Consider the following 144,179-nt stretch of genomic DNA (forward strand, 5'->3'; position numbering starts at 1 on the left):
AACATTATATTCAAACATTTGGTAATCAGGACACTGGAAAGAAGGAACATTATACCCAAACCACATCCAGCAGTAGCAGCGTGCTGACGGCCAGGGTGCAGTTAACCCCCCATCATGTACAAACCTCCCTGAAGAGTGAAGCAACTCGGCTCCACCTCCACACCACACACAGAGTACAGTACCAACAGTATCCTTTTTTCCCCACCCCAGATCTTTTCCCAAAATGGAGATACACTGACACGCACACACCAGAGGGCTCACCAAAGAGGCAGTTGGAAGGAGTCTGCTATCCATCCTCTGCTGAACGCCTCCTTCTGGTTGCGTGTGAACGTAGCCCGCAGGAGGGGGTTCAGTGTTGGTGGATGAGCTCAGGCAACAGATATCACCATCCTAACACCCTTGGAGGTTGCTGGATCAGGTAGGACGTTACAATAATTCGATTCTAGCACTGTGATAGGTGAGGAGGACACTCTGAGTTCTCCTGAGCACCCCCATGGTAGGAACAAAGAGGGGGATGCTGACCTTCTTTGGGTTCTTGCTTTCTGCATGCTGAAGTCATAAACCCTGTTCTTACAGTAGTGTAATGTGACATGTTTACAACATTGGGACATGGATGAGAATGATATCTCTTTTAAAGTCTCCCTGCACTATAATGTTTATTGTGTGGATGAGTGCAATCTCATAAGGGGCACTCTGGATGGTTGTGTCCAGCACTGTTAAGGTGGTTTTGGTGTGATTTTTCTCTGAATTACCCTATATCCTCCTTTGCCGCCCACTACAGATCTGTGGCAGCAAGCAGGATCACCTTTGGCGGCAGGGTTTTGCACGTGGAGGGGGGTCTGAATCTTTTCACTCCTAGTGCCTGGCTCTTCCCGCTATTAGTGTCTGCTGCTTCAACCCAATGAATATGCAGCTCTACGGGCTACAGGACGGGGACAGGAGGACTTGTTGATTGGTTCTGAGGCACCTGCCTCTGGGTCAGAGGTCATTGACATGGCCCCTCCTCATTCAGAGAGTGTTTCTGACTGCTATAACCATCCTTCCCTTGGTAGGATCAGGGTTATAGGAGCTTGCAGCCTAATTTTCCTTCTTTTTCGAGGAGTGCCTGTGAGCACAAGTTGGCACCTATAGACTTTTTTGCAGTCTTTTCAAGCCTGTTTTGGTTCCCATTTTTCAGGGGTTGGGTAGTCACGCATTTAGTCTACTGAAGGAAAGTGGTCATTGGTTAATCCTGAGTAGGGGTGTATGGAAAGCTATTCTATGTCAAGACAGGAGGCGAGCATTATGCTTCAACTTCATTAATACCACTCTTCAGCAGTTACAGCAAAATAAAAGAAACAAACACTGAAAAGGCTTTAAACTACTCATTTTCTTTGTTCTTTCTTTTTAAACTACATTTCCCTCTGTCATTGTACCTTGACAGTGCCCGCCCAGTCCATATGTCACTTCCTGCCTTCTAACTCCTCCCTTCTTGTCCTACTCTTCAGCAAGATAAGTACACTTTTCTTTACCTCAGAACAATTGAAGTATACAAGAGATTTAAACTAGTAGTTTTCATCACACAAATGGAGATTCCGTTCAAAGAATACTAGTATCACGTTTATGTATGTTAAACATAAATGAGAGAACACTTGTTTCCTCAAAATAGCTCTTTTGCAAAGGTAACTCACATTGCATTGAAAATTATTGTACGGTTTGGGAAGTGCACATAACGAGCAGCGCGCAGGATTATCACTCAGTTTAGGAACGCAGGAAAGGAACAACGAGCAACGAAGGAAGGGAGATGGGACCCGTGTCACACTTCGGACACAGCCAGGGCCCCCTCCCTCATGGAGATGGAGCCGGACCAATGAAGGACAGAGAGCGAGCAGGCCCCCACCCTCGTAGGGGCGGGGCTTAAGCAACGTGCGTCATGGGAGTGACAAAGCTCCAAGGATAACATGGAAAGGGCCGCTGCGGTGAATAGATAACATTAAAAGTTACACAATACGCTAATGGATCCGGCCGCTGCAGTGATCAGCTGAAATTGAGCCGCAACACACCAGCGATAAGCTTGCTCAGTGTGAACATTGCTAAAAGAGCATAGAGACGAGCACTGACAGCCTCAGAAATTCTTTGCCAAATCACAGCTCACAGAGGCAAAGACAGCAAAAAGGGCAGACCAACACTTAAAGCCTCCATAAAAACAGGAAAAGAAAGGTGCCAGCCACAAAAAAGAAAAAAAGAAGAGTCAATATCATAAAAATAAAATAGTGGCATCCAACACAACACAGAAGTGAGCGTGCCACTCAACCTGCAAGTCCAGGTACCGGCACTAAGCACCCAGACAACATGTCAGAATACGAATGGAGCGAGGAGGAGCAGGCACAAGACCAAGCTGCACGCTTTAAAGAGGTGCTAGGGAGCTTGTTGGTGGATGCAGTGGCGCAAGGGGTGGAACCCCCACAAGATAGTCTGGCTACACTGGAATTAATGCTAAGCCAGCCCTGTAAGAGCACAGAAGGAGCACAAAGCACGCCCACTAAGACCTTGGATAGAGACAATAAGGGGTGTACAGAGACCCGTAAGAGGAAATCCTCTACTGACCGCCCAGGTCGTATTCAAGGGGCAAACAGAGAATCCCCAGAGGCTGCTGACACCTTCTGAAAGCTAAGAGACACTTTCTTTAGGAAGCCAGCAGTGCCAAGCCTCATGACCCCCTGCCCAGGGAAAGACAATATGGGAATAGCAGTAGAAGACTCAAAAGAAGAGTCACCAGAGACCGCCCTATCCTTGCAACAGGAAGACGAGAAGCCAGAACAAGATTGGCTGAAGCCGGCCGGGGGCAAGAGATCCCAGAAAGAAAAGTAGAAGGCGAGGTAGAAGAAATAGCATACATGTTTGAGCCTGAGAACATCAGAAACCCCAGGTCGACAGACTGGCAACCAGCTCCCAGGGTATCGAAATACATGTCCCGTAGGCTCAGGAAGACCCTCGACAAGGACGCAAGGCAGCGCATTAGAGCAGATTGCCTCTGCCCAGACCTACTGGCAAAGTAGCAGAAGCACCAGAGCTAGACCCAAAGATGCTGGCCTTTGTCACCAAGACGAATTAGGACCCATGCAAAGAAATAGACAAGTCCTGGAAGAGCTGCCAGGAACAAGTGCTGGATCTTGCAGGCCCTTCAGAGAAAATAATGGATTTAGCAGAACACGAAAGAGACACTGAGGAAGAGATGGACCCGGACGCACTAGCAAACTGGGTCCAGAGAGCAGTGTGCCTGCCAGGGAATGCGAACTGCACAATATCCTCAGAAAGGAGAAGAGGCCTCCTGCTGAAGATAGACGCAAAACTAGGAAACCTAGCCACTTATGAAGCGGGAGAAACGGCGCAAGGGCTCCTATTCGGAGAAACCTTCGGAAAATAAATGGGGAGGTTCGTAGGAACCAACACCAAGCCAGAAAAGGCCTTGTTAAGAAAAATATTCCCGGGTAGAGATTTTGCCGGTACTGGCCGCTATAGAGGTTGTGCAGCTGGTCGATTCCAAGGTGCGAGGAGACCTCAAAACAACAGAGCACAGTACTGGGAAAACAGACAAAGACTCATTCTTTCCCATGAGAGGATGCTTCCCCAGAAGTCACAGAAGTAGAGGAACAGCAAGATGTCACGGCTCTGCCACAGGTGTGAGCCCACACATACCCACCTGTAGAGGGAGGACACAGGAATTTTGGCAGAGTTGGCGCGCACTTTCCAGCGATGTATGGGTTATGTAAACAGTCAGAGGTTTACACCTAGAATTTGTTCAAAAACCAATACAAATCGAGCACCCTGAAAGCAGTTAAAATGCGCAGACATAAAAGGAAAGCCTACACAACAAGCTGAAATAGCTTGAGCAGAATAGAGCCATCAAATAATTCTCTGCAACACTGTGATTTATAAGCAACATGTTCCTGGTTCTGGTCCACAGGAAAGACAAAGTGAGACCAGTCATAAACTAGAAAGACTTGAACAGCTGCACACTGTACCAACATTTAAGATGGAAGGCATACACCAGCTGCGAGACACGTTTAGGGAAGGAGACTGGTTAACCAGGATAGACTTGAAGAATGCCTACCTCACTGTACCGGTCCAAGAGGAATTCTGACAATTTCTAGCATTTCTAGCATTCATCTGGGACGGTCTAACAATTCGGCCTACTATCATCACCATAGGCTTCAACCAAGCTCATGAAACCAGTAGCAGCAGCAATCAGGGAGAAGGGTATCCATTTGATCATCTACCTAGATGACATACTGCTACTAGCGGACAATAGAGAGACCCTGATGTACCAGACAACATGGGTAACAGAGCTTCTCGCCTCACTGGGAATCAAGAGGAATCGGATATGATTGGACTTCTTAGGTTTTGTGCTAGAGACCAGGCTAGCGACACTAGAGCTACAAGCCAGAAAGATTTGCAACATCAAGAAGGACATCAAATTATTCCTAACCAAGCAAGTAGTATCCCTGAAAGGAAAGTCCTAGCGAGGATAGTAGAACTACTAGCATCATCTATTCAAGCCATTTATCCATTTATTTTTCTGGGCCCCCTACATTATCAAGCTCTACAGAGACTGAAGATAAGACACCTCCGACAGGGGCTGAGATATCATCAAACAGTACCGGTATATCACGAGTCCATCACAGAACTGGAATGGTGGTTGAAAAACATGGATGCCTGGAATGGGCGGGCCATCTTCAGGGACCGACCAGATCTAGATTTAGAGTCAGGCGGCAGTAGAATAGGATGGGGACCATGTTGCGGCTCGCTAAACACAGAAGGAAAATGGAGCGCAGAGGAAGTGCAGCTTCACATAAACCGATTGGAACTGCTAGCAGGATGCTCCGCGATCAAGGCATTTACGAAAGGGAAAGTGAACTTGTGCATTCTGCTGAAGATGGACAACATCTCAGCTGTGAAATACATCAATCATCTAGGAGGAACCAGATCCAGACTTCTAGCAGAACTGGCAAGGACTTTTGGCATTTTTGTCTCCAGTCCGGGACGTCAGTCACAACAGAATACATGCCAGGCGCCATCAACGTAGTAGCAGACTGGAACTCCCGATACCTGACTGAGTCCAGCGCCTGGAAGCTGGATTCCGAGAAATTCCAGCAACTGGACCAGTTGTGGGGGCCAGTACACACAGACCTATTTGCGTCACGGCTGAGCACACAGAAAGAAAGCTACTACACCTGGAGGTTAGATCCATCGGCCCTAGGAGCCGATGCTTTTCTGCAAGATTGGAGAGGGAAACTACACTATGCATCTCTCCCCTTTGTGATGATGAGCAGGGTCCTAGCAAAAATGCAACGAGAAAGAGTGGAGCTTGTGCTCATAGCTCCGATGTGGAAGTCCCAAGTGTGGTTTCCCACCCTGATGGAACTGCCCGCAGACTTCCCACGGATTCTGCCAGACGGAGAATGCCTACTCAACCCAGCTGGGTTGTGCTATCCTCTGAGGGTGAAGGAGACTCTCCCATTGATACTGTGCAGGATATCAGGAGACGTTGGGCACTGGCATGCATTTCGAAATAGGCAGCGAAGCTCACCGCAGAGTCATGGGCTCCATCCACACAGAGAAGCTGCGATGCGGCTTGGACTAAATGGTTGGCCTGGTGCAGAGGGAGACATTTTATCCCATTTCTGCCCCTATAGAAGCTGTCTTAAATTTCCTAGCATCCCTGCAACAAGATGGTAAGGCCTTCAGGACTATTGGAGTTTATAGGTCAGCGATATCAGCAGGCCACCTACCCATAGAAAGAATTCTGATAGGAGAAAATCAGGCAGTATTGAGGCTCATAAAAGAGGCCCGCTTCAAGGCCGCCCCAGAAACAAAATACCTACAGCTATGGGACATAATTGTAGTATTGCCTGTCTTAGCGAGTTGGCCAGCAAACAAGTACCTATCCGTGAAACAACTATCAGGCAATCTAGCCATGCTATTTTGCCTAGTATCATGCAGGAAAGTAGCAGATGTCAGAGGACTAGAAGTGCACAGGAAAACCTTCGGACCAGAAGGAGTGACGTTTTACTCTAGGTAAGAAAATGAAGATGAACTCCACGTCTATTTCGTATCCCGACTTACCAGGACGCCCAAAATGGTGCTTAGCAGCATGCACTAAGGAGCATGAGAGAGAGTAGGACAGAGGAGATTAGACCATCAGGTGTTACTCAGCTGTTAATAGCACATAGTAAACCTGAGTGCCTAGGATGAAGAAGCGTCACGAGGCAGAGCGAGCAATAAGGCACAGCAGATATGCAGCAGAGCTAAGGCAGTTCAAAGACAGAAGTTTGTTGGGACTTTCGTTCAGTTAAAGTTACAGCGATGGATCAGTTTAGAACATCCAAAGAAGAGTAGGAATTAAAAGGCAGGAAGTGACATTGAACTGGGCAGGCACTGCCAAGGACTACAATGACAGAGGGTAATGTAGTTTATAAAGAAATAAAAAAGAAAATGAGTAGTTGAAGAAAGCATTTTCTGTGGTTTTACTCTTGTTTTGTTGGAACAGCTGAAGAGTGGTATTAAAGAAGCTGAAGCATAATGCTTTCCTCCTTTCCTTTAATAGAATCAATATTTCCTGCACAGTATCCAGGTGTAATCTTCATTCCTCATCATCTGACTCTGGGAATGTGGTGTAAGGTTGTGGCCCTTAATCTGCTGTAGGGTGGGCTGGGCCTCCATCTTGATCAGTTTGTTCTTTGGGGCTCCATGATTTGGAAGTTTGCCTAGTGTTGCCTTATTCCCCGGTGTTTTGCCTGTGACTTTTTTGATACTCTGGCAGTCCCTAGGTCTGATTCTTATAGGACAAGAGTTCTTGTCTTCCTTTACATGGTCCTAATGATTTTTGCCCCTCCCAGGTTGGTTTGGTTAGGGATGTCCTCCTCACTCCCTATTCTCTGGTAAAAGTGGTGTGCAGGGAGGTAGTCTTCCTTTTTAGTCCTACTATGTGCCGTTCACGTTCTTAAATCTTTTGAATTAGGGTATTTATTGAGCTTTGGGAAGAAATGGAGCGCTTTACAGTCCGAGGGGGGAGAATAAGGGCAGGGGCGCAGAGAAACAAGGGAGTGGGAGCTACCAATAAGGGAAGGTGGGCAATTTGTCAGTAAGGGATCTACAAGAAACCAAGGGAGGAAACAGTGGAGATTGAATCACCAAGTCTCAGGCAGGGGGTGTAAAGGCATTTGTGTGGACCTAGGCATTAGGGAGGAGCCATTCCATGAAGAGTAAGGTCCTGACTCCTTCCTGAACTGTAGAAGCGAGGGCACATGCCTGATGTTGACAGGGAGGAGGCTTCAGAGTTTTGGGGCATAGACAGAGTAAGTACTATTATGAGGAAGAGCAAGACTACAAGTAATTAAAAATACTGGTAAGTAATCCGAGCATACCACGTGCCTACCAAGGATGCCATAACTTTTATTATGAGCATTAACTTGACAGTCTACATGTCCTTGATGTCCTATCGTGCTATTCAGTGGTTATTGATTATGGGTCACGAGTTTATCTATGTTGTACGGTAAGTAAGGGAGAATGCACGTTAGGTGGCCAGTTAACAGTATTCATTGTACGGGTTCAATGATTATATCTGGTGAAAAATGAAAATAAATATCAAAGTGCAAAGACAAGCTTCTGCAGGGTAACGTCTGCACTCGGTATCTCCTTTAAAAAGAACATAGTCCCAAACATTTTTTTTAGGAGTGAAATGTGAACTTGCACGTGCTGATTGACATACACATGCTCACAGTGTTATCTTTGTCATCTTAATTCGTTCCCCAATGTCATTAATGAGCTTCCTGGATATAATATCCTTGTTTTAAGTGATTTTACAAGTGAAAGTTTAGGGCCCGTATTTATTTTAATCAGATTCAGTCTGCAGCATTGAAACCAAATTGCGAAAACATGTTTGAAAGTGCAGCATCTTGATTAAATTAGCTGATGTATTGATTGTGGATTCTTGGCTCAGGCAAAACCAAGGACTGAATGAACTCTATGTTCACTTGTGGATGAAAACGGGACAGCACAATAACAGCAGTGGGCAACCTTAGGCTAACATGCTCACTACAAACTAAGACTACATTTCACAGAACGCACCACATAGTCTAGCATGTGCACGCCCACGGCCCTTTGCATGGAATTTCGATGTTTTTGTGGGGATGTGGAAAAGGCATCTTTTCCACATCCTGTTTAGTACCTGTTTAGAGCCCTATTGCAAACTAAGCAGTATTGTGAACTTCCACGTGTGTACATGCATGGTGGGCGGCCTTACAATCGATCCTTATGGATTCCACTTACGGCCTCTCCATCACCATCATTATTAATTGGAAGCAGCCAGAGACATTGGACGGCTTTCCTGCTCGTCTCCGGTCATGGGTAATACGTGGAGTGGATGTTGTACTCAGCCTCAGTTCTTGGAAAATACATCGGAATGACACAGCGGGGGAAATTAAGTGGCAGGGGGCATGTATCCCCCTGATTTTAAGCTGTGACATTTAGCTCCTCAATACAAAATGAGGACCTAAATAGAATGGTAGGCATCTTAAAACCTAAATAATATTTACTTGCATCCATATAGATCACATGCTGCCGTGGCCAATCCCCTGCCTCTATCAATTTAGGCTCCTTAAAGAAATCCTGTAATTCTCTCTCCAATCAGCAGCCGATGGCGGTGACCACCTCAAAAGTTCTCACCTCGACTAAGCTGTGCGAGCTGACTTTGCATGGCGAATGCACACATGGACAGGCTGACAAAGGTGCAGAAGGACAGCAGGGCGACTGGTCACTTTTCAGACCTGCCTTTTCCCACCTGGAGATCATTTAGCACTCCTAGTTGAAGCAGTAATTCAATTCAAAGAAATGTGCACCTATATACCTTCAGAAGAGCATAACGCAATCACATGCACGCTCGGCTCAGGCCAAATTCCTGGCTACCAAAACCACAAGGAGCAAAGGACAGTGGAGCAGACAGTTTTAAGCCAATGCCTCCGCCTGCATATCGCGTAGACCGGGGTGGGCTGGGAACCAAAGCAGGCCCTAGAAATAATTTTGAAAGTGACCCCTTCTTACACATTTTCAGCAAGCCCAACCCTTTCCTATGAGGAAATGTGGAAATAAAATAGTTTACCAAACAATCGAGTCCTGGTGTGCAGACGTCTACCAGGAAATCGCCAGCCTTCTCTTTAGGCCAGTCCACCCCTGCAAGCAGACTCCATGTACATATTGGTGACACCCTCTACACTGACGCATTTCAGGGCTCCACTTACCCTCGGCTTTCAACCCCTTTCCACCATCTCCACGTAAACACCCAATGGACCTCAATTTGAAACTTTATCGTCGACTTTTGCCTGCTTGCTGTCCACCACATTCTGCGAAGTGACCCTGTTCTTGGTAACCAGATTATTCGACTCTCAAACAATGTTTTCACAATCACCTTCTGTAACCAGGCCACAAGTCGATATCTTTTACGTCACCACCAAGAGAAAATGAGGTTTGCATAACAGAGCGCTTTACAGAGGTATACAACATTTCAGAAGCATAACGTAGCGCTTTTCAGAGGTCACAGCTGAACAGATATACTGTGGGGGGTTACAGAGGGGAAAAGAGGAGGGGTTCAGCTGTACCGGGTAGGGGGGAAGAGGTGCGGGCTGTGTCTAGCTAGTCAGGTGTTGCGAGGGGCAACAGGATAGCCTAGTTGTTGAGGAGGGGAGACTCCTTGCAGAGGTGGACCTTGAGATATTTTCAGAATTGTAGAAGCGTGGCAGCAAGTCTGATGCTGACGGGGAGGAGGTTCCATAGTTTTGGGGTGGATGCAGAGAAAGCTTGTTTTCTGGTCCTTTCCTTTTTGCAGCAGGGGATTTCAAGTCTGCACATGTCCTTCTTTCTAGTGATGTGCTTTCCACCAGAGATGGTCAGTTTCTCTGAAAGGTCGCTGGGTGATTTGAGGGTGACAGCCTTATAAATAATCCAGCAAGGCTAGAAGGTGAGTCGTACGTGCAGTGGGAGCCAGTGAAGGTCGTTGAGGGATGGGGTGATGTGGTCATATCTGCATAGACCCTTGATGAGGGGTGCAGCCGAGTGTAGGACACTTTTCAGGAGCACATGAAAGGATGACGGGAGGCCTTCGAGGAGTGCATTGCCCCATCTAGGTGGGAAAGGACCAGTGCTTGAACGGTGCATCTAAAGCTATATGGAGGGAGAGCTTGACTTTCAGCAGGAGGGAGAGCTGATACCAAGCTGTCTGAGTTTTCTTAGCTATAGAGAGGTGATTGTTGATGTGGATCCCGATAGACCGCGGGAGGTGAACTTGGGTGTGAAGCCCTCAGGGTTCATGGTTGATAGGAAGGTCTATATGTCAGGGTGTTTGGTGTTGTTGGTGAGGAATAGGAATTCGGTCTTGGAGGGGTTGAGCTCAAGTGTGCAATGCTCAGCCACAACTGGATATGCGAGAGGCATATGGAAGTCCTTGATGGAGTCAATCTTGAGGTATAGCTGTGTGTCATTGTCATATTGGTGGATGTTGTTGGTGGCTAGGAGGGATCCCAGTGGCTCCATGTATAGATTCAAAATCACTGGGGAGAGCATGGAACCCTGTGGGACTCCACAAGTGACAGGTAGCATTGGCAGTTTAGAGGAGCACATCTGAACAAACTGCTATTGGTTAGCAAGGTAGGACTTGAAACAGCATAGGACAAGGTTTTTGATCCACATGCACCGATGTACTGTACCCATAAGCACCTGGTGGTCGACTGTCTCGAAAGCAGCTAAGAGGCTGAGTAGAACCAGGAGGCAGGGATGACTATCGTCAAGGATGTTTGAGGGCATCGTCGACCACCTGTATGGTTGCTGTCTCTGTGCTGCATCTGGGTCTGAACACTGATTGGTAGATTTGGAGGATACTGTTGGTGTTGATGTGTTGCTGCAGTTGTGCAGCTACCGCTTGCTCGATGATCTTGCCTACGAAGGGAAGATGGGTGATGGGGAATAGTTACCCAGGTTGTCGGGATCCAGAGTGAGTTTCTTTAATCAATGTGATTCTTAGATGTGCCATCCCATTTATTAACGTTTACATGCTTTACAGGCATAAGCATTGAGGCATTCAAACACTAGGCACAATACACAAAAAGCTGCAAGTTTCTCCAGCTGGACGATGTTACACGTGCTCACCTCAGGGTATAGACATTGCCATGGATCCTCAGTCTTGCTGATTTGGACTTTGCTAGCTACAGCAGCACTCTAAAAGGTGCACTGTGCATTATCCTGCATCCAACCCATTCTCTAGGAATTTCTGAACTGTAATTTCAATCCATACAGGAAATCTTCAAGGCTTTCTGTGGGATCAGTATTCTGATTCCCCTCGGAGAGGCTTGGCCCCTTTGACTGCTCAAAAGCCGGTGCAGCCTGTTTGGGATCCAGGGTAATAATGCTTTTCAAGACAGGAGCCACTAGTCATTGCCGCTATGTGTCCATGGCTACATAGTGGAGATCCATAAAGATTCACCACACAAGTTGTCCCATGTGCAGGAAGTCATGATTCACCTGGATTCCGGTGCCTGACAGTACACCATGCAGTGAATCTGGAGAATCCACTTGGTTATAACCTGGCTGCAAAGACAGTTGTGGTCAGGCATTTCCTGCCAGATTCTCTGGCCTCATTAGAATTCAGGCTCTATTGGTTACAGCCGCTGCCTGGCACTCTTGCCTGCATGTAGGTTAGAATTATCTTTATTTAATACCATCACAATATTTTCCAAGTGAATGAAAGGCACGTACACATTACTTTTCAATGTCATCTTATTGGTCTTTGTGATATAAAGGACCTTTAAAACATTTTTATGTATTTATTGTTTGCTTGTTAGGCGCGTATACAGTAAGTAAGATACTGTTTCAATTGCCCACAGGTGAAGGGAAGGGAACAAGGGAATGAAATACATTACAATCACAACATCTAATAAGAATGGAGGAGAGGAAGGAGGCAAGGACTAACCTACTATGCCTTGTGAGTATTCAGAGCATGCAAGTGCAGCAAGGAAGAGCGCAGAAGGTGTAAGTGCTGAGGAGTCCAGGCTCATGGTTGGGCCACAGATGAAGTGCTTGGGTTCTTTACAATATCGATTTTTTTATGCTGATGCACACATTATTTAGAGATGTGCAAAGCAACTTAGTTTTCTTCCTATCTCTTCTCTAAAATATTGGAAAAAATGTAGAAATGTTCGATAACAGCAAAACAAAAGAGGTGATGGCTAAAAGGTTTAGAATTAATCTTAACCTCTGGCATTGCTCTGATCAACCCTCCAGACCATTGTTCTTCACCTGCCAAGCCATTACAAAAGGGCAAAGACCACATGCAAATCAGGCTTGGTCCCTCCCCAAATAGGGCAGTCTGGCCGGAACTGCCTGGTCACATCCCTGGGGTTGCAACGTCCCACCGAGCATGACCAATTAGGAAAGAGAGAGACAAACCCCAAGAATGAAACTTACTGCACCCCGTCATGATACCCGCCTCCTCCATTCATTCTTTGTTCCCACCAGTTGCCTTTCACACTATGTTGCTCCTCAGCCTGACACGTTACCATTTCTGGTACATCCTGTTCTGACAACCTCCCTGGGACCCAATGCCCTCCAAAATAAACTGTGGGAGGTCCACCGTTGTGCTCTGCTGCTGGACAATAATTTGTACTCATTATTGTATTCTTTTCAGCCAATTTCCCCTGGTGGCTGTCTGGGAACTGATCCCACCCCTCACTGTGGAGCTTCATAAACTGATGTGTGTGTTCCCTTCCCAGTGCACCAGCATCTGTGACTGGGCCTTCATTCCTGCAAAATTAAGCCAGAAACATCTCATCTTCTTCCTTGCACATTTCTGAGTGCTCGGCCTGAAAATGACGGGACAAAATCCCAATCAAATTATCTCTGCTAACCCTCATAATAGCTCCATATTTAAGGCTTAAATCTACTAAAAGGGGCAAAGCTCTTATCCATAATAACTGATATCTCGGCAGTCATATTGCTTAATATTGCATTGCCACGTGTACTCACTATGCTAGTTACATACATATCAACATCAAACAAATGCTGCTATGTTTTGCCCTGTGCCACCTCTCAGCTCTCAATCTGAAGCTCCCTAACATATGGTCGAAGCCTCTAACATATGACCACACTATTTCTGCTGAAACCAACCTTGGCATTAGCTCTGCCACTCCTGCCATGACACCTAACCATTGGTTCATGACTTGGGGCTGATGTCCTGCTAAGGGGCTTTTCTCAGATGTTACCTGTGCTCTCGTTTTGGGTGATGCAGCTGAACCTGGACGCTCCCCCTTTTGATACTTCAGTAACAAATAACTCCTCCCCTTTTCCCCCTTCTTCACCCATACCTGCTAAACTCCCTTCAAGCTGTTGCCCTCTTCTTCATACTCCTCTGGTGTGTAGTCGATGAAAAGACAATTTACCCCAACACAATACACCCACTGTATTTCTTAATTATCGGGATCTGCCGGGTCCGAGAATTACATCTCTGGAAGGTCATTTATCCTTGCAACCCCTGTTATTATCCTTTTATTCCGACCCTCCTGACACCTTCCTTAACCACCCTATTTCCCAGATCCTTCACTTCCAGCAAATACATTCATCCACCCTCTCTGCTGAAACCCCTCCTCACTATATTCCCCCATTTCCCCTTTCTCCATGCACAACAACCCAATGCTGCTCGGGTATAACCATGAGTGATGACCACCCCTATGAGGACCAGGACCAACATCTCCAGGATCTGAGCAAACCACATGGGTAGCCATGAAAAAATTGTGTCATACCAGTCTTCTTTGATGACCCTGCTAGTTTTTTTTTTCACCAGCGTATGTAGCTTGTGCAGAGCATTTATAGCGGTTGTTAAACAACCATTCTGTCACCATTATTGGGGATTATGGTACAACACCTTGCGCATACTTTGTGCAAGCCCCTCCTTCCATGGCAGTTAACAGGTCCAGGACATGCCTGTTCGGCAGGGCCATGAACCCTTTCTGTTGCATTAGTGAACTGCAGTAGCTCCCACTGGGTTTTTTGGAGCCATTTTGCATTTACAGCAGCCTGAACACCTGGTGCTAAAATGTAGGCAAAGAAGGTAGCAGTGCAAGAAAATAAGTGGAATTCCCTCTGTATTTCCTTCAACAGATCTGGTGATGCCTGAGAGATGTAATTACTCCCCATGCGCCTCCTTTTTTAGCCCATATTGCTGGCCCCCTTCTTCTGTCCACCATGGTAGCATCAGTGGTATTAGAATGCAAAGTGTAGTTGACAAAATCCTTAGAATGAGAGATTTTGTTCTTAAACCTTGAAGCAGTGGTATTAAAAAGTAAAGTGTCATCAACATGATGCCTAGAATGCGAGAGTTCATTCTTAAACCTCAATACATTATTCCTGGTGTTCGAAAGTTCATCTGCAACCCTTTTGGGCCGCAAGTGTTCGGTACCCGACAGCTCGGCAAAAGAATGTTCATTAAGTGACACTCTGGCAACATAGTTGACATGAAAGGGGGCAATGGACCTCATTATGAGGGCCCCAGTCTGGTTAAAATGCATGAAAAATTGCCAGTTATACCGGCAGGGGCATTTTCTCCAGACTGGGGAAACCAGAGTTTGCCGGTGGGGGCTCTGATCTACCGGCAGGCCGGACCTGCCGGTAGATCAGGCCCCTAGCAGCAAAGAAATGCCAGAATCACCTGCACCAGTACCTCCGGTAATTCTGCATTCCCATCCCATGGAGTCCTATTGGACTCCATGGAATGGGAACTTACTGACATCTCCACTGCCCGTAACATCCTGGTAATAACTTGATATGAGGCAGTCGAGACGGTAGGGGCAGTTTCCTGGTATCCAGCTGGAATTACCATTATGAGCCCCAATGTCTGAATGGGGCACTACGAGTGCTGGGGTATGCAATGAATGAGGAAACACGAGCCAGCCCAACATGGTGGCACCTGTAAATAGGCGCTGGGGCCATAGGTCCAGTTGATGTCAATGATTGTGGAGGTCCTGCTCTGATGTTCTGGCGCAATCTGCATTATTCCCCACTGGAACCATGCCCTGTGATCTGAAACATAAAGACGGTCATGTGAGTTTTTCTATTGATACTGGTGTTTTGTTGTCAATGATCCAAGTAAGGACATGTGCATTTCCCTCCCATTTCTTCAAACAAGATATGTTAATGGTGACTGCCACTTCATGTCCAAAACACCGCCAAACCCTGTGCCCTGCAACTCATATAGCCCTCCTCCCACTTATCTCTGTAGACAACCGCCACCTCCCCATGCATTTGTGGCCTTATCCTACACCAGGGTATCGTGCGTCCTTCCCTGCGCAGACACATCCGCGTGTTGTGCCTCATAAATGTGAAACCCCTTCTCTCAAACCCTCCTTATTATAATTCAGCACTATGTAACTAATGTCAGGACTCTCTGCCATTTCTTCTATCTTTATGTAGTTGTCATCATACACTACCTTCCTCTTTTCCACCACGGTACAGTTATTGTTCGTCCCTGGAAAATACCTGTAACCTCACACAAGGCCATGTGGACTAGGCATTGTGCCTTGTGTGATTGCACTGTTCTTGGAAAAAATATTCTGGGTGTTCACGTCACATGAGGAATAAGGGAGCACACATACCATGTTCCATTTACTATCTCTCTTTCCAATGCAGTCAGGTGATTGTACCCCGTATTAGCATACGTGAGGGGAGACTGCGCCCCCCATCCAGAAACAATGCAGAAGGTGAAATCTCTCTCTTTGCCATTGTGACATGAAGAATAGTGGCTGATGGTCCATCTGATTCCTCCCCCTACTATACACAAACTCCCCATGCCCAATAAGGAAAAGGAAAAGAAGCAAAGGAAAAGTGAGAAGAACAAAATAACATAGTTCATAGGTCAACACTTTCCACCCCCGTGATGCTGCACAATGAGGAACAAAATTAAAAACTCAAACAACAGGCACTCCCCTTTTGTCGATCCCACATCTTCTGCCGCAGGAGGGGTTCTACTTTTGTAGTTGCACACATTTGTTAGATGGACCCGTTGATGGCATCCGTCAACCTTCACGGCCATCGGGGTGCAATAGGTGATGACGTGGTGCTCCACTAACCAGGGCACACTCCACCTCTTACTAGTACAGTTCTGGATAAGGATTCTTTCCCTCGGGAGCAGTTGCAGCTGTGTCGGAAAGTCTTTTCCTTCTTGCTCTGATGATTCCCCTAAGAATGTCAGTACTGGCAGGTGTCGTCGAGGCCCAATCTGCAATGAGATACATCTGAGAGATCTTGTAAGCTCTCTATGGTAACCCCGAAATTCCTCCCCCGGGGTATCCACTGTGCAATGAGCATCAGAAGCAGTGGCATGCAGTGTTAGCATCTGCCTGCCGGTCACAATCTCATGAGGTGTGAGATGTTGGTCGGACCCAGGCTGATTGCGCAATGTGTAAAGTTCAGGAGGCAGGCAGTAGAGCCAGCTCTTGCAAAGTTTATCACATAACTTTGCAAAACACTCCTTAAGCAGGCTGTTGAGATGTTACACAAAGCTGTTAGCTTGGGGTTGTAAATGGAGCAAAGCATGTCCTTAATGCCCAACAGTAATATTAGTTCCTTAAACAATTCATTCAAGCAGTGCGGACCATTGTCGGATCATAGGACCTCACACACTCCCCATCGTGCACACAACAAAGTTAGCAGCCGATTTGGCATCCGGGTGGACACATGAACCTTCAACAAGCCAACGCAAGAATGGTTACACCAAACCTTTTACATAGTGATAGATTGTGCATTGATATGCAAGTGGCGGAAGGGCCCCAAGGGGAGGGCCAAGGCAACTTTGATTGTCTCTAGGGTGTGTCCCGCTGTAAACCTTTGACATGTCATACAATTTGTCACAAATTTAGCCACATACTTATGCAGATTGGGGCCGCACCACTCGGCCTGCAGGTCTGAGGCAATGTTTTCCTTGATGTGTGCACTGGATGGTGCAACTATTCCAGTGCTACTCAAACCAATTACAATGGCATCGTAGCTGTTATATTCTGATGCCATACCACATAAGAAGGTGACAATGTGCACCCCCCTTTTCCCACAAATCGTGCTCCTCCTGGGGAGCACCAGCCTGTAGCTCAATTATCAGTGCTACTGACAAGGCATTATAATGGTCAGGCAGCTGCACCTGCTGTTGGGACACATTTGAAAATTTGGGATATGCCGCCTGTTTGGCTGCGGTGTCTGTGGCATCATTACTATGAGTCTTGATAACAGGTGGGTGTGTTGCACCGGAAAGCCATCACTCTTCCTGAAGCCCCTCCTCTTCCACCTTGACCAACCCAAGCGCACAGTGGATGTTACTTATGCCGAATCTGAGTAGGCAGTGCCACAATATCCCTGGACCATTTCTACAGCTAATATCAAATCGATTAAATCTGCTGCCTGAGCTGAATAATGTTCACACAGTCTTACTTGCCAGATCACTTCAAAGTACTCTCCCTCCAGGTGGACCACTGATGCCCCTGTGCCTACATCCTGAATTCTGATCAATTGTAGAGGACCCATCAATGAAATACATTTCTCTCTCCTTTAGTGCATCCTCTTTCACTTTGAATAAGTCCTCCAACCCTTCCTAGTAAATTGCCAATCATGGACATCATCCCCGTCCTGCACTGGCTGAGCAATGAATCTAGCTGAAATTAATAACCAGACAGAGCACAATCTTGATTACTGAATTGAACAGTACAACCTCTTACTCAGACACATATTGGGTGGTAAGGGTACTGTTTGACCTTTCTTAAATAGCAAACACTGCGTGTTCCACATAGAGCATTACTGAGCAGCCCATCATAATGGTGTAACATTTCTGAATTGCGAAGGATGTTGCTATGAGAGTTTGCTCGCATGGGAAGTGGCCCCACATCACTGTGTCTAAAATGCCACTGTAATAAGCCACAGGCTTATGTCCTTGTGACATTGTCTGCATGAGGACAGCTGTCACCACCTCCCCATTGCAATGGGAGAAGAGAAAAAATGGTTTGTTATAATCTGGAGTTGCCAGCAGTGGTGCTTTAGTAAGTGCATCTTTCAATTCTGTGAAGCACTCTAACATGCCAGCTGTCCAAATAATGGGGCCCTGTGTCTTCTGCGCTGCCTTCAGTGCCTGTAGAGGTTGCTTAGTATAACTACAGATGTCAAAGATCCATGCTCAGCAATAATTGCACAATCCCAAAAACTGTTGCATCTCCTTTACTGTGTTCGGCTGCGGTGCAGTCTTCAATGCTGTGATCCTTTCAGGTGTTAATCTCCTCCCTTGTGAGGATATCATCTGCCCCAAATACACAACCTGTGTCTGACAATAGTGTAACTTCTCTCTGTCCACCTTGTACCTCTTGTGTGCTAATAACGCCAAGAGCATCATTGAGTCCTCCCTGCACTGTTCTTCCCTGCTGCTGCACACTAAGAGATCATCCACGTATTGTATCACCATGCTCTCTGTCTGTAGGATACCCAAGTCTGCCTGAAATACCCTATTAAATATGCTCAGGGACTCGCAATATCCCTGTGGAAGTCGTGTGTGCTGGAATCGATGACCGCAGTAAGTGAACACAATGAGATACGGGATTATGGGTGTAATAGATTCAAAAAGAATGCATTCTTAAGGTTAATCACTGTTATGTATGTTGCCACCAAGGGAATGTTACACAAAATGGTGTCCGGGTTGGGGACTACTGGAAACTATGCATCTATGATATTATTTAGTAGGCAGAGATCCTGTACCACCCTCTAAGACACCCTCTTTGCCTTTTTCACTTGGTACACAGTCGTGCTGCACAGGAAGTCTGAGCGCTGTATTATGCCCTGCTGACATAAAGCTACAATGGTGTCATATAGCCCGCCATCCGCCTCACTGGACAGGGGTTACTTTTTTACCTGTGGAAGTACTGTTCCTTGTTTCAATTTTATCTGTGCTGCCCCTATTCCTTTAAGTGACCTACATCGTGTGTCCCACTAGTCCAAATTTCCACTGGGAACTTCTGTATGTTCTCCTGCAAGTAAGACAGCATTTCCTTTGTCAGTAGTACAATCTGGGGGAACCACCCTATGCTGTACAAGCAAGCGACATGTAAGGCTTATCTGAAACACAATTTACCCTATCTCCTCTTCATCATCAATAAGTTGCTCATCCATCAGATCAGTCAAACGTTGGGTGGAGTTAATGCACATGACAGTGCACCATTTAACACCCCCTGCATGATCACTGTGTCCCTTTGTGTTATCACCACATCTAGCTATATCGTGATGACAGTGCCGGGTGCCACTTCCTTGTGTGCAACTGGTCTAAACATAAATTCAGTGGGTAATCAATATGTCTTTTGTTTGATCCTGGACGCCCATCCTAACAACAACTACACCCCAGAGGGGAATAGCTATGGGTATATTGGCACCCCTCTCAGAGCACTGTTAGCACAGAGTACCTGAAGCACTGCACATGATCGAGCTTGGTACACCACAGGAGTGGTCACACAATGCCTTTGATGTGAAGGAGATGGTCATGTTCAATTTGCATAGTATGTCCCTCCCCAATATGTTAATGGATGTATCTGTGGAGTACAGTAGGTGCCAAACTACTTCTTGCTGCCAATCATAGACGGCAAGTGTTCAGTGAAAGGAACCATTACCATGGCCCCAGAAAACACTTTTGGGTCCATTATTTTGCCCAACAAAGAGAATCTTCCCTCTATAATGCAAGATTTGGTAGCCCCTGTGTTCACCAAAAATGAGAATGTCTTGCCATCTATGCTCACTGTCACCTGTGATCCTCTTCACGCCTGCAGTTACTGATAGGACTGGGCACGCCAGAGCCCTCTTTGGGCTGTCCATTTGGGTATTAATATCTGTACTCAGTGGCAGGAAAGGGTTGCCCCCAACACTGCTGCTCCCATGTAGTGTGGTACCATGCCCTGAGGTAACAAGTTTCTGGCCAATGGTTGGTTGGCGGTGTGTGCCTGTGTCTAAACTTGTATTTGTGCTTGTGCCTTAAGAGAATGGTATTGTTGCAGTGTACAGCTGAGTGGGGAGTTGGCTTCTGGCTGTGTGACTGCCTGTGCTGCTGGAACTGGCTGGGGCTGTGGTGTGGGCATCATGTGAGTGGTCTGGACACTCAGGATAAACAGGGGCTGCTGTGGCACATTCAGAATGTTGTGAGGAAACATGTACTGCAGGTGCGGTGCTTGCTGCTGGTTCTGTGGTTAATAAGGCATGGTGTGGTATTTCAGTGTGCCATCTGGGCTGTACTGCACCTGGTTCCAACTCCTACATTCCCTTGCAAAGTGACCTGCTCGCCCGTATCCGACATTATCCGCCATATTGTGCTCCATAACCAAACTCTGCCCCACTCCCTCTTTAAAATCCCCCTTGTGGTCTGGTGAATTACCCCCTTGTGGCACAAAACCTTGAGGTGGAAATACTTGTGGGGTGAAAGCTTCTTGTAGGACAAACACTCCCTGTGATGCAAATCCTCCTTGTGGTGCAAACCCCCCTTGCTGAATGATGCCCCCCTGTGGTGTCATAACCCTGTGGGAAACCTTGAGGTACAAACCCTCCATGCAGGACAGCAATTATTTCTGCCCCCTCTAAACTAATTTTAGAAACATTCTTTTGCAGCAATTTTTCTTCTACCTTATGGCTGTCCTGAACCTTTCTCCTCTACTTATCTTGTTTTGCCTTGCAACGATGTACTACGTTTGCCTGTATCTCAGACCACCCCTAATTCTCTATCCCCACCACTTTCCCTAATTCTGCCTGCACCTCTGCTCGGAGACCTCTCACTAAAATGTGGTATGATAAAGATATGTTAGCATACCATGGCTGGCACATCTCTAAGCGCCACTTCTCCTTCATCTGCTGAATGTAGTGTATAAACTGCATTTTAGTTGCATAAGGACATAATTCTCACAGTGCCTTCCACACATTCGTCCTGCAGTTATTGAAGGGCGTGCCATTGTGAGCATCTGCTTTCTGTATCACACCCTCATACCCTGCCTTCCTCAATATGTCATCTGTCTGTTCCGCTAGTAGGGTGGCAAACTAACTCTTCATGTCACCCACAGCTAAAGCCAACCCTGCCGTCTTCTTTTCTAGAGCACACTTCCACTTCCCCTGCGATAAGGGATGGCAAGCTATTCATTACATTCTTCGTGTCCATGTTCGGCCAAGGCACGTACTGAGGACTGGCTGACCTTTCTGTAACAAGGGAAGTTGTGTCCCTCTTGTTTTGCTCTCCCCTTTGCCCCCGTCCTCTGTACCTGTCACTACAGCTATGCGGGTGGGCCTACTCCTGAGTCTCTCTGTCTACGGTCTGTCTGCGCATGGCAACCTGTTCCTCTCCTCCCCCTCGTCCTGGTACCACAAGACCCCATTTCTTTCTCCTCCCTGGCCCCACAAACTAAATCTATATCACATGGACTGCGTGATAGGACATTCTTATCGGCAGCTGGTTCGCTATCTAGATTGAACATTGTTTGCCCTGATCTCTACTGTTCAGGGGACGTGGACCCACTGCACCTTCTCCTCTGCTTCCTTCAGCACCTCCTCTATCTGCCTCTGTGCTCTCTTCCCTATCTCTGCAAAGTACCACTCGCAGTATCTTTTGATGTACTTCTGCTGAAGGTAGTGGACCCTCTTACTGCTTCCCTTTCCTTATCTGGGACATATCAGGGATTGGTGTAACCTGCTGTGGACTTTAGAGGAAAGTACCCATCCAGGGGCAGTGTCAAAGCTACTACTGTATCCGCTGCTCGTTTTGTGGGGGTGCATCGCTGACATTCCCCCTTTTCTTCCCTCCTTCATCCTCGGGGACCCATTCCTCCTCTTTAGATGCCTTCCACAGCTCCAATATACCTTGTCTGTTCTTCAATGTCTGCCCCTTATATTTCGATATGACACATTTTCTTTTGTTACTTCAATTTGTACAATACAAGTTGCCAACTAGTTTTACTCTGCTGTTTGTCCCCCTTCCCCATACTCCTTCAACACAAACCACACCTATCACTCCACACCCATATAATTTCCACACCTCACCAATCACAAGCCTTTCCAACTCATACCACATACTCACCTGACGAAAACAAATACCTCATTCAATATTCTTTACAACACACCAAAAATAAACACCCTACAATGCACCGCATTTTCACTATGCCCCAAATACACAATATACCTTTAAACACTGCTCCAACAACCTATATTACTGCTGTCCTTCTGCCAATTAAAAGAAAACCCAAAGGTACCTGTCCTGCGCAGCATGGTAACTTTTTTATCACACCACACAATACTTCATCTCAGTATGTCACTGCTAAACTACATATGACCTCATCCTTCCTCCCACCGAGATCCCCTTCAATAATCTGCATGCACTAACACACCATGCATGAAGTCATCTTTTCTCCCTACGGAGAAGATCCCTTCACCAAATACTTATCCATTTCTGTGCCGTGTCATCTTTCTCACCTATTAGGGAGATCCCCTTTCCCAATTCTGCATGCACTACTTACTACATGATGCAGCCTTTCCCCTTCTAACAGGGAGGTCCCTGGACTAATTGCATTACTCAATAATAAGAAAACAATCCAAAGAAAAATCAAACACCACACTAAGCTTTGCACTTTTATGCAAGAGTCCACTCATGTTATTGTTGGTCCTCCAACTCCCATGACACTGGATCTCTCCCAACTGCCTGCACAACCTGGGGCAGGTGGCAATGCCTAAGGGATAATCAGAACTTTGGGAACTCAGTGTCTGCTAGACGTCCTCATTTGTGTGCACTGATACTGATCTCTATAGGTTGCTCCTCTTCCCTCCATCATGCAGCAGAGTGCCCACAGCCGCATTGGCTTTGGGATCTCGCAGGGGTCTCCAAATGTACAGGTGTGGACACTCTCAAAGTAAGCAGAAAAGAAATGGAAAAAGTAATCCACAGAACTCAAGAAAAAGGAGTGCACCACTTGCATAAAAAAGAACAATTTATTTGAAACATCACATCCGGGAGAATGAACTGAACAAAGCCATCTCAAATCCACCCTCAGCAAGCTGAAGAGTGCATACCAACACATTACATGTAACAAAAATGATTCTCCTAACGGTGTGATTGGCTAACATCTAAACCATCCTATTCATTGGTCAAACTTAGTTGGCAGTCACATTTTCATCACAAAATAAAACACCACCCATTCAACATTATCTCAACCCCTTGGTCAGCACAACAAAAATAAAAACACCAATCCCATAACAAGAACATCATTTCATAGAGGGTGTAATTCTGATTGGGCCATGATTACTTGGGCAACTAGGATTGCAACATTCCCCCCGAGCCTGACCAATTAGGAGAGAGAGACAAATCCCAAGATTGAAACTTAGTGCACCCCGTCATGATACCCACCTCCTACACTCATTCCTTGTTACCACTGGTTCCCCAGCTCACTATGTTGCTCCTCAGCTCAACACGTGTTACCATTTCTAATACATGTTCTTCTGTCAACCTCCCTGGGACCGAGGGCCCTTTAGAAAACACTGTGACAGGTTCACCATTGTGCTCTGCTTCTGGACGATAAATTCTGCTAATTTCTGTATTTTACCCAGATATTTTCCCTTGGTGGCTGCATGGGTACTGATGCCACCCCTTACTGTGGCCTTCACAACATGATGTATTTGTTCCCAATCTAGTGCACCACCATCTCATCTCCTTCCTTGCACATTTCTGGGTGCTCGGCCTGCAAAAGGGGGAGAACAAAATCCCCATCCAATTCCCTCTGCTAACACAAATAACCGCTCTACATTTAAGACTAAAATCTACTAAAAGGGGCAGAACTCTTATCCGTAATAACTAATATCTAGGAAGTCATAGTGCATATCATTGCATGGCTATGTGCTAAAAGAAAAGGGGAAACCCCAAAAACAAAGGTTCCAGCACATATCATGAGAAACAATATATCACGATGGACTGCGGGTGGGATTTCCCAGACACATATATCCATAAATCTGTCGTGCAGTGTGCTGCATATGTATGTGTGTGTCCTGCGAGACAGAAAATGGGATGTGCAATGTCCTTTCTGAGAGGTGTGATGCATGCAAAGAAAATGAAATGCTATGCACTGCTGTAACAAAACACACTATGCTAGTAATAAAAAAATAAAGAAAACACTATGCTAGTTACATATATAACAAAACCAACCAAATACTGCTATGTTTTGCCCTTTGCCACCTCTCAGCTATTAATCCTATGCTCTCTAATATATGGTTCAAGTCTCTAACATATGCATATCACCACACTATTTCTGCTGAAACAAACCTTGCCATTAGCTCTGCGACTGCCACCATGACACGTTACAATTGCATCACAACCTGGGGTCTGATGCCCTGCTAAGGGGTTTTTCTCTGACGGTACATGCACTCTTATTTTGGGTGATGCACCTGCATCTGAACACTGTGATGCACTGGTGGCACACTGCATAGTGCCCTCAGCATTGCCTTCAAAGATGTCAAATATGGTGCTGAACAGAGTGTCCTGCTTCCCATCTTGCATCAAGCACCAGACACCTATGAACACTTCATTGACCAGACAGAGGCAATAGAAATCAGAGGCCTGGGAAGATTTTCATCATGGTCTTTTATTGCTGGAATAACAGGACACACTCACAGACATTTTTCCCTAACCTGCGGAATAGTCTTTTAAGATTATGCAAAACTTGTATGCAAAGGACCATCTTGTACAGGGTGTGCTTTTGATAGGTCACTTTAGTCAGAGAAAAACACATTCCTTCAGTATCATTGGATAGCTTATCTTATGTGTACAACAAGATCACATTAGCATAGCTGCCATCCAAAATGTTCTCTAATGCACAAAACTGATAAGCTTATTCTAGACTTGGCTGACTACATGTATGACAGTGCTCAATTCCTGCCAAGAACTTCTTCCATGCATCAATGTCTAATCCTTATCTGATTGCTGAGGTCCAGCCAAGTCAGTTATGTGTTTAATTCCCTTATAGCAGATATATGCTCTATCTTATGGCTGCCAAAATAACACAGATGGTCTCTCAGAATGATTTGCATACCACATGTTGTGCCCTTTTCCATAAGAACATAGAAACATTTATCTAAACTTCCATTACTTGCCTGGCCTTATCACAATCTTGCCTACCATTTCTGTCCATTTCCATTTTTAACCTAACAAACCTAATTAGTTCACTGTGAGATGCTGCCAAAGACTGTCTCAAAATGCATCAGCCTCTGTTGCTTGTTTGAAATCTCTTGCTATGGTTCATAGTCCTCCACACCTGGCTTAGTACTGTAAACCATTTTGCACTTGAGTATCCATTTTGAAATGTGTTTTTGTCTGACACTGTATTTTTCTTATGGGAGCTATTCTTTATTGAATTAAGTATCTCTCACTTTGTATCCTTTATTCATAATATATGCTTATACACTTATGGTATGTGTGTGATACTTTAAAGCACCCTTCATTTCCGGGGCCATCCCAACCCAAATATGTGCAGTGCCATGAGCTGCCTATCATGTTATCTATATTCAGTTTAGGGGAGAGGGGTTGGCACACCCTATACAATTGCATTAGTTATGCTATTTCTGATGGCATTTGTGTTGCCATATGTCAGAGAAGTCATAGTGTAATCAGTAACTTATCTGAAGGGAATAAAGATAGGTCAGCATTATTGGTCATCTTTTCAAATGTGTGTGAATTTATTTTTGATCTTTTTTAATTTAAGTACTTTTTTCTCAAAAGGTCGTATTTCCTTAAAACTTGTTTGCCAGGGCTGATTTGCCAACTTTGTATTTTAGTGTGCACATATGCTTTTTTTCTTGAAAAGTGTCCACCCTTTCCAGGTGTTGAATCTTCACTATAGAGGAAGTGTGGTCAAAGGTAGGGTCAGCTACAAGAAGAGCAAAAGTTGATAGATGGGCATGTTTGAGCCAGTGCTATTTTTCCATTGCCTATTCCTCTCAGTAGTATTCCATGCCATCATTTTGTAGCTTGCCTCACAAAAGGGGAGGACCATTTTGAACATCACCTTGACTTGGACCCAAAGAAAGCATACCATTCTGAACTCCTGCCCACAGCCCAACAAGCGAACCCAAACATGGCTTAACTTTTTTTACTCTCATCAACGGTGACATGTGACTTTATTCTCTTTTTTTACAGCAAGCAAGGGTGCCATGTCTGGGTGTAATCGTCCCATGTGTGGTCACTCACTATGAAAAGCGGTAGATAGACATGCCTTTGCAAACTCTTCCTAACCACTGGCATCATGTGCAGGGCTAAGGGTGGTAAAAGGGATTTGACCTAATATTTAACACAGGGCTGTACGTTGTAGGTGGTACCAAGACTGATTTGTGTGTTTGTTTTTTCTTCAGCTGTTTAGGCAATGACATACTAAAAAAAATGATGCTATGATGAACAGTTCAGTGAAATCCACAGTGTTTATGCTTGAGTCATTACTTTCTGTTAATCTCTTTTTGGTTGTTCCAGCTGAAAATGTATCTGTTGTATGAAAGAAGATCCCATAATTAATCATACTAGAATGTTTCCCCTGCCAAGAGAGTATAATCCGATAATTTCCTCCCAATGGAAGTTTGCTATTATTATTATTATAATTGTTGTTTTATGTTGCATTTAATTCTGATGAGGTTTCTAAGAGTGGAGCAAGGATTCAAACTTGTATTTGCTCTGCGTACTCTTGCTTCCAAGACGAGCGTGTGGCCACTGACCTATACTACCCGTGCTATATTTCCTTTCATTGTATCAAAAGCTTTCTTGTAAGAGCCCAGCACATCATTATCTTTTAAAGGAATTCAGGTTATGTTGATATACCTTTGATGAGAAGTTCCCTTTTGCTCCTGCCCCTATTATTACTCATTCTTTACTTATTTATTTAGGTGTATAGATTTCCTTCACAGTAACACACGACACTAAGGCCCTTATTCATAGAGCGTTTTCCAATGGGGTTTTGCCATTATGAAACGCTTCTGTGAATTACGCCCTAAGAGGCTGCAAGCTCATAAATGCACCTTATTGCAATGATTATTTGAATACGTCATCATTGACTGATATGCCATATCTGCGAGCAGTTTGGAAATTCCTAACAAAGGCAATTCATACCCCTCGACCTCCTCCATAGGAGAGTAGACAATAAAAATTGAGAGTTCCCTGTGAAAAACATTGGTACAAATTCGCTAAAAATCCATATCTATCAAACATATATGAGCTATTGCATAAGCTCAATACATCACCTTAAGTTTTATGTGATGCCAGCTCAAAACATTAAATGCAGTAAGAATGCTATCTATGTATTTATATATCACTATTTCAAACGAGTGATTTAACAACTTGAGGTGATATAAACACAACAAATAAACACTTTAAAAGTTGCTGCGATTGTTTCGAAGGGCAGCCTTTTGGTTGTGTTCTGTTACTGAGTGGCAGGTACGGCTGGACAGTGTACACTCCGATGGAGTGGCATGTACACCTTGCCAGTTGAGTGTCAGGTGCACTTCGATGTAAACCATGATGTTTCTGAGATACTGGCACGCATACAGTGCTTGTCATCGACATTTGTAATATCTGCTAACCCACGGTGCGCCCTTTTCCCCTGATACTCACTCTTTGACTTGTTGAGTGGCAGCTGTTTGATTTATTCACTTTTTCCCGTTGCCATAGGTCTAAAGAGCAACTACGGAAACTCTCCATCCTTTCTAAAGTGTGGCGCTATATGGAGACAGCACCGATCATACTCAAGATTTTTTCCAAGCCGACCGCAAGGTGATATATGATCCTTTTTTAAAGCTCATTTTTCTTGTTTATTGTGACAGCGTTGGTAGCATATGGTAGTGAAGTGATTCGAACGTTTACATTATTTTTGTTTCCAGTTTTTCTTTATAAATGGATCAAAACATACATAATGTTGTGTATGATTTGACACAAATCTGCGGGTGCCCGCGGCTGGTTGCCAATGGCATGCTGTACTCTTGAGATCTACTACACTTATTTCGCTCTTCACAAACAGTGAACTTCTTTTTTAATTGCTACAGAATAAAAATACAATGCTGCTTTATATTTTAATTTTACTGTTTTAGGCTGCCTGTAGCCTACTTGCCAGAAACATCAACCTAATATGTGCAATGATTCTCCACAAGTTACCCAAGTCATGCTGGTGTTTCAGAGGCTCATCTGGCATGTGACTGGCTCTTCCTCACTACATTACACTTAAGGCTTGGTATTTAAATTTGACCGAAGGTGGGACAATCCAGGACCATCAACAGTATACAGTAGCTTCAGTCTGAGTTTCAGTTGGGTTGCTTTAGGGTTCCAGCAACTCTCTTACACATTTCTAAATACATTAAAATGATATTGGCTCACTTTGCAAGGCAAGACTCGTTTGTGTGAACAGTTTTGCCTGTTCTCTTCATTTGAGTTGTGGATGGGTTGGATTGTTGTGGGTTTAGGGTGATCAACTGATATCCAGATGTTAACCTTCAACAAGGCTACACAAGACTGGCACTGGCCTCTTACAAGGTGTCCACACCTGTTCACATAGGTTAGTTCTGTATATCCTGAACGCAAGATGCCAATAGTCCTTGTTTGATATGATATGATATGATATGATAGTTTATTTATATAGTGCCTATACACGATGTGTTTCAAAGCATGTCATGGCAAGGGAGGGAACAAGGGAAAACAAAATGACCTTCTTAGAGGACATGAACAACAGGAATGTTAAATTTACTATCGTACCTGGCCTGGCGACATTTCAGATAGTGCAAGAGCTAAAACACAGATAGGAAGGAAACGGGAAACAGACAGGAGACTACCATACTAGGCCTGATGACATTTCTGGCATGACATTTCTGGTAGAGCCGGAGATTAACAAAAGGTGAGGGAGGGGGGAGGAGGAAGGAGGGAAAGGAACAAAACAAGCGACTATCTTACTAGGCCTGACAACATTTGAGATCAATGACATTTGTGATGTCATCTATGATGTCCTGGGTGTTAGTCTTAGCAGTGTACGGTGGTGGCGCGAGTTATGGCTGCTTAGCTTCCCATAACTGGCGAAGTTCAGGGGTTTTTCGGTTTTACTTGGAACCATAACGTCCGTTTAACAAAGTGTTTTCTTTGAATTTCATAGGTTTTTATTAGTCCAACTTAACCATAAGTTTGTTCAGTATATATATATATCTATATATATAGATATATATATATTATATATATTACATGGCCACGGTATAGTTATGGTTAAGTTGGTGTTTCCATAGGAAGAGCACTTTTTGGGTGGCTTATAACTTCGCTCCCCCTGCCGAATCCTCACCAAACTTTGCAAAAAAAGTATATGGCCCACTCTGAATTTTTTTGCAAAGTTTGGTGAGGATTCGTCCAGGGGGGGGGCAAAGTTACAGGGGGGGTCCCAAAACTTTTTTTTTTCCCATAAACTGAATGGGAACAAATTTTTGCTCGCGCCTAGAGCCCAAACTGCTGGATGGATTTTCACCAAGTTTGGACCAGGAGCAGCGGCTTGGTCCCGAAAGCGTGCTTTTGCAAATTTGGTGAAAATCCGTCCAGTAGTTTTTTTTAAATTACCAAAAAGTAGGTAAAAAAAATTAGTGATATCTGTGTTTGGTCCGCGGACACACTTCCCTGTTTGCTCCACATATGGCGTGTTCGCTGATTGGACAGTATTAAGCATGAAGCGCGTCAGATTTTCGGTAGCCACCATCTTGGATTCGTGGACGTCCGCGGACAGAGCAGTGAAAGCTTGTTAGAAATCTGTATTTAGTAGAGTGTGTTGTTGTTTGGGAGTGTTTGGGGGGGATGGGAGGGTTAGAGATAGGTTAAATGTTGTGCTTTTTTATGTGGTGGATGTTCTTTTTGTGTTCGATTTGTCTTCGGACATCGCAGGTGTTCTGAAATGTTCTAAATAAACTGAATGGGTGGTGTTCTGAGGACTCAAAATGTGTCCGTTTTGTTCACAAGTAAGCTGAAACTGGGGGTGTTCTGAGGACACTGTCCGTATTGTTCGTTGTCACGTTGAAAGTGTTCTAAGAACTCTCGCGGTGTCCTGAAATTTTCATAGGGGGGTGTCCTGAAGACGCTGTCCGTATTGTTCTCTGGCAAGTTGAAAGTGTTCTAAGAACTCTCGCGATGTCCTGAAATGTTCGGAAATAAACAAAATGGGAGTGTTCTGAGGACGCTGTCCGTATTGTTCGTTGTCAAGTTGAAAGTGTTCTAAGAACTCTCGCGGTGTCCTGAAATGTTCGTAGGGGGTGTCCTGAAGACGCTGTCCGCATTGTTCTCTGGCAAGTTGAAAGTGTTCTAAGAACTCTCGCGTTGTCCTGGAATGTTCACAAATAAACAAATTGGGGGTGTGTTCTAAGAACTCTCGTGGTGTCCTAAAATGTTCGCAAATAAACAAAATGGGGGTGTTCTGAGGACGCTGACGGTATTGTTCGTTGTAAAGTTGAAAGTGTTCTAAGAACTCTCGCTGTGTCCTGAAATGTTCGTAGGGGGTGTCCTGAAGACGCTGTCCATATCGTTCTGTGGCAAGCTGAATGTGTTCTAAGAACTCTCGCGGTGTCCTGAAATGTTTGCAGATAAACAAAATGGGGGTATGTTCTAAGAACTCACGCGGTGTCCTCAAATGTTCGTAGGGGGTGTCCTGAAGACGCTGTCCGTATTGTTCTGTGGCAAGCTGGATGTTTTCTAAGAACTCTCGCGGTGTCCTGAAATGTTTGCAGATAAACAAAATGGGGGTATGTTCTAAGAACTCACGCGGTGTCCTCAAATGTTCGTAGGGGGTGTCCTGAAGACGCTGTCCGTATTGTTCTGTGGCAAGCTGGATGTTTTCTAAGAACTCACGGGGTGTCCTGAAATGTTCATAGGGGGTGTCCTGAAGACGCTGTACGAAAAGTTCTGTGGCAAGCTGAATGTGTTCTAAGAACTCTCGTGGTGTCCTGAAATGTTCGCAAAATATACAAAATGGGGGTGTTCTGAGGACGCTGTCCATATTGTTCGTTGTCAAGTTGAAAGTGTTCTAAGAACTCTGGCGGTGTCCTGAAATGTTCGTAGGGGGTGTCCTGAAGACAATGTCCGTATTGTTCTCTGGCAAGTTGAAAGTGTTCTAAGAACTCTTGCGGTGTCCTGAAATGTTTGCAAATAAACAAAATGGGGGTGTTCTGAGGACGCTGTCGGTATTGTTCATTGTCAAGTTGAAAGTGTTCTAAGAACTCTTGCGGTGTCCTGAAATGTTCGTAGGGGGTGTCCCGAAGACGCTGTCCGTATTGTTCTGTGCAAGCTGAATGTGTTCTAAGATCTCTCGCGGTGTCCTGAAATGTTCGCAAATGAACAAAATGGGGGTGTGTTCTAAGAACTCACGTGGGGTCATCAAATGTTCATAGGGGGTGTCCTGAATACGCTGTCCGTATTGTTCTGTGGCAAGCTGAATGTGTTCTAAGCACTCTCGCGGTGTCCTGAAATGTTCGCAAATGAAGAAAATGTGGGTGTGTTCTAAGAACTCTCGTGATGTCCTGAAATATTCGCAAATAAACAAAATGGGGGTGTTCTGAGGACGTTGTCTGTATTGTTCGTTGTCAAGTTGAAAGTGTTCTAAGAACTCTTGCAGTGTCCTGAAATGTTTGTAGGGGGTGTCCTATAGACGCTGTCCATATTGTTCTGTGGCAAGCTGAATGTCTTGTAAGAACTCTCGCGGTGTCCTGAAATGTTCGCAAACGAAGAAAATGGGGGTGTGTTCTAAGAACGCTCGTGGTGTCCTGAAATGTTTGCAAATAAACAAAATGGGGGTGTTCTGAAGGCGCTGTCCGTATCGTTGTCAAGTTGAAAGTGTTCTAAGAACTCTCATGGTGTCCTGAAATGTTCGTAGGGGGTTTTCTGAAGATGCTGTCCGTATTGTTCTGTGGCAAGCTGAATATGTTCTAAGAACTCTTGCAGTGTCCTGAAATGTTCGCAGATAAACAAAATGGGGGTGTGTTCTAAGAACTCAAGCGGTATCCTCAAATGTTCGTAGGGGGTGTCCTGAAGACGCTGTCCGTATTGTTCTGTGGCAAGCTGAATGTGTTCTAAGAACTCTCCCGGTGTCCTGAAATGTTCGCAAATAAACAAAATGGGGGTGTTCTGAGGACGCTGTCCGTATTGTTCGTTGTCAAGTTGAAAGTGTTCTAAGAACTCTCGTGGTGTCCTGAAATGTTCGTAGGGGGTGTCCTGAAGACGCTGTCCGTATTGTTCTGTGGCAAGCTGAATGTGTTCTAAGAACTCTCGCGGTGTCCTGAAATGTTTGCAGGTAAACACAATGGGAGTGTGTTCTAAGAACTCAAGCAGTGTCCTCAAATGTTCGTAGGGGGTGTCCTGAAGACGCTGTCTGTATTGTTCTGTGGCAAGCTGAATGTTTTCTAAGAACTCTCACGGTGTCCTGAAATGTTCGCAAATAAACAAAATGAGGGTGTTCTTAGGACGCTGTCCGTATTGTTCGATGTCAAGTTGAAATTGTTCTAAGAACTCTCGCGGTGTCGTGAAATGTTCGTAGGGGGTGTCCTGAAGATGCTGTCCATATTGTTCTGTGGCAAGCTGAATGTGTTCTAAGAACTCTCGCGGTGTCCTCAAATGTTCGTAGGGGTGTCCTGAAGAAGCTGTCCGTATTGTTCTGTAGCAAGCTGAATGTATTCTAAGAACTCTCGCGGTGTCCTGAAATGTTCGCAAATAAACAAAATGGGGGTGGTCTGAGGACGCTGTCCGTATTGTTCGTTGTCAAGTTGAAAGTGTTCTAAGAACTCTCGCGGTGTCCTGAAATGTTCGTAGGGGGTGTCCTGAAGACGCTGTCCATATCGTTCTGTGGCAAACTGAATGTGTACTAAGAACTCTTGCGGTGTCATGAAATGTTCGCAGATAAACAAAATGGGGGTATGTTCTGAGAACTCACGCGGTGTCCTCAAATGTTCGTAGGTGGTGTCCTGAAGACGCTGTCTGTATTGTTCTGTGGCAAGCTGGATGTTTTCTAAGAACTCTCGCGGTGTCCTGAAATGTTTGCAAATGAACAAAATGGGGGTGTGTTCTCAGAACTCACACGGTGTCCTGAAATGTTTGTAGTGGGTGTCCTGAAGATGCTGTCCGAATTGTTCTGTGGCAAGCTGAATGTGTTCTAAGAACTCTCGCGGTGTCTTGAAATGTTCGCAAAATAAACAAAATGGGGTGTTCTGAGGACGCTGTCCGTATTGTTAGTTGTCAAGTTGAAAGTGTTCTAAGAGCTCTCTCGGTGTCCTGAAATGTTCGTAGGGGGTGTCCTGAAGACGCTGTCCGTATTGTTCTCTGGCAAGTTGAAAGTGTTCTAAGAACTCTTGCGGTGTCCTGAAATGTACCCAAATAAACAAAATGGGGGTGTTCTGATGACGCTGTCCGTATTGTTCGTTGTCAAGTTGAAAGTGTTCTAAGAACTCTCGCGGTGTCCTGAAATGTTCGTAGGGGGTGTCCCGAAGATGCTTTCCGTTTTGTTCTGTGCAAGCTGAATGTGTTCTAAGAACTCTCGCGGTGTCCTGAAATGTTCGCAAATGAACAAAATGGGGGTGTGTTCTAAGAACTCACGCAGTGTCCTCAAATGTTCGTAGGGGGTGTCCTGAAGACGCTGTGCGTATTGTTCTGTGGCAAGCTGAATGTGTCTAAGCACTCTTGCAGTGTCCTGAAATGTTCGCAAATGAAGAAAATGGGGGTGTGTTCTAAGAACTCTCGCGGTGTCCTGAAATGTTCGCAAATAAACAAAGTGGGGGTTTATTGAGGACATTGTCCGTATTGTTCGTTGTCAAGTTGAAAGTGTTCTAAGAACTCTTGCAGTGTCCTGAAATGTTCGTAGGGGGTGTCCTGAAGACGCTGTCCATATTGTTCTGTGGCAAGCTGAATGTGTTCTAAGAACTCTTGCGGTGTCCTGAAATGTTCACAAATTAACAAAATGGGGGTGTGTTCTAAGAACTCACGCGGTGTCCTCAAATGTTTGTAGGGGGTGTCCTGAAGACGCTGGCCATATTGATCTGTGGCAAGCTGAATGCGTTCTAAGAACTCTCGCGGTGTCCTGAAATGTTCGCAAATGAAGAAAATGGGGGTGTGTTCTAAGAACTCTCGCGGTGTCCTGAAATGTTTGCAAATAAACAAAATGGGAGTGTTCTGAGGACACTGTCCGTATTGTTCGTTGTCAAGTTGAAAGTGTTCTAAGAACTCTTGCGGTGTCCTGAAATGTTCGTAGGGGGTGTCCTGAAGACGCTGTCCATATTGTTCTCTGGCAAGCTGAATGTGTTTTACGAACTCTTGCCGTGTCCTGAAATGTTCACAAATTAACAAAATGGGGGTGTGTTCTTAGAACTCACGAGGTGTCCTCAAATGTTTGTAGGGGGTGTCCTGAAGACGCTGGCCGTATTGTTCTGTGGCAAGCTGAATGCGTTCTAAGAACTCTCGCGGTGTCCTGAAATGTTCGCAAATGAAGAAAATGGGGGTGTGTTCTAAGAACTCTCGCGGTGTCCTGAAATGTTTGCAAATAAACAAAATGGGGGTGTTCTGAGGACACTGTCCGTATTGTTCGATGTCAAGTTGAAAGTGTTCTAAGAACTCTCGTGGTGTCCTGAAATGTTCGTAGGGGGTGTCCTCAAGACGCTGTCCATATTGTTCTGTGGCAAGCTGAATGTGTTCTAAGAACTCTTGCGGTGTCCTGAAATGTTCGCAAATAAACAAAATGGGGGTGTTCTGAGGACGCTGTCCGTATTGTTCGTTGTCAAGTTGAAAGTGTTCTAAGAACTCTCGCGCTGTCCTGAAATGTTCGTAGGGGGTGTCCTGAAGACGCTGTCCATATCGTTCTGTGGCAAACTGAATGTGTGCTAAGAACTCTTGCGGTGTCATGAAATGTTCGCAGATAAACAAAATGGGGGTGTGTTCTTAGAACTCACGAGGTGTCCTCAAATGTTTGTAGGGGGTGTCCTGAAGACGCTGGCCGTATTGTTCTGTGGCAAGCTGAATGCGTTCTAAGAACTCTCGCGGTGTCCTGAAATGTTCGCAAATGAAGAAAATGGGGGTGTGTTCTAAGAACTCTCGCGGTGTCCTGAAATGTTTGCAAATAAACAAAATGGGGGTGTTCTGAGGACACTGTCCGTATTGTTCGTTGTCAAGTTGAAAGTGTTCTAAGAACTCTCGCGGTGTCCTCAAATGTTCGTAGGGGTGTCCTGAAGAAGCTGTCCGTATTGTTCTGTAGCAAGCTGAATGTATTCTAAGAACTCTCGCGGTGTCCTGAAATGTTCGTAAATAAACAAAATGGGGGTGGTCTGAGGACGCTGTCCGTATTGTTCGTTGTCAAGTTGAAAGTGTTCTAAGAACTCTTGCGGTGTCCTGAAATGTTCGTAGGGGGTGTCCTGAAGACGCTGTCCATATCGTTCTGTGGCAAACTGAATGTGTACTAAGAACTCTTGCGGTGTCATGAAATGTTCGCAGATAAACAAAATGGGGGTATGTTCTGAGAACTCACGCGGTGTCCTCAAATGTTCGTAGGTGGTGTCCTGAAGACGCTGTCTGTATTGTTCTGTGGCAAGCTGGATGTTTTCTAAGAACTCTCGCGGTGTCCTGAAATGTTTGCAAATGAACAAAATGGGGGTGTGTTCTCAGAACTCACACGGTGTCCTGAAATGTTTGTAGTGGGTGTCCTGAAGATGCTGCCGAATTGTTCTGTGGCAAGCTGAATGTGTTCTAAGAACTCTCGCGGTGTCTTGAAATGTTCGCAACATAAACAAAATGGGGTGTTCTGAGGACGCTGTCCGTATTGTTAGTTGTCAAGTTGAAAGTGTTCTAAGAGCTCTCGGGGTGTCCTGAAATGTTCGTAGGGGGTGTCCTGAAGACGCTGTCCGTATTGTTCTCTGGCAAGTTGAAAGTGTTCTAAGAACTCTTGCGGTGTCCTGAAATGTACCCAAATAAACAAAATGGGGGTGTTCTGAGGACGCTGTACGTATTGTTCGTTGTCAAGTTGAAAGTGTTCTAAGAACTCTCGCGGTGTCCTGAAATGTTCGTAGGGGGTGTCCCGAAGATGCTTTCCGTATTGTTCTGTGCAAGCTGAATGTGTTCTAAGAACTCTCGCGGTGTCCTGAAATGTTCGCAAATGAACAAAATGGGGGTGTGTTCTAAGAACTCACGCAGTGTCCTCAAATGTTCATAGGGGGTGTCCTGAAGACGCTGTTCGTATTGTTCTGTGGCAAGCTGAATGTGTTCTAAGCACTCTTGCAGTGTCCTGAAATGTTCGCAAATGAAGAAAATGGGGGTGTGTTCTAAGAACTCTCGCGGTGTCCTGAAATGTTCGCAAATAAACAAAGTGGGGGTTTATTGAGGACATTGTCCGTATTGTTCGTTGTCAAGTTGAAAGTGTTCTAAGAACTCTTGCTGTGTCCTGAAATGTTCGTAGGGGGTGTCCTGAAGACGCTGTCCATATTGTTCTGTGGCAAGCTGAATGTGTTCTAAGAACTCTTGCGGTGTCCTGAAATGTTCACAAATTAACAAAATGGGGGTGTGTTCTAAGAACTCACGCGGTGTCCTCAAATGTTTGTAGGGGGTGTCCTGAAGACGCTGGCCATATTGATCTGTGGCAAGCTGAATGCGTTCTAAGAACTCTCGCGGTGTCCTGAAATGTTCGCAAATGAAGAAAATGGGGGTGTGTTCTAAGAACTCTCGCAGTGTCCTGAAATGTTTGCAAATAAACAAAATGGGGGTGTTCTGAGGACACTGTCCGTATTGTTCGTTGTCAAGTTGAAAGTGTTCTAAGAACTCTTGCGGTGTCCTGAAATTTTCGTAGGGGGTGTCCTGAAGACGCTGTCCATATTGTTCTCTGGCAAGCTGAATGTGTTTTACGAACTCTTGCAGTGTCCTGAAATGTTCACAAATTAACAAAATGGGGGTGTGTTCTTAGAACTCACGAGGTGTCCTCAAATGTTTGTAGGGGGTGTCCTGAAGACGCTGGCCGTATTGTTCTGTGGCAAGCTGAATGCGTTCTAAGAACTCTCGCGGTGTCCTGAAATGTTCGCAAATGAAGAAAATGGGGGTGTGTTCTAAGAACTCTCGCGGTGTCCTGAAATGTTTGCAAATAAACAAAATGGGGGTGTTCTGAGGACACTCTCTGTATTGTTCGATGTCAAGTTGAAAGTGTTCTAAGAACTCTCGTGGTGTCCTGAAATGTTCGTATGGGGTGTCCTCAAGACGCTGTCCATATTGTTCTGTGGCAAGCTGAATGTGTTCTAAGAACTCTTGCGGTGTCCTGAAATGTTCGCAAATAAACAAAATGGGGGTGTTCTGAGGACGCTGTCCGTATTGTTCGTTGTCAAGTTGAAAGTGTTCTAAGAACTCTCGCGGTGTCCTGAAATGTTCGTAGGGGGTGTCCTGAAGACGCTGTCCATATCGTTCTGTGGCAAACTGAATGTGTACTAAGAACTCTTGCGGTGTCATGAAATGTTCGCAGATAAACAAAATGGGGGTGTGTTCTTAGAACTCACGAGGTGTCCTCAAATGTTTGTAGGGGGTGTCCTGAAGACGCTGGCCGTATTGTTCTATGGCAAGCTGAATGCGTTCTAAGAACTCTCGCGGTGTCCTGAAATGTTCGCAAATGAAGAAAATGGGGGTGTGTTCTAAGAACTCTCGCGGTGTCATGAAATGTTTGCAAATAAACAAAATGGGGGTGTTCTGAGGACACTGTCCGTATTGTTCGTTGTCAAGTTGAAAGTGTTCTAAGAACTCTCGCGGTGTCCTCAAATGTTCGTAGGGGTGTCCTGAAGAAGCTATCCGTATTGTTCTGTAGCAAGCTGAATGTATTCTAAGAACTCTCGCGGTGTCCTGAAATGTTCGCAAATAAACAAAATGGGGGTGGTCTGAGGATGCTGTCCGTATTGTTCGTTGTCAAGTTGAAAGTGTTCTAAGAACTCTCGCGGTGTCCTGAAATGTTCGTAGGGGGTGTCCTGAAGACGCTGTCCATATCGTTCTGTGGCAAACTGAATGTGTACTAAGAACTCTTGCGGTGTCATGAAATGTTCGCAGATAAACAAAATGGGGGTATGTTCTGAGAACTCACGCGGTGTCCTCAAATGTTCGTAGGTGGTGTCCTGAAGACGCTGTCTGTATTGTTCTTTGGCAAGCTGGATGTTTTCTAAGAACTCTCGCGGTGTCCTGAAATGTTTGAAATGAACAAAATGGGGGTGTGTTCTCAGAACTCACACGGTGTCCTGAAATGTTTGTAGTGGGTGTCCTGAAGATGCTGCCGAATTGTTCTGTGGCAAGCTGAATGTGTTCTAAGAACTCTCGCGGTGTCTTGAAATGTACCCAAATAAACAAAATGGGGTGTTCTGAGGACGCTGTCCGTATTGTTCGTTGTCAAGTTGAAAGTGTTCTAAGAACTCTCGCGGTGTCCTGAAATGTTCGTAGGGGGTGTCCCGAAGATGCTTTCCGTATTGTTCTGTGCAAGCTGAATGTGTTCTAAGAACTCTCGCGGTGTCCTGAAATGTTCGCAAATGAACAAAATGGGGGTGTGTTCTAAGAACTCACGCAGTGTCCTCAAATGTTCGTAGGGGGTGTCCTGAAGACGCTGTCCGTATTGTTCTGTGGCAAGCTGAATGTGTTCTAAGCACCCTTGCAGTGTCCTGAAATGTTCGCAAATGAGGAAAATGGGGGTGTGTTCTAAGAACTCTCGCGATGTCCTGAAATGTTTGCAAATAAACAAAGTGGGGGTTTATTGAGGACATTGTCCGTATTGTTCGTTGTCAAGTTGAAAGTGTTCTAAGAACTCTTGCTGTGTCCTGAAATGTTCGTAGGGGGTGTCCTGAAGACGCTGTCCATATTGTTCTGTGGCAAGCTGAATGTGTTCTAAGAACTCTTGCGGTGTCCTGAAATGTTCACAAATTAACAAAATGGGGGTGTGTTCTAAGAACTCACGCGGTGTCCTCAAATATTTGTAGGTGGTGTCCTGAAGACGCTGGCCATATTGATCTGTGGCAAGCTGAATGCGTTCTAAGAACTCTCGCGGTGTCCTGAAATGTTCGCAAATGAAGAAAATGGGGGTGTGTTCTAAGAACTCTCGTGGTGTCCTGAAATGTTTGCAAATAAACAAAATGGGGGTGTTCTGGGGACACTGTCCGTATTGTTCGTTGTCAAGTTCAAAGTGTTCTAAGAACTCTCGTGGTGTCCTGAAATGTTCGTATGGGGTGTCCTCAAGACGCTGTCCATATTGTTCTGTGGCAAGCTGAATGTGTTCTAAGAACTCTTGCGGTGTCCTGAAATGTTCGCAAATAAACAAAATGGGGGTGTTCTGAGGACGCTGTGCGTATTGTTCATTGTCAAGTTGAAATTGTTCTAAGAACTCTTGCGGTGTCCTCAAATGTTCGCAGGGGGTGTCCTGAAGGTGCTGTCCGTATTGTTCTCTGGAAAGTTGAAAGTGTTCTAAGAACTCTCGCGGTGTCCTGAAATATTCTCAAATAAACAAAATGGGGTGTTCTGAGGACGCTGTCCGTATTGTTCGTTGTCAAGTTGAAAGTGTTCTAAGAACTCTTGCGGTGTCCTGAAATGTTCGTAGGGGGTGTCCTGAAGACGCTGTCCGTATTGTTCTGTGGCAAGCTGAATGTGTTTTAAGAACTCTCGCAGTGTCCTGAAATGTTTGCAGATAAACAAAATGGGGGTGTGTTCTAAGAACTCACGCAGTGTCCTCAAATGTTAGTAGGGGGTGTCGTGAAGACGCTGTCCGTATTGTTCTGTGGCAAGCTGAATGTGTTCTAAGAACTCTCACGGTGTCCTGAAATGTTCGCAAATGAAGAAAATGGGGGTGTGTTCTAAGAACTCACGCGGTATCCTGAAATGTTCGCAAATAAACAAAATGGGGGTGTTCTGAGGTCGCTGTCCGTATTGTTCGTTGTCAAGTTGAAAGTATTCTAAGAACTTTTGCGGTGTCCTGAAATGTTCGTAGGGGGTGTCCTGAAGACTCTGTCCGTATTGTTCTGTGGCAAGCTGAATGTGTTCTAAGAACTCTTGCGGTGTCCTGAAATGTTTGCAAATGAACAAAATGGGGGTGTGTTCTAAGAACTCACGCGGTGTCCTGAAATGTTCATAGGGGTTGTCCTGAAGATGCTGTCTGTATTGTTCTGTGGCAAGCTGAATGTGTTCTAAGAACTCTCGGGGTGTCCTGAAATGTTTGCAAATAAACAAAATGGGGGTGTTCTGAGGACACTGTCCGTATTGTTCGTTGTCAAGTTGAAAGTGTTCTAAGAACCCTTGCGGTGTCCTGAAATGTTCGTAGGGGGTGTCCTGAAGACGCTGTCCATATTGTTCTCTGGCACGCTGAATGTGTTTTACGAACTCTTGCAGTGTCCTGAAATGTTCACAAATTAACAAAATGGGGGTGTGTTCTTAGAACTCACGAGGTGTCCTCAAATGTTTGTAGGGGGTGTCCTGAAGACGCTGGCCGTATTGTTCTGTGGCAATCTGAATGCGTTCTAAGAACTCTCGCGGTGTCCTGAAATGTTCGCAAATGAAGAAAATGGGGGTGTGTTCTAAGAACTCTCGCGGTGTCCTGAAATGTTTGCAAATAAACAAAATGGGGGTGTTCTGAGGACACTGTCCGTATTGTTCGTTGTCAAGTTGAAATTGTTCTAAGAACTCTCGTGGTGTCCTGAAATGTTTGTATGGGGTGTCCTCAAGACGCTGTCCATATTGTTCTGTGGCAAGCTGAATGTGTTCTAAGAACTCTTGCGTTGTCCTGAAATGTTCGCAAATAAACAAAATGGGGGTGTTCTGAGGACGCTGTGCGTATTGTTCGTTGTCAAGTTGAAATTGTTCTAAGAACTCTTGCGGTGTCCTGAAATGTTCGCAGGGGGTGTCCTGAAGGTGCTGTCCGTATTGTTCTCTGGAAAGTTGAAAGTGTTCTAAGAACTCTCGCGGTGTCCTGAAATATTCTCAAATAAACAAAATGGGGTGTTCTGAGGACGCTGTCCGTATTGTTCGTTGTCAAGTTGAAAGTGTTCTAAGAACTCTTGCGGTGTCCTGAAATGTTCGTAGGGGGTGTCCTGAAGACGCTGTCCGTATTGTTCTGTGGCAAGCTGGATGTGTTTTAAGAACTCTCGCAGTGTCCTGAAATGTTTGCAGATAAACAAAATGGGGGTGTGTTCTAAGAACTCACGCAGTGTCCTCAAATGTTCGTAGGGGGGGTCGTGAAGACGCTGTCCGTATTGTTCTGTGGCAAGCTGAATGTGTTCTAAGAACTCTCGCGGTGTCCTGAAATGTTCGCAAATGAAGAAAATGGGGGTGTGTTCTAAGAACTCACGCGGTATCCTGAAATGTTCGCAAATAAACAAAATGGGGGTGTTCTGAGGTCGCTGTCCGTATTGTTCGTTGTCAAGTTGAAAGTATTCTAAGAACTTTTGCGGTGTCCTGAAATGTTCGTAGGGGGTGTCCTGAAGACTCTGTCCGTATTGTTCTGTGGCAAGCTGAATGTGTTCTAAGAACTCTTGCGGTGTCCTGAAATGTTTGCAAATGAACAAAATGGGGGTGTGTTCTAAGATCTCACGCGGTGTCCTGAAATGTTCATAGGGGGTGTCCTGAAGATGCTGTCTGTATTGTTCTGTGGCAAGCTGAAAGTGTTCTAAGAACTCTTGTGGTGTCCTGAAATGTTCGTATGGGGTGTCCTCAAGACGCTGTCCATATTGTTCTGTGGCAAGCTGAATGTGTTCTAAGAACTCTTGCGGTGTCCTGAAATGTTCGCAAATAAACAAAATGGGGGTGTTCTGAGGACGCTGTGCGTATTGTTCGTTGTCAAGTTGAAATTGTTCTAAGAACTCTTGCGGTGTCCTGAAATGTTCGCAGGGGGTGTCCTGAAGGTGCTGTCCGTATTGTTCTCTGGAAAGTTGAAAGTGTTCTAAGAACTCTCGCGGTGTCCTGAAATATTCTCAAATAAACAAAATGGGGTGTTCTGAGGACGCTGTCCGTATTGTTCGTTGTCAAGTTGAAAGTGTTCTAAGAACTCTTGCGGTGTCCTGAAATGTTCATAGGGGGTGTCCTGAAGACGCTGTCCGTATTGTTCTGTGGCAAGCTGAATGTGTTTTAAGAACTCTCGCAGTGTCCTGAAATGTTTGCAGATAAACAAAATGGGGGTGTGTTCTAAGAACTCACGCAGTGTCCTCAAATGTTAGTAGGGGGTGTCGTGAAGACGCTGTCCGTATTGTTCTGTGGCAAGCTGAATGTGTTCTAAGAACTCTCGCGGTGTCCTGAAATGTTCGCAAATGAAGAAAATGGGGGTGTGTTCTAAGAACTCACGCGGTATCCTGAAATGTTCGCAAATAAACAAAATGGGGGTGTTCTGAGGTCGCTGTCCGTATTGTTCGTTGTCAAGTTGAAAGTATTCTAAGAACTTTTGCGGTGTCCTGAAATGTTCGTAGGGGGTGTCCTGAAGACTCTGTCCGTATTGTTCTGTGGCAAGCTGAATGTGTTCTAAGAACTCTTGCGGTGTCCTGAAATGTTTGCAAATGAACAAAATGGGGGTGTGTTCTAAGAACTCACGCGGTGTCCTGAAATGTTCATAGGGGGTGTCCTGAAGATGCTGTCTGTATTGTTCTGTGGCAAGCTGAATGTGTTCTAAGAACTCTCGGGGTGTCCTGAAATGTTTGCAAATAAACAAAATGGGGGTGTTCTGAGGACACTGTCCGTATTGTTCGTTGTCAAGTTGAAAGTGTTCTAAGAACTCTTGCGGTGTCCTGAAATGTTCGTAGGGGGTGTCCTGAAGACGCTGGCCGTATTGTTCTGTGGCAAGCTGAATGCGTTCTAAGAACTCTCGCGGTGTCCTGAAATGTTCGCAAATGAAGAAAATGGGGGTGTGTTCTAAGAACTCTCGCGGTGTCCTGAAATGTTTGCAAATAAACAAAATGGGGGTGTTCTGAGGACACTGTCCGTATTGTTCGTTGTCAAGTTGAAAGTGTTCTAAGAACTCTCGTGGTGTCCTGAAATGTTCGTATGGGGTGTCCTCAAGACGCTGTCCATATTGTTCTGTGGCAAGCTGAATGTGTTCTAAGAACTCTTGCGGTGTCCTGAAATGTTCGCAAATAAACAAAATGGGGGTGTTCTGAGGACGCTGTGCGTATTGTTCGTTGTCAAGTTGAAATTGTTCTAAGAAGTCTTGCGGTGTCCTGAAATGTTCGCAGGGGGTGTCCTGAGGGTGCTGTCCGTATTGTTCTCTGGAAAGTTGAAAGTGTTCTAAGAACTCTCGCGTTGTCCTGAAATATTCTCAAATAAACAAAATGGGGTGTTCTGAGGACGCTGTCCGTATTGTTCGTTGTCAAGTTGAAAGTGTTCTAAGAACTCTTACGGTGTCCTGAAATGTTCGTAGGGGGTGTCCTGAAGACGCTGTCCGTATTGTTCTGTGGCAAGCTGGATGTGTTTTAAGAACTCTCGCAGTGTCCTGAAATGTTTGCAGATAAACAAAATGGGGGTGTGTTCTAAGAACTCACGCAGTGTCCTCAAATGTTCGTAGGGGGGGTCGTGAAGACACTGTCCGTATTGTTCTGTGGCAAGCTGAATGTGTTCTAAGAACTCTCGCGGTGTCCTGAAATGTTCGCAAATGAAGAAAATGGGGGTGTGTTCTAAGAACTCACGCGGTATCCTGAAATGTTCGCAAATAAACAAAATGGGGGTGTTCTGAGGTCGCTGTCCGTATTGTTCGTTGTCAAGTTGAAAGTATTCTAAGAACTTTTGCGGTGTCCTGAAATGTTCGTAGGGGGTGTCCTGAAGACTCTGTCCGTATTGTTCTGTGGCAAGCTGAATGTGTTCTAAGAACTCTTGCGGTGTCCTGAAATGTTTGCAAATGAACAAAATGGGGGTGTGTTCTAAGAACTCACGCGGTGTCCTGAAATGTTCATAGGGGGTGTCCTGAAGATGCTGTCTGTATTGTTCTGTGGCAAGCTGAATGTGTTCTAAGAACTCTCGGGGTGTCCTGAAATGTTTGCAAATAAACAAAATGGGGGTGTTCTGAGGACACTGTCCGTATTGTTCGTTGTCAAGTTGAAAGTGTTCTAAGAACTCACACGGTGTCCTGAAATGTCCGTAGGGGGTGTCCTGAAGACGCTGTCTGTATTGTTCTCTGGCAAGTTGAAAGTGTTATAAGAACTCTCGGGGTGTCCTGAAATGTTCGCAAATAAACAAAATGGGGGTGTTCTGAGGACGCTGTCTGTATTGTTCGTTGTCAATTTGAAAGTGTTCTAAGAACTCTCGCGGTGTCCTGAAATGTTCGTAGGGGATGTCCTGAAGACGCTGTCCGTATTGTTCTGTGGCGAGCTGAATGTGTTCTAAGAATTCTCGCAGTGTCTTGAAATGTTCGCAAATAAACAAAATGGGGGTATGTTCTAAGAACTCACGCGGTGTCCTGAAATGTTCGTATTATTCTATGGCAAGCTGAAAGTGTTCTAAGAACCCTCGCGGTGTCCTGAAATGTTTGCAAATATACAAAATTGGGGTGTTCGAGGATGCTGTCCGTATTGTTCGTTGTCAAATTTAAAGTGTTCTAAGAACTCTCGCGGTGTTCTGAAATGTTCGTAGTGGGTGTCCTGAAGACGCTGTTCGTATTGTTCGCTGGGAAATTGAAAGTGTTCTAAGAACACTGGTAATGTCCGCGGACATGAAAAGTTTCCATGGGCCATAGTTGAAATGTTTGAGTGTATTGGTGTGATATTCTGCTCTGGTTGTGGCCAGGGCATAGAGTGTTGGGTGCATGACCATTTGGTACCCAACACTCTATGCCCTGGCCACAACCACCGCAGCATATCACAGTTATAGTTGCTTATAACTTTGGGTCAAAACAAATTTATAAGAAACAAAGTTCTAAGATATTATGGGTGTGATATGCTGCAATGGTTGTGGCTATGGCATAGAGTGTATAATATACTTACTGTTTTGTTTAGTAACTGGAGTACATGTATTACTTGTTGATTTCTGTGATAATAGAAAATAGCATGTTAGTATTAGTATTTTGTAATGATTTATTACATTGTATAATCAACATTTTTTTTTTTGGACCCTCATATTTAGTAGATTACAAACCAGAGTACTGTGCAATTTGCTCAGTTTCTGTGTTCGTTGCTAAAATCATTTGGTCTGTGGGAGAAAAAAAAATCCATGTTGGATTAAAAAAAAACCTTTTTCTGTTATACCACAGTTTATTTGTTTGTTTGTTTTCAGTGTTCACTTGTTGCTTCTGGCTAATGGTTTATACATTGGGTTGTTGCATTTTTTGGAGCAGTAACATATTATTTATTTGTTTGGATATTATAAAATTTTGGAGCAGTTAGATACCAGTAGGTGTATTCCAACTGTCTATTTATTGATATATTTCAGTGGTATTGATTTATATGTTTGGATATTTTTACATTTTGGGACAGTTAGATACCAATTGGCGTATTCTAACTGTTATTTTTTGCTCTAATTTAGTGGTATTCATTTATCTGATTAGTTGTTGTAGAATCTTTGGGCAGTTATATAGCTTTTGTAATATTGTAACAGTTTATATTTTTTTACTACAAGTTTAGTTAAGGTTTAAGAACAATTTATTTATCAAATTTTGGTTTTAAGAACATTAAATAAGCGTTTGTAAGATTTGCTGGTAATCTCTGCTTGAGAGTAATGGTACTATCATTACATTCAAACCATATATATATGCAGTGTAGTGACCTGCATTGGTTGTGGCTCCTGCGTGGTAGATTATACCTATTGTTGTGAAGGTTTTCTTGCCAAGTGATATTTGACAATGTGTGAATCAGTCAGCTTGCAGTTGTTTTTGGTACCATCTGCATTGTAATGTAGAAACATTAGTATGACGTATTTACTATGTGTTTGTATTACTAATGTGGAGCGATTATCTGAATTGCAGGTAGAACATAATCTACTGTGGTTTGCTTTTTGTAAAAGTTGCTGAAATGGAATGGATTCACAATTAGGTATTGATATATATACGAAGCGTTCATTGGGGATTTCTTCTTGTGTCACATTGTTGCAGAGAGTGCATGTATGTTTCCACATGTATGAAATGTGTAAGATTTCATTTATAGGTATGTTTTTGTTTTCTAGTACTTGTAGTAAGTATATTAGAAATTCTTGTGGATCTTCCTGTGAGTTTATAGTGAATTTAACCATTCCAGCACAGTAGTCCAATTCTTGTCTTAGTCCATAAACACTTTATGTGTTATCAGGATTGTTTGCTGCATTTCTGTGAAGTACTAACATTTAAGTTTCTTTTATTCTCTTTGGAGGATTTGCATTGAGATCATGTTGCATTTCTGTTTTTCATTTTTCTTTTATAATGTTTTACATTTTGTGGAACAGAATATGTGTTTAGATGGGTGGTGTATACTGAGCGAAGTCTATTGTATTCTAAAATGGAAGGAATATCAGCGTTTACTTTTCTTGCATCAAAGTTGATTAGAATTAGTCCGTCCAGTGTACCTAAGCGTGATAGTGCTACGTAGCTCATGCCTTCTTTAAAGACTGTGTTACCAATATCTATCATTGCTTTGTCTAGGGTAAGACCTTGTGATTTATGAATTGTGATTGCGTATGCAAGAGTTAGTGAAAATTGTTCTCTGCGTACATACATGTCTTTGAAGAGAAGGAATCGAGCTGTTGAGCGTCCTATCCTTTTTTTGTTGTGCCAGGAGAGAGTTTCTCAGATACTCTTTTTGTTGAGAGAACAACAGATAGCTATGGCTATGTGTTTCAGAAAACAGATTGTTTGTTTTTTTTAGAGATTCATGGATGCATTGGTTGAAGGTGCATGCAGAAAGCTGTGGAGTAGCTGTAGATCTTGGATTTCCACATGTGGAAGTACACTGGCATGGAGTATGTGGAATGAATTTGTTGGACTTGCTACCTGTTTGTGCTACTTTGGAGACAGAGCAACATCCAGACATAATTGTAATTCATTGGGGAGGGAATAGTTTAGGACATGTGTCTGGAATTTCTTTGCAATTTTCTACCAAGGAAGGACTTGGGAAGGTCATGGACATGTTTCCTAATTCTCAAATAACATTTTACGGATTGCACAGAGAGAAATGTGGCTTCGTCCTTCTTCATTTGGTCCACGAATGGAAAAAGCAAGGCGCAATGTTAATAAGGCTGTTTGTGCCTTTCTAAGAGATTTTGGCATGTCCTATTCTCATAATGAAAATATTATGTTTCGTAGTACATGCATTTATCGCAGAGATGGTGTCCATCTTACTTATGCTGGCAATCAGATTTTTTTAACAAATATACAAAATGCATTACGACCTTTTTATGATTTACAGCATCTATTTTGAAGTAGGTGTTAAGTATTTATAATTTTTGACATGCAAACACCTCTGAAAGGCTCTTTTAAGAGCCACCTCTACCTACCAGAGAAAATTGCAATGGTTATGATAGGGTACCAACCCAATTTTTTTGATGTCTGCAAACTGTCCGCGGACTTCTCAAAAATACAAAGGGCCCTGCTTCATTTATTTTCACTTCTATTTTTTAACTGTGAAAGGCGGCTATGAAAAGAGCCTTATTTCTTTTGATTTTAGTAATTTTGTATTTTTTTTGGTTTTTGTAGACACGACACACTAGGAGAGGAGGGGAGAGGAGGGGAAAGGAGGGTAAAGGGGGGACACCAACCACAGGGATAAGAAAGGGCGAGCTGAGAGAGGAAGATGTGGAGTGGGTTTTATTTGGGTAGTGAGCAGGTCTTCTCGTGCTCTGAGACGATAGTCTCAAAAGCACTCCGAAGTCACCCCCCCTGCAGAATAATGTGTCACAGTACATACAAACAACTGTGACCCTCGAAAGGTAAGGGTCATCAGAATTCTGTATGGACCGTGAGGCAGCTTGAGGAAGACGCTGTCCCACGGAGGTGATCCTTGTGGTGACAGGATCAGAAACGGAGGATGAAGTAGAAGAAATCAACCTACTACGTTCTTCGCAAGGTACAACCTTGCGAATAGCCCCAGAGTGAAATGACCTCGGGTGTCGCTTCATGGTCGTGGTCCCAAAGCTGTACGAACCGTGCTTCCCACGACTGAGTATCATTTTGCACTCATTGCAGATAACACGGTTCCCACGAGCCTTAGGACCATTCCCATAAATGGAAAATAACCGCCACACCCAAGACTCACGTCTAGTGCGGGTAGTAGGGATTTCCTCTACCTCATTCTTGTCATCCTCTTCTTCCTCCTCTGCATCCTCACTCCTGTTCCCCTCTTCAGGCCCTTAGGAAGGTGGTGGTGGTGGAGGGGGTGGGGGTGGTGCTGAAGCAGGTGCAGCACCAGGTGGCAGTTCTGCAGCCAGGGATGCCATCTCGATGCTGTAATCAGCAAGTTGCACAAGAATTAGCTGTGCTCTGAAGAATAGCCACAAACACAATGAGAATAAGCTCTAGGGCGTGGTCTTTTATAGGGGTGCTTGTACGCGGTTCGCGGACATGCGTGCTGTCCGCGGACAGATCAAACACAAAAAAGGGTTCAAAAAGTTTCAAAAGATATGTAGAAACTCAGGATTACTATGTGGGACTTGTGCCATGATGAGTTTTTATGGAAAAATATTGTGTATTACTCGAAAATGTACTTTTAATTTGTTCGGGGACACGAACAGTGTCCGCATTCAGAACACGCGATCAGCATGGGCGCGGTCACATGATCGCTTCGCGAACATGTTCGCGAAGGAAGTGGCTGTCCGCAGGACACCAAATGCACGGACATTGGTTTGCGCATGCGCGTTGATGTTCTATGGACAGTGTTCGGGTCCTGAATTAATTAAAAGTGCGTCACACATCAAACAAACATTTCTGGACATCGCGTGTGTTCTAGAACAATTTAAACTTGCCAGCGAACACTACGGACAGATATAGTGTTCTTTAGGACACTTCCATTTTTCTTTGATTACAAACTTTTCAGGACATCAATTGTGTTCTTATAACAGTTTAACTTGCTAGCGAACATTACGGACAGATATAGTGTTCTTTAGGACACCTCCATTTTCGTTTAATTACGAACATTTCAGGACACCAATTGGGTTCTTAGAACAGTTTCAACTTGCTAGCGAACAGTACGGACAGGTATAGTGTTCTTTAACACACCTCCATTTTTGTTTAATTACGAACATTTCAGGACACCAATTGGGTTCTTAGAACAGTTCGAACTTGCTAGGAAACAGTATGGGCAGGTATAGTGTTCTTCAGGACACCTCCATTTTCGTTTATTTACGAACATTTCAGAACACCCGTGCTGTCCGCGGAAATCTACAATGTTTTTAAAAAAATAAAAAATGGGAAGTAATTACAACACAATATAAAAATGTAACTTTATTTCACATATATTAATAATTTATGACAGAGAAGGTGAGGCAGAAACAGAAACAAAAACAGGAGAATTAGGCGTTTCAACATGATTGGTATCAGGTGAAGAAGGGATGGAAGTCTCATCAAAACGTTTTGGATTATGGAGAGGGTTTGGGGATAATTGACTGGGATATGGTGAGGGGGGACAAGTACATGTGGGACAATGGTATGAGGTTTTTGTTTTAAAATGATCTTCAACAAAAGTTTTCAAATTATTAAAATTGCTCAATAATAAATCCATGTTTTCTTTTAAGCTGTCAAGCGTGTTTTCCATAACAGTTTCTTCAGATATATTTTCTATTTTGGTATGCTCTGTACAAAAAGAAATATATATGTTAAATATATATAAAATAATAACAATTAAATGGTTTATATTGTAAAGTGTGTACCATTAGCTTCACTATTTTCTGACATTTCGTCATGTGGGAAGTGCTCCTCTAGCCATTCCAGAGTACTAGACATTTCTGTGAGAGAAAAAAAAAATATAATATTTTTTTTATCTAATACAGAAAGTTTATAAAGATATGAGTAAAATGATGTACACTTACTATTTCAGGTAAGATATGTTCTGAGTACTCTGTAGGTCTGGTCTTGGTCTTAGTTGTGGAGTGTCTGTGAGGTAATTACGTTGGAAGCCAATTTATCTTCTCTTGGTATATTCCATTTTAGAACATATTGTATTTAAATGAATGGTTAGTGTGGTATATATATGGGTTACATTTCTTATGTATTACTATATATAATATGTATGTGTACTACTCTGTGAATTTTTTAAATGTTATCATGTTGTAATATAACAATTAAACATACCCCCTCCAGACTTTTTAGGTAGTGGTACTGTTGTCCGAACATGTCTGAGGACATCAAAAAAGTTAGCGGACATCACATTCAGTAGAAGTGGTTCAGTATGTTCCATATTACATGTACATAAAGTCAAAGTTACTATTGTTAAGCTCTGCTACTAAAAACCTATGAAATTCAGTGAAAAAACGTTGTTAAAGGGACGTTATGGTTAAGTTGTGCTACTAAAACCTATGAAATTCAGTGAAAAAAACTTTGTTAAAGGGACGTTATGGTTAAGTTGCGCTACTAAAAACCTATGAAATTCAGTGAAAAAATGTTGTTAAAGGGAGGTTATGGTTCCAAGTAAAACCGAAAAACCCTTGAAATTCGCCAGTTATGGTAAGCTAAGCATCCATAGCTCGCGCCACCACCGTGCACTGCTAAACCTAACACCCAGGACATCAAAGATGACATCTCAAATGTCATTGATGACATCACTGATGACATCCCATGTCTGACACCCCCTTTTTTCCTTTCCTGACATATCTAGGCCGCATGATTTTCTTCAGTAACAGTCAGGAACTAAAAATTGTAAATGTACTATATTTGTAGACTTATCCTTCAAGTATGTTCTTACAATAATTCCCTTATGGTCCAGTCATATCATATGAAACATATACATAGGGGAAGACACAACCTTGAAAGACAGCAATCCTTTTTGTGCATTAAAATTATGAGTAGAGTTACCTGCACTTTCTGATAGTTTTGATGTTTTTATTACTGTACTTTCCCTGTATATGCTCATATTTGTATATGTTGTACTCACACTATTTTCCTTAGGGTCCAGACACATCATGTGATATATATAGATAGGGTAAGTAAGAGCTTTGAAACAGAGCAATCATGTTTCTGCATAAAGGTAATCAGTGAGGTTATGAACACTTTGTGCTACTATTTGTCATGATGCCTACCCCCGGAGCACCAGGCCAGGCCCAGCACCCCCGGGAGCAGACATCATGCCCCCAGGTAAGCCCAGCGGCCCCTTATAGGGGCTCTTTGGACTCTGTCCTGGCGCCTTCGGCCTTCGGCGCCAGGCTCATGTTGGACATCAGTCCTAGCGCCATAGGCGCCAGGCTCATAATGGAAAGTGTTTGGTGCACTTACCTGATGCAGACCATGCTGCATACTCACCTGATGCAGACCATGCTGCATGAAGACCCAAGCCAAATGAGGCTTAGGAGGGACTATTTTACTGAAGGGACTATTTTGTTACTTGGGTGGGGCTGTGGAAGAATACTTACCTAGGACTTCTTCCAAGGCTATTTAAGCCACGCCCAGACAGCCACACGTGCTTCGCGTTGTTCTGCATCCCAGCAGCTGAACGCTCACCGTGTCTGCTCCTGCACCTGGACTCCAGCCACGCCCGCCTCGAACCTGGAACACCTGTAAGGAAAGAAGAGAAGAGAAAGGTGAAAACCAAGAACTTATTCAAACTCCTTACCTGCATCCGGAATCTTCACCCCAGCATTCTTGAAGAAAGACTTCCATTTAAAAGCATTGCATTGCTCGCTGCAGCGCCGCGCTTCACTCACCTGTCCTCGAGACATCTCCCGGCTCCATCGCGGCAGTCAGCACCGGTCGCCACATCTCTGCACCTAGGGGAGAGAAGAAGAGAAAAAAAGGGGAGCAGAGGGAACACAGGAGGAAAGCTGAATTTTCAGCCATAATACTTACCGGCTTTTCTTGGTGAACCATTCCACATTTCGGGTCGGCGCCGCTTCGTTGGCAGGTACCGCACCCCGGCCCCTATGGGGAAAGGACAAAAGACATTACTGGGGAATTATAAAGACATTTAGAGGGGTCGCCCTCATCATTAACTCACCTGATTTTAATTTAACCCCTCAACGCATCGCCTTCGTTCTGCACCTGAAATAAAGGACAGATCACAGGTTCACACTTGAACTTTTGAATCTTCATACTTACGGCGTATCGCTCAGAAAAGTGAAGTGGATTTTGCCAGCGCCATTCTTAAAACCAGTGAAGTAACTGGACGAACGCGCACCCCTGCACCAGAAGCAGGATGGAGAGTTCATCCTTCCAAACCATAAGGTGAGCTTAAACCGGGGGTTTTGGAGGAAGTCAGAGAAGAACGAAGGGTGAAAGGGGGGAGCAAGCACACTATTCTGCAGACAGTTAATCCCCTTTCTCATCTGCAGAAGGATATTCCTACGGGCCAGACAAGCAAGATTTAGGGGTCCTGTTCAATCGGTGGTCCGAGTTCTGCGCATCACGCTTGAAGAGGCCACAGCAACCCAGACTAGACCAGCGCCTCCGTGGGAGCTAGGTGAGCGTTACAGAACGCGAAGCCTTCCTACAAATTCCCACCCAGGCGCTATGGAAACTTCTGAGACTGACCAGTTGGCCCAACTACTGGGGGAATTATGGGCCGAAGTACACGCCGCTCGTCAAGAGACTAATGCTCTCAGGAGGGAAGTGATTGTAACAAAAGAAAGAGCTGATGACCTGGCTAGACAGCTTTTGCAAGGTCAAGCTGGACAAACTCCTTTACCCGGTTCCGGGGGGAACCCCGCTCCTGTGCTTTCCAGTAACCCGGTGCAGATTAATCTACCTGGAAACATGCCGCTGGCCCCACCCGAATGCTTTGCTGGGGACCCCAAACGATTCGCCGTATTCATGAATCAGTGTCGTTTGCATTTCCTATAAAGACCTGGGGCCTTCCCTAATGACCAGACCAAGGTAGCCTTTGTATTGTCATATCTCAGCGGCAGTGCTGCCGATTGGTCAGTTCCACTGGTAACTCAAGATGACCCGATTCTTCGTGATTTTCAAGGATTTCAAGCAAGCATGGAAAGGTTATTTGCTCGTCACTCCCATGGGCAGGCTCTGGATGACGAACCTCTATCTCTGCGACAGGGCAATCAAAACCTCCTATCCTACATTGCAACCTTTAATAGACTAATTGTGGAAACTGGGTGGCCAGAGGATAAAAGAATCACGTTATTTTATTGAGGTCTACGCGGAGAACTTAAAGATGTTCTGGCCCAAGTTGTAAATCTGCCCCAAGAATGCTCAGAATATATAGACTTAGTGGTCCAATTGGATCACAGACTGCAAAACAGAAAAGCAGATCGGTCCAAGTTTGAGACCCGGGTGTTGGTCAAGACCCACGCTAACCTCAAGGGGGCTGAAGCCTCTGAGCCAATGCAAATCGGAGGGGTTAAAGGACCTCTAACTCAAAAGGAACATGAAAGAAGACGGCAGATGCAATTATGTCTTTATTGTGGGTCCTCTGGACACTTTCTACGAGATTGCCCGGCAAAGCCGCCCAAGAAGGTGGTAGGAGCCGCTGATAAAATCCATGAAAACTCGGTATCGGGAAACGACCACGCCCGACAAGCGTAGGGGTCCGCTTGCCGAGCTTGAAAACTAACTCTCAGACCTCGCATTTCATTGTGCCAATGGTCCTCGTAGTTCCGGAACAGCCTAAGCGGTTGCATGCAATAAAGGCATATATCGATAGTGGGGCTATAGGAAACTATGTGGATTGTGAATTGGTCTCCAGGATTAACCTCCCTCTGCGTCCTAAAACCAGCAAAGATGTCATCACCACAGTTGATGGAACCGAAATTGCCTCTGGACCGGTAACACATTCCGCAGCTGAGGTGACACTTGTAGGTCCTGATGGCCATCGGGAGGCAGTTGTGTTGGATGTAATCAAGGCTCCACAGTTTCAGGTTATTCTCGGAATCCCTTGGTTAGAGACACATAATCCTCGAATTGATTGGTGAGCGAAGAGAATAACCTTCCCATATTGTGCACAAACCTGCTACCCAGAAAATCTGAAGATCAGTCTAGCATCAGTAACCTCTGTCTCCATGCAACTACCTCCGGAATACCAAGACTTTCAGGATGTCTTCCAAAAGGAACAGGCCAACACGTTACCTCCTCACAGATCGTACGATTGCCAAATCGATCTGGTGCCCGGTGCACAACCCCCTTGTAGCAGGATTTATGCCCTTACTGACCCGGAGAATCTGCATTTGAGACAATATTTAGATCAATACCTAGCCAATGGTTTCATTCGCCCGTCAAAGTCTCCGGCATCCTCGGCTTTGCTCTTCATGCCAAAAAAAGAAGGCGACCTTAGACCTTGTATCGATTACCGCGCATTGAACCAGATAACTGTTAAAAATCGTTACCCTCTACCTTTGATCCCTGAACTCCTTCACCAGGTGAAGGACGCTTGCGTATACACCAAGTTAGATCTCCGGGGGGCTTATCATCTGGTACGAGTAAAAGAAGGCGACGAATGGAAAACGGCCTTCCGTACAAAATATGGACTATTCGAATACCAGGTGATGCCTTTCAGGTTGTGCAACGCGCCTGCTGCCTTCCAATTCTTCATGAACGATGTCCTTCGGGAACTCATCGATGTCTGTGTTGTCATGTATATCGATGACATTCTGGTGTACTCCTCTTCGGAATCAGATCACAGAAAACATGTCAGGGCCGTCCTAGAGAAATTGCGCCAGCACAAACTGTTTGCAAAGCTGGAAAAATGCGTTTCCTATACTACCGAGGTTGAGTTTCTTGGATTCATCCTGACACCTAAAGGGGTCCGAATGGACTCAAGGAAAGTGGATGCCATCCTCAAATGGTCCTCACCTAGTTCTGTGAAAGGTGTCCAAAGCATGCTTGGTTTTGCCAATTTTTATCGCAGGTTTATCCCGGAATTTTCACGTGTGGTGCAACCCATCACTGCACTCTTGCGGAAAAATAAACGTTTTGAATGGACCGAGGAAGCTGAACAGGCCTTTCAGGAATTGAAAGCTAAATTTACGTCCGCACCTATTTTGAAACACCCGCATCCCGATCTCCCATATATAGTCAAAACCGACGCGTCCAGCTTAGCCATGGGAGCTGTCCTGTCTCAGAGAGACCCCGAAACCAACCAACTGCACCCCGTAGCATTTTTGTCCAGAAAGTTCTCGCCGCCGGAGATAAATTATGCAATCACCGATAAGGAATTATTATCCATTAAGTCCGCCTTTAAGGCTTGGCGGCATTATCTTCTTGGCACCAGGCATACCATCACCGTGATCACTGATCACCGAAATTTACAATATTTAAAAACTGCCAAGGCTCAGTCTTCACGACAGCTCCGATGGGCTTTGTTCTTTGCTGCGTTCGATTTTGTATTCACTTACCGTCCCGGCTGTAAGAATGGCAAAGCGGACGCGCTATCTCGAATTGGAATGGGAGAAATGGACACAAACTCAGAACCTGTGCCGATAATTCCCGAATAAAGAATTTTGGGGATAACCACTTTACAAATCCTTGAAGACATTCAAGCACGGGTAAAACAATTCCTGGACTCTTCAGCCTTGCAGGATTGGATCAAAAGGGGGTCTTACTTTTCAGTCAACGATGGTTTACCTTACTTCCAAGAACGCTTATTTTTGCCAGAAAAGGAATTGCAAGAACTGGTTATTTCCCGTCATAATGATACTCTGATGGAAGGACATCCTGGCATTGCCAAAACAGAGGAAAAAATTAAACGACAATTCTGGTGGCCTTCCTGGCGAAAGGATATTAAATCTTTCGTGATGTCCTGTGGAGTTTGCGCCCCAAACAAAGGTCAAAAAACAAAACCTGCCGGTCTTCTTCAACCCTTATACATTCCACCAGCATCTTGGCACACCTTATGTCAGGATTCGTCCATGGAAGCTGTGGAGCTCGTGGCGTCTCCAATAATAGTATACTTCGGTCTAGTCCTCACCCAACATGGCGTCGCTGGGCTATAAGACGCAACCACGCCCCCTTTCCGGCGCGTTGTATCTGTGTTTCCTTCAGACTCTTCAACGCTGCGAGCTACGGATCGTCCTTCCACAGTTCTTCTTAGAGTTCTCCGCTAAACCCTTGACTTCCGTTCACTCGGTCCTTTATATCTTGTTTTCTTTCCCTTCTCGCCTGTGTTCCAGTTTCTACCTTCCCCTGTTATTTTCTTCCTGTCCTGTCCGCTAGTTTCGCACTTACCCGGTGTTTTCAGCGGTATTGTTTCTGTTTTCCTTCCTTGACCGCGGTACTGTTTTTCCCTTTTCATTTCGCAGCGCCGCGGCACTCCCGTTTTGTTTGCGGTCGCGGAGTTGTTTATTTTGGCATCCGCGATCACGACTTGGGTACCTTCACTCTCTGGGTGCTGCCAGAGCTCTCGGTAAGTGGGAACTGTTCTATTTATATATATTCCCTTCTTCATTCTCCCATCTAAGTCCAAGCGTCCTTATACTGTTATTCCGCATCTACACCGGAAGTTGCTCAGAAAAGACTCCGAAATCTCTACAGTCTTTGACTATTCATCTCAAGGAAGAAATACATCCTACCAGGGTTTTTTGTGCCTTTTTGGCTTTTTCCCTGCCATTGGAGGTTTGGCTCCTCGGGGTTCCCCTTGGGCAGGTGTTCCTTCCCTGTCAAGGTGGCCTCTGAGGGAGCCAGGCCTTATTTACGCGATAAGAAAAAGAAGACATCCCAAAGACAGTTGCCTGCCGAAGACAAGAAAGCTAGGAGAAGACCCACCACAGAAACCAAGGACAACTTCTCAGAAGGGTCAGGTGAGGAGGAGGTTGGGAAAGGAGGTTACTCACCTGGTGAATCTGACACCTTGTCACTAGATTTTATCACGGACCTGCCCTCCTGTAATGGATACAATACTATTCTGGTTGTGGTGGATTTATTTTCCAAGATGGCCCATTTTATTCCGTTGAAAGGATTACCTTCAGCTTTTGTTCTTGCCAAGAATTCCTCGAAAATATCATCCTTTTGCATGGATTCCCGTCCATACTAGTCTCCGATCAGGGAAGCCAGTTTATTTCTCATTTTTGGAAAAAGTGTTGTTAACTGCCACAAATCGACGTAAGACTCTCAACCAGCCACCACCCACAGACCGATGGTCAGACGGAGAGAACGAATCAGACCCTTGAACAATATCTACGATGTATGTTGCACCAATCGGAGGGTAATTGGAAGGATATTTTATGGGTGGCTGAATATGCATACAATAACTCGATACACTCTGGAACTGGTCAGAGCCCCTTTCATACCCTATATGGACATCACCCTCGTACTTCAGACTTGGACTCACCTTTGAGCCTTGAAATGCCCGCAGTGGACCATTGGCATTCTACGATTACTCAAGCCTTCAAGGATGCAACTGCACACTTACAACATGCGAAAGGGAAATACAAAAAGAATGCGGATCTGCATCGAAGAGAGGCGCCTCCATACCAAATAGGGGATCAAGTATGGTTGGCTACCAAACACTTATCGCTCATGGGACCTCAGACTTTTAATCCAAGGTATTTAGGCCCTCACTCGATCAAAGCTATAATTAACCCAGTGGCAGTCAAGCTAGATCTACGAGCTAATATGGGGATTCACCCCGTTTTTCATGTGTCACTTTTGAAACCAGTGCAACCAGGAACCAGATTAATAAAGCCACCAGAACCAATCCAGATAGATGGGGAGCCTGAATTCGAGGTGAAGAACATTTTGGATTCTAAGATCTCAAAATCAAAACTTTTCTATCTAATTGATTGGAAGGGGTACAGGCCTCTGGAAAGGTCTTGGGAACCCAGCGACCACGTACATGCACCTCAGCTAGTAAAAAGGTTCCATCAGAATTTCCCAAACAAACCGAAACCTCCAGAGGGAACGACCTTGGGGGGGAGTGCTGTCATGATGCCTACCCCCGGAGCACCAGGCCAGGCCCAGCACCCCCGGGAGCAGGCATCATGCCCCCGGGTAAAAGCCCAGCGGCCCCGTATAGGGGCTCTTTGGACTCTGTCCTGGCGCCTTTGGCGCCAGGCTCATGTTGGACATCAGTCCTGGCGCCATAGGCGCCAGGCTCATAAAGGAAAGTGTTTGGTGCACTTACCTGATGCAGACCATGCTGCATACTCACCTGATGCAGGCCATGCTGCATGAAGACCCAAGCCAAATGAGGCTTAGGAGGGACTATTTTACTGAAGGGACTATTTTGTTACTTGGGTGGGGCTGTGGAAGAATACTTACCTAGGACTTCTTCCAAGGCTATTTAAGCCACGCCCGGACAGCCACACGTGCCTCGCGTTGTTCTGCCTCCCAGCAGCTGAACGCTCACCGTGTCTGCTCCTGCAACTGGACTCCAGCCACGCCCACCTCGAACCTGGATCACCTGTAAGGAAAGAAGAGAAGAGAAAGGTGAAAACCAAGAACTTATTCAAACTTCTTACCTGCATCCGGAATCTTCACGCCAGCATTCTTCAAGAAAGACTTCCATTTAAAAGCATTGCGTTGCTCGCTGCAGCGCCGCGCTTCACTCACCTGTCTTCGAGACATCTCCCGGTTCCATTGCGGCTGTCAGCACCGGTTGCCACATCTCTGCACCTAGGGGAGAGAAGAAGAGACAAAAGGGGAGCAGAGGGAACACAGGAGGAAAGCCGAATTTTCAGCCATAATACTTACCGGCTTTTCTTGGTGAACCATTCCACATTTCGGGTCGGCGCCACTTCGTTGGCAGGTACCGCACCCAGGCCCCTATGGGGAAAGGACAAACGACATTACTGGGGAATTATAAAGACATTTAGAGGGGTCGCCCTCATCACTAAATCACCTGATTTTACCATTGGCAATTTAACCCCTCAACGCATCGCCTTCGTTCTGCACCTGAAATAAAGGACAGATCACAGGTTAGGAAGACAACATAAAAAGAGGCTGACACTTGAACTTTTGAATCTTCATACTTACGGCGTATCGCTCAGAAAAGTCAAGTGGATATTGCCAGCGCCATTCTTAAAACCAGTGAAGTAACTGGACGAACGCGCGCCCCTGCACCAGAAGCAGGATGGAGAGTTCATCCTTCCAAACGATAAGGTGAGCTTTACCGGGGGTTTTGGAGGAAGTCAGAGGAGAATGAAGGGGGAAAGGGGGGAGCAAGCACACTATTCTGCAGACAGTTAATCCCCTTTCTCATCTGCAGAAGGATATTCCTACGGGCCAGACAAGCAAGATTTGGGGGTCCTGTTCAATCGGTGGTCCGAGTTCTGCGCATGACGCTTGAAGAGGCCACAGCAACCCAGACTAGACCAGCGCCTCCGTGGGAGCCAGGTGAGCGTTACAGAACGCGAAGCCTTCCTACAAATTCCCACCCAGGCGCTACGGAAACTTCTGAGACTGACCAGTTGGCCCAACTACTGGGGGAATTACGGGCCGAAGTACACGCCGCTCGTCAAGAGACTAATGCTCTCAGGAGGGAAGTGATTGTAACAAAGGAAAGAGCTGATGACCTGGCTTGACAGCTTTTGCAAGGTCAAGCTGGACAAACTCCTTTACCCGGTTCCGGGGGGAACCCCGCTCCTGTGCTTTCCAGTAACCCGGTACAGATTAATCTACCTGGAAACATGCCGCTGGCCCCACCCGAACGCTTTGCTGGGGACCCCAAACGATTCGCCATATGCATGAATCAGTGTCGTTTGCATTTCCTATGCAGACCTGGGGCCTTCCCTAATGACCAGACCAAGGTAGCCTTTGTATTGTCATATCTCAGCGGCAGTGCTGCCGATTGGTCAGTTCCACTGGTAACTCAAGATGACCCGATTCTTCGTGATTTTCAAGGATTTCAAGCAAGCATGGAAAGGTTATTTGCTCGTCACTCCCATGGGCAGGCTCTGGATGACGAACTTCTATCTCTGCGACAGGGCAATCAAGACCTCCTATCCTACATTGCAACCTTTAATAGACTAATTGTGGAAACTGGGTGGCCAGAGGATAAAAGAATCACGTTATTTTATCGAGGTCTACGGGGAGAACTTAAAGATGTCCTGGCCCAAGTTGTAAATCTGCCCCAAGAATGCTCAGAATATATAGACTTAGTGGTCCAATTGGATCACAGACTGCAAAACAGAAAAGCAGATCGGTCCAAGTTTGAGACCCGGGTGTTGGTCAAGACCCACGCTAACCTCAAGGGGGCTGAAGCCTCTGAGCCAATGCAAATCGGAGGGGTTAAAGGACCTCTAACTCAAAAGGAACGTGAAAGAAGATGGCAGATGCAATTATGTCTTTATTGTGGGTTCTCTGGACACTTTCTACAAGATTGCCCGGCAAAGCCACCCAAGAAGGTGGTAGGAGCCGCTGATAAAATCCATGAAAACTCTGTATCGGGAAACGACCACGCCCGACAAGCGTAGGGGCCCGCTTGCCGAGCTTGAAAACTAACTCTCAGACCTCGCATTTCATTGTGCCAATGGTCCTCGTAGATCCGGAACAGCATAAGCGGTTGCATGCAATAAAGCCATATATCGATAGTGGGGCTATAGGAAACTATGTGGATCGTGAATTGGTCTCCAGGATTAACCTCCCTCTGCGTCCTAAAACCAGCAAAGATGTCATCACCACAGTTGATGGAACCGAAATTGCCTCTGGACCGGTAACACATTCCGAGGCTGAGGTGACACTTGTAGGTCCTGACGGCCATCGGGAGGCAGTTGTGTTTGATGTAATCAAGACTCCACAGTTTCAGGTTATTCTCGGAATCCCTTGGTTAGAGACACATAATCCTCAAATTGATTGGTGAGCGAAGAGAATAACCTTCCCGGATTGTGCACAAACCTGCTACCCAGAAAATCTGAAGATCAGTCTAGCATCAGTAACCTCTGTCTCCATGCAACTACCTCCGGAATACCAAGACTTTCAGGACGTCTTCCAAAAGGAACAGGCCAACACGTTACCTCCTCACAGATCGTACGATTGCCAAATCGATCTGGTGCCCGGTGCACAACCCCCTTGTAGCAGGATTTATGCCCTTACTGAACCGGAGAATCTGCATATGAGACAATATTTAGATCAATACCTAGCCAATGGTTTCATTTGCCCGTCAAAGTCTCCGGCATCCTCGGCTTTGTTCTTCGTGCCAAAAAAAGAAGGCGACCTTAGAACTTGTATCCATTACCGCGCATTGAACCAGATAACTGTTAAAAATCGTTACCCTCTGCCTTTGATCCCTGAACTCCTTGACCAGGTGAAGGACGCTTGCGTATACACCAAGTTAGATCTCCGGGGGGCTTATCATCTGGTATGAGTAAAAGAAGGCGACGAATGGAAAACGGCCTTCCGTACAAAATATGGACTATTCGAATACCAGGTGATGCCTTTCGGGTTGTGCAACGCGCCTGCTGCCTTCCAATTCTTCATGAACGATGTCCTTCGGGATCTCATCGATGTCTGTGTTGTCGTGTATATCGATGACATTCTGGTGTACTCCTCTTTGGAATCAGATCACAGAAAACATGTCAGGGCCGTCCTAGAGATATTGCGCCAGCACAAACTGTTTGCAAAGCTGGAAAAATGCGTTTTCTATACCACCGAGGTTGAGTTTCTTGGATTCATCCTGACACCTAGAGGGGTCCGAATGGACTCACGGAAAGTGGATGCCATCCTCAAATGGCTATCACCTAGTTCGGTGAAGGTGTCCAAAGCATGCTTGGTTTTGCCAATTTTTATCGCAGGTTTATCCCGGAATTTTCACGTGTGGTGCAACCCATCACTGCACTCTTGCGGAAAAATAAACGTTTTGAATGGACCGAGGAAGCTGAACAGGCCTTTCAGGAATTGAAAGCTAAATTTACGTCCGCACCTATTTTGAAACACCCGCGTCCCGATCTCCCATATATAGTCAAAACCGACGCGTCCAGCTTAGCCATGGGAGCTGTCCTGTCTCAGAGAGACCCCGAAACCAACCAACTGCACCCTGTAGCATTTTGGTCCAGAAAGTTCTCGCCGCCGGAGATAAATTATGCAATCACCGATAAGGAATTATTATCCATTAAGTCCGCCTTTAAGGCTTGGCGGCATTATCTTCTTGGCACCAGGCATACCATCACCGTGATCACTGATCACCGAAATTTACAATATTTAAAAACTGCCAAGGCTCAGTCTTCACGACAGCTCCGATGGGCTTTGTTCTTTGTTGAGTTCGATTTTGTATTCACTTACCGTCCCGGCTGTAAGAATGGCAAAGCGGACGCGCTATCTCGAATTGGAATGGGAGAAATGGACACAAACTCAGAACCTGTGCCGATAATTCCCGAACAAAGAATTTTGGTGATAACCACTTTACAAACCCTTGAAGACATTCAAGCACGGGTAAAACAATTCCTGGACTCTTCAGCCTTGCAGGATTGAATCAAAAGGGGGTCTTACTTTTCAGTCAACGATGGTTTACCTTACTTCCAAGGACGCTTATTTTTGCCAGAAAAGGAATTGCAAGAACTGGTTATTTCCCGTCATAATGATACTCTGATGGAAGGACATCCTGGCATTGCCAAAACAGAGGAAAACATTAAACGACAATTCTGGTGGCCTTCCTGGCGAAAGGATATTAAATCTTTTGTGATGTCCTGTGGAGTTTGCGCCCAAAACAAAGGTCAAAAAACAAAACCTGCCGGTCTTCTTCAACCCTTATACATTCCACCAGCATCTTGGCACACTTTCTCACTAGATTTTATCACGGACCTGCCCTCCTGTAATGGATACAATACTATTCTGGTTGTGGTGGATTTATTTTCCAAGATGGCCCATTTTATTCCGTTGAAAGGATTACCTTCAGCTTTTGTTCTTGCCAAGAATTCCTCGAAAATATCATCCGTTTGCATGGATTCCCGTCCATACTAGTCTCCGATCAGGGAAGCCAGTTTATTTCTCATTTTTGGAAAAAGTGTTGTTAACTGGCACAAATCGACGTAAGACTCTCAACCAGCCACCACCCACAGACCGATGGTCAGACAGAGAGAACGAATCAGACCCTTGAACAATATCTACGATGTATGTTGCAGCAAACGGAGGGTAGGGGAAGGATATTTTATGGGTGGCTGAATATGCATACAATAACTCGATACACTCTGGAACTGGTCAGAACCCCTTTCATACCCTATATGGACATCACCCTCGTACTTCAGACTTGGACTCACCTTTGAGCCTTGAAATGCCCGCAGTGGACCATTTGCATTCTACGATTACTCAAGCCTTCAAGGATGCAACTGCACACTTACAACATGCGAAAGGGAAATACAAAAAGAATGCGGATCTGCATCGAAGAGAGACGCCTCCATACCAAATAGGGGATCAAGTATGGTTGGCTACCAAACACTTGTCGCTCATGGGACCTCGAACTTTTAATCCAAGGTATTTAGGCCCTTACTCGATCAAAGCTTTAATTAACCCAGTGGCAGTCAAGCTAGATATACCAGCTAATATGGGGATTCACCCCGTTTTTCATGTGTCACTTTTGAAACTAGTGCAACCAGGAACCAGATTAATAAAGCCACCAGAACCAATCCAGATAGATGGGGAGCCCGAATTCGAGGTGAAGAACATTTTGGATTCTAAGATCTCAAAATCAAAACTTTTCTATCTAATTGATTGGAAGGGGTACGGGCCTCAGGAAAGGTCTTGGAAACCCAGCAACCACGTACATGCACCTCGGCTAGTAAAAAGGTTCCATCAGAATTTCCCAAACAAACCGAAACCTCCAGAGGGAACGACCTTGGGGGGGAGTGCTGTCATGATGCCTACCCCCGGAGCACCAGGCCAGGCCCAGCAACCCCGGGAGCAGGCATCATGCCCCCGGGTAAAAGCCCAGCGGCCCCGTATAGGGGCTCTTTGGACTCTGTCCTGGCGCCTTTGGCGCCAGGCTCATGTTGGACATCAGTCCTGGCGCCATAGGCGCCAGGCTCATAAAGGAAAGTGTTTGGTGCACTTACCTGATGCAGACCATGCTGCATACTCACCTGATGCAGACCATGCTGCATGAAGACCCAAGCCAAATGAGGCTTAGGAGGGACTATTTTACTGAAGGGACTATTTTGTTACTTGGGTGGGGCTGTGGAAGAATACTTACCTAGGACTTCTTCCAAGGCTATTTAAGCCACGCCTGGACAGAGACACGTGCCTCGCGTTGTTCTGCATCCCAGCAGCTGAACGCTCACCGTGTCTGCTCCTGCAACTGGACTCCAGCCTTGCCCGCCTCGAACCTGGATCACCTGTAAGGAAAGAAGAGAAGAGAAAGGTGAAAACCAAGAATGTATTCAGTACAAAAAAGAAGGTGGGTGAGGCGCGCACTCCCGGTCCTGGTCAATTGAACCTGTTGTAAAAAATAAGTAGCTGGGTCAAATCCCAAAATGGACAAAAATTCACAGGGTTAGATCCCTTCTGCTGCAAATCAGGTACTTAGTAATAACAGGGTTAGATCCCTTGCTGCAAATCAGGTACTCAGTAATAACAGGGTTAGATCCCTCGGCTGCATTTCTGTGGTCTGTAGTTGTTCTCCTCCTAGCGCTTTCTTATCTCAAATAATCATCAGGGAGGCTGTTGAGCAGGTGTGTCTAATTAGACTCAAAGGATTCTGGTAGCTGTAGTGAAAACGTTTTTTTCTGTTCAGGTGACCAGCAACCGACACCCCTCCAAAGCACAAGTCCTTCCCAAATTTGGGGGAGGGGAGAGAACCATCTTTATGATTCTCCAAAGTGGGGCACAGTCACCCCGTGGCGCTGCCTCTGGAGCCCGGGACTCCCATAGCATTCAGTACAAAAAAGAAGGTGGGTGAGGCGCGCACTCCCGGTCCTGGTCAATTGAACCTGTTGTAAAAAATAAGTAGCTGGGTCAAATCCCAAAATGGACAAAAATTCACAGGGTTAGATCCCTTCTGCTGCAAATCAGGTACTTAGTAATAACAGGGTTAGATCCCTTGCTGCAAATCAGGTACTCAGTAATAACAGGGTTAGATCCCTCGGCTGCATTTCTGTGGTCTGTAGTTGTTCTCCTCCTAGCGCTTTCTTATCTCAAATAATCATCAGGGAGGCTGTTGAGCAGGTGTGTCTAATTAGACTCAAAGGATTCAGGTAGCTGTAGTGAAAACGTTTTTTTCTGTTCAGGTGACCAGCAACCGACACCCCTCCAAAGCACAAGTCCTTCCCAAATTTGGGGGAGGGGAGAGAACCATCTTTATGATTCTCCAAAGTGGGGCACAGTCACCCCGTGGCGCTGCCTCTGGAGCCCGGGACTCCCATAGCATTCAGTACAAAAAAGAAGGTGGGTGAGGCGCGCACTCCCGGTCCTGGTCAATTGAACCTGTTGTAAAAAATAAGTAGCTGGGTCAAATCCCAAAATGGACAAAAATTCACAGGGTTAGATCCCTTCTGCTGCAAATCAGGTACTTAGTAATAACAGGGTTAGATCCCTTGCAGCAAATCAGGTACTCAGTAATAACAGGGTTAGATCCCTCGGCTGCATTTCTGTGGTCTGTAGTTGTTCTCCTCCTAGCGCTTTCTTATCTCAAATAATCATCAGGGAGGCTGTTGAGCAGGTGTGTCTAATTAGACTCAAAGGATTCTGGTAGCTGCAGTGAAAACGTTTTTTTCTGTTCAGGTGACCAGCAACCGACACCCCTCCAAAGGACAAGTCCTTCCCAAATTTGGGGGAGGGGAGAGAACCATCTTTATGATTCTCCAAAGTGGGGCACAGTCACCCCGTGGCGCTGCCTCTGGAGCCCGGGACTCCCATAGCATTCAGTACAAAAAAGAAGGTGGGTGAGGCGCGCACTCCCGGTCCTGGTCAATTGAACCTGTTGTAAAAAATAAGTAGCTGGGTCAAATCCCAAAATGGACAAAAATTCACAGGGTTAGATCCCTTCTGCTGCAAATCAGGTACTTAGTAATAACAGGGTTAGATCCCTTGCTGCAAATCAGGTACTCAGTAATAACAGGGTTAGATCCCTCGGCTGCATTTCTGTGGTCTGTAGTTGTTCTCCTCCTAGCGCTTTCTTATCTCAAAATATCATCAGGGAGGCTGTTGAGCAGGTGTGTCTAATTAGACTCAAAGGATTTTGGTAGCTGTAGTGAAAACGTTTTTTTCTGTTCAGGTGACCAGCAACCGACACCCCTCCAAAGCGCAAGTCCTTCCCAAATTTGGGGGAGGGGAGAGAACCATCTTTATGATTCTCCAAAGTGGGGCACAGTCACCCCGTGGCGCTGCCTCTGGAGCCCGGGACTCCCATAGCATTCAGTACAAAAAAGAAGGTGGGTGAGGCGCGCACTCCCGGTCCTGGTCAATTGAACCTGTTGTAAAAAATAAGTAGCTGGGTCAAATCCCAAAATGGACAAAAATTCACAGGGTTAGATCCCTTCTGCTGCAAATCAGGTACTTAGTAATAACAGGGTTAGATCCCTTGCTGCAAATCAGGTACTCAGTAATAACAGGGTTAGATCCCTCGGCTGCATTTCTGTGGTCTGTAGTTGTTCTCCTCCTAGCGCTTTCTTATCTCAAATAATCATCATGGAGGCTGTTGAGCAGGTGTGTCTAATTAGACTCAAAGGATTCTGGTAGCTGTAGTGAAAACATTTTTTTCTGTTCAGGTGACCAGCAACCGACACCCCTCCAAAGCACAAGTCCTTCCCAAATTTGGGGGAGGGGAGAGAACCATCTTTATGATTCTCCAAAGTGGGGCACAGTCGCCCCGTGGCGCTGCCTCTGGAGCCCGGGACTCCCATAGCATTCAGTACAAAAAAGAAGGTGGGTGACGCGCGCACTCCCGGTCCTGGTCAATTGAACCTGTTGTAAAAAATAAGTAGCTGGGTCAAATCCCAAAATGGACAAAAATTCACAGAGTTAGATCCCTTCTGCTGCAAATCAGGTACTTAGTAATAACAGGGTTAGATCACTTGCTGCAAATCAGGTACTCAGTAATAACAGGGTTAGATCCCTCGGCTGCATTTCTGTGGTCTGTAGTTGTTCTCCTCCTAGCGCTTTCTTATCTCAAATAATCATCAGGGAGGCTGTTGAGCAGGTGTGTCTAATTAGACTCAAAGGATTCTGGTAGCTTTAGTGAAAACGTTTTTTTCTGTTCAGGTGACCAGCAACCGACACCCCTCCAAAGCACAAGTCCTTCTCAAATTTGGGGGAGGGGAGAGAACCATCTTTATGATTCTCCAAAGTGGGGCACAGTCACCCCGTGGCGCTGCCTCTGGAGCCCGGGACTCCCATAGCATTCAGTACAAAAAAGAAGGTGGGTGAGGCGCGCACTCCCGGTCCTGGTCAATTGAACCTGTTGTAAAAAATAAGTAGCTGGGTCAAATCCCAAAATGGACAAAAATTCACAGGGTTAGATCCCTTCTGCTGCAAATTAGGTACTTAGTAATAACAGGGTTAGATCCCTTGCTGCAAATCAGGTACTCGGTAATAACAGGGTTAGATCCCTCGGCTGCATTTCTGTGGTCTGTAGTTGTTCTCCTCCTAGCGCTTTCTTATCTCAAATCATCATCAGGAAGGCTGTTGAGCAGGTGTGTCTAATTAGACTCAAAGGATTCTGGTAGCTGTAGTGAAAACGTTTTTTTCTGTTCAGGTGACCAGCAACTGACACCCCTCCAAAGCACAAGTCCTTCCCAAATTTGGGGGAGGGGAGAGAACCATCTTTATGATACTCCAAAGTGGGTCACAGTCACCCCGTGGCGCTGCCTCTGGAGCCCGGGACTCCCATAGCATTCAGTACAAAAAAGAAGAATTTATTCAAACTTCTTACCTGCATCCGGAATCTTCACGCCAGCATTCTTCAAGAAAGACTTCCATTTAAAAGCATTGCGTTGCTCGCTGCAGCGCCGCGCTTCACTCACCTGTCTTCGAGACATCTCCTGGCTCCATCGCAGCTGTCAGCACCGGTCGCCACATCTCTGCCCCCAGTGGAGAGAAGAAGAGACAAAAGGGGAGCAGAGGGAACACAGGAGGAAAGCCGAATTTTCAGCCATAATACTTACCGGCTTTTCTTGGTGAACCATTCCACATTTCGGGTCGGCGCCGCTTCGTTGGCAGGTACCGCACCCCGGCCCCTATGGGGAAAGGACAAACGACATTACTGGGGAATTATAAAGACATTTAGAGGGGTCGCCCTCATCACTAACTCACCTGATTTTACCATTGGCAATTTAACCCCTCAACGCATCGCCTTCGTTCTGCACCTGAAATAAAGGACAGATCACAGGTTAGGAAGACAACATAAAAAGAGGCTCACACTTGAACTTTTGAATCTTCATACTTACGGCGTATCGCTCAGAAAAGTCAAGTGGATTTTGCCAGCTCCATTCTGAAAAACCAGTGAAGTAACTGGACGAACGCGCGCCCCTGCACCAGCAGCAGGATGGAGAGTTCATTCTTCCAAACCATAAGGTGAGCTTAAACCGGGGGTTTTGGAGGAAGTCAGAGAAGAACGAAGTGGAAATTGGGGAGCAAGCACACTATTCTGCAGACAGTTAATCCCCTTTCTCATCTGCAGAGGGATATTGCTGCGCGCCAGACAAGCAAGATTTGGGGGTCCTGTTTAATCGGTGGTCCAAGTTCTGCGCATCACGCTTGAAGAGGCCACAGCAACCCAGACTAGACCAGCGCCTCCGTGGGAGCCAGGTGAGCGTTACACTATTGCTGTTTTTTTTCTTACTTCAATTCCCTTGTATATATTCATATTTGTATGTGGTGTTGTCTCTTTGTCTATAATAATGCAATTATGTAGTAAGTGGGTTTTATTACCTACTGATCACAAGTTTCACTGTATGCAAAACTCTAATGTGAAAAGAGTTATCATTTCACTATTCAACATGGCAAACTTATTGCACCTCCATCATGTATGCTGCACACAATGCCTATGTTTCTACATGAGTACCTTAGTATACTGGATTGAAGTTAATAATAGAATGCTATTTATATCAATGCATAGCTTAATGCACTGATTAGCACTTGATATTTATTCCAATAATCTTTGACACTTTTTTTATTAACATTACACTAAGAATCCCTTGTACAGCGTTTTCATGAAAGGTAAATGCAAATGTGATGTCATCAGTGATGTCATCAATGACATTTGTGATGTCATCTTTGATGTCCTGGGTGTTAGGCTTAGCAGTACACGGTGGTGGCGCAGGTTATGGTTGCTTAGCTTACCATAACTGGCGAATTTCAAGGGTTTTTCGGTTTTCGGTTTTACTTGGAACCATAACGTCCCTTTAACAAAAAATGTTCACTGAATTTCATAGGTTTTTAGTAGCGCAACTTAAACACAACGTTCCTTTAACAAAGTTTTTTCACTGAATATATATATATATATAAATATATATATATATATATATATATATATAGGCACCAGGTGTTGATGACTATAATTAAGACAGTACTTTATAAAACAATGAAACGTACCACCCACCTCCCACTCCAGCCTACTTGAAGAAGCCTGCTTTGAAGATGACCATACAGTTTTTTGTTGTGCATTGTAATTGAGCTAATTCATCTTCTGTATGTTCCATTGGCAAAAGAAATCCGGCAAGAGATTAGTGCCAAGCTCAGGGAGGTATTATGTTGCTGAATTCCAACAATGACATGTCACCCTTGGGATTTCCCTCATGCAGTCTCCCACCTACTACCAGACTTGTGGGAAAGCATGCCCACTTATGTAAAGTACACTTTAATCACGGTAGGAGTGGAGATTCCCAATGTATGCCTTCTTCCTCTGAAATATCACTCACCATAATGCAAGTCATTGGGAACATTTGGTTCTCATAGATATCCACTAAATATCTGAACAGCTTCCAAAGTTACTGAAATCTAACATTCATGCACATTACTTTCTTGATGTACGTTTAGGCACCTGTATGGGATCATCGACTCTGAGGGTGATAAGCAAACTGTAACCACTCTCAAATGTCTGATGTCCTCTCATCACCGGATGCAAGTTATGGATGGAATCACCTGCCATGCTGTTCGAGCACTTGGTTGGAAATGTCAGACTGTGACATGAATTATACTTTACAGGTGTCCTGTGCTGATGAGGCGGTGAGCTGTGCTGTGTTAATGTGAAGTGTTTCTAAAAAACACGTGGTAGTGCCAACATGGATTATGTCTAACTCTCCCCCTCGCAGTGCGTTTGTGGCAGGATCAGCACATGTAGCTGGTGACAGTGCATGAAATTCTGTTGAATGAAGATTAGTCACCTAATGGCAAAATGATTAATAGTTTACCAGAAGGCTGATAAATTGGGGTCAAAGTAGTGCCTGGATATGTGGGAGAGGTGGACGATATGGTTGATAATAGAAGAGCGAGATGTACACATGTCACTCTCAAGCACAGTAGAAGAAGATGTACTTCAGGAGAATGTGTACTAATAAATTGTCTCCCATATGAGGGTGGGCCATCGCAGCCTGAGACATAGTCCCATTTACTTTGTGAGAGTTGGATTTGTAGCCTAGCATGGCATTTCCAGACACTCTGGCCTTCTCATACAGACTCATACAGACAGCGAGTGCAGAATCTTGTAGCATCACATGGAGTTTTGGAAGACTTATGATTCTTGGAAGTTATGGGGGTGAAAGCTTTATGTAAGAGTCAGCCTGTCCCTAGAAGCCAACAGTTGCAAATTAGCTGTGCATATGTGGCGTTTGCTATCCCAAATTGAAAGTTATTTCCCATCTTACTAGTCAAACCAGAACAATTGTGGTGGGCACGGTATAAACCATTACATATATCTAAAATGTATGCTCCTATCTTTCAAAACCAAAAGAGAAAACGGGTCCACTGAAATGTAAGGTTTGACATGGCTGACATGGCTGATTAAGTACATTTACAATTGAAGGTTTTCGATTGAGAAAATATCACACGTTTTACAGACTCTAAAAAAGGAAACCTCCAAAGCGAAGCACATGCAAAGCAGACACTTCAGTAATTAGTATGGACCCAGAATAGAAACGTGTTTGGCAGTGAGCACATCACGCTGATTCTAGTCCACACATTTTCAAGTTCCATTTTGGGGTCGTTTCTCTTGGGGGAACTATCTGCTGATAAGAACAATGCTTCACATTCCCACTGTTTCCCCTCCATATCTATATTTTAACATCACACAATTAGGGTAACCGGGTGGCTCTTCCATATAGCCAACAGATGCCTTTTCAAGTTGATTGTGCACTTTACAAATACACGTTACCATGCCATTATGTTATGTTATGTTATGTTATGTTATGTTATGTTATGTTAAAGGTATTTGTACCGCACACTGTCACCAACGAAAGTGGTCTCCAGGCGATTATGCTCATCTGTCAAGACTATCTCTTCATAATTCCACGGTGTCTCCTCTAATGCAAGTAGTCTTTGCTATATGAACGTGTTCTTGATGAAATCTGGTGTCCACTCTTTGGATTATGTATTCACTCTTTATAAACATTCCCCAGATGAGAACATCTCTTCAAAAACTCACCATGCTCTTCACTATGCCATGAACAAATAATAAGATATGAGAAAATAATAAGCTATGATTGGTGACCAGAGCCCTTATGTGTCCTGCGCCGCCCTGACCTCACACACCCAATCACTTCAGCCTCTGCCTACACACAGCACTTGCCTCGGCACCCACTGGCCACACCACTGTAGACCTGCACTTGCCTACTTATTGCAGCTCAACACTCCCTAGCACTTACTATACTCAGCACTTACATCTGCTGCTCACCCACGAGCACGGACACTCCTGCACTTACCCCCACTCCCTCTTCCCCTCTTCTCTCTGTGTACTTGCACCTTCTGAATATTCACACGCCCTAGTAAGTTTGTCTTTTTCCTCCCGTGTTTAAATGGTTTTCAATACCATGTTCCCGCACTGTTGCCCTGTGGGCCATTTGTTTTATAAGCGTCTAACAAATGCACAATAAATAATAAATAAAAAAGATAATTTCAGTCGATGATAACCTAGCCTCATTGTACTTTCTTTAATCTATAAGAGAATGCCTCTGCTGACAGCATTTGGCCAGTAACTATGGCTTGAGTGAGACCTTTTCTGTTTCTGCTCCAGGAGCCACTGGATAGTCTTAGAAAATGTATCCAGATATGATAGGAAAACAACAACTCCCCACTGGCAAGAATACGTGTGTGATTATATTGTGCTAAAATCCAGTCATGTTGACAGTCCACACTATCTTTTATGGAGACCCATAATATTCCATGTGACCAAAGTCCTGGGAAAGCTGGCTTGACAACCATTTCAAAAAGGGCTCCCCTTCCTTGCAGTGCAGCAGCCTCACATCACTGACCGGGCATCCTATAATTCTTCCCTTGAGTGTTGAATGAACAGGGTTCTTGTGAAGCACGCCTGAATGTCAGGCAGGAGGAGAGTCGGGCAAGAGAGATGTCTTTGTTTGACAGTTGGCAAGGATGGGTAGAGCTCCTTTCAGTGCCTGACTCCCACTGTGCATCACAGAAAGCTTTCCCCTTGAAACCTAGACATTCAGTAGACGTTTGGACATCCCATAATACTTTAGAAATGTTCCCACCAAGGCTGAGGCAAGCTCTGGTTGTAATCTGAGAAAGCACTGTCGTGCGATCAGAGCTTGAAAATGTGTAATGGTGTGTAATGGTGTGTCGAATACACGAGGATATCCTGTAATACAACTGGAGAATTGCACTGTGTCTCATCGCTAGAGAAGACACATTGCCATCTGAAAGGCAAGTGTGCACGTGATTTCCCCCTACCCTGCTATGCATTTTTTACTCACATGGCCACCCAAGCTTTACCAGAAGTTGCTTTGGCACTTCAAATGTGTGCCAGCGTGTGAATGCTCCAAGTGCAGGCGACGAGATCGGTCTATAATAGTCAATAATTTAACTTTTTTCCCAATCCGATTGCTCTTCTGGGATGTAATAGAGGAGAATATTTGTCTCTGGCTGCCTGCTTTTCTGTCCCACATCCTACACCGTTCATCAACCATGTTCCCCTATGCTTCACAGAGCATGTCTGTGCACATCTGCTTTGTGTTGACTAATTCGCTGTAAGAAGAATACGCATTTTTATGTGTGGATCTAACACTGTACAAGGCGCGCCTGAATCTCAAACTACCTAGCCTGGAATTCTGCTCCAAAGTGCCTGTAGTACCCAGCGAGGGGCAAACATCGATGCACCGTGGGACTGCTGCTCCCAAAGTCCTCCTGTTTGAACCCGCAACCTCATTACCCCGAAGTGGAAGATGCTAAACATAATTAAATAATGAAAGCCTGAAATGTGAATTCCTTTAGTCTTCATCTTTGTTCAGATCTTTAATTAAGTACAAATTAGCACCTTCGTTAACACACATGTGTGGTTCTGGCACTCACATAAACATCTATTGACTTAAGTCTTCTCCTCTGGCCAACACAAAACTGCTGAAATCACAACCCACATGTTTTCCACATTGGATAACATAAAGTCTAATATTGCTTATAGAGCATTTTTGGTCCTGATTGCACCCTTCATTTTAGAGACTGTGGGCCTCATTACACGGATGGCGGTAAGGATTTACCGGTACCGGTAAAATACCGGTACCGGTAAATCCTTACCGCCTTACTACGAGGTCCCTTTGCGGGTTGGGGGATTTAACGCCTGCTTTTTGCAGGCGTTAAAATCCAACCCGCTAAGGGACCTCGGAGCTAATTACGGCACCGCAAAATTGCGGTGCCGTAATTAGCACCTTCCCCATTCCCTAAAGCCCTATGGGGCAGAAATGGGAATGGGGAAGGGCAATGGTGGAAAGGGGATTTACCGTCCCTCCAACCTTGGAATGGGGCGGTAAATCCCCTTTCCGCCAAGGCGGTGCCGGTATTTTACCGGCAGGAGCCAATGGCGCTAATAGGCCATGGGTCACCGCCTACCGTGTAATGAGGCCCTGTATCTTCTAAAGTGTGGATGGTAACTGCTGCTAAATTAGAGGAATGCTACTACTGTTTTTGAAAAGGATAACCTAGATCTTTTCTCTGTATCTACTATCCCATAGCCTGGAAAGTTGATGGCATGAGCAAGCCAGACAGAGCAAGTGCATTGAACACATGAAATACCATCAGAAAGGCCGCTGACATGACAACAAGTGGCCACCTGTTGCCAGGAGACAGTGGAACAGTTTTAATAGACTTAATTAGTGTCACTACCACCTATTGAGCTGTTTGGAATTATGGAAACTGATCTTGCTCTTTTAAAGATTTCTAAATGTAGGTTAACACATACTACCTATTGTAGTAGCTGAGCTCCTGAGCACAGAACACTTTTGTGATGCTCTCTGCGTGTTAAGGGTCTGCACCACCAAAGTATGGTGATTCTCTGGCAGGAGGGTGATCTCAGAAATTCTTTCCAGCAGTTAATTATGCCCTTTCTTTGCAGCTCAATGCAATCTATTAATGAATGGGCCTTATTCTTCTTTTTGAGAAAATGCTTGAGGAATTTTCTAACAGAAGCCTATGTTGTCTGGTTTCTGCCTTCAAATATAGTTTGAATAGTAAAACTCATCTTGGATTTTTAAGGATGAGACTGCATTCTAACATGTCAAATCAAAGGGCTACGTTTTGTTTTTACCACCAAGCAATGTTTTCTACTTCTGTGGAAAACCTATTTGCAGCCCAGAAACTGCATATTTCTATGAAATACTCGATCCTGATTAGCACACAGGGGAGGAACCCTGACCAATCAGGTGGCGTGGAACAATGGTGTAACCCAATACAATCCACTCATGGTCTCTCCAAACCACATTTGCCCCTTACCCTTGTGTGGCATTTCCTTTAACTGTCTGGTGCATCGGCCCCTATATTTCCCCTTGATCCCCTATAAACTTCCTTCCTTGTGTGTCCGCCCCACCCTTCTCTTACCTCTACACCCTGTCCACTGTTTGCCACACATTGTACCGACCTGCCTTCGAAATAATAAAGGAATTTACTCTGTTTTATAGTTGCTAAGGCAGTAATCTTTGTGAGTACTTTTAAAGGGGATTCAGGCACCTGTGGTAGCCATGGACAAAATGTCCTTAAAAAGCCATTAGCTCCCCGGGCCTTTTTTACAGAGCATATATAAGGTGCTTTATACAACAGAATTGTGTTTCAAAGCACCACCAGGCTAAATGGGAAGGGAACAGGGAACATAACAATGGAAAAAAACAGTAAAATACAGTCGTGGGTCTGCTAGGCCTTGTAGCATTCGGCCATGCAAGTGCATTTCGGAGAAGTGAGGGGATGGGGATGAGGGACAGGGAGACTGCTCCAAAGGGAGGCACCAGCCGGGGAGAAAGACCTGCACCCCACTCTCTGCTTGGAGAAGCGTTTGACAGTCAGAACTTTGGAATTAGGGGAGTATAGGGCTTTAGCAGGGGAGTATTTAGGGAGGGAAAGTTGGAGATAGGTTGTCACAGGTCCCAGAAGGCCTTATGGATGATGCAGAGGGTCTTGAATTTGACCCTTCCAGCCACCGGAATCCATTGGAGAGATTTTAGGGTTGGAGAGGTAGAGGCCCTGAGCTTGAGGGCAAGGATAAGTCTCGCAGCCCTATTCTGGATTAGCTGGAGGGGGCAAAGGGAGGAAAGACGAGATTGAGATAGAGGCTGTTGCAGTAGTCCAGCCTGGAGAGGACCTGAGCTCTGGAGACATTGAGCTTCTGGAGGAAGGTGAGAAAAGGAAGAATGCCTCTGAGGAGGTAGAGCCGGAAGTGGGACTTATTGGTAAGGTCCATGATGTGAGGGGTGAAGGAGAGAGCATAGTCGAAGGAGAGAGCATAGTCGAAGATGACCCCGAGGTGTTTGCCCTCACAATATGGTGGGGGTAGAAGGCCCAAATAGGGTGGCCAGTGGGTAGAAAGAAAATAGGGCACAGGTGAAGAGGATCTCTGTCTTACTGCCATTGAGATAGAGATCATTGTTATCCATATGAAAGAACAAACAAAATAAACAAATGGTAGAATTGTTCGAATTTCAGCTGTACCAAAATAACGTACAGCCAAAAATGTCAAACAATTCTACCATACAGTTAACATTATAGCGAACAAGGGAAGCGGGCACGGCAGGGGTGTCCCCCACACCCCTTGTTCAATAAAGCGGCAACGGGGGTCTCAGGAGGTGTCCCCCGCTCCCGATTGGAAAACATTTATTTTAAAAAGGACCCGGCAGTGCCGGTTCCCATGCACGTAAGTGAAGGGAACTGGTGTCGCAGAGGGATGGAAGAGTTGGCGGCACACAACTTTTGCTGCCAACCGGTAAGTAAGGGGATGGGGGAGCAGGTTGCCAGAAATGTCAGCGGGTGAAAAAAAAACAAAGTCATTTTCATTCAAATAACTTTCATTTTTTTCTTCTGCAGACATTTCTAATTTAATTATTTCATGGACAACCGAGATCATTCGCTGCACATCATGCCTGAATGGCAGACAGGCAGCCGGTGATGAGAGAGCAGGAACAGGGGGAAGGTGAAGGAAATCTGTGTGTCATTGACAAAACAAAGAAAAGGAGGAGCGAAGGAGGAGATCATATGAGCAAGGGGGGAGATAGATATTGAAGAGCCATGGCCATAAGATAGAGCCCTGGGGGACGCCATAGGTAGAGAGTGTGGTGATGGAGGAGAAAGGGCCCAATTGCAGCTGGGAAGGGCAGTTAGTGAGGAAAGAGGTCAGCCAATCCAGTGCCCGGTCAGTGATGCCAAGGGTGTCACAGAGTCTTTTTTATGAGGATGGAATGATTGTGTCAAAGGCAGAGGAGAGATCGAGGAGAATGAGAATAGCAGAAAAGTTGGAGTCGAGATTTGCGAGCATGGTTTCAGGGGTGTTCAGGAGAGCAGTTTCTGTGCCTCTAGATGCCTGGAATCTAGACTGAAGGTCATGAAGACAGCCAACAAGGTCAGTGTGGAGGGTCAGTTGTGGGAGGACCACATTTTCAAGGAGTTTAACCAGGAAGGGGGTAGTAGAGATAGGGCGATAGTTAGCCAACTAGGAGGGGTCAGCAGACAGCATTTATTAGAGAGGTTGCGCAAGGGAGTGTTTGAAGGATAGAGGGAAAGAGCCAGTGAGAGAGGAGATGTTGTCTTTAATGGTTTTGGAGGAGCAGGGTATCACTTGTTTGGAGGAGGCCTTCATAGAGCGGACCACATTAGAGATCTCATCCGGTTCCATGGGCAGGAGGGAGGTGAGTTAGGAAGGTGGGAGGAGAGGACCAATGGATGCAGGAGAGCAGGGGTGGGAGAGGTGTTGGGGGTGTAGGAGAGTGAGGACAGGATGTCCTGGTTTTGGATGTGAAGTGGGAGGCTAAGGCAGTGCCGACTGCCTTGATAGGAAAAGGAAGGAGAGAGGTGGAGATGGCAAGTGGCTTAGCTATCAAGTTCCTTGCAGATTTTATAAAGTTCGGCTGTGTTGTTAGCGGCTCCAGAGATGTGGGCTTGGATGTGGGCCTGCTTTCTGGAGTGGATAGAGAAGCGCTATTGACTTCGGAGCAGGCGGCAGGCCAGGTTGTCAAAAGATAAGGTCAAGGTCTGCCACTTCCATTCAGCAACTCTGCACATGCCTTTCAGAGACGCTAGATCGGAGCTGTTGTTCTTGGTGGAAGATTTTAGGCAGATCCTCATGATAGGGGCAAGGATGTCAAGGCTGATAGAGATGGCAAGGTGCAGGTTAGCAAGGACAGAGTCAGGAGAGAGTCAGGAGTGGGGGTTCCAGGGGGATGAAAGTGGAGGTGAAAGCAGCAACTGACACTCACTTCATTGGTCGAATGTTGGCGAAGGAGGCTGGCAGTTCAGGAGGAGGCTTGGATAGATGGCCAAGGGGCGCAGGTGGGAGGAAAGGAGAGAGCTGTCCAACCAGGAGAGGGGGGTGGTGACCGGATGAAAGATAGGGATGTCACCAAAGATGAGGTCATGAAGAGTGTGGCCAGTAGAGTGAGTCGGGATGGAAGGTAGAATAGTGAGAGAAAGGGAGTCACAGAGGACCCGGAATTGAGAGGTGGATGATTCAAGAAAGTCGAGGTGGATGTTGAAGTCACCAAGGAGGAGGACTTCATAGGAAGAGGTTGAAAAGTAAGACACAAGGTTGGCCCATTCAGAGAGGAAGAGGGAGATAGGGCCCGGGGGTCTGTAAATAGTGGTGAGGTAGAGAGAGAGAGTAGGTGAGACCCCAAGCCTACAGACGAGGCATTGAAAAGAGGAGTAGGATTAAGTAGGATTGATTGAAGCAGGGACCCACTCAGGGAAAATCAGGGCCACTCCACCTCCACCTTAAGAGCAAGGACGTCCACGTCAAAGTCTTCGAGAAGGAGGCAGAAGTCAGAGAAGTGTTTGACAGCAGAGCAAGCATTCAGAGATGCTAAGTGAAGCTGATTACCACCTTTGAAGGTTTTCTCAAGGGTTGTACTGAGGTGTGGTACTCCTATCAGTGGTGGTGGAAAAGTCAGGAGAGAGCAAGCAGGGATGTCAGGAGAAAGGAGGAAGTTTATTTTATGAGAGAAGGCAGGCGCTGGTAAAGAAGGAGAAGAGTAGGTTGAGAAACTTAGGCCCAGATAGTGCCATTGTGATAGACATTAATGATACATCTAGAGGATGAGATGTATGCAGGGAGTACCTCGCACCTAGTGCCACCATTAATGGCTGAGGAGGCGAAAGGAGAAAGAGTGAAGACCAGATGGGGATCCATAGGTCAGGAGTGGGGACAGTGAAGAGGATGTCCATAATAGTCTGTCGGGAAGTGGCATTGACATAAATGTCAGCGATAGATAGGTCTAGAAGACAGCTTTTTCAGCTTTTTTCTTCCAGACTTCATAAGAGAGGTAGGATAAGGGATTGAATAGCAGTTAAAATTGATAAGAGAGATGGAGAGTGCCATGGGAGTAAAGGGGAGGAGAGTGATAAGTAGGGCAGCTGCACAGTGCACAGGAATTCACCAAGTGGCCTAGCAGACAGGCATGCACAGAAAAGGAGGTGTGCAAAGGAAGACAATCAGTGCACAGAATACGAAAGCTCACCTAGGTCTCAAATTACTGTAAAGCACTAATAAAGAGCAAAATGTAGGTTGCAGTGATTTAAAAAGCACATCTAGATTCGAAATTGCCAAAAAGCACTATTACAGCACAAAATGGAGGATGCAGTGATTTAAAAAGCACACCTAAATTCGAAATTGCCAAAAAGCATGAGTACAGCACAAAATGTAGGATAGACATATTAAAGGCGCTCTTAGAGAGAATTATGGATTTGATACAAGCCAGCAGCAGGAAACAAGCTATATGTGAAATTTACAGCTGATACACATATCAAGTGGGAAGAAGAAACAGGTTTCAGTCAGGTTGTGAGGCACGGGAGGCAGGATTCAGCAGACAACACCAGGTAGAGGGTTGTGGACGAGGGACAGAGGAGCCGGGGTGCTTACCAGTACAGTTTAGTAGCACATTTCTCATGGTCCCAAAATGCATGCATACAGTAAACTAGTGCATTGTGCAACGTGGGCTGGGGAATGTTGCAGGAACAGTAGCATGAAGGGGGGCTCCCCCCAGCTCCGGACGGCTACAGACATGGGCCTTTATGTGGGCCTTTGTGCAGGGGTCCGGCTCTCTCGCCTGTCGACTCCTGATAGGCCCAGATAACGCAAGATGGCCAATCAAGAGCTTTGTTGATCGTGCTCCATGGCAACCCTCATAAGCACTCTGGTGGGGAGGATGAGGGCGGCCATTTTTGAAAGTTGAACGAGCACTCAGTAAATATGGCCCGCATGTGGATGTGCAGATGAAAAATAAGTGCACTGCTGTAGCGTGATGATTTAATGAGGTTCTCCTGCAATGCACCCAATATAAATTATCTCAAAGCACACCACTGTGCTTCCAGCGCTCAAGGGCTTACCTAATAAGCATGCGCTCTACAGTCCTGTAGGCACATAGAACACTGCTGGGTGAGGTTGGGTGGAGGGAGGGAAGCTGCGAGCACCACACACATAGATAATTTATCCAAGGTGCTAATAGTGTTAAACACTGGGTTCAGGAGTGGACCAGCAAGTAAGAGTCATAAGAACAATCACAAATCCGTCTCTGTGCTTGGGTGACTTGGCTAAGTCTGGTGGGCGTCACTGGCCTTTTCCCAGGAAGGCAGTTTTTTTTCAATATTTTGATCCAGGGCGGTTCCTTCTGTCTTTGGAATCTAGTAAAAGTAAAACTTTGAGTCTGCAATGGAATTTCAAAACCAGGACTCACCCCTGACATGAGTTAAAGATAGCTCTGTAAAAGAATCAGTTAGTATTAACTAACTCAGCCATGCTCTACAGAATCAGAATGTAAACAAATCCAGGCCTGGATAGGAAACTCATGACTGCATGGGACAACTAGGGAGAGTTATTCATGCAAATAACACCCAAACAGAGTGTATACTATTTCTCTAAACAGCTTGTAAACAGCAAATGACTTGGAAAGTGTACAATCTGCCATTTCCTTCCCATTAGAAGAAGGAGGTTGTACATTTCACTCTCTTCGTCCCAGGTTTATTGTTTATCAGTTTGCTTTCCAGAGAGAAACAAGATGTGTTTTGTTATGTGTTCCTGTATTGATTAGCTAGTCCAGGAGTGATTGCTTAATTAGTTCAGAGGAAGTGATGCATTGCCCCACTTTGAGACAAGCATGGTATGGTCCATGTAGTGTTATGTAATGCACACCCCTGATTGATGTAGAGTGTGTTATGGTGTATGCAATCCAGGTGAGGATCTTTCACTTAGTGATGCAGACTCGTTTTTGAGAGATGTAGCCCTATGGGTCTCTTTTCCTGACAGAGGAGCATTAACGGTTTGAGGTTTGTGCTTCTCTGGGCCACTGCACTGCAATGCACAGAATGCACTGTGGATATACAGTCGCCAGAGGGTATTTATAATGAGTGAGGTAGAGGGAATTCTAGACCATGTATGGTGTTGGGCTTCCTTTGTGAGTGGAAAAGCAAGCATTCCGACATTTGGTCAGAGATCTTTGTCAGATCAGGTTTCTCCTACATTCATGCTTGGTTCAAAAGATACCATACCTCAAGCACTCCAAGCTTTCAAACACCACACTGAAGAGGTCACTGATTTGATAGTGCAGGTGCCCCGGACTGGTGGGATACTTTCCCAGCCTCTTTTAACATTTCCACCCTCCCATTTGTGCAATGCGATTTTCATGGACCCAGTAATGTCTGGAGGGTCACTGCAGTAGTGCCACGCGTTCCAACCCTTCACGGGGACTTCGTCAGGCTAGTTTTGCAGCTTACGGCTCACAGGCTGTTTTTAAATTGCACAAACAGGAAACAGAATTCAAAATTATTCTGGTCATGTGACCTGTAGGTATGTGTCTCCAATGAAGTAAAATAGAGCCGCCATTTTGAGCTAGTCACACAAATATGAGATAGGCTCAAATGAACACATTCCATGTTTTGCAATGTTGGTATTTCTCTACCATAGCTAAAGAATTCTATTTTTATTTGTGAATTTGTATATTTAGCTTCAATATAGCCCAAAAAGGTATAATATCTCTATTCGATTTTGAACTGATGCAGTGCATCCTGCAAGGCGCGGTTCTGACCACTGTAACCTATTTAAAACCAAGAGACTCGCAGCAGCATAAAGCCCATCTCAAAAAAAATATCCCCAAAATGGTGCCCGAGTAGGCAATAAAATCAGAGTGCAATGCTAATAACATTGCACTCAGACAAATATTCTTGCATCGGAACTCAGCAAAACCCGCCCAAGTGGTCTATAACTACTGCATTCAAAACTTTCAATTTAAATCCACATCTTGTCAAAAGAAGGAAAAAACATCACATAGTCATTTTACCATGTGTTGCCAAATGCATAAAACGAAACATATAAACTATCAATGTGCAAACGTGGCTACTAATCAGTAGCATTTTGCACCTGTACTGTGTTAATTATCATAGTTACATTTAAACATATGTTCATATATGAACAAGAAATCAAGCGGGCTGCAATTAAACATTCCAAAATTCCAATAAGATGTGCATGAATACCAATTAAAGTGCTAGTGCACTGACAATTCTATAGAAACAGAATAGCTCATTAGACAATAATTTTCCCTATGCAAAAGAAAAAGCACTAAAGTGACTATGTGCTAAAGTCCATAATACAGAAAAGCAAAGAGAAGCTCTGCTCTAGGCTATCACCCTGTCTGTAGTAGATACTACTGCAATTTGACTTTCAAGAGTTGTACTATACAGAAATTATTATATATAGACATCTCAATTGAAAGTGTCCTAGTGCTAATGTGCAAATGCAATTATTTAATCAACTCTCCCAGGCCGAACCATTTATGTACCTAGATCTCTAACTCTATCATCTACTATAACAATATCACTGAAATGCAATGAATCTCTTGTCACTCTTTCTAGTTGTTCATCTCCCAAGAGATGTATAGCTAACTCTTCCCCAGCATTATGCCAATGAGGTTATTTGGTATTGAATGTGACAAAAAATCTAGACTCTAGTTGTCTCAATTTTCGCTCTCTATTCCCATTCCTCTTATGGAGGGGAACATGAGCTAATCCAAAGAACCTAATACCGTTGTATCACTCGAATGCTTTTCCGTAAAGTGTACAGCCAAGGGATAAGTGGCATTTTAGTTGAGAATAGCTCTATAATGCTGAAGAATGCGCAATTTCAAATGACATATGGTCGACCCAATACACATCAAATTGCAGGGGCATAGTATGGCATGAACTAGAAACTTAGGTAAACAGTTAATTCTTTGTTTGATTTTCCAAGTTTTATTTAGTTTGTATCCATATTTAACTGTAATTCTTTTATCTGCATGTTTACACATTTTACAACTGTTACGTTTACTGAAACCTGTTGTCTAATTGAGATTATCTAGCCAATTCTCAGGATGTTTGTTGCCATCTATTATACTGGGGGCTATTAAATCTTTCAAGGATTTGGCCTTGCCAAAGGTTATCAATGGTCTGTCACCAATGATTTTTCTTAATGCTGCACATGGTAGAATGACTATGTGTTGATTTCCCTTTCTTTTTAGACGATGTGGATTTAAATTGAAAGTTTTGAATGTGGTAGTTGCAGCCCACTTGGTTGCAAGTTATTAGCGTTGCACTCGAATTTGATTACCCACTCGGGCACCATTTTTGGGATTATTCTTTTGAGACAGGCTTTATGCTGCTGCAAGTCTATTGGTTTTAAATAGGTTACAATGATCAGAACCGTGGGCGTGCAGGTTGCACTGCATCGGTAAAATTCGAATACAGATATTATACCTTTTTGGGCTATATCGAAGCTAAATATAAAAATTCACAAATAAAAACATAATGCTTTAACTATGGTATAGAAATACTAACATTGAAAAACATGGATTGTGTTAATTTGAGCCTAACTCATATTTGTGTGACTAGCTCAAAATGGCGGCTCTATTTTACTTCATTGGAGATACATACCTACAGGTCATATGACCTGAATGATTTAGAATTCTGTTTCCTCTTTGTACAATTTAAAAACATCCTGTGAGCCATAGGCGGCAAAACTAGCCTGACAAAGTCCCCGTGAAGGGATGGAACGAGCGGCACTACTGCAGTGACCCTCCAGACATTACTAGGTGTATGAAAATCACTTTGCACGAATGGGAAGGTGGAAATGTTAAAAGAGGCTGTGAAAGTATCCCACAGGATCGGGGCACCTGCACTATGAAATCAGTGACCTCTTCAGTGTTGTGTTTGAAAGCCTGAAGTGCTGGTATTTCTTGAACCAAGCCTGAATGTAGGAGAGACCTGATCTGACAAAGATCTCTGACCAAATATCGGAATGCTTGCTTCTCCACTTACCAAGGAAGCCCCACACCATACATGGTCTAGAATTCCCACTGCATCATTCATTATAAATGCACTCAAGCAACTGCATATCCACAGTGCTTTCTGTGCATTGCAGTGCAGTGGCCCCGAGAAGCACAAACTTAAAACAGTTAATGCTCCTCTGTCATTTCTGGGATTGAGTGCTTGTACTTTTTGTAGTTGTGTGGAGTAGTTGGTGCTGTTCATTGAGCTATGTTCTTCACCCAACACAGCAGTGTTTGCATATGTTTATATATGTATATATATATTAATTGAAAAACTTTATTAAAGGGACGTTATGGTTAAATTGCACTAATAAAAACCTATGAGATTCTGTGAAAAAACATTGTTAAAATGGACGTTACAAGTAAAATCGAAAAACCCAAGAAATTTGCCATTATGGTAAGCTATGTAACCATAACTCATGCCACCACCGTGCACTGCTAAGACTAACACCCAGGACATCAACGATGACATCACAAATGGCATCATTGATGACGTCACTTCTCAGTGAAGGGACTCCCACATTCTTGTGAAATTTGCTGTCATCTATGACAGCAAAAACAAACTCCAACAGTTGGCAACCGCTACCGCCACAGCTGCTGTAGAAGGTGTGAGATGAAGGAGAAGAGCTGTGACAAAGGAAACAGACTGCAATTAACTGATGAAGGAGAAAGGCTGTGTCAAAGGAGAAGGACTATGATAGAGAACTGTGATGAGGCAGAAGGACTGATGATGGAGAAGGACGAACAGCTATCTTGATGGAGAAGGACTATGATGAAGGAGAATAACTGTGACAAAGGAGGAGTTCAACAAAGGGCTGCAATAAAGGAGAAGGACTGTGAAAAAGCAGGACAGTGGAGAAGGTGAAAGACTTTGATCAAGGTGACTGTGATGAAGGAGAATGACTATACAAAGTAAAAGGCTATGGCAAAGAAGAAGGACTTTAATCAAGGAGAAAGACTGTGATGAAGGAAATGAGTATAATAAAGGAGAAGGATTGTAACAAAAGAGATTATTGAGGAGAAAGATTATGAAAAGAGAGAAGGACTGATGAACGGAAAGCACTGTGATGAAGTAGAATGATTTTGTGATGAATGAGCACTATGAAGAAGGCGAAAGAAGGTGATGGATCAGGACTTTGATGTATAACTGCTGAAGGAGGGCTGTAATGAAAGACCAACAAAGGAGAAGTGTTGAGACAAAGAAGGACTGTGATGAAGAAAAAGGACTGATGAAGGACATGGATTGGGAAAAGGGAGAAACAATGAGATGAATGACTGTGATAAAAGGGAATGACTGTGCTGGAGAAATTTAATGAAGAGAAGGACTGTGATTAAGGACTATGATAAAGAAAAAGGAATATGTGAAATGACTGTGACCTAGAAGGTCACAGTAGTAACCTTGCCAAAGTAACCACAGCAAAAGTAATTTGGCTGTGACAAACGTGGGGAATTGGCAATGAAGAAGGACTGTGATAAAGTAGCAGTTTGATGAAGAAAAAAAACAAGGTCTGTGACAAAGGAGAAGGTCTCTTCCAAAAGTTTTACAAAGGAGAAGGACTGTGATCAAGTAGCAGGACTGACAAAGGAGGAGGAACATGACAAGTAACATGTGTGTGAAGAAGGAAAGGGATTGTGGTAAAGGAGAAAGACAGTTATGAGGAGAATGCATGTGACATTTGTTTAGCGCCCCCATACCAAGGGCATCTGGGTATTGTTCTTGACAGAGAACTTATATCGAAATGTACTTGGTTACAAGGTTACAGAATTGCTATTGATACTCATAAATACAAAAGTTCTTGACAGTGACTGAGTATCAAGTGATACATGATTACAAGGTTACTGATGTGTTCTTAACAATAAATGCATTAGTTACAAGGTTACACATATGCATCAGTGGGTGCCACGCAATTTACAAATTAAAAGCAGTATTCATTTGTATGTTGAAAAGGTGCCGATATTTGGAGAGTTATTTAATAGTTCCTGTGTGAAGAGCCCCGTTTTCAGGTGTTGCTGAAAGTCCAGTTGGAGGTTTTCTGACCTTAGTGCAGCTGGTAAAGTGTTCCATTGTTATGATATGATAGGTTATTTATAACACACTTAATACCCAGAGGTTTCTAAGCGCAGACCCGGGGATCAAACCAGTGTTGCTACGTGTCGTCTTGCTTCCAAGGCGAGCACGTTGCAGCTGAGCTATCCTCCTGAGACAGCTGTTACCACTGGGAAGCTGCTGCCTCCGGAATTCTACAGCTTGAATCGGGGGGCGAGGGGGTGGAGAGTAAGTGTGTGCATGCTGAGCTTGTGGGCCTAATAGAATGATTAGTAGACATTTGTGGGTCATATAGAGTGTTTTGAAGAGGATTGAAAAGATTTGTGATTAGTAGGACTTTGATGAAGGACTGTGAGAAAGGGCAACAACAACTGTGCCCAAGACTTCTGACAAAGGACTTCAAAGAAGGACTGTAAAAAGGGTAAGGGCTGTGATGAGGGACGGTGGTGATCAAGAAGCACTATGATAGAGGGCGACTGTGACAAAGAAAAAGGAAGGACAGACTGTGATGAAGGAGAAGGCATATGAAGAAGTCCTTATTTTATTTATTTGTATTTATTAAATTATTTAAGTTACAGGTGGTTGGTTTAACATAAAAACTTCTCACCAAAATAGCACCAAAAAACCCACAAACATCATTTCTAGACTTATCTTTGCATTAAATCCATTCTCTGGTCCTCAACACACCGTTTAATTGTCTAAATCAATTAATTTAAATACTTCAGTTCCTTCTGAAGCAGGAGGACTATGATGGAGAAGGACTTCTTCTCAAAACCCTTTATCTTCTCACTCTTCTCTGTAGAAATGTATGGGTCACAGGGGGGTGCTTATATGTGCCAAAACCATATACAGCAAGATAGGATACATATACTAAGCTTAGATATATGCACACAAGGGCAGAAAAGAGAGTCAAATTACAACGTATCCTTACATCAAGGAAATCCTAAAAACACAGGAATACTTTGGCAAAGTTGTCCTTAACCGCTTTCAGCCAAATCTAAAAACAACCAGACCAATTAATGTGAACTGATCTTTAGGTTTATGTGCCCCAACCTCATTTCAAATATGAATTTCCCTAACCCTTCTCTCTTTTTATTTTGTGCCATGGTCTGTTGGGTGTCCTGACCCACGTTTAAGCTATCATGCCACAACATTTGGTGCTGTGGGCTTAGAAAGTTCAAGATGGCGGAAAACCCACATGTGCGCCGAAATCCAGGAAAGCTGCGCAGTTTGTGCGCACACCAAAATGGTTGCCTCACTTGCCACCCACCAGTGCGAGAATGAAAGGCCGGGTTGCCATGAGGGAAATGGGTTGCCAAAGGACAAACAGTAGCGCCGGTTAGCTTCAAAGCGCCTAAAACCACCATTGGACTACCCGCACAGTAGTCTGAAACCATTGGGAATGGCAATGCTGATTGCCAAATGCAACCTAGAATTGTGGGGAATTCATTTCTTAAATCCCAAAAATGGGTGCAGTACCAGTACTCACCACTATCCAAAAGCCGGCGTTTTAAAACCACCCTGTGTTTCTCTGAAGGCAGGCTCAAAATGCCTATTTTCAAACATTGCAACATGTGCAAAATATTCACTGAACACCAACAGACATTTGGCAGAATGGAGTTTTGTGTGCTTACAAAATCTGGGAAATTAAGAGCCCAAAACAATGCTTATAACAAAACTGCTATGGAGTCAGCAGTTTAAGTTGCACTGGATTTAAAGACACTAAAATCGAAAATGTTTAGATAAATGAGTGACCTATGTTTGGTGTCACATGCCTTTGTAACTGTTGAAATGTCATAGTTTTGCACTTAGAATCAGCATTCTAGCTGCATGTGTAAAATTGCAAGTTAATTTAAAAAGCAACAAAAAAAACATGACAGTTAGCTGAAAGTCTGGCTTAAGGAACTTGATTTTGCTTGACAGCTACCCCCATCAGGAGTGAAACTTGAGTCACAGCTGTGTTCCCAGGCCTAGCTGCCCTTTTGCTGCTCACACCAAAAGGGATATGACACTTCCCTGATTGAATTACCTGGGCTCTGCAGGAAATTGAACAAAGCCCTGTCCTGACTCAGGCAAATGTTTTATTACAGCGGTCGTAAAATGTAGCTTCCTCTTGGCAGAAGCTGGGCGGGGCACTGCCTGTGAGAGCAAGCTGGCTTGGCAGAACTGGATAAACCAGTATTTCCACCATGTGACCTGGGAAACCACACCCCTTTGTAGCCAGAATATTGTTTAGAAAAAGATGAATAACTCATGGTGCGGACATGTGAAAATTTTATAAATGATACCATAATTCTTGTGATTTTTCTGCCCACAGTTTAAGAGGTTTTTAGAACCGGTGGTATGTTCAGGGGGGTGTTAGTGGAAAAGTGGATATTACTCTAAATGTATGCATGTTAAAAATCTGAAACTTCATCAGTTAATGTCCATACTCCCTGCGCACATGTATGTAAAGTTGGGTCAATGTCAGAAATTGAAAAATCAGTTAAAAAGTCAATTATGTGCCATTTCTGAATGCAAGCTCTTAGAAACAGCAGATTTGGACAGAGACATGGCTAAATTCAGCCACACCATGTATATGTAATTTCAAACAACTGTGTAACTGTGAAATATGGATTTTGATCATATATAGATTTGGGTGCACAGATGACAGGGGAGGTTTTTCAAGAGATCATAAATGGATGACATCACTCTGACTCACAGTTCCTTCCCCAATCAAGTGAGAAATGGAGGTTTGACCAATTAGAAGCTGAGAGAGAGGTAGGGTCAGTGATGCTAGAACACACCCATTTCAAACAACTCCAAGATAAACAGAGACTTCAGAACCTTAACCAAAAAGGTCACTGCCAGCAAGAGTATTTGTCAGCAGGCCTAAAAATCTTTTTGCAACTGAACTCTTCAGACAGCCGGCTGACGCCGTCTGAATTTTGCCAAGAACTTTTGCAAGAACCCGGTGACAGAAATATCCAAAGAGAAGGCAGGACCCGACCCAGAGAACCGGTGCCTAGCAGAGACCAGGCCATTGTATCCAGAGTGCTGACCCCGATGCTGTGAGCAGTTCCAGAGACCAGACGCTGTGCCCAGAGACCGTCCGAAGTCCAGACCTGTTGACCAGATCGTGACAAAGCTGCCTTCCTGTTTAAAATCTCTTGTGAGTACCGCCAAACTGTACCAAACCAAAGCTCTTAGTTTAAATTCATCTAATTCAATCTATTTAACCTAAGTAGAACTGCCTGATAGCTCCAAATCTGTCAACTGTCATTCTAGCTGCAAAATCTGCACTTGTCATTTTGAGCTTTTAAAATTTCAAATCTGAAAAACGACCTTCACTAAATCGCTCATATCTCTGCGACCGTTTGTGTTAGAGACTTGCAATAACTTTCATATGAAAGCTTAGAATCGTGGCTTTCCTACGAACCTAGAACCGCATTCCTACCCCCTATAGTTTTACCGCAATCGCGGAACACGCATCCGCGAATTTTACCGCGATTTGCAAATTTCTTCACGTGTAAAAATCTGCTGCTGCTTGCCTTCCATTTGCCAGAAATTCGTTTAACCTGCTAATCATTCCTGAATCATTGCAAGAGTGAGCCTGAGCTAATATTAACTAGATACCATTTACCCTGAACCTCTGAAAGGGAATTAAAAGCATTTTAGCATATTTTTTTTAATTCATTGCCAGCACATATCAAAGCATTTTGCCTGTGTTTTCAAACTTCTGTAGTCTAAGCTTGCTGGGGTGAACTGAATCACATTTGATTGCATTTCTGAGAACTGTGTGTTTTCCTTCCATTTCCTTGCATTGCATAAAGAGGGGGGGAGTGAATAGCCAGAGAAAAGTGATTACATTGTTTGGTTGAAATCATATTGAGTATTTTCTATACTGCATTTCATTCATTCAACCTTGCATTTCCTTGAACCCTATAAAGCATTCTCTACCACATTATACTTCTGTACCTATTCACCACTGTGCTACCTTATCCATTTCATGTCAACTCCTTATTGATTATAGAGAAGCGTGTTAGTGCCAGATTCTCCGTTGTTAATCTTTATCATATCAGATTAAGTGTGATATTCAGTTATTAATTTATTATAAGGTGTGACATATATATAGCTATTGTTTAAATTATCAAATAAACCTTTTAACTTGCAAAACAGAACTACTTCTTGGCTCAGTGGGGTCAGGGGGATTCCAAGAGAGGGGTGTTATATAGGGGTAGTCATCCAGAACGCATGAACTGGACATAAAGATATATCAATAAGGGTTTTCATTCAGTATTATAGACTAGGCGTTGACTTAGCTGTCGTGTTGAATTGAATCCTCTTACAAACTGGGGGCTCGGCCGGACGTTTGGGTTAGAATACCACTTGTGCAGCTTAATACAGTGTGCTAACTGACGGGATACATACATCCGGTCGGATCACCACGCTGCATTACGCTGTGAAGCATTCCTCAAAAGGGACACTCCAAGAAAAGTTCTGTTCTGCAAAAATAAAATACTAACTTCTGTAAGTCAGGACAGAGACCAATCTCTAGAATGACGACCTTGGTAGATATGAAAATAGCCAGAGAGCACTTCTTACATAAACTATTTGTGAGAGGTGAATGGGCTGAGCAGGGCCAGGATGCCTGGTTGCAGGCCATCACGCGACAGGTCACTGAAACAGGGTCAGACTCATGGAGAGATCAGGGTCCATTACATGTGGCCCTGAGTGAACTATATATGGCTCCTAAAGCCAAAGAGGAACACAATAAGATTGCCAGGATAGCAGCATACCTGTACCTATATATGGGAGACATGCAGGATAGATGTGCTGAAAGCCAAAATCTGGCAAATAGGCAACAGGTGGTGTTAGAGAAGGTCCAATCTGACCTGGTCTCTTCTGAGCAGAGGCTGCAGGGGAGCCAGGAGTCAGAAAATGACAGCAGGCAGTACATCATTAAAATAAAAGAGGATATGGGCATCCTACAACAGGAAAAGACAGACCAGGATACCAGATTTCTGGCCCTGCAGAAGGAGCACCAAGACAGTTTGGACTCCTTACTGCAGAACCAGAAAAAGCTGGAGCAACAGATCAATTTCAACAGGGCATGCGCAGAGCAGGTAGTCACCCTGCAAAGCCAGCTAGATAGAGAGAAAGAGGAGAGCAATAAACTGATTCTGAAAGACCTGGATACCCAGGCAGAGTTTGATCAGGAGCGCCAGAAAGCTGGTGCCTTCCAAAGGCAAAGGGACGACCTGGCGGCACAAATGCAGGCTCTTAGTCAGGAAAGAGACGCCTTAGGCCAGGAAGTCTGCCATTTAAAAAGAAAAATGGAAGAAAATCACCTGGCCCTCCAGGGGCTGGGTGACCTCCAAAAAGAAAACCAGAACTTGTTAGAGCACACCAGGAGGGTGGAAGAGGCTCTGGCAAGAAAGGAGCAGGCCAGTAGGGATGGGACTCAGGAGGTAAACCTCCTGCAGCAAAGACTGGCCCAGTTCTCCAGAACCAACCAGGAAGCACAGAGGGAAAATGAGGCCCTCTGTCAACACAATGATAGGCTCCAACAACAGGTAGCGATGCAGGAGAGACTGATAGAGTCCAGTAAGGCCTTAACTGAGGAACTGAAGGCACAAATGCAGGCTCTTGCATTGCAACAGGGAGCAGGGGCGGATAGAGATGAGGTTCGCTGGGAAATGGAAACTCTGGAGCATAACCTCAGGAGCCCTAGTACCAGAGGCCCTCATACCTCTCAGTCCCTGGACTCTGCCACCCCCATGTCCCCTGGCGCACATGAGCACAGGCCACAGGGATGGCAGATTACTATCCAGCCAGAAGCATGGGGCTCATAGGCCAGTACCTCCCAGGAATGGATGGGCGGGCATCTGGGTATGGGCACCCAAGTACAGTACAGTTCAATGGGGAACCCCAGGAGAGTAGGCCCATTAAGGGCATCCTGAAAACCTCTGCCCAGTTAGGTCAGTGGAGGGGGTACCCATCAAATCCTGGCAGCAAGGAGGAATCTGAAGACTCCTCTGAACTGCGCAGGACACAGGAGACCAGGTCCCCACAGTCTGCCAGCCATTCCCAGGCTCGCAGAATCCGGGAAAACCTGGAAGAACAGACGGGAACCTCTGGGAGCAGTGCCTCTGAGTCCGAGGACGAATGGACAAGGGTTACCCGAACCAAAAAGGCCAATAAGGCAAAAAGGGCCTTGCTTAAGGACCCCTTAAAGCAGATTAAGGCGATCAGGAGCGTCATCACGCCTTACCATAAGAACGCTAAGTATTCTGTTTGGGAGCACTTAGAGTTGTTTGAACAAATGATGGAGACTTTCCATTTGAAGGACAGCCAAAGCTGTATTCAATATGTAAAGTGGACCTTCTCCCCGGAATACTCCAGTTTCTTTGCGGGGCTGGAGGACCAAAATCATTTAAGATGGTCCACCTATAAGGCGGCCATCTTGAAACATTTTTCTGTTCACAGAAATCCTCAAGAGGCTCGCAAGGCAGCCTACAATTTGCAATGTGGGGAGGATCAGGCCCCACAAGAATTTGTGCAGGAGTTAAAGCGTGCTTTTGCACAGACCACAAGAAGGGTGCGCACGGATAGCAGGGAATTTATTAATAAGTTTTTCCATGCCTTGCCCAAATATATCATGACCCAGGTCGTGAGGGATTTTCACGAGAAAAGATCTTTAGACTGGGTCATTGAACAGGCTACCCGGATCTATGAGGTGCAGAAACCGATAGATAGCAAAAGTAATGCCCAGAAAAACCCCAAAGCCAACAGCACCCCTGCTGCTGCCAAGGTGGCAGAGGTAAAGGTCACCCCCCGTTTTAGATTTGGAGATGGGGGGGCCTAAAAACCTACCTGCACCTAATAATGCTAGGCCCAGAAGGTCCTCGGGCCAGTCACAGACAGAGTGCCAAGGAGGCAGCCCCACAAATGGGGTCCCTCGCTCTCCTGATTATGTAAGTCCCCGTTACAAGGGAAATCGACCCATCCTGGGTTATGTGTGGACTCCGCCAGCCCAAGGGGGGGGATCCAGCCAAGCACCTAACCCAGGGAACTTCCCTCCAAACTTCCCACAGGAGGGCAGAAATTTACCAAACCCTGGGCAGAACTTTTTCCCCAGATATCCACCCGACTTTCAGCCCCAAAACCATCCATCCTTCTTTCCCCAATTCCCTGAGCCCAGACCACTGAATCCGGGAGAGGGGAGGCCAAGGGTGGAGGGGTACCCAAATCTTCCCAACCCGGGGTATTACCAGAGGAGGGATAGCTACCCTTCCCGGGATCAGCCCAGGGGAGAAAACAGGGCCCCGTATCAGCCTGAGCGGGTTTCCCAGTTAGAGCGCCAGGTTCAAAACATGGCGCGGGATCTGGGTCACATACTGAGGGCTCAGCAGAACCCTCAGATCGGCATGCCGGCGCAGAACGCACCCAACTCTGGACCTGGTGCTCCAGAACAATGACGGGGGCAGCACCCCGATAACTCACCGGTTCCCAGGGAGGAGGCACAAAGGGAAGGGGGGTGTAAAGCCTTGGAGGAAGCTTCCTTCCTCACTTGTAAACAGCCCCTGGAAACCCAGGAACCGGAAACAAAATCTCTTGCCCCTGAAAGTCTGCCTCCTAAGGAGCAGAGGGGGGGTAGGAGAAACAAAAGACCCAAACAGACTCAGTTTGAGGAGGAGGTACAGATCTTCCAATTTGAGGGAGAGGGATCCTCAGAGGATCCTGGGAAAAGGATCTTCTCCTTCAGAGAGGGGGGAACTCCTCCCAAAGAAAAATGGGTCCCTAGGGATGCAAATCCAGACTGGGGAGATGTGGAGACTGAGCTACCGCCGCCCACCATCTCATCCCAGAACCAACAGCAAGAAACTCCCCTGGTTCAAACCCATCCTGGTGACTGCCTCCAAAAAGGGGAGGGCGGCCCAGAACCGGAGCCAGGGGAACCCACAATGGCTCTGATCTCCAGTTGCCAAATTTTTCTTTCAGATTCCCAAGGCTCTCCACAGAATTCTGCCCAAATCTCTTCGCTAGCGATGTCCAAAACCAGAAAATTAGCCCACCAGTTGTCCAAAAATGTACATTATCTGTGCCCCCTTGAGGAGAAGGAGGGAAGATATTATGCCCCGGTACAAGTACAGGGGCAGGGTACGATTTCAGCGCTGTTGGACACGGGATCTCAAGCCACCCTTCTGTCCAGAAGGGCCTTTGATGAACTGAATGCAGGAAGGGGAGAGAATGACCAAATTCCTCTCACCTCTCTTCCTGGACAACTGCAGAACTTTGACGGGAAGGAAATTCCCGTCGAGGGGACTGCAGACTTGGACATTAAAATTGGGCGACATAAGTTGAAACACCCGGTCATAGTTGTGACCCCAGAGGGCACCCCTTGTTTACTAGGGAATGACCTCCTGAGAAGGTTGTCACCCCTAATAGGTTGCGTAAACAAGGTCCTCTGGACCCAGACTAGCCGACCAATAAAATTAAAACAGAGTGTCAACCATGTTAGTTTAAACGGCACCTGCCACATGGTTGAACAAAAATCTGACCAAGTAGAATTTCACTTCCAGAATAGCCAAATTCCAGACGTGACAGTAATAGCAGTAGGACAACAGACTGGTGATGGGGGGTCCTCTCTATTTCTGAAAATCAACCTTCCTTCCAGTCTAAAGTGGTACTCCACGCTGGAAGGAAACACTCTGAGATTCTATACTAATCCCCAATCAGAAACTCCCACTCCTATAGTCCAAAAAGATGTGAAATCAGCTCAGAGCCTGGCTGATATTCAGCAAATTGGAGAGCAGTTGTTCATCCCTGTTCAGTTAAATGATGGGAAGGACTCTGTTCTCGCTCGAGTGTGTGTGAACAACGGTAAGAGCTTCATCAGCGAAGCCATGTTCCGCCAACTCCCAAAAGATCCAGCCATTCCCAACTTCAAACTGATAGACAAGTGGGAAATGGACCTGGAAGCACCTACTTCCAAACATCTCCTGCCAAGCAGGTGTATGCTCAAAATCTCCATTGGCAACAAGAGCATAGTCCACAATTGTTGGGTCGTGCGAGACGTCCCTGCCGCCTTTTACTTAGGCAGTGACATTCTCAATCGCTTTGCCATTAGTTTGGACCTAATAAACTTCAAAGCTTGGTCACGATTAGCGGATAATCCCATGAGCTTTGATGATCCAGAAAAAGCATTTAGGTCAGCTCAATTGCTACCTTATCCAGTTGAAATTCAGATTAAAGAGGAAGTCACCATCCCAGAAAGGACCCGACAATTCTCCCTGCAAGTGAAAGTTAAAAGGGGACAAGAGTTGAAAAACCCTGATGCTTACATACATCTAAATGCTTCTCTCCAACAGCAAGGGTTGGGGGTAAACCCAACACCATTAGTCAACATAGAACATGACACCATTCCAATAGAGGTGGATAACAGCGACTTAAAGAGTATTACTCTAGCCGTAGGCACCATTATTGGAATGGCGGTTGATGACCGACATTTCTCCATTGATCTTAGAAATGAGCTGTTAGGACCAATCCCCAAGGACTGTTTTGACAGTGACAGTGATGACAACGCAACACCGGACAGGATTTTTACCCGGCATGGGGGAAACTTCCTGGTGTACACTTCCTGCCCGTATGGTAAGGAAGATGTGACGTGTGACTTCAGGAGGGATGAGGTGATTTTCCAGGTTCATGAAGGCTGCCTTTCCCACCTGAAGCCTCCGGTCCAAATCAGCACTCTGACCAGGGACTTCTCCACCCCAGCTGGAGGAGGCCGTGGAGATAGCCAAACCAGAAGTCTTTCCAGGCTTCAGGCAGATGGTGGAAGAGAGAGTCAACCTAGCTGATGCCTGTGTGACTCTGGAACAAAAGCAAAAGTTGAAACAAGTTTTCTTGGATTTCCAAGATCTCTTTGCGGTAGACTCATATGACTGTGGTTGCACCGACATCCACACAACCACAATCCCCACGGACCCTGGCATGACTCCTGTGTTTGTGAAGCAATATCGCTTGCCTCTCGCATCAATGGAGTCCCTTACTGAAATAATTAAGAACCTTGAGTCCAGGGGAATAATCCGTCCAGTCCACAGCACCTTCAATAATCCGGTGCTGGGAATATTGAAGCCAAACGGCCAGTGGAGACTCTGCGCCGACCTTAGGGAGCTCAACAAACGGGTCCATACTTCCCGATGGCCTCTGCCCTACATTGACCAAGGGCTGGCCCAGATCCAGGGGTCACAGGTATTCACAGCAATAGACCTGACCAATGGATACTGGACCGTGCCTGTCAGCAGGGAGGACCAATACAAACTGGCTTTTACCTTTGGGGGCCAGCAGTACACATGGACCCGGACTCCCTTCGGATACCTCAACTCCGGCAATGAATTCAACATTTTCCTACATAAGGCCATGCCCGACCTGGGTGCGAGGGGTAACCTGGCTTATGTAGATGATGTCCTCATCAAAAGTTCATCTGTGGAGGAACACATAGCGGAGATCCGTTATGTTCTGACACAGTTGAGGGCCGCCGGAGCAAAACTTTCCTTTCAGAAAGCACAGTGGTGTAGAACCCGTGTTAATTTCTTGGGGCATGAGATTACTCCTCAGGGTCTCTGTCCCCAGGAAAAGAAAGTGGAAGCACTTCAGAAACTGAAAGACCCCACAACTCTGCGAGAACTAAGGAGCCTCCTTGGACTGACTAATTACAGCAGAAAGTTCATTGAGGGCTACGCAGAGATCACCAGACCCCTGATTCATCTCCTGAAGGGGGGGGTCAAGTGGGAATGGGGTCCAGAACAAGCCGAGGCAGTAAAACAACTCAAAAGAAGCCTCTCACAAGCACCTTGCCTAGCTTACCCTGTCAGAAACAAGGAGTTCTTCCTGGAGACGGGGTTCTCTAATACGTGCTTGACGGCAGTATTATACCAAAAGCATGACAAGGTCAATAAAGTAATCTCATATGCGAGCAAAACTTTATCCTCTGTGGAGGAAAAATTCAACGATTGTGAGAAGGCACTCCTGGCAACGGTGTGGGCATTGAAGAATTACCGCCCGTTTATCCAGGGGGAACACATCATAGTGGAGACTCCACACCAGCCTCTGCAATATCTCCAAAGTGACCGAATCCGGGCCGGAAATGTGAGTAATTCCCGAATTATTTCCTGGATTCTGTCAATGCAAGGCTTTCCTGTGGAGGTCCGATATGGCCAAAACAAGAAGAGTCCCCTCGCGCAAGGTCTGGCTGACTTGCATGATTGTGCCAGAGAAAACTGTCTCGAGGACGAAAGTCTAAAAATAAAGAACAACATGGAGGCATACCTTAATTCCCCACACAAAGTCTTTGAAGAAGACAAGTGTGAGGGAATGCCCACTGTCTATGTGGATGGATGCTCTTACCATGTTGACAACGACGGGGAGAAAGAACTGGTGGCCGGCGTAGGGAATGCATGGGTGAATGAGTCCCCAGAACCCTCCGCTGGATACAAAATTGGTCCCCAAAGTAGTCAGGTGGCAGAATTGATGGCTGTGCATCAGGCCATCCTCACTGCTGTCCAGCATCAACTCCGCGAACTGGTCATAATCACAGATTCGGATTATGTACGGAACGGGTTCGTGGAGCACCTGGTTAATTGGAAAACCAGAGGCATGTTATGTGCTAACAACAAACCCTTGAAACATGGGAAGTTGATTCAAAACATTGATGATCTGGTCACCTCGAATGAGATGACCATCTATTGGAAAAAGATCAAGGGTCATTCCAAAGTAGAGGGACCAGACAAAACTGGAAATGACTTAGCTGATCAGCTGGCCAAAACCGGGGCCATCCAAGGGGATCTAATTGAGATTGAGTCCCTGTTGGGGGAAATCCAGGTCACTGCTATCACTAGGTCCCAGACAAATGCTCACAATGACCTTTCAATTGCACAATGGAGTAAGGAGACCCCTGATGCTGATTTGATTACCGCTCAGAAGGGGGATCCAATTATTGGTAAATTTTACCAGCACCTTGAGGACCCTGAGAACTTTCCCCTGACGGATACCGATTACATTGGGAAAGAGGACCTAAGAGTGTTGATGAAATGTCCAAAAATGTTCCGGATCCAAGACGGTTTGTTGGTAAGGAAATCCAAAGCTGGCCACGATCAGTGGGTGGTTCCTACCTCATTCCGAAGCCTGATGTTAAGTCACGCCCATGATGCGGCCACCGCCGGTCATAGGGGGTTTCACACAACATTGGAAATCTTAAGAGAGGTTGCATACTGGCCACACATGGGGCAGGACCTCAACCAATATTTGAAGGGTTGTCTTGTGTGTGCACAATTTCAGCCATCATCCCTCACGCACCGTGCGCCTCTCCAAAAGAGGGGGATGACACTGCCATGGTCAGATTTACAAATCGACTTTGTAGGCCCTGTGATTCGCTCGGCTAGGGGGAATAAGTACATGTTGACTGTGACATGCTTGTTTACCAAGTGGGTGGAATGTCTCCCAGCCCCAAATTGCAAGGCAGAAACTGCAGCTGCCTTGATGATTAACCACATCTTTTCCCGTTTTGGTCTACCTCAAAGGATTGAGTCAGACAGGGGTAGCCACTTCACCAGTGAAGTAATGACAAAGATGTGGGAGATACTGGGGGTCAAGAGAAAGCTGCATATTGCTTATAGACCAGCTTCTTCTGGGGCAGTAGAGAGATATAACCAGACAATTGTGAGCATATTAAAGAAGTTTGTGGCAGATTCTGGGCCAAGTTGGGATATCCGATTACCTCTGGTCCTAATGGCCATCAGATCTACCCCTTCATCTGCAACCAAAATGTCACCATTTGAGTTGATGACTGGGCGCAAGATGGTGCTTCCTCAGCATTTGCTCTACAGGACCCAAGAGCAGACACTGATAAATGCCTCCACTACTCATGAGTATGTAGAGAATTTAAGGAAACACCTCCAACATGCTTTTGCTTATGCTCAGCGGAATCTAGAAAGATCAGCTGATAGCATGAAGACCAATTATGACCTGAAAACTTCCAGGAAGGAATATCAGGTGGGGGACCGGGTCTATCTATACAACTTCCAAAGGAACCAGGCCAAGCAGCGCAAATTTTTGCCTACATGGAAGGGACCCTTTGAGATCATCGACAAGATCTCCCCTGTGGCCTACAAAATCCACATCCCCAAAGGTCCTTTGGCAGCGGGGGAAGACAAGTGGGTCCACATAAACCAGTTGAAATGTTGCCATCCCAGGCACACTCTGCAACTACTGGAGGAATCCTCTGGAATCCTAGCGGGTACTGTCTCAGACTAATTCAGTTCCAATCATAAAACATACCACATCTAGTCTCTAAAATACTGTGATTTGCATGAAACTGTCTCTTAGTTATACTGTTTTTTTTTCAAAATAAGAATGTAATGTTTCGTGATGATGAAATGCATATGCTGCCCCACTATCTCAACAGTGGTGGAAAAACGTCTATGAGTAGGTATTGCCGCTCTTCCTTTGTCGTCCTAGGAGAAAGAAGACCTTAAGACTGGCCAAGGAGGACGATCCGGAGACCGGGAACGAAGATCCAATGGGCCCAGTGGACCGCCCAATACTCCCATCAGGACTGGCGAGGAGAACCGATCGATCAGTACCGGATGGAGAAGAAGATGCTGAACTGTGCCATCTACAGAAGAGGAAGAAGATTATGCGGACAGACCGGTGCGTGGGTCAAAACCCTTGGGCACGCGACTCCCCATCGACTCAAATTCAAAGTGCAGTCGCGTGGGGGGCTTGTTGGGTGTCCTGACCCACGTTTAAGCTATCATGCCACAACATTTGGTGCTGTGGGCTTAGAAAGTTCAAGATGGCGGAAAACCCACATGTGCGCCGAAATCCAGGAAAGCTGCGCAGTTTGTGCGCACACCAAAATGGTTGCCTCACTTGCCACCCACCAGTGCGAGAATGAAAGGCCGGGTTGCCATGAGGGAAATGGGTTGCCAAAGGACAAACAGTAGCGCCGGTTAGCTTCAAAGCGCCTAAAACCACCATTGGACTACCCGCACAGTAGTCTGAAACCATTGGGAATGGCAATGCTGATTGCCAAATGCAACCTAGAATTGTGGGGAATTCATTTCTTAAATCCCAAAAATGGGTGCAGTACCAGTACTCACCACTATCCAAAAGCCGGCGTTTTAAAACCACCCTGTGTTTCTCTGAAGGCAGGCTCAAAATGCCTATTTTCAAACATTGCAACATGTGCAAAATATTCACTGAACACCAACAGACATTTGGCAGAATGGAGTTTTGTGTGCTTACAAAATCTGGGAAATGAAGAGCCCAAAACAATGCTTATAACAAAACTGCTATGGAGTCAGCAGTTTAAGTTGCACTGGATTTAAAGACACTAAAATCGAAAATGTTTAGATAAATGAGTGACCTATGTTTGGTGTCACATGCCTTTGTAACTGTTGAAATGTCATAGTTTTGCACTTAGAATCAGCATTCTAGCTGCATGTGTAAAATTGCAAGTTAATTTAAAAAGCAACAAAAAAAACATGACAGTTAGCTGAAAGTCTGGCTTAAGGAACTTGATTTTGCTTGACAGCTACCCCCATCAGGAGTGAAACTTGAGTCACAGCTGTGTTCCCAGGCCTAGCTGCCCTTTTGCTGCTCACACCAAAAGGGATATGACACTTCCCTGATTGAATTACCTGGGCTCTGCAGGAAATTGAACAAAGCCCTGTCCTGACTCAGGCAAATGTTTTATTACAGCGGTCGTAAAATGTAGCTTCCTCTTGGCAGAAGCTGGGAGGGGCACTGCCTGTGAGAGCAAGCTGGCTTGGCAGAACTGGATAAACCAGTATTTCCACCATGTGACCTGGGAAACCACACCCCTTTGTAGCCAGAATATTGTTTAGAAAAAGATGAATAACTCATGGTGCGGACATGTGAAAATTTTATAAATGATACCATAATTCTTGTGATTTTTCTGCCCACAGTTTAAGAGGTTTTTAGAACCGGTGGTATGTTCAGGGGGGTGTTAGCGGAAAAGTGGATATTACTCTAAATGTTTGCATGTTAAAAATCTGAAACTTCATCAGTTAATGTCCATACTCCCTGCGCACATGTATGTAAAGTTGGGTCAATGTCAGAAATTGAAAAATCAGTTAAAAAGTCAATTATGTGCCATTTCTGAATGCAAGCTCTTAGAAACAGCAGATTTGGACAGAGACATGGCTAAATTCAGCCACACCATGTATATCTAATTTCAAACAACTGTGTGACTGTGAAATATGGATTTTGATCATATATAGATTTGGGTGCACAGATGACAGGGGAGGTTTTTCAAGAGATCATAAATGGATGACATCACTCTGACTCACAGTTCCTTCCCCAATCAAGTGAGAAATGGAAGTTTGACCAATTAGAAGCTGAGAGAGAGGTAGGGTCAGTGATGCTAGAACACACCCATTTCAAAACACATAAAAGCAGACAGACAGGACAGATAGGGACCTTCAATTCCATCTGCCGCTGGAAGCTCTGCCGGACAAATCCATACTTACCTCCATCAAACTTCAAAGAGCCAACACTTAGACTCCAAGATAAACAGAGACTTCAGAACCTTAACCAAAAAGGTCACTGCCAGCAAGAGTATTTGTCAGCAGGCCTAAAAATCTTTTTGCAACTGAACTCTTCAGACAGCCGGCTGACGCCGTCTGAATTTTGCCAAGAACTTTTGCAAGAACCCGGTGACAGAAATATCCAAAGAGAAGGCAGGACCCGACCCAGAGAACCGGTGCCTAGCAGAGACCAGGCCATTGTATCCAGAGTGCTGACCCCGATGCTGTGAGCAGTTCCAGAGACCAGACGCTGTGCCCAGAGACCGTCCGAAGTCCAGACCTGTTGACCAGATCGTGACAAAGCCGCCTTCCTGTTTAAAATCTCTTGTGAGTACCCCCAAACTGTACCAAACCAAAGCTCTTAGTTTAAATTCATCTAATTCAATCTATTTAACCTAAGTAGAACTGCCTGATAGCTCCAAATCTGTCAACTTTCATTCTAGCTGCAAAATCTGCACTTGTCATTTTGAGCTTTTAAAATTTCAAATCTGAAAAACGACCTTCACTAAATCGCTCATATCTCCGCGACCGTTTGTGTTAGAGACTTGCAATAACTTTCATATGAAAGCTTAGAATCGTGGCTTTCCTACGAACCTAGAACCGCATTCCTACCCCCTATAGTTTTACCGCAATCGCGGAACACGCATCCGCGAATTTTACCGCGATTTGCAAATTTCTTCACGTGTAAAAATCTGCTGCTGCTTGCCTTCCATTTGCCAGAAATTCGTTTAACCTGCTAATCATTCCTGAATCATTGCAAGAGTGAGCCTGAGCTAATATTAACTAGATACCATTTACCCTGAACCTCTGAAAGGGAATTAAAAGCATTTTAGCATATTTTTTTAATTCATTGCCAGCACATATCAAAGCATTTTGCCTGTGTTTTCAAACTTCTGTAGTCTAAGCTTGCTGGGGTGAACTGAATCACATTTGATTGCATTTCTGAGAACTGTGTGTTTTCCTTCCATTTCCTTGCATTGCATAAAGAGGGGGGGAGTGAATAGCCAGAGAAAAGTGATTACATTGTTTGGTTGAAATCATATTGAGTATTTTCTATACTGCATTTCATTCATTCAACCTTGCATTTCCTTGAACCCTATAAAGCATTCTCTACCACATTATACTTCTGTACCTATTCACCACTGTGCTACCTTATCCATTTCATGTCAACTCCTTATTGATTATAGAGAAGCGTGTTAGTGCCAGATTCTCTGTTGTTAATCTTTATCATATCAGATTAAGTGTGATATTCAGTTATTAATTTATTATAAGGTGTGACATATATATATCTATTGTTTAAATTATCAAATAAACCTTTTAACTTGCAAAACAGAACTACTTCTTGGCTCAGTGGGGTCAGGGGGATTCCAAGAGAGGGGTGTTATATAGGGGTAGTCATCCAGAACGCATGAACTGGACATAAAGATATATCAATAAGGGTTTTCATTCAGTATTATAGACTAGGCGTTGACTTAGCTGTCGTGTTGAATTGAATCCTCTTACAGGTCCCAACTCTATCACACGTTCTCACAAAACACTTTCACTACATCTACTGTTATACCATGAGTGCTAAAACATGCTTCCTAAAGTGGATGGTGAATTAAATGTACTCTTAGTGGCCACCAACTGGACTAATCACCAACGATTGTATATTAAATGTAAGCTTGGGAGTTTTGCTAGCTTTCTATGACATACATGCACATGCAGTAAAGAATCGTAAAACAACATAGAACATTTGATTGGACCTTTCAGCTCTCATTCCAGATTTTGACAGGTGAAAACCTAAACTCAATGCTAATCAATTGTTAACCTGTAATAATAATCAAAGAACGGCATATCCATGCCAATTTATATGGTTGTATTGCTGTTAATGCAACACACACAACCATTACTCCCAACCCCCAGAAGACGTTCTCCCTTTTGACTGTAGGCATCCACTGGCTATAGGAAACATCAATGCCCTGATTTTTACCTCCTACCTGTTACCATTGTAGTCGCATGGCCATGTTCAGATGCATTAATGAGGACAATTGGCCCCTGACTAAAAATAAAGGTTCTTTGAACAGCAAGGCTACCTTTCCACCTTTGAGTACATAATGTAAAGCATGTCTACTTCCTATTCAGATATAAGCGGATTAGCAAGCGATACACACCTTTTGTGATTGCCGTCTTTTCCAAGGAAGGCCCACATTTGAAAATGGGGAATGCCTACAGTGGTTCTTCATCCTTTCTAAGCATGACGGGCACCACATCACCCACACTAGGACCTGGAGACATGGCCATGTCCTCCAAGGAAATATCCCAGTGTCCAGATGTGGACATCCCTCATCTTCTGAAAAGAGGTCATAGCATGTGTACCATGCCCTCTGCAAAGGACTCTAGGCAAATAGTTCAAGGGGGAGGGACATATTTCTCTCCATCTAAATGCAAAGGGTCCCCTGCACTTCGGTCTTAGGCTGTAACTGGTCACTAGGCACGCTGACCCTTCCATTAGCACATGAGTGGAGTCCTATTAACCTATATATGTTGTGAGGCCCACATTCATTTCCCCTTGGAAGATGGGCAGGCGCATTCCTTTGGTTTACTTCTTCACAAACCTCACACAATATGGAATTGTATCTGCTTTTATCAAAGTTTCAGGTATCAACAACATCTTGCAGAAACTGCTCTGTCCTGTTAGATAGAAGTGCACTCTTGATTGAGGGGACTCTTCACTAATAGTGGACTATCATTAGGATCATAACAGTGGTTTGAAACATCCTCTTCTGTGTTCGTCTTCACCACTTTACTTGAAAAGTGCACTGCATGTTCTGTCGGGCATTAAGCTGATGGTCTATGTTGACATGCACCCTTGCAATCTCCCTGAGTTCTGCATATCTACAGAACAGTTGCCATCCATGTAGGCAATAACAATGCTACTGTCATGACTCATACACATATTACAATCACTAAACAGTGACAAACAACTGCCTCTTCTGTTTCAAATGCACTTTCATAGTCTAACCAATTGTTAGCATCATTAGAGTTATTGAATGCAACATCTCCACATGTAGTGTGACATATTTCAGGTACTGGATTGTTGGGGACATGAAATATATCGCACTTAGATGGATAGTTAGAGGTAGGAAATGTGTTGCTCCTAACTAACCATACTATAAACGTACCATTCTGCATACTCACCCACAAACTTGGACCTAAACACAATCATACTTCTACTGCACCACAATCTCTACACTTCACAACACCCAACATGAAACCAAACTATGCACAGTCACACCTCAACACCACATGACGGCTACCAACCGATAACGCACCAATGCATAGTGACCGGTTTCTCCGAACAGAAGATGCCAACAGCACATCAAAGCTCTCCCGCTGATCTCCCTCTCAAGCCCACTAACAGATCCCCAACCATCCCTCCATTGCAGATCAGCCAGAGCACCAAGAGGCCACGCAATTGTCAAGACTGCGCGGTACAAGACCCCATAACATTAACATTACTCCCTTTCATCGGGTGCACTGAGTAGAAACAAAGTGCATCTTTTAATTAGCTAGCTACATTTTCAAATTAAATGCACTTTCAACAACAATATATGTCTCTTCTCCTCATATGTTTTTTTCCTAGAATATGGATGTCTGGAACCAAAAAGGTAGTTTATTAAGGTTGTATTCCTCTTGTATAGAAAAAACGTTCTACACCCGTAAGCGAGTGTCTACTAGAGCAAGCAACATTTCAGTATTGATTCCAGGTTCCATATGTTAATATCCCAGCAAAAATATCGGCATACAAAAATATCGGCATATTTGTGTGGCGATATTAAGCCATGGAAACTGCGGGGGACAACCCTGCAACCCTCATAATTATTTAATGGACACCCCCTCAACTCCCGATCCAATAACCCCATAAATTATCCCCACTAATAATATCATCTATGGCCTTACCCCACGACCATATATATGGCAATATTGTTGGTGGGGATAATATTACCTGATACCTTGATTCCATCCTGCAAAATGTATCTACACCTGTTAATCTCAAAAACATTAATTTTATGTTATGTTATGTTAGGTCATTTGTAAGGCGCCAAAGCCCAAAGGCATCCAGGTGCCATAAGAAGGGAAATACAGTAACTATCTTATTATGCAAACAGAATGGTCTTTAGCTGTTTTCTGAAATCCAAGTGATTTTCAGTATTTCACAATTGTTCAGGAAGGGCATTCCAAGCCCGTGCAGCTCGCACGTGGAAGGCACATCCGTTCTCTCGAGCTCTTGACACAATCCACTTCTAAAAGACAAGCTTTACCAGATTGTAGATTTCTTTTAGGTTGATGGATTCTCAGTTTATGTTTAAGATAGGCTGGGGCATCACCAAAAACACATTTATGACAGGTGGTCTTAAACTGAACTCTGACTAAGATCGGAAGCCAATGGAGTGTCTTTCTGGCCACCGAGGTGGGCTCGGAGTGACTCATTTGATATGCAATGCGCACAGCGGCATTCTGAATCTTCTGTAATTTTTTAATGTCTATCTTCCTAGCTCCCCCCAGGAGTCCATTGCAATAGTCCACTCTAGGGAGTATCACAGCTCTAACCAGTTGTTTGCAGTTGTCTTCAAAAACCAGTGGAGCCACTTGTCGAAGCACCTTAATGTGGTAGTTGGTACTTTTCACAATAGCACCCATGTGGGCACCACTATCCAGGCTGGCTTCTAAGTAGGTGCCCAGAGCTTTACCTTAGGCGCTACTGAGATCTGACTGCCATCAATTAGGACGTTTGTGTATGCCAGGCTCAGTTTCTCTCTGGCTTGTCTAGGGCCATATAGCATTAACTCAGTGTTTGCCGCGTTAAGGAATAGCCAATTGCTAGGCATCCAGCTCTTGACTATCTGGTAGACTGAATCCAACACCTGTTGGTCTTTGTCATGTTCTCCACTAATCTCTAGTGATAAATGGAAGTCGTCTGCGTAATTGCAGAAAAAAAAGGCCCAGACTTTCAAGGTCCATACATAGTGGGATGATATAGATATTAAAGAGCAGAGGGGAGAGGAACGCCCGCTGGGGAACTCCACAGGTGGTGATTTCGGCCTCTGATTCACTTTCCCCCCAGTGAACACGGTAATTACGTCCTTCGAGGAATGATTTGAGCCAGATCATAGCCTCCACTGACAGACCCGCCAACAGTGGCCATCCAATCCAGTAAGATTTTGTGGTCCAGCAAGTCGAAGGCTGCTGACAGGTCCAACAGCATCATCAGCCCCAACTTGCTGGACTCCAACCTGGAGAGCATGTAAGTCTGCAAATCCAACAGGGCACTCTCGGTGCCATGGAAACTGCAGAAGCCTGATTATTTATTGTGTAGGATACCCATCGCTGAGACATGGGCCTGATGTTGCAGCCTTGCTACTTTATCAATGAGTTTCAAAAAGAATAATGTGTTGGTAATTGGCCTCAAATGTGCAGCGTCATTAGGGTCTAATCCCATTTTTTTTAAATAATGGTGTAACTGCAACATTTTTTTATCAGGCACGGAATGTTACCAAGTTGAAAAGAGGAATTTACAAATCTGCAGAGGAATGGGGCGAAAATATACTTCTTCTCCAATATGATCTTTGAGGTGAGGAGCTCACCCGGGCAGCTCGTGGGATGCATCTTCATCAGAATATTGTGAATTTCTGAAGTGGTATGCTCCCCGAATCTAAAGCCAATTTGGGGCTTCTGTGGGGCTTGTTCCCCGTTACCCAAGAGTTGGGACGCCGCTTCAGGATTGACGTGTCCTTCGTCATATCACTTATAACTGACAGTGATGACATGTGAGGTTGTCCTGGTTAATTCTTCCTAGATTTTCCTTTGAGCAGTGTTTAGTTTATCAGAAAAAGCTTTCTGTACTCTATTGCAATCTTCGTTAGTAGGTTTAATGATGGGATTGGTGCTCACAGGTTTCTCCCAGGACCTAAATAATCTGAAGAGTTCCTTGGTTTGGTTTCCAGCCTGGAGGATTTGTTTGTTGTCAAAATTGCACTTGCATTCCACGATTTTGGTTTTGTAATCCTTTGCCGTGTGCTTCCAGGCTGCCAGGTTTTCAGAAGTTTTATCTCTCAACCAAGTATGTTCCGCTTGTCTTTTTGTGGTTTTTAGTTCTGCCAGCTCAGGAGTAAACCATTTAGGATGGTGAGGGTTATCTCAGATGGTTCTAGTTTTCAGAGGTGCCACATGATCCAGCATACTCAGAATCTCATCGTTCTAAATATTAATAAAGACTTCCGGATGGTCAGAGTCATTAGTTTTTGTCATTATAATTTTGTCATTAATGTTTCACCATCTTCTAAATGTAGTAACTTTGTAACAAAAAGCATGTCTTTTGATGAACATTTCCTTTGTTTTTTCACCCACATTATTTACTGGCATTTAAGAAACCATACCACAAAGTGGTGACATACATCTGGATATATATATACAACATACCTTGAGTGATTGTGAATAATGAGGTGGAGCTTGTAGGTCGATAGCTGATAGTGCTCTCAAATGAAAGCATAATCTCCCTTTGGCAATGGGGTGGGGTACTACCAGCCTCTGAACCCTTTCTGCACCATCCTAGCTTTCTGTAAGCACCAGGCCATCCTTCCAATATGCACACAATGTGCAGACCTTTCTTTCTCCTTGCAGCTCCTTCTTTAGCTACAAAACTTATAGAAAGGGACACACTCTTGTACCTTCAGAACATCTGATTTTGTACACCTACGTGGCTCCTTCTGCTTCTTGCTTTGGCACATACCTTAGATAAGAAGCTACAGACCCAGCGACACAGCAATTTGGCCCCTCACCCCAAACTGTGTCAGGTAGCCTTTTTTGGGGGTCTCCGAACTCTCGCAGCTCAATTCCCTGCTTTCTTGCCTTTAGCGGTTTTGCACATATTCCAATTCCTTGATGTGAGAAGATTTGCCTCCAAAGGTCTATTAGGAGTGGCAGCCTCTGATGTGCTCAAGGGACACTTTAGATATTTGGTTCATTTGTTCAACCCCCTAGATCACTGCGTATTTCCCTATACCATTGCAACGCCTGCACTTCAATTAATGGTCACAATATTATAACGTCAAAATGAATTACTTCTTAATACATATGACAGCATGATGTGTAGAATCCTAAAAGATGATACCAGATTTGGTGCTGTAATCTCATACATTTAGGGGGTAATTCATAGAATTCAGCGCACAAGTGGCGCACGCGGCTGGCGAACAGTGTGAGCGTGCGAATCCCTGCGCCAGCCGCGTGCGCTAAAATCCGCACACAGCGTATTCATGGATTCCAGCCACCAAAACCAGCCGTGGCGCACAGTGGCACAGCGACCCTGCAGCAGCGCCAGTTACGCCCCCAAGAACGCCTCTCGTGCAGGGAAAAGCCATCAATATGCCTAATCCAGCACAAAGGGATGTGCTAACCCTGTACCAGCACGGCAAGCGGGCTACGTGTATCACTGGGGTGCACGGGAAGTACCTCACGTGATTGGCCCCGTGCGAGCAGGGTACGCGTATTTCAGGGGTGCGCGGGAAGTTCCACACGCGATTTCCACAGGGTACGCGTATCTCAGGGGTGCGCGGGAAGTGCCACACGCGATTTCAGCAGGGTACGTGTATTTCAGGGGTGCGCAGGAATTTCCACACGCGATTGGGCCCGTGCGAGCAGGGTACGCGTATCTCAGGTGTGCGCGGGAAGTGCCACACGCGATATCAGCATGGTACGTGTATTTCAGGGGTGCGCGGGAATTTCCACACGCGATTGGGGGTACGCGTATCTCAGGGGTGCGCGGGAAGTGCCACACGCAATTTCAGAAGGGTACGTGTATTTCAGGGGTGCGCGGGAAATTCCACATGCGATTTCATCATGGTATGTGTATTTTGGGGTGCGGGGGAAGTTTCACACGCGACATCAGCAGGGCACATGTATTTCAGGGGTGCGCGGGAAGTTCCACACGCATTCTCATCAGGGTACGTGTATTTCGTGGTGCGGGGGAAGTTTCACACGCGACATCAGCAGGATACGTGTATTCCAGGGGTGCGCGGGAAGTTCCACACGCGATTCCATCAGGGTACGTGTATTCCAGGGGTGCGCGGGAAGTTCCACATGCAATTGGGCCTGTGCGAGCAGGGTACGTGCATTTCAGGGGTGCGTGGGAAGTTCCACACGCGATTCCATCAGGGTACGTGTATTACAGGGGTGCGCGGGGAGCAGCACACGTGAATTGCACGTGTGGGTCCTCCCAGGTGTTCGCTCTACACCCTCCACGGCCCCTGCAGGTGGCTCACACCACAGGGGCCTACCCTGCACAAGTCCTGCAGGCACACCATCCACCATGGCCATGACCCCCAGCCAACCCACATGTCAACTTGCACTACTGCCCACCAACGCATGTCCCCCTGCACCCCCAGCCACCAGGGGCACCCTCCACAAGGCCCCCACCCATGTCTCCCAGCACCCCCACCCCCCAGCCACCAGGGGCAGCCTCCACCAGGCCCCCACCCATGTCTCCCACCACCCCCACCCCCCCAGCACTGTGGGGCACCCACCACCAGGCCCCCACCCATGTCTCCCAGCACCCCCACCCCGCAGCAGTGCAGGGGCAGCCTCCACCAGGCCCCCACCCATGTCTCCCAGCACCCCCACACCCCAGCCACCAGGGGCAGCCTCCACCAGGCCCCCACCCATGTCTCCCACCACCCCCACCCCCCAGCACTGTGGGGCACCCACCACCAGGCCCTCACCCATGTCTCCCAGCACCCCCACCCCCCAGCAGTGCAGGGGCAGCCTCCACCAGGCCCCCACCCATGTCCAACTCATGTCTCCCGTCACCCCCACCCCCCAGCCACCAGGGGCAGCCTCCACCAGGCCCCCACCCATGTCTTCCACCACCCCCACCCCCCAGCCACCAGGGGCAGCCTCCACCAGGCCCCCACCCATGTCTCCCAGCACCCCCACCCCCCCAGCACTGTGGGGCACCCACCACCAGGCCCTCACCCATGTCTCCCAGCACCCCCACCCCCCAGCAGTGCAGGGGCAGCCTCCACCAGGCCCCCACCCATGTCCAACTCATGTCTCCCACCACCCCCACCCCCCAGCCACCAGGGGCAGCCTCCACCAGGCCCCCACCCATGTCTCCCACCACCCCCACCCCCCAGCCACCAGGGGCAGCCTCCACCAGGCCACCACCCATGTCTCCCACCACCCCCCAGCACTGTGGGGCACCCACCACCAGGCCCCCACCCATGTCTCCCAGCACCCCCACCCCCCAGCAGTGCAGGGGCAGCCTCCACCAGGCCCCCACCCATGTCTCCCACCACCCCACCCCCCAGCACTGTGGGGCACCTGCCAGCAGGCCCCCACCCATGTCCAACTCATGTTCCCCACCACCCCCACCCCCCAGCACTGTGGGGCACCTGCCAGCAGGCCCCCACCCATGTCTCCCACCACCCCACCCCCCAGCCACCAGGGGTAGCCTCCACCAGGCCCCCACCCATGTCTCCCACCACCCCCACCCCCCCAGCAGTGCAGGGGCACCCTCCACCAGGCCCCCACCCATGTCTCCCACCACCCCCACCCCCCAGCCACCAGGGGCAGCCTCCACCAGGCCCCCACCCATGTTTCCCACCACCCCCACCCCCCCAGCAGTGCAGGGGCACCCTCCACCAGGCCCCCACACATGTCTCCCACCACCCCCACCACCCAGCCACCAGGGGCAGCCTCCACCAGGCCCCCACCCATGTCTCCCACCACCCCCACCCCCCAGCAGTGCAGGGGCAGCCTCCACCAGGCCCCCACCCATGTCTCCCACCACCCCCACCCCCTAGCCACCAGGGGCAGCCTCCACCAGGCCCCCACCCATGTCTCCCACCACCCCCACCTCCCAGCCACCAGGGGCAGCCTCCACCAGGCCCCCACCCATGTCTCCCACCACCCCCACCCCCGCAGCACTGTGGGGCACCCTCCACCAGGCCCCCACCCATGTCTCCCAGCACCCCCACCCCCCAGCAGTGCAGGGGCAGCCTCCACCAGGCCCCCTCCCATGTCCAACTCATGTCTCCCACCACCCCCACCCCCCAGCACTGTGGGGCACCTGCCAGCAGGCCCCCACCCATGTCTAACTCATGTTCCCCACCACCCCCACCCCCCAGCACTGTGGGGCACCTGCCAACAGGCCCCCACCCATGTCTCCCAGCACCCCCATCCCCCAGCCACCAGGGGCAGCCTCCACCAGGCCCCCACCCATGTCTCCCACCACCCCCACCCCCAGCACTGTGGGGCACCCACCACCAGGCCCCCACCCATGACTCCCAGCACGCCCACCCCCCAGCAGTGCAGGGGCAGCCTCCACCAGGCCCCCACCCATGTCCAACTCATGTCTCCCACCACCCCCACCCCCCAGCACTGTGGGGCACCTGCCAGCAGGCCCCCACCCATGTCCAACTCATGTTCCCCACCACCCCCACCCTCCAGCACTGTGGGGCACCTGCCAGCAGGCCCCCACCCATGTCTCCCAGCACCCCCACCCCCCAGCCACCAGGGGCAGCCTCCAACAGGCCCCCACCCATGTCTCCCACCACCCCCACCCCCCAGCCACCAGGGGCAGCCTCCACCAGGCCCCCACCCATGTCTCCCACCACCCCCACCCCCCCAGCACTGTGGGGCACCCACCACCAGGCCCTCACCCATGTCTCCCAGCACCCCCACCCCCCAGCAGTGCAGGGGCAGCCTCCACCAGGCCCCCACCCATGTCCAACTCATGTCTCCCACCACCCCCTCCCCCCAGCCACCAGGGGCAGCCTCCACCAGGCCCCCACCCATGTCTCCCACCACCCCCACCCCCCAGCCACCAGGGGCAGCCTCCACCAGGCCACCACCCATGTCTCCCACCACCCCCCAGCACTGTGGGGCACCCACCACCAGGCCCCCACCCATGTCTCCCAGCACCCCCACCCCCCAGCAGTGCAGGGGCAGCCTCCACCAGGCCCCCACCCATGTCTCCCACCACCCCACCCCCCAGCACTGTGGGGCACCTGCCAGCAGGCCCCCACCCATGTCCAACTCATGTTCCCCACCACCCCCAACCCCCAGCACTGTGGGGCACCTGCCAGCAGGCCCCCACCCATGTCTCCCACCACCCCACCCCCAGCCACCAGGGGTAGCCTCCACCAGGCCCCCACCCATGTCTCCCACCACCCCCACCCCCCCAGCAGTGCAGGGGCACCCTCCAACAGGCCCCCACCCATGTCTCCCACCACCCCACCCCCCAGCCACCAGGGGCAGCCTCCACCAGGCCCCCACCCATGTTTCCCACCACCCCCACCCCCCCAGCAGTGCAGGGGCACCCTCCACCAGGCCCCCACACATGTCTCCCACCACCCCCACCCCCCAGCCACCAGGGGCAGCCTCCACCAGGCCCCCACCCATGTCTCCCACCACCCCCACCCCCCAGCAGTGCAGGGGCAGCCTCCACCAGGCCCCCACCCATGTCTCCCACCACCCCCACCCCCTAGCCACCAGGGGCAGCCTCCACCAGGCCCCCACCCATGTCTCCCACCACCCCCACCTCCCAGCCACCAGGGGCAGCCTCCACCAGGCCCCCACCCATGTCTCCCACCACCCCCACCCCCGCAGCACTGTGGGGCACCCTCCACCAAGCCCCCACCCATGTCTCCCAGCACCCCCACCCCCCAGCAGTGCAGGGGCAGCCTCCACCAGGCCCCCTCCCATGTCCAACTCATGTCTCCCACCACCCCCACCCCCCAGCACTGTGGGGCACCTGCCAGCAGGCCCCCACCCATGTCTAACTCATGTTCCCCACCATCCCCACCCCCCAGCACTGTGGGGCACCTGCCAACAGGCCCCCACCCATGTCTCCCAGCACCCCCATCCCCCAGCCACCAGGGGCAGCCACCACCAGGCCCCCACCCATGTCTCCCACCACCCCCACCCCCCAGCACTGTGGGGCACCCACCACCAGGCCCCCACCCATGTCTCCCAGCACGCCCACCCCCCAGCAGTGCAGGGGCAGCCTCCACCAGGCCCCCACCCATGTCCAACTCATGTCTCCCACCACCCCCACCCCCCAGCACTGTGGGGCACCTGCCAGCAGGCCCCCACCCAAGTCCAACTCATGTTCCCCACCACCCCCACACCCCAGCACTGTGGGGCACCTGCCAGCAGGCCCCCACCCATGTCTCCCAGAACCCCCACCCCCCAGCCACCAGGGGCAGCCTCCAACAGGCCCCCACCCATGTCTCCCACCACCTCCACCCCCCAGCCACCAGGGGCAGCCTCCACCAGGCCCCCACCCATGTCTCCCACCACCCCCACCCCCCAGCTCTGTGGGGCACCCACCACCAGGCCCCCACCCATGTCTCCCAGCACCCCCAGCCCCCAGCAGTGCAGGGGCAGCCTCCACCAGGCCCCCACCCATGTCTCCCACCACCCTCACCCCCCAGCCACCAGGGGCAGCCTCCACCAGGCCCCCATCCATGTCTCCCACCACCCCAACCCCCAGCCACCAGGGGCAGCCTCCACCAGGCCCCCACCCATGTCTCCCACCACCCCCACCCCCCAGCACTGTGGGGCACCCACCACCAGGCCCCCACCCATGTCTCCCAGCACCCCCACCCCCCAGCAGTGCAGGGGCAGCCTCCACCAGGCCCCCACCCATGTCCAACTCATGTCTCCCACCACCCCCACCCCCCAGCACTGTGGGGCACCTGCCAGCAGGCCCCCACCCATGTCCAAATCATGTTCCCCACCACCCCCACCCCCCAGCACTGTGAGGCACCTGCCAGCAGGCCCCCACCCATGTCTCCCAGCACCCCCACCCCCCAGCCACCAGGGGCAGCCTCCACCAGGCCCCCACCCATGTCTCCCACCACCCCCACCCCCCAGTATGTGGGGCACCCACCACCAGGCCCCCACCCATGTCTCCCAGCACCCCCACCCCCCAGCAGTGCAGGGGCAGCCTCCACCAGGCCCCCACCCATGTCCAACTCATGTCTCCCACCACCCCCACCCCCCAGCACTGTGGGGCACCTGCCAGCAGGCCCCCACCCATGTCCAACTCATGTTCCCCACCACCCCAACCCCCGAGCACTGTGGGGCACCTGCCAGCAGGCCCCCACCCATGTCTCCCAGCACCCCCACCCCCAGCACTGTGGGGCACCTGCCAGCAGGCCCCCACCCATATCCAACTCATGTTCCCCACCACCCCCACCCCCCAGCACTGTGGGGCACCTGCCAGCAGGCTCCCACCCATGTCTCCCAGCAACCCCACCCCCCAGGGGCAGCCTCCACCAGGCCCCCACCCATGTCTCCCACCACCCCCACCCCCCCAGCAGTGCAGGGGCACCCTCCACCAGGCCCCCACCAATGTCTCCCACCACCCCCACCCCCCAGCCATCAGGGGCAGCCTCCACCAGGCCCCCACCCATGTCTCCCACCATCCCCACCCCGCAGCCTCCAGGGGCAGCCTCCACCAGGCCCCCACCCATGTCTCCCACCACCCCCACCCCCCCCCAGCACTGTGGGGCACCCACCACCAGGCCCCCACCCATGTCCAACTCATGTTCCCCACCACCCCCACCCCCCAGCACTGTGGGGCACCTGCCAGCAGGCCCCCACCCATGTCTCCCACCACCCCACCCCCCAGCCACCAGGGGTAGCCTCCACCAGGCCCCCACACATGTCTCCCACCACCCCCACCCCCCCAGCAGTGCAGGGGCACCCTCCACCAGGCCCCCACCCATGTCTCCCACCACCCCCACCCCCCAGCCACCAGGGGCAGCCTCCACCAGGCCCCCACCCATGTTTCCCACCACCCCCACCCCCCCAGCAGTGCAGGGGCACCCTCCACCAGGCCCCCACACATGTCTCCCACCACCCCCACCCCCCAGCCACCAGGGGCAGCCTCCACCAGGCCCCCACCCATGTCTCCCACCACCCCCACCCCCCAGCAGTGCAGGGGCAGCCTCCACCAGGCCCCCACCCATGTCTCCCACCACCCCCACCCCCTAGCCACCAGGGGCAGCCTCCACCAGGCCCCCACCCATGTCTCCCACCACCCCCACCTCCCAGCCACCAGGGGCAGCCTCCACCAGGCCCCCACCCATGTCTCCCACCACCCCCACCCCCGCAGCACTGTGGGGCACCCTCCACCAGGCCCCCACCCATGTCTCCCAGCACCCCCACCCCCCAGCAGTGCAGGGGCAGCCTCCACCAGGCCCCCTCCCATGTCCAACTCATGTCTCCCACCACCCCCACCCCCCAGCACTGTGGGGCACCTGCCAGCAGGCCCCCACCCATGTCTAACTCATGTTCCCCACCACCCCCACCCCCAGCATTGTGGGGCACCTGCCAACAGGCCCCCACCCATGTCTCACAGCACCCCCATCCCCCAGCCACCAGGGGCAGCCTCCACCAGGCCCCCACCCATGTCTCCCACCACCCCCACCCCCCAGCACTGTGGGGCACCCACCACCAGGCCCCCACCCATGACTCCCAGCACGCCCACCCCCCAGCAGTGCAGGGGCAGCCTCCACCAGGCCCCCACCCATGTCCAACTCATGTCTCCCACCACCCCCACCCCCCAGCACTGTGGGGCACCTGCCAGCAGGCCCCCACCCATGTCTAACTCATGTTCCCCACCACCCCCACCCCCCAGCACTGTGGGGCACCTGCCAGCAGGCCCCCACCCATGTCTCCCAGCACCCCCACCCCCCAGCCACCAGGGGCAGCCTCCAACAGGCCCCCACCCATGTCTCCCACCACCCCCACCCCCCAGCCACCAGGGGCAGCCTCCACCAGGCCCCCACCCATGTCTCCCACCACTCCCACCCCCCCAGCACTGTGGGGCACCCACCACCAGGCCCTCACCCATGTCTCCCAGCACCCCCACCCCCCAGCAGTGCAGGGGCAGCCTCCACCAGGCCCCCACCCAGGTCCAACTCATGTCTCCCACCACCCCCACCCCCCAGCCACCAGGGGCAGCCTCCACCAGGCCCCCACCCATGTCTCCCACCACCCCCACCCCCCAGCCACCAGGGGCAGCCTCCACCAGGCCACCACCCATGTCTCCCACCACCCCCCAGCACTGTGGGGCACCCACCACCAGGCCCCCACCCATGTCTCCCAGCACCCCCACCCCCCAGCAGTGCAGGGGCAGCCTCCACCAGGCCCCCACCCATGTCTCCCACCACCCCACCCCCCAGCACTGTGGGGCACCTGCCAGCAGGCCCCCACCCATGTCCAACTCATGTTCCCAACCACCCCCACCCCCCAGCACTGTGGGGCACCTGCCAGCAGGCCCCCACCCATGTCTCCCACCACCCCACCCCCAGCCACCAGGGGTAGCCTCCACCAGGCCCCCACCCATGTCTCCCACCACCCCCACCCCCCCAGCAGTGCAGGGGCACCCTCCACCAGGCCCCCACCCATGTCTCCCACCACCCCCACCCCCCAGCCACCAGGGACAGCCTCCACCAGGCCCCCACCCATGTCTCCCACCACCCCCACCCCCCAGCAGTGCAGGGGCAGCCTCCACCAGGCCCCCACCCATGTCTCCCACCACCCCCACCCCCTAGCCACCAGGGGCAGCCTCCACCAGGCCCCCACCCATGTCTCCCACCACCCCCACCTCCCAGCCACCAGGGGCAGCCTCCACCAGGCCCCCACCCATGTCTCCCACCACCCCCACCCCCGCAGCACTGTGGGGCACCCTCCACCAGGCCCCCACCCATGTCTCCCAGCACCCCCACCCCCCAGCAGTGCAGGGGCAGCCTCCACCAGGCCCCCTCCCATGTCCAACTCATGTCTCCCACCACCCCCACCCCCCAGCACTGTGGGGCACCTGCCAGCAGGCCCCCACCCATGTCTAACTCATGTTCCCCACCATCCCCACCCCCCAGCACTGTGGGGCACCTGCCAACAGGCCCCCACCCATGTCTCCCAGCACCCCCATCCCCCAGCCACCAGGGGCAGCCTCCACCAGGCCCCCACCCATGTCTCCCACCACCCCCACCCCCCAGCACTGTGGGGCACCCACCACCAGGCCCCCACCCATGTCTCCCAGCACGCCCACCCCCCAGCAGTGCAGGGGCAGCCTCCACCAGGCCCCCACCCATGTCCAACTCATGTCTCCCACCACCCCCACCCCCCAGCACTGTGGGGCACCTGCCAGCAGGCCCCCACCCATGTCCAACTCATGTTCCCCACCACCCCCACCCCCCAGCACTGTGGGGCACCTGCCAGCAGGCCCCCACCCATGTCTCCCAGCACCCCCACCCCCCAGCCACCAGGGGCAGCCTCCAACAGGCCCCCACCCATGTCTCCCACTACCCCCACCCCCCAGCCACCAGGGGCAGCCTCCACCAGGCCCCCACCCATGTCTCCCACCACCCCCACCCCCCAGCTCTGTGGGGCACCCACCACCAGGCCCCCACCCATGTCTCCCAGCACCCCCAGCCCCCAGCAGTGCAGGGGCAGCCTCCACCAGGCCCCCACCCATGTCTCCCACCACCCTCACCCCCCAGCCACCAGGGGCAGCCTCCACCAGGCCCCCATCCATGTCTCCCACTACCCCCAACCCCCAGCCACCAGGGGCAGCCTCCACCAGGCCCCCACCCATGTCTCCCACCACCCCCACCCCCCAGCACTGTGGGGCACCCACCACCAGGCCCCCACCCATGTCTCCCAGCACCCCCACCCCCCAGCAGTGCAGGGGCAGCCTCCACCAAGCCCCCACCCATGTCCAACTCATGTCTCCCACCACCCCCACCCCCCAGCACTGTGGGGCACCTGCCAGCAGGCCCCCACCCATGTCCAAATCATGTTCCCCACCACCCCACCCCCCAGCACTGTGGGGCACCTGCCAGCAGGCCCCCACCCATGTCTCCCAGCACCCCCACCCCCAGCCACCAGGGGCAGCCTCCACCAGGCCCCCACCCATGTCTCCCACCACCCCACCCCCCAGTATGTGGGGCACCCACCACCAGGCCCCCACCCATGCCTCCCAGCACCCCCACCCCCCAGCAGTGCAGGGGCAGCCTCCACCAGGCCCCCACCCATGTCCAACTCATGTCTCCCACCACCCCCACCCCCCAGCACTGTGGGGCACCTGCCAGCAGGCCCCCACCCATGTCCAACTCATGTTCCCCACCACCCCAACCCCCGAGCACTGTGGGGCACCTGCCAGCAGGCCCCCACCCATGTCTCCCAGCACCCCCACCCCCAGCACTGGGGGGCACCTGCCAGCAGGCCCCCACCCATGTCCAACTCATGTTCCCCACCACCCCCACCCCCCAGCACTGTGGGGCACCTGCCAGCAGGCTCCCACCCATGTCTCCCAGCAACCCCACCCCCCAGGGGCAGCCTCCACCAGGCCCCCACCCATGTCTCCCACCACCCCCACCCCCCCAGCAGTGCAGGGGCACCCTCCACCAGGCCCCCACCAATGTCTCCCACCACCCCCACCCCCCAGCCATCAGGGGCAGCCTCCACCAGGCCCCCACCCATGTCTCCCACCATCCCCACCCCACAGCCTCCAGGGGCAGCCTCCACCAGGCCCCCACCCATGTCTCCCACCACCCCCACCCCCCCCCCCGAGCACTGTGGGGCACCCACCACCAGGCCCCCACCCATGTCTCCCAGCGCCCCCACCCCCCAGCAGTGCAGGGGCAGCCTCCACCAGGCCCCCACCCATGTCCAACTCATGTCTCCCACCACCCCCATCCCCCAGCCACCAGGGGCAGCCTCCACCAGGCCCCCACCCATGTCTCCCAGCACCCCTACCACCCAGCCACCAGGGGCAGCCTCCACCAGGCCCCCACCCATGTCTCCCACCCCCCACCCCCCAGCAGTGCAGGGGCACCCACCAAAAGGCCCCCACCCATGTCTCCCACCACCCCCACCCCCCAGCCACCAGGGGCAGCCTCCACCAGGCCCCCACCCATGTCTCCCACCACCCCGACCCCCCAGCCACCAGGGGCACCCACCACCAGGCCCCCACCCATGTCTCCCACCACCCCCACCCCCCATCCACCAGGGGCAGCCTCTACCAGGCCCCCACCCATGTCTCCCACCACCCCCACCCCCCAGCACTGTGGGGCACCTGCCAGCAGGCCCCCACCCATGTCCAACTCATGTTCCCCACCACCCCACCCCCCAGCACTGTGGGGCACCTGCCAGCTGGTCCCCACCCATGTCCAACTCATGTTCCCCACCACCCCCACCCCCCAGCACTGTGGGGCACCTGCCAGCAGGCCCCCACCCATGTCCAACTCATGTTCCCCACCACCCCACCCCCCAGCACTGTGGGGCACCTGCCAGCAGGCCCCCACCCATGTCCAACTCATGTTCCCCACCACCCCCACCCCCAGCACTGTGGGGCACCTGCCAGCAGGCCCCCTCCCATGTCCAACTCATGTTCCCCAGCACCCCCACCCCCCAGCACTGTGGGGCACCCTCCACCAGGCCTCCACCCATGTCTCCCACCACCCCCACCCCCCAGCAGTACAGGGGCACCCACCACCAGGCCCCCACCCATGTCTCCCAGCACCCCGACCCCCCAGCCACCAGGGGCACCCACCACCAGGCCCCCACCCATGTCTCCCACCACCCCCACCCCCCAGCAGTGCAGGGGCACCCACCACCAGGCCCCCAACCATGTCTCCCAGCACCCCCACCGCCCAGCCACCAGGGGCAGCCTCCACCAGGCCCCCACCCATGTCTCCCACCACCCCCACCCCCTCCAGTCACCAGGGGCAGCCTCCACCAGGCCCCCACCCATGTCTCCCACCACCCCCACCCCCCAGCACTGTGGGGCACCTGCCAGCAGGCCCCCACCCATGTCTAACTCATGTTCCCCACCACCCCCACCCCCCAGCACTGTGGGGCACCTGCCAGCAGGCTCCACCCATGTCCAACTCATGTTCCCCACCACCCCCACCCCCAGCACTGTGGGGCACCTGCCAGCAGGCCCCCACCCATGTGCAACTCATGTTCCCCAGCCAACATGTCATCACAATCTAGATCCCTGGTCCCTATGGTCAGCCTCCAAATGCAAAACACCCACCCGAGTATTGCATCCACCCACTCATAATTTGCAATTACATCACAGAACACCAATTTCAAGTTCCGAAACAAACACATTTCCCTCACATACACCCAATGGGTGTCAGTGAATCTCAAAACACATATCATGAAATGCATGAAACCAATGAGATACCACACATTGAAGTTCACCCAAAAAAATATGTATTAAAGGAAACATAAATAGAATCAAAAATGAAGAAACAGAAATGTGAATGTACAAAAATTAAAAGAAGCTTGTCCGTGAAAAAAAGCAAAACCAAAAATAAAATTCCAAAGTAATGTTGTCCAAAGTCAATGTCCACAAAACAAAATCCAATGGGAAATAAAAAAGAAAGCCATTGCTCCATGGTTAAAATGTGAAAAAAAAAATACAATCCAACAGTGAACTATGTACATGGGAACAAGCCAGGGTCCATTATCCCAACAAAAGAAAGGAAACCTTTCTAACTACACTAACTAATAAAATAAACTATATACAAAAATGTGGCCAATGTCCAAAAGGTCCAAATAAAATCAAAACAAAAATGAAACCTAACACTACCTACATAACTATGTACAAGGGCAGCGGGCTAGTTTCACGGCTCACTTGTGGATGTCCCGGGCCAGGGCATCATCGAACTCCTCCTCAATGTCCCGGAGGCGGTCCTCCTCCATGGCCCCGAGGGTCCGCAGGGCCGTCGACGTCTCCACCTCCAAACCCCTGCGGATTGCCTCGAGGCACTCGGCCCGCCTCAGGGCCCTCCGCATGGAGTTCTCCGTCCTGACCATTGTGAGCCGTGCCTCTTCCGCCCGCTGCCGCTCCGCATCTATGGCGTGGCCCAACCGCTGCCACACGGAAGACACTCTCTGTCCTGGGTCCTCCTGCCCTCCGGCCGATGTCTGCCCCTCCGATGTTGAAGGCCCCGAGCCTTCATGGCTCCCACCACGTTGCTGCTGCTGCTGTGCCTCTGCCCGTGCACTGCCTCCTGCTGCCTGCACATCCTCCGCCGGCTGGGGTGCAGTCGTAGATGTGGCCACCCCTGCTGGACGTCCGACTCCCGACTGTGGCAGGGATGCCTCCTCCACCAGCCTGGCTGCACCGTCAGAGGCGGCTCCACAGGGCACCCAGGTGACTGATGGGTGGGAAGATGGCACGGAGGACGACTGGCGCGTAGGGGGTCCAGTTGAGGAGGGGGTCGTAGCAAGCCCCATCAGACGGAGGAATCTGGCCTGGGTGACCTGTCCCAGCAGGCTGACGTGGTCAACGAGCCATTTGAGATGACGTGCAGTCTCCTCATGAAAAGACTGCAGGTCACCTCGCATGGCCCGTTGACGCAACACCACACCAGCCAGGACAGGATCAACCCAGACCTGGATAGCCACGTCTGCAGGCAGAGGAAGGCCAGTTGACGTGAGCTCATCCCCTGCCTGAAAACGGGTCTGGACGTAGGCATCCCTGCTGCTGCAAGATGATGCAGGGACAAGATCAGGGACAGGATTGCACACAGGCACCTCCGCGGCGGCCTGTGCTGCCTCCAGTCCCTGCTCCTGCACTGCACCACTAGCACCAGTGGGATCCCCACCTCCAGACCCCGTCTCTGGTGCTTGCACGGCCTCCTCCTCCACCAAACCCCCCACCAACCTGGATGACTCCGTGCCATCTTCCCCTGTTGGGCCCTGTGGGGTCTCAGCTGCCCCTTCTGCTGCCGAGGAGTCCAACTCCAACCTCCGCCTCTTGGACCTCCCCCCGGCAGCTGCGGCCTGGGACGTGGCACCGGACTCCTCACTCCCCGACGAGATCACAACATGGGAGGGGAGCCGGGCCATGCGTCTCTGGCTGGTGGTGGGATCCCCGCCGCTGTGCTCCACAGCACCTTCTCCGCCCTCTTCATCAGTTGATGCTGCAGACAGGGAGAAACAAAACACAGGTATCAGGGCACTGTACAATGGACACATACACACATGACAGTTGTACATGAGTGACATTGGCAAACCTCAGACATGTCATCACAATCCCCAACACACATGTCATTACAACTCGCACACATGAGCCATACCACAGCCATATCGCAACTGCCACCACCATCCATACACATACAACAGCATGAGCAGCCAAAGGTGAGCCAGACATCACATGCAACACAGGAAGTGCACCACACATGTACACGCACCACCACACTTGCATGCATGTGTACACCTCTGCCAAGTGTCGCTGTGTTCAGACGGGCATCCATGTCACATCTGCCAATCAGTCTTCCACATACCGCTGTCACATGCATCCATGTTGCATCACTGTTGCACCCTTGTCAAATACACACACATGCACATGTACACAGTGCTGATACATGCAGCCGAAAACAACATACATGCGTGACATCACGGACATATCTACTTACCTACACATTCATCCAAACATGTGTGCCCACACAACTGCATTTGGCATGCAAGCCTACAAACACAAGCACCATCCATGTCTCACACATTCCAGCCCTCGCATGTGTTAGCCCTACGGCCCTGTACACCCCCATCCATACTCGACCCCATACAAACAGATGTGCAACCTGCACACTACTGAATAATCACCACACGCACTGCTCACAATCAGGATGCATGTACACTCACCGCTCGACTCCAGACGGGTCTGCCTCTCAAGGACCTGGACGTGGAGCGCTGGGGATATGCGTTCCAGGACCCTCATCTATTCTTCCGACAAGTGGCCCCGGCGCCCCTTGGCATCCGCTGCCTTCAAGAGGCGCCGGGCCTTGTTCAGGGTCCTGGACCTGAAGTCCTCCCAGCGCTTCTTGACATGTTGTAAGTCGCGGACTGCCACCCCCTCCACGTTGATGGCAGTCACGATGTCAGTCCAGATCCGAGTCCGTCCTTCCTTGTCTGCGCTGGAACTTCCGAAGAGGGCATCATACTGCCCCAGGACTTGCTCCACCAGGACACCAACTTCGGTGGCACTGAAGCTGGTGCCGCCGGGGGTTGTCAGTGGTCTCAGATAGTGTTTGCCTCGACATGACAACCCCAGAGGCAGGAGTGGGTGGTCAACTGGGTCCTGGGGCTGGGCTGTGGAGCAATGGAATCCCAGTCGGGAGTCTTCTTTTCCAGCAGGGGTGGTCACAGCAACAGCACCCCTGGCTGATGTGCAGGCAGCAAATGGCAGGGCACGTGGGCAGCAGGCAGTCAGGCAGCAGCAGATGGCAGGTGGGAGCGTGCTCGGGGCTCTGGGGGGCAGTAGTTCGGCCTTCTGGGCAGGAGCGTGGTCTTCTGTGTGCTTATGCGTGGCCAGCTTGATACGGAGTGATTTGGCACGTGAAAAATCTGCACGTCAGCATGTAATTCGAGGAAAGGCCCTTAGCGCGTAAGCGCGTCTGCACGCATACGCATTTTCATTGGACAGAAGGCCCCTCAAGCGCAAGCGCCCCTGTGACGTGACGCGTACAGACGTGCATGGGCATTTCAGCGTGCGAAAAAATGCACGTCCGCGTGTAATACGAGGAAAGGGCCCATGCGCGTAAGCGCGCGTGGAAAACTGCACGTCCGCGTGCAATACGAGGAAAGGGCCCATGCGCGTAAGGGCGCGTGAAAAACTGCACGTCCGCGTATAATACGAGGAAAGGGCCCATGCGCGTAAGTGACGTGTTACGCGCGTGCGTTTCCCTCAGCACGGGTTAAAGGTGAGCGGGCCCAGCAGTTCGCTGTACGTGCCTTTCGTGGAGACCAATCTGTGTTGCTGCTTCCTGTTGTTTTGCGCGCCATCACAACTTCACAGCTATCAAGGACGTATCTCTTCTTTTGGCGGGGGTATTGGCTACGCGTGTTTTTCTGCTTCGCGCTAGTCAGACGGTGAGTCGCACACGCTCTTTTTCCCACTGCGGGTGCCCCTGTGTATCGCACCCATTTTCGATGTCATAGTAGCCTGCGTGTCCCACGCGTTATTCGTGTTACTGGGTGCCACCACGTACTGCGGGAAGTTGAATCCACGCACGTAGGCTGCATTGTTGCGTGCACAGTTTTACTGCAGTTTTGGGGTGCCTGAGCGTTGCGTGACCCGTCACCACATCACCGGGGTCACATACAGCCTTGCAGGTGCAGGGGGGCTGTTAACATCTTGCTTCCCACCCCCTTCACCCCAATTGCCCAGGTCAATTGTGGTGTACACCTCCCATTGGCACCACTCCATCTGTGCCAGCACTACTACATCTGTGCCATGGTTGGGAGGCCACCAAAGGTGAGGGGCGCCCCAGCTGGGCGTACTCCTCGTGGCGGGCGTGGTCGGGGATGTGGCCGTGGTGACCAGGGAGTAGGGGGACTCCAGGGTGTCCAGGGCAGCCACAGAGGGGGAAGAGGCAGGGGTGCGCCACTTGAGCACAATGTTGTGCCATGTGTCGGTGCAGCCATGCCACCACCCCCTGTGGTTCCGAGGGATGCAGCTCCTGCATCTGGCACTGGCACCCGTATGACCCGGCAGTCCATTCCATCGACTGCCACGGGCCCAAGGGTAGTGGTAGCTGCAGGTGCAGCTGTGGACACCGCCACCCAGGCTCAGGGTCTGCCAGCGCAGGCTGCGTTGGCACTTGAAGAGCCCTTGGTAGATCTCCAACAGGCCAGGGGGGAAACCATAGGGGCAGGCCGGGCTGCTCAGACCAAGACACGTGTCCCTGGGGCAGTCATGTCATCTGCTGCCCCGAACAGCTGGGTGTTGGCAAGTGCAGGGGCAGATGCACCCAACAACACCCCGGTTGTGAGTCTGCCAACCAGGACCGTTGCGGTCAATGACCCTGCCACAGCTGATGTTGCTGCGCAGGGTCCATTAGTGGGCACCTTGCTGCCACTGACACAAGTCAGGCCTTTGGTCATCCCTCCACCTGCCACTCCCTTGGCTCAATCCACCGAACCCACTGGCCATACTGGTCAGGGCGGCATTAGCCAGCCAGGGTCTGCGCCACAGTCCAAGAGGAGGAAGGTTGCACCTGCAGCACAGGCTGGGACCCCACACACAGCCACGTCCTCCTGCACGTCGAGGAAGAAGCCTTTCTGTAAGCAGGAACTGGACTTCCTCGTGGACTACGTGCGGGGCCACAGCCGTGACATGCTAGTGGGTGCCAATAGTCAGACTATGGCTGCCCAACGTGACACCCACTGGAAGCATGTTGCGGAACATGTCAGTTCATTCGGCCATGAGGTGCGCACGGCGCTGGAGTGCAAAAAGCGTTGGAATGACATCAAGCGCAGCACTAAGGCCAAGCGTGCCTCAAATTACAACTTGACTTTGGTGACTGGCGGTGGGCCTGCACCAGAGGAGGAAGAACTCACTCCGCATGAGGCTCTCGTTGCGGAGTTCATACCACCTGAATTGGTCGAAGGAGTGGGAGAGATGCTGGACTTTGATGCCCAGTCCAGTGAGTGTTGATGCGTGTTTGTTGAGGACGTGTGTGTTTCACTTGTGGGATGTGTTGTGCATGATTGCTGCTACATGTGACGTGTACATGGTTCTGATGTGTAAGTAATGCAATGCTACCGTCATGCATGTCTCCTCTGCTGGCATGCGGGACTCCATGTGGGCATGCTCCCTTGCCCCTCCTCCGCCACTCTGCACTCCAGTTCCACCTTTGCACTGGTCCGCTTCAATCTTGCCAATGTGTAGTTTCTTGTTCTTGTGTCCTGTGTAGATGCTAACTTCCAGCGTAGAAACTGCCAGACATATGCCGTGTGGTACAGCCTTAGTACTCGATGCAGGGTATCTCACTTGTACTGTGCATGGGTCAGATGTCCCGCAGGGACATGAGTGCCCATTCATGCTCCATGTGCATTGCACGCATGCCCCTATGTGTCCTTGACTGGATGATCACTGTAATATGAGTCCTTGGTTACATACATTGCCTGCCATCTCATCGGCCTCCCCATGTCAACTGCGGCTCAGTCCTGCGTTGCACACATGTTTAGGCCCTGACAATCTGTGTGGCTCACAGGCCTCAGCCTGTTCAATGGCCAATGACTCTGTCCAACTCTTGTGTCTTCTTCACACGTGGGCGGCCTCCAGAGTTTTCATCATGTGTCCTGCCCACTGTCCCAGCATCATTTGCAGTGTTGTAATTTGAATCACATTAAGCTGTTGATGCCAGTCAACACTGCCTGTCAATACACAGGGGTATGGTCAGCCTTTTGATACCATGCTAGGCATCCCTGCTTTGGTACTGGGGTGGAGGGGTGCTTGGCTTCTAGACATGGTACACATTGAATGCACAATGCACGTGATGTCTGAATTTGACATTGCACTGCCTTCACATTTCCTGGCACACACCATGTAGTGCTTGTACATGTAGATAGTGAGTGGCGTACACATTTTCTGCACTGCATAGACCCACTTCCATGGAAACTGCCACCTTTCAACAGGTCTGATCACTGAAGCTATTCAAAGTAGACCCAGCATGCATGCCAGGTCATATATTGTGTGTCACATGTCTGCCGGATGCCTTTGCTGTCGGTGTGTGTGTGTGTCGTGTGCTTCTGACATGTGTAGTGACCTTTTTCTCTCTATTTTTCAGGTGATGACGCAATGGAGGCGGAGGATGGTGTTGTCATGCCAGACACAGGGTTGGTAACACCACATCAACCCGGCACTAGTGGGGGTCGTGGGGTGGTAGGCCATGAAAACCCCCAAGTGCTGAAGTCCATCTTGTCTCTGGCTGCCTATGAGTCCAGCCTTGATGACGACTCTGACGTCCATGTTGAGTTGGATGAGCATCAAGTCCATGTGTCAGGGGTGAGTGATTCTGATGTGGACACTCCTCTGTCTGCGACACCTGCACTGAGGGATCAAACAGTCTTGGTTCCTCCGCCCGTGGTGGATCGGGACGCAGGGTCACCCTCCACACCAGTCACTGAGGTGCCTGGGATATCACGTCGACGAGGGCATGTAGTCGTGCAGCCACAGGCGGTGCCAACACAGCGAGGACCCCCGGTCCTTGGGTCCCGCAGGGGTCAAGCCCGGCAACGCGGTCGCCGTGCGCAACCGCTGTATACTGAGTGGGAGAAAGACATGACTGCCAATTCCGAACGGCAGGGGGCAGCAATGGAGAACATCGCTGAGAGCATGGAGCGTGTGGCCCGATCTGTGCTCCCCCCTGCTCGGCAGGTGCTTCTCCAGCAGCAGGCGGCACGGTCCACGGCCCGCTCGCTCAGGCTGGCCATGGCGGCCTCAGACAGGGCACGCCAGGCTGAAATGTCGTCTCTGCGTCAAGCAATTGCTGCTCACGCAGAGGCGCACATGGATGCCCTGATGGAGGAGTATGCTTCCCTCAGATCCACTCTGGGTGTCCTTATGATGTCCCAGAGGCAGCAGGCAGAGGAGAGGTTTGCACAGCTTGAGCGTACCATCTCGGCTGAGCTACAGGCTTGCCGGGAGGTGCAGCGGTTGTCCAGCCAGGCCTTGCAGGAGGAACTCCGTGTTACACGTGCTACCTTGCAAGAGGAAGCACGTGTATCACGTGAGGTTCTGCATGCAGACCTATGTCACATCGCCACACAGAACCAGGCTCACCCATCCGGCAGACTTGCTGCCGACGAGGGGCAAGCTGCGGCTAGGCATGGCCAGGCTACTGTGCCACGTCCTCCTTTCCAGGATGAGCCAGACTCGGACGACCATCTATCTCCCACATAGGTCATGCTGTGCAGGCGTTGAGCCCATGGAGGATTTTTTTTTTGGCTCAGCATCATCGCATGTGGATGTTGAGCAGCACCCTGTACCTCCCCCCTCCTGGGTGCCTCCCCTCCCCCCCGGGTCGTATGTGGCCATTTTTGATTTTTCTTTTAGTTTAGTTAGTTAAGTTTCTGTTTGATAGTTAGTTTAAATAGGTAATGTAGGTTTTCCATAGTTAGTGTAATTAGTTAATAGTTGAGTAAGTTTAAAATTGCTAGTCTATTGTGCTTTCATGTGACGGTGTGGTGCTTTGTGGCTTTTGAAGGCATCCACTGTCTGTTCCAGCTGGGCCCTTCATGGTTGTCTTCTGTATGTGTTTGCTGCTTGGGGTCCTTGACTCACATATGCCACTCCTTGCCTCCCTTATCCATGGGCTCGCAAGGATGGTTCGGTGTAACAGAATATTACACAAGGGCTTTGGACTGTCATATCTGTGGCATGTCTGGTGCTGTGTGACTTGTGTTGAAACCCCTAGTGGGGATGATTTAGGTGTCATTGTCCACTGTTCAGCTTTTGCTAGATGGGGTGTGTCATGATTAATGTGGACATTGATTGCTATGCATTGTGTAGTATGTTTCATATCTTTCCTGTACACGTGCTTGTTGCAATTCATGCTGTAGATAGTGTTCCACACTTTGGAGGTGAAAGACAGACTGATGGTGTGATTCGTGATGTGACTCTCTGACATGGTCAAGTAATGAGATGCCTGATGAGACACACACAGATGACTTTGAAGCATTAATCATGTGTTTCATGCCCTTTCTGCAGGGGGATGAGCCTCCAGAGCCCCTTTGCCAGCAGACATGGCCCATCGGACGACGTAATTCTGGACCCGTTTGTTGGTGCCCACATGCACATGTGTGCACAAGCAGAGGCACAGTGATTGCAGACCCGCATCCTAGAACTGCTGACATGTTCCAAGGAACTCCAGGCAAGGTGAGCATCACAGGGGGGCCACGACACAACAAAGCTTGCACCAGGCGAGTTGCACATGCAGGCTTAGTCACAGCACTGAGGGTGAGCTTAGACGAATATTGGTGTTGAAGCACACAATGCAGCTCAGATGTGTTTGTGGACTGATGGCTGTTGATAGTAGGGTTGTCTGGGACACATGCAGGGGCAGTGGCACATACCCTCTGGTACACCAAGGTCCATCGAGGCACTTGTATCAACCATGTAGCCTTCCGAGACATGGAAAGGGGCAGCTCACAGGGGCATACAGCAAGGGACATACTCGGGTGCAGTGCATGTCTTTTCCACGTACTTCATGATAAATGCACTGCCACCTTTGTTTCGGTCATGGTGGTACGCAACTTGCTCTGTAGTCATGGCTTGCTATATGGGTCTGTCTGCTTACCCAGGGAACATTGTATGTTGTGTGAATTGTGACACAATGGTGTTCCATTTGCCACGCACCCACCAGCGGCTGACTTACTGCATTGACTGTGTATGACCCGTCACAGGGGTGATGTTATATATGGGTACGAAGCATTGAGCACAGATTGTCTGTTTGTAAAGTAGTTTGTTGCTATGGGGCATGTTTGGTGTTGTGTTTTTGTGTAATTGACACGTACAGGTTGTTGACTGTGGCTCTCTTTGCAGCATTGCAGTGCTCCTGTAACCGGACCTGAGAGTGCGCAGGCAGGAGGCCAGCACTCAAAACCAGAGCTAAGTGTCTTGTTGTTTTTCTTTCGAACTGCTCGGCATAGGCTTGCTGGGGAGTGTACTGATGCATGGATGTATGTGTGGTTCAATTTGGTATGTTTTTTTCTCCCTAATCACCCGTGATCCTATGCAATTTTGAAACCTGTACCCTCTACCCGGTGTTCCTGCTTCCCGTGCCTATCCAAGCAACGTTCCCTGACCCTCTTTCCCCACTGGGGTTGCGGATGCCTGTGTAAGCCCCGAACTTGCAGGCGCCAAAACCCTAGAGGGGGTGGTTGGTTCGTACCACTCCTGAGCCTGGACTACAGAAGGCCATGACAATGATGTCCAAGTTTGTTTGGATTGTGTATGTGTTCATGCAGGTTGTACATTTTCGTGCATTCCCTAGTTTCATGTGTCATTCCTCCTCCCCTCTCCTGCCACTTATTCCAGTCATCCAGTGTGTCAATACCTGTCCCGACTGCATATCCCTGAACCTCATTCCCCACCAGGGTTTCAGGGGCCTGTGTGAGTTTGACCTTGCAGGCACCCGGGACATGGTGGGGGTGGTTGTTTCGTGACACTCCCGCGCCTGTACAGGGGACCTGTGACAGTACACATCCATTCATGGTGCATCATCCTATGTCATGTACCACACATGTCTCACATCCTGTCGTGACATTGTTTTGCTGTGCTGCCTTGGTTGTTGCATCATTGTGGTAGTACTTGGCCTTTGTGAGGTACTGCTACGTCAAGTCATCTACTGGAGGGTGTTCGGGTTCGTTTTTATGCCTTGGATTTTGTGATTTAGGAAATGAGTGTGGATTCTGAGGGTTCAGGCATCTTTTTACACACAAGGTGGGAGATGGTGACGAAGGGTAAAGGTGATCCTGTGGCCAGGTGGAATTGAGGTTTGGAGGCTCCATGACCCAGGTGCAGTTGTTCAGTGGGTCATGGTCATTTGTGAGGGAGGGGGGGGGATTTGTTGATAGTTGCCTTGCCCTGCAGTGTGATGGGAACTCTGACATAGTAATGGTGGTATCATATGTACATGTTGTGTTCTGCTGATCAATGCCTGTTCATGTGTTGTGTTTTCCTTTCAGGTGCGAGGGGATAGTTGTGGTTTGACATGCTGGGGTGTACACATGGTGGATGTTCACATGTGATGTGTAGGGAACACTGATGGTCACTTGAGTGCACATGCATATGTGGAGTGCATGTCCTTGCAGAACCACACACTTGCACTCTGATGCACTACATGTACTCCCACCCTTGCATATCCACGTGTACACTGTTTGCCTTCTGGCGCCCACTGTGTCCCGGCAGCACATGTTCTGTGACCGATCATGGATCCAGTACATGCCTAATTTGATGTTTGACATGGTCTGTCACTTAGATGTGATGCTCAGGGTGTGCATCACACACAATGGCTGTTCACTGTGCTGTGCGCTGAGCAGTGTGATGCAGGAGTAGGACACTGCACACATGAGCTGCAGTGTTGATTTTGCAATGCATAATGTGCATGTAGACAGGCATTCATTGTGATGTTACGTCTACGACTGTTGTAATGCATTTGGAAATGACTTATTTTGGGTGGGAGATTTTGTTGGTCTGTCATTTCATCTGATTCCGGGTCAGGCAGCAGTGTCCGATGCCACTGTACATTTAGGACATGGCAATGTGTACCTTATCGTTACTGCATTGGTGTATGGGTATTGCTTGCCATGTCATGTTGATGTTTGGGAGGGTTTGAGTGACATGACAGTGATGGCCATGGCCTGTTTTGCAGGTGTGTGTGATGCACACCTTGCATGTCCGGGTCATCCGCTTCTCAGAGCAACTAGCTGGGGGTAGATTTCTCTCCGCAGCAGGGCCCTCCCCCTGGAACAGACTTCCGGCCTGACTTGAACTTGAGGGGAACCATCTCCAGTTCTGGAAGCACCTCAAGACCTTCCTCTTTGCTTCTGCTTACTCTCTGCCTCTCCCTTGCAGAATTATTCACTGGAACTGCACAGGAGCTGCAACTGGGCCACTCTCACCGACCTCGGTCCCTGGCCCAGCCACTCTCCACTTTCACTGCCTCCCTGGCAACCCCTGCACTGCAGTACTGTCTCTCTATCCCTACAGCCCTCCCTTCCCAGCACTTGTCTGCACTTACCTTTGTAGTTGCCACCAGGCGACCTATGTATTATTTTTTTGGGCTACTTCCCCTGTACTGGACTCCCCCCCACCCTTCCCCTTGCACTTTTCCCATTCCCCCTACCCCTGCACGATCTCAATGACACCTGGCCTAGTAGTACCGTTCTCTGTGTTCCCTTGTTCCCCCCTCCCTGCCTCATTGCGCCTTGGAATACTTGTGTATGGCCCATATCATGTCATGTCATATGTGTGCCTTTTGGTCACACAGGATAGCTTGTGTTTAAGTAGCTAGGGATGCAGATGATGTGGCATTTCCATGGCAACTATCTCAGGGTGGTAGTGTTGTGACAGTTGACTGTCTCTTTATCATCATCGATTGTCACCTGGTATGTGCCAGGCCTGTGTGCATTCCGCAGGGGTGGGAGTTTAGGTGAAACATGTGGCCACAAGCTGGGTCCGAGCTTCCTCGCCACGTGCCCTGTCCCCTCCCATGGGCAGCGCCTGTGCCTGTGGTTGGGGATGTGGGAGCACCACCATGTCCACCGGGACGCCCTGCCGTGTTGCAACATTGTGCAGGACACATGCTGCCACAATGATCCTGCACACTACTGGTGGTGCATAGAGTAGTTGCCCACCAGAGCGGTCAAGGGAGCGGAAACGTGACTTGAGCACTCCGAATGTGCGCTCCACTATGCCCCTGGTTGCAATATGGGCGGCGTTGTATCTTACCTGGGGTGGTGTGGTGGGGTTCCGGATTGGCGTCATCATGTTGTTGCTCAGAGGGTAGGCACTGTCCCCTGGGGAGGTGATAATAGTTGAGATTATTAGGGTTTGGATATTTGTCTGTGTGTGACTTGCATGCATGTGCAAGGGCATTTGTACTGACCTAGGAGTCATGTGTCGCCATGCTGCCCAGCTTCCAGGGCCCAGCTCAGGGCGGACATTCTGTATATGAAACTGTCATGGGTGGAGCCAGGGTAGTTTGCATAGACAGAGGTGATGATTCCCTTTGCATCACATACCACCTGTACATTGATGGAATGCCAGTGCTTGCGGTTTCGGTAGATGTGCTCAATTGCCCTAGGTGGACGTAGGGCCACATGGGTGCAATCTATGGCACCGAGCACTTTGGGGAAGTGTGCCACCCTGAAAAAATCCAGGACAACGGCCTGCCTTTCTGCCGGTGTTCTGGGCATGTATATGTGCCTGCGGACTGAGGGGCGCGCTGTCATGATTGCCAGTACCTGGTGTAGGCAGCGTGACTGCGTGGCCTGTGAGACCCCCCCCACTATGGCAGTGGTCCGCTGAAATGACCCAGTGGCCAAAAAATGCAGGACATTGAGCAGCTTCTCCAAGGGGCTCAATGCTTGGGAGCAAAGGGTGGGGGATGTGAGGTCATCTTCCCACTCCCTGACCAGGTCTAGGATGATATGGGGTGGAAACCTATACCTGCCGTAGACCTGGTCGTCAGGCATCCCAAAAAGGCTTGTCCGTGGTGCGAAAATGCGTGCCCTGGCTATTCTCCTCCTCCTGCGGTGTCCCACGATCAGTGCAGCGACAAATGGGGCATTCATCGTAGCTGTATATACGTGTTGTTTGTGCGCACTTTTATGCTGTGCGCGGGGACGGCTCCGCCTGCCTTCGTGTGGGCAGACACGTTGACGCCTGTGCACGTCTTTTGCCGTGCGCGGGTTTCCCGTATTCGGATACGTGGTAAGACTGTAGGTCCGATTGTCATCGCGTGTGATCGGAGGGGAGTGAGCGTACACGCGATTGGCCTGGGTACGTGTGTTTCGGGGTGTGCAGGAAGTTCCACACGCGATTAGCTTGGGTACGTGTGTTCCGGGGTGCCGGGAACTTTCACACGCGATTGGTGGAAATCCACGTGTGTTCTGTCATCACGTGCAATGAGGGAAACACCCGCACGCGTCACGTCACAGACGCGCTCACGCGCTAAGGGCCTTTGGTCCAATGAAATCACATATGCGTGCTGCCGTGCATACGCGCTAAGGGTCTTTCCTCGTATTACATGCGGACGTGCAGTTTTCCACGCGCGCTTACGCGCATGGGCCCTTTCCTCGTATTACACGCGGACGAGCATTTTTTCACGCGCTGAAATGCCCATGCACGTCTGTACGCATCACATCACAGGGGCGCTTGCGCTTGAGGGGCCTTCTGTCCAATGAAAATGCATACGCGTGCAGACGCGCTTACGCGCTAAGGGCCTTTCCTCGAATTACACGCTGATGTGCAGATTTTTCACGTGCCAAATTACTCCGTATCAAGCTGGACACGCGTAAGCACACGAAAGACCACGCTCCTGCCCAGAAGGCCAAACTACTGCCCCCCAGAGCCCCGAGCACGCTCCCACCTGCCATCTGCTGCTGCCTGACTGCCTGCTGCCCACGTGCCCTGCCATTTGCTGCCTGCACATCAGCCAGGAGTGCTGTTGCTGTGACCACCCCTGCTGGAACCGAAGACTCCCGACTGAGATTCCATCGCTCCACAGCCCAGCCCCAGGACCCAGTTTCCCACCCACTCCTGCCTCTGGGGTTGTCATGTCGGGGCAAACACCATCTGAGACCACTGACAACCCCCGGCCAGAGAGGCAGAGGGGCACCAGCTTCAGTGCCACCGAAGTTGGTGTCCTGGTGGAGCAAGTCCTGGGGCAGTATGATGCCCTCTTCGGAAGTTCCCGCGCCGACAAGGAAGGACGGACTCGGATCTGGACTGACATCGTGACTGCCATCAATGCGGAGGGGGTGGCAGTCCGCGACTTCCAACATGTCAAGAAGCGCTGGGAGGACTTCAGGTCCAGGACCCTGAACAAGGCCCGGCGCCTCTTGAAGGCAGCGGATGCCAATGGGCGCCGGGGCCACTTGTCGGAAGAACAGATGAGGGTCCTGGAACGCATATCCCCAGCGCTCCACGTCCAGGTCCTTGAGAGGCAGACCCGTCTGGAGTCGAGCGGTGAGTGTACATGCCTCCTGATTGTGAGCAGTGCGTGTGGTGATTATTCAGTAGTGTGCAGGTTGCACATCTGTTTGTATGGGGTTGAGTATGGGTGGTGGTGTACAGGGCCGTGGGGCTAACACATGCGAGGGCTGGAATGTGTGAGACATGGATGGTGCTTGTGTGTGTAGGCTTGCATGCCAAATGCAGTTGTGTGGGCACACATGTTTGGATGAATGTGTATGTAAGTAGACATGTCTGTGATGTCACGCATGTATGTTGTTTTCGGCTGCATGTATCAGCACTGTGTACATGTGCATGTGTGTGTATTTGACAAGGGTGCAACAGTGATGCAACATGGATGCATTTGACAGCGGTATGTTGAAGCCTGATTGGCAGATGTGACATGGATGCCCGTCTGAACACTGCAACACTTGGCAGACGTGTACACATGCATGCAAGTGTGGTGGTGTGTGTACATGTGTGGTGCACTTCCTGTGTTGCATGTGATGTCTGGCTCACCTTTGGCTGCTCATGCTGTTGTATGTGTATGGATGGTGGTGGCAGTTGCGATATGGCTGTAGTATTGCTCATGTGTGCGAGTTGTAATGACATGTGTGTTGGGGATTGTGATGACATGTCTGAGGTTTGCCAATGCCACTCATGTACAACTGTCATGTGTGTATGTGTCCATTGTACAGTGCCCTGATGCCTGTGTTTTGTTTCTCCCTGTCTGCAGCATCAACTGATGAAGAGGGCGGAGAAGGTGCTGTGGAGCACAGCGGCGGGGATCCCACCGCCAGCCAGAGACGCAAGGCCCGGCTCCCCTCCCATGTTGTGATCTCGTCGGGGAGTGAGGAGTCCGGTGCCGCGTCCCAGGCCGCAGCTGCTGGGGGGAGGTCCAAGAGGCGGAGGTTGGAGTTGGACTCCTCGGCAGCAGAAGGGGCAGCTGGGACCCCACAGGACCCAACAGGGGAAGATGGCACGGAGTCATCCAGGTTGGTGTGGGGTTTGATGGAGGAGGAGGCCGTGCAAGCACCAGAGACGGGGTCTGGAGGTGGGGATCCCACTGGTGCTAGTGGTGCAGTGCAGGACCAGGGGCAGGAGGCAGCACAGGCCGCCGCGGAGGTGCCTGTGTGCAATCCTGCCCCTGATCCTGTCCCTGCATCATCTTGCACCAGCAGGGATGCCTACGTCCAGACCCGTTTTCAGGCAGGGGATGAGCTCATGTCAACTGGCCTTTCTCTGCCTGCGGACGTGGCTATCCAGGTCCGGGTTGAGCCTGTCCTGGCTGGTGTGGCGTTGCGTCAACGGGCCATGCGAGGTGACCTGCAGTCTTTTCATGAGGAGACTGCACGTCATCTCGAATGGCTCGTTGACCACGTCAGCCTGCTGGGACAGGTCACCCAGGCCAGATTCCTCCGTCTGATGGGGCTTGCTACGACCCCCTCCTCAACTGGACCCCCTACGCGCCAGTCATCCTCCGTGCCATCTTCCCACCCATCAGTCACCTGGGTGCCCTGAGGAGCTGCCTCTGACGGTGCGGCCAGGCTGGTGGAGGAGGCATCCCTGCCACAGTCGGGAGTCGGACGTCCAGCAGGGGTGGCCCCATCTACGACTGCACCCCAGCCGGCGGAGGATGTGCAGGCAGCAGGAGGCAGTGCACGGGCAGAGGCACAGCAGCAGCAGCAACGTGGTGGGAGCCATGAAGGCTCGGGGCCTTCAACATCGGAGGGGCAGGCATCGGCCGGAGGGCAGGAGGACCCAGGACAGATAGTGTCTTCCGTGTGGCAGCGGTTGGGCCACGCCATAGATGCGGAGCGGCAGCGGGCGGAAGAGGCACGGCTCACAATGGTCAGGGCGGAGAACTCCATGCGGAGGGCCCTGAGGCGGGCCAAGTGCCTCGAGGCAATCCGCAGGGGTTTGGAGGTGGAGACGTCGACGGCCCTGCGGACCCTCGGGGCCATGGAGGAGGTCCGCCTCCGGGACATTGAGGAGGAGTTCGATGATGCCCTGGCCCGGGACATCCACAAGTGAGCCGTGAAACTAGCCTGCTGCCCTTGTAGATAGTTATGTAGGTAGTGTTAGGTTTCATTTTTGTTTTGATTTTATTTGGACCTTTCGGACATTGGCCACATTTTTGTATATAGTTTATTTTATTAGTTAGTGTAGTTAGATAGGTTTCCTTTCTTTTGTTGTGTTGGGATAATGGACCCTGGCGTGTTCCCATGTACATAGTTCACTGTTGGATTGTATTTTTTTTTCACATTTTAACCATGGAGCAATGGCTTTCTTTTTTATTTCCCATTGGATTTTGTTTTGTGGACATTGACTTTGGACATTACTTTGGAATTTTATTTTTGGTTTTGCTTTTTTTCACGGACAAGCTTCTTTTAATTTTTGTACATTCACATTTCTGTTTCTTCATTTTTGATTCTATTTATGTTTCCTTTAATACATATTTTTTTGGTGAACTTCAATGTGTGGTATCTCATTGGTTTCATGCATTTCATGATATGTGTTTTGAGATTCACTGACACCCATTGGGTGTATGTGAGGGAAATGTGTTTGTTTCGGAACTTGCAATTGGTGTTCTGTTATGTAATTGCAAATTATGAGTGGGTGGATGCAATACTCGGGTGGGTGTTTTGCATTTGGAGGCTGACCATAGGGACCAGGGATCTAGATTGTGATGACATGTTGGCTGGGGAACATGAGTTGCACATGGGTGGGCACCTGCTGGCAGGTGCCCCACAGTGCTGGGGGGTGGGGGTGGTGGGGAACATGAGTTGGACATGGGTGGGGGCCTGCTGGCAGGTGCCCCACAGTGCTGGGGGGTGGGGGTGGTGGGGAACATGAGTTAGACATGGGTGGGGGCCTGCTGGCAGGTGCCCCACAGTGCTGGGGGGTGGGGGTTTTGGGAGACATGGGTGGGGGCCTGGTGGAGTCTGCCCCTTGTGACTGGGGGGAAGGGGGTGGTGGGAGACATGGGTGGGGGCCTGGTGGAGGCTGCCCCTGGTGGCTGGGGGGTGGGGGTGCTGGGAGACATGGGTGGGGGCCTGGTGGTGGGTGCCCCTGCACTGCTGGGGGGTGGGGGTGGTGGGAGACATGGGTGGGGGCCTGGTGGTGGGTGCCCCTGCACTGCTGGGGGGTGGGGGTGGTGGGAGACATGGGTGGGGGCCTGGTGGAGGGTGCCCCACAATGCTGGGGGGTGGGGGTGCAGGGGAACATGAGTTGGACATGGGTGGGGGCCTGCTGGCAGGTGCCCCACAGTGCTGGGGTGTGGGGGTGGTGGGGAACATGAGTTGGACATGGGTGGGGGCCTGCTGGCAGGTGCCCCACAGTGCTGGGGGGTGGGGGTGGTGGGGAACATGAGTTGGACATGGGTGGGGGCCTGCTGGCAGGTGCCCCACAGTGCTGGGGGGTGGGGGTGGTGGGGAACATGAGTTGGACATGGGTGGGGGCCTGCTGGCAGGTGCCCCACAGTGCTGGGGGGTGGGGTTGGTGGGGAACATGAGTTGGACATGGGTGGGGCCCTGGTGGTGGGTGCCCCTGCACTGCTGGGGGGTGGGGGTGCTGGGAGACATGGGTGGGGGCCTGGTGGAGGCTGCCCCTGGTGGCTGGGGGGTGGGGGTGGTGGGAGACATGGGTGGGGGGCTGGTAGTCGGTGCCCCTGGTGGCTGGGGGGTGGGGGTGCTGGGAGACATAGGTGGGGGCCTGGTGGTGGGTGCCCCTGCACTGCTGGGGGTGGGGGTGGTGGGGAACATGAGTTGGACATGGGTGGGGGCCTGCTGGCAGGTTCCCCTGCACTGCTAGGGGGGTGGGGGTGGTGGGAGACATGGGTGGGGGCCTGGTGGAGGCTGCCCCTGCACTGCTGGGGGGTGGGGGTGGTGGGAGACATGGGTGGGGGCCTGGTGGTGGGTGCCCCTGGTGGCTGGGGGGTGGGGGTGCTGGGAGACATGGGTGGGGGCCTGGTGGAGGCTGCTCCTGCACTGCTGGGGGTGGGGGTGGTGGGAGACATGGGTGGGGGCCTGGTGGAGGCTGCCCCTGGTGGCTGGGGGATGGGGGTGCTGGGAGACATGGGTGGGGGCCTGGTGGAGGCTGCCCCTGCACTGCTGGGGGGTGGGGGTGGTGGGAGACATGGGTGGGGGCCTGGTGGAGGCTGCCCCTGGTGGCTGGGGGTTGGGGGTGCTGGGAGACATGGGTGGGGGCCTGGTGGAGGCTGCCCCTGCACTGCTGGGGGGTGGGGGTGGTGGGAGACATGGGTGGGGGCCTGGTGGAGGCTGCCCCTGGTGGCTGGGGGGTGGGGGTGGTGGGAGACATGGGTGGGGGCCTGGTGGTGGGTGCCCCGGGTGGCTGGGGGGTGGGGGTGCTGGGAGACATGGGTGGGGCCTGGTGGTGGGTGCCCCTGCACTGCTGGGGGTGGGGGTGCTGGGAGACATGGGTGGGGGCCTTTTGGAGGCTGCCCCTGGCGACTGGGGGGGTGGGGGTGGTGGGAGACATGGGTGGGGGCCTGGTGGAGGCTGCCCCTGGTGGCTGGGGGGTGGGGGTGGTGGGAGACATGGGTGGGGGGCTGGTAGTCGGTGCCCCTGGTGGCTGGGGGGTGGGGGTGCTGGGAGACATAGGTGGGGGCCTGGTGGTGGGTGCCCCTGCACTGCTGGGGGGTGGGGGTGGTGGGGAACATGAGTTGGACATGGGTGGGGGCCTGCTGGCAGGTTCCCCTGCACTGCTAGGGGGGTGGGGGTGGTGGGAGACATGGGTGGGGGCCTGGTGGAGGCTGCCCCTGCACTGCTGGGGGGTGGGGGTGGTGGGAGACATGGGTGGGGGCCTGGTGGTGGGTGCCCCTGGTGGCTGGGGGGTGGGGATGCTGGGAGACATGGGTGGGGGCCTGGTGGAGGCTGCTCCTGCACTGCTGGGGGTGGGGGTGGTGGGAGACATGGGTGGGGGCCTGGTGGAGGCTGCCCCTGGTGGCTGGGGGATGGGGGTGCTGGGAGACATGGGTGGGGGCCTGGTGGAGGCTGCCCCTGCACTGCTGGGGGGTGGGGGTGGTGGGAGACATGGGTGGGGGCCTGGTGGAGGCTGCCCCTGGTGGCTGGGGGTTGGGGGTGCTGGGAGACATGGGTGGGGGCCTGGTGGAGGCTGCCCCTGCACTGCTGGGGGGTGGGGGTGGTGGGAGACATGGGTGGGGGCCTGGTGGAGGCTGCCCCTGGTGGCTGGGGGGTGGGGGTGGTGGGAGACATGGGTGGGGGCCTGGTGGTGGGTGCCCCGGGTGGCTGGGGAGTGGGGGTGCTGGGAGACATGGGTGGGGCCTGGTGGTGGGTGCCCCTGCACTGCTGGGGGTGGGGGTGCTGGGAGACATGGGTGGGGGCCTGGTGGAGGCTGCCCCTGGTGACTGGGGGGGTGGGGGTGGTGGGAGACATGGGTGGGGGCCTGGTGTAGGTTGCCCCTGGTGGCTGGGGGGTGGGGGTGCTGGGAGACATGGGTGGGGGCCTGGTGGTGGGTGCCCCTGCACTGCTGGGGGGTGGGGGTGGTGGGAGACATGGGTGGGGGCCTGGTGGAGGGTGCCCCACAGTGCTGGGGGGTGGGGGTGCTGGGAGACATGGGTGGGGGCCTGCTGGCAGGTGCCCTACAGTGCTGGGGGTGGGGGTGGTGGGGAACATGAGTTGGACAAGCGTGGGGGCCTGCTGGCAGGTGCCCCACAGTGCTGGGGGGTGGGGCTGGTGGGGAACATGAGTTGGACATGGGTGGGGGCCTGCTGGCAGGTGCCCCACAGTGCTGGGGGGTGGGGGTGGTGGGGAACATGAGTTGGACATGGGTGGGGGTCTGCTGGCAGGTGCCCCACAGTGCTGGGGGTGGGGGTGGTGGGGAACATGAGTTGGACATGGGTGGGGGCCTGCTGGCAGGTGCCCCACAGTGCTGGGGGTGGGGGTGGTGGCAGACATGGGTGGGGGCCTGGTGGAGGCTGCCCCTGGTGGCTGGGGGGTGGGGGTGGTGGGAGACATGGGTGGGGGCCTGGTGGCAGGTGCCCCTGCACTGCTGGGGGGGTGGGGGTGGTGGGAGACATGGGTGGGGGCCTTTTGGAGGCTGCCCCTGCACTGCTGGGGGGGTGGGGGTGGTGGGAGACATGGGTGGGGGCCTTTTGGAGGCTGCCCCTGCACTGCTGGGGGGTGGGGGTGGTGGGAAACATGGGTGGGGGCCTGGTGGTGGGTAACCCTGGTGGCTGGGGGGTGGGGTGCTGGGAGACATGGGTGGGGGCCTGGTTGAGGCTGCTCCTGCACTGCTGGGGGTGGGGGTGGTGGGAGACATGGGTGGGGGCCTGGTGGAGGCTGCCCCTGGTGGCAGGGGGGTGGGGGTGCTGGGAGACATGGGTGGGGGCCTGGTGGAGGCTGCCCCTGCACTGCTGGGGGGTGGGGGTGGTGGGAGACATGGGTGTGGGCCTGGTGGAGGCCGCCCCTGGTGGCTGGGGGGTGGGGGTGCTGGGAGACATGGGTGGGGGCCTGGTGGAGGCTGCCCCTGCACTGCTGGGGGGTGGGGGTGGTGGGAGACATGGGTGGGGGCCTGGTGGAGGCTGCCCCTGGTGGCTGGGGGGTGGGGGTGGTGGGAGACATGGGTGGGGGCCTTGTGGTGGGTGCCCCTGGTGTCCGGGGGGTGGGGGTGCTGGGAGACATGGGTGGGGGCCTGGTGGTGGGTGCCCCTGCACTGCTGGGGGGTGGGGGTGCTGGGAGACATGGGTGGGGGCCTGGTGGAGGCTGCCCCTGGTGACTGGGGGGGTGGGGGTGGTGGGAGACATGGGTGGGGGCCTGGTGGAGGCTTCCCCTGGTGGCTGGGGGGTGGGGGTGCTGGGAGACATCGGTGTGGGCCTGGTGGTGGGTGCCCCTGCACTGCTGGGGGGTGTGGGTGGTGGGAGACATGGGTGGGGGCCTGGTGGTGGGTGCCCCTGGTGGCTGGGGGGTGGGGGTGCTGGGAGACATGGGTGGGGGCCTGGTGGTGGGTGCCCCTGCACTGCTGGGGTGTGGGGGTGCTGGGAGACATGGGTGGGGGCCTGGTGGAGGCTGCCCCTGGTGACTGGGGGGGTGGGGGTGGTGGGAGACATGGGTGGGGGCCTGGTGGGGGCTGCCCCTGGTGGCTGGGGGTTAGGGGTGGTGGGAGACATGGGTGGGGGCCTGGTGGTTTGTGCCCCTGCACTGCTGGGGGGTGGGGGTGGTGGGAGACATGGGTGGGGGCCTGGTGGAGGGTGCCCCTGGTGGCTGGGGGTGCACGGGGACATGCGTTGGTGGGCAGTAGTGCAAGTTGACATGTGGGTTGGCTGGTGGGCATGGCTATGGTGGATGGGGTGCCTGCAGGACATGTGCTGGGTAGGCCCCTGTGGTGTGAGCCACCTACAGGGGCCGTGGAGGCTGTAGAGGGAACACCTGGGAGGACCCACACGTGCAATTCACGTGGGCTGCTCCCCGCGCACCCCTGTAATACACGTACCCTGATGAGATCGCGTGTGGAACTTCCCGCGCACCCCTGTAATACACGTACCCTGATGGAATTGTGTTTGGAACTTCCCGCGCACCCCTAGAATACACTTACCCTGCTGATGTTGCGTGGGATACTTCCCCCGCACCCCGAAATACACGTACCCTGATGAGATCGCGTGTGTGACTTCCCGCAAACCCCCGAAATACACGTACCCCGCTCAATCGCGTGTGTAACTTCCCGCGCGCCCCCGAAATACACGTACCCCGCTCAATCGCGTGTGTAACTTCCTGCGCACCCCCGAAATACACGTACCCCGCTCAATCGCGTGTGTAACTTCCCGCGTGCCCCCGAAATACACGTACCCCGCTCGATCGAGTGTGTTGCTTCCCATGCACCCCCGCAATACACGTGCCCCGCTCGCACAGGCCCAATTGCTGTATGTTGCCACTTTTGTGATGCACTGGGACTCTACCGCCTGCCTTCGTGTGGCGGACGTGTTTCAGCTTGTGCGTGTCTTTGGCTGTGCGTGGCTTTGCCCTATTCGATTCCATGAATACGTGTGGTTCGAGTGCGTGTGGGCGTTCTGTCTGCTTCCCTGCAGTACATCCCCAGTTACGCCCTTATTTTCGCGCGTTGTTCCCCATTCCGCGCGTTACGCCCCGTGTCCCGTCCACTTTCTGGTGTATGCGCCGAGGTTGTGCGCTTTCACTGTGCGCGTCGCGCACGCCTTTCGGGATGTTGCTTTGACTTGTGCACCATGCACGGGTTTGGCGCACATCCCGAGGTGTACACGCGCAGGGACGTCCATGAATCGCACGCGTGCGCGTGCGCCTGTTTTTTTCCGCTTGCGCCTGCTTGCGCCTGCTTGCGCCTGCTTGCGCGAAGAATTTCGGTGCACGTTTGTTCCATGAATCGGCCCCCAGAGGTCTTTTCAACAGGATTTAAGCTAAGAAGATGTTCCATCTGCAATCAGAGGGGTGTGTGATAGTCATTCTCCAGAGGACTCACTCTTGCAGGAGGTGGGATACAAAACATTGATGGAAGTTGGAGCGACCATGAATATTCTTCTACCAATGTAAAAATCTTGAGAGTTGTCCTCACACATATCTAAAACAAACAAAAAGATTCAAATGTCCTAAAACTTCAGTGCAAAACAAATAAAAGCGTGAGCATAGAGCTCATGTGTTTTAAGAAACAATCACTTAGTGTCATTTCACTCTAAATGTAGATTATGTAGGGCATGATGGTAACACACTATTTAAAATATGTATGCAGAGGGCAAGAAGCATGATTCCATTTGCATAATTAGTATCACAACATTTTAATGGGACTCAGCAACATTATAATTTAATAGAACTCTCACTGTCGAGGGGCATAGCCGAACGCCAGGAAAGATGGCCACCTGAGAGAGCCGCTCCGCCTCTCAAAAATGTTAAAATTGCATCAAGTCTTTGTTTTGCTTAAATTTACATTTCAACATATGTTCCTTGCTGTGTTGCTGGTCCGCATGGGATTGTGGAGTTTCTGCTATGGTCCGGCGTCATGAAGAGCATTTCTGAGAGCAGATTCGCATCCCAACAAGAGCCTCCATGAACAAAGCTGAAA

The 144,179-nt window shown here is 49.0% G+C and overlaps 1 long non-coding RNA gene across 1 annotated transcript; it reads left to right on the top strand.

Annotated features, from left to right (window-relative positions):
- The first annotated feature begins 9,664 nt into the window (after positions 1-9,664).
- Positions 9,665-72,051, top strand: LOC138566612 (uncharacterized). Its single transcript, XR_011301978.1, has 3 exons — positions 9,665-12,010; positions 27,758-27,859; positions 69,984-72,051. It is a non-coding gene; the product is annotated as an uncharacterized lncRNA (long non-coding RNA).
- The last annotated feature ends 72,128 nt before the right edge of the window (positions 72,052-144,179 follow it).

This window comes from Ambystoma mexicanum, chromosome 2p (assembly GCF_040938575.1).
Source record: "Ambystoma mexicanum isolate Mex_15411 chromosome 2p, UKY_AmexF1_1, whole genome shotgun sequence".
Classification (NCBI taxonomy): Eukaryota; Metazoa; Chordata; class Amphibia; order Caudata; family Ambystomatidae; genus Ambystoma; species Ambystoma mexicanum.